The following is a 142,221-nucleotide window of genomic DNA, read 5'->3' on the forward strand; positions in this document are numbered from 1 at the left end:
ATAAACACCCTGAATTTCTTTTTTTTTTTCTTTTTTTGGGTACCAGGGATTGAACTCAGGGGCACTCGACCCCTGAGCCCCATCCCCAGCCCTATTTTGTACTTTATTTAGAGACAGGGTCTCACTGAGTTGTTTAGGGCCTCGCTTTTGCTGAGGCTGGCTTTGAACTCGAGATCCTCCTGCCTCAGCCTCCCGAGCCACAGGGATGACAGGCGTGTGCCACCGCGTCTGGCCATCCTGGACTTTTTTAAAAAATATTTTTTTAAATATTTTATTCATTTATTTATATGTGGTGCTGAGAATTGAACCCAGTGCTTCACCATGTGAGGTAAGCACTGTACCCCTGAGCCACCACCCCAGCCCCGACTTTTGATATCATGCGTTATATAGGGAACTTAGCCAAGGTCATGGCACAAAGTGATCCCTAGAGAAGTGTCTGTAATAGTGGGGAGGCCATTGGGCAGCCGTCCCTTCGCCAGACCCCCTTTCCTCTTGCCTCCTTAGCACCTGTGTGAAGGGCAGAGGGAGGTGGACGCAAGCTCCCTGGACAAGGAGGCCCTCAGCTGGGGTGTGTCCTCAGCCACTGACCCCTCAGAGGACACAGATCTGCCTCCCTCCAGACACAAACACCATTTGTCCTCGTCCTGAGCCTGGGAAGTTCTTCCCTGAGCCTTTGAGGAGGGAAACACATGGGCGGCCTGTGAGCGTGGGCTTGTCCCTGCTGTGATCCAGAGGTACATCCTGTTCTGCCGTTGCCATGGAAGATCCAGAAACATCTACCACAACAGAGGCTGCGGCTGGCGGCTGGCAGCGGGGCCAGGGCCGGGCAAGGGCCTGGGCAGGCTGAGCACCAGAGGCCAGGCCGGGGAGAGCGCCAGGCTTGCCGCTGGACAGGGACCTGGGAGACCTCCCCGTGCACCCCCACCTGTCCTCAGGCAGGCGCACGTTTGCGCACACACGGGCACAGAAGCTGGCACGTAGGCAAGATTTCCCCCGGGGACGAGTCCCTAACTCGATTTTCTTCCTGGAGATGCTGATAAAAGAACTGGGCCCTTCCAAATTCTTACCCTGTGCATTCCACAGCCAGGACACTGAACCGCCCAGTCCCATCTTGCTCCCCAGATGGAATTCGCTTTTCTGGTTGTCACCCCCCCCCAACCCCCATCAGTGGGTAAACACAGTCATTGTAACAAAGTCACAGGATGCAGAGGAGTAAGGGCCACTGAGAGCTTGCCTACCCCTGAGGTCTGAGCCCGCTGCAGGTCACATGTCTCTGAGCAGCATACATGTATAAAGCGCTCCCAGAACGGTCCCTGGCCCCCGGAGCATGCCCGGCATGCATGCATCTGTCCAATGAAACAACTGGCGAAGGGATCTGATTTTGTGGAACACACGGTCCATGCATTAGTAACACCTTTTCTCAAAAGAGACACTAGAGCTCTGAGCTCAGACCCCCGCCCTTTGCTGCTTTTCTTCATTCTTCATTCTGCCGAGCACTTCGGGGTCGCCCTGGGACTGCGCTCCAGCCCTGACCTCATGCCTGCTGGGGGCTGCAGGTGCGCCTGAGCTCACAGACTGGCCCCACACTCACTGACGTCACACCCTGTCTGAGCCTTCAGGGTTTCTGGTCAGTGGTAGACTCCATGATCCTGGGCTCCGAGGGTCTGTCTTCTCCAAAAGCCTGGACTTGAATTGTGACCACCCCTCCCCACCAACTTCTTTGTGCTCTGCAGTCGGCGGGGGGGGGGGGGGGGGGCACTCAGCTGGGATCATAACCATCATTATGGATGACATCCCTTGAGTCACACTGGACAAAGCGGCCTTTCTCCCATGAAGGGACTCATAAGGGAAATGACTCACCCATGGGGCCCAGCCAAAAGGCAGAGAGAACTGCAGGGCCTTCTCTTCCAGGAAGCCACCCCTGATAGTGCCTGTCTACACTCTGAAGAGATGGCTGTTCAGTCTGAACACCCCATGGGCATGCCCAGGACTGTGAGCTCCCTGAGGCCAGGGGCGAGGGCAGGTTTATTGGGGTCATTCCTGTGCCTGACATAGTAGGTGCTTGATAATATCTGTTGAATGACTTAACAAAGAAGACAGCAATAGATGAACGATGGGGCTCACTTTTTTTTTTTTTTTTTTTTTTTTTTGGTACTCTCTGCTACTGAACTACATCCCCAGCCCTTTTTATTTTGAGACAAGGACTCCCTAAGTTGCTGAAGCTGGCCTAGAATTTGCAATGCTTCCTGTCTCAGCTTCCTGAGTCTCTGGGATGACAGGTGTGCACCAGGTTCTTTTCCTTTCCTGAGACATGAGGGTTGGGGGCAGTCTGGTAGCCGGAGTTAGGCTCTTGCTCTGACACTTCCTGGCTGTGTAGTCCTGGGCACTTTATCTGCCTCTCTGAAGCTCTGTTTCCTTCTCTTTAAAATAGGGTTATAGTCTATGGGAGGGTCAGAGAGGACCCACATTGGCTGACACATAGTAGGTGGTCAATAAACAGCTCTACGTGAAGTCAGTCTTCTGGGGTTCAAACCTCTACTCCCACACTGTCACTAAGTGACCTTGATAGATCTCGTCCTCTCTGTGGGTCCCATTTTCCAGACACCTCACTTGGGGATGATAGAGCACCGATCCCTGAGTGGGGGGGGGGAGGGGGGGGCGGGGATTAATGGAGACCCTCTGCATAGTCAGGTCGCCTATGAACAGGGCTTCTGTGATTTAGGGCAAGCTCTCGGATGGCACGGACATGTGCCCCTTCTCCCACCCCTTCCCTAGGGCCTCACTCAGTGCCAGACACACAGTGGGGCCACAGACAGCTGAAGGAATGGAATCCCCATTTCGGCTGCAGGCGCCCAGACGCCCCCAGGCTGGCCACCCTCACGTGGTTTTGTGTTTTCCGTCTCATTTCCTGGCTAGGTGGGGACAGGGCCGTAGCCTCTGTGGCCTTCTGTGCTGAGTTTGGTGGAGGCTGGTGGCAGCTGCTGCCCCAGGAGAGCCCCGGAGGCTGGGGAGGGAGGAAGGAGGAGAGGAGGACTGAAGGGAGACCGGAAGCCTCAAAGTGAGCCCAGCGCCCAAGGGGACCAGCCACTCGGAGAGCAGGACTGGGGCCTCCCAGCTCTGCCTCCAGCTGTGGCCTGTGGATGGGCCAGTCAGGTCTGAGCCGGGCTCCCGGTACAAGGGGTGGGGCTGCGAGGGAGGCCTGAGGCATACAGTAAGTGCTCCATAAATGTACTCGTCACTTCTGCCCCTCAGAGAGGTTGTAGGGTAGCATCTGCCTCTACACATGGGGACCCTGAGGCCCAGAGAGAGGCAGGGACTGGTCCAGGGTCGCCAGCTGGGCTTTAGCCACCCGCTGCCTGAGCCCCGCAGAGGAGGCCGGTGAGTGGGGGCTGGGGGGAGGGGGAGGGGAGGAGGCTTCACCCCGACAGGCCAAGCGCTCTGATGGGTCTCTCCCGACACCCCGAAAACGCCTGGGCAGCAGCAGCTCTGTCGCCTCCACTTTACACATGAGGAAACTGAGGGTCAGAGAAGTGAAGCCACTTGCTCCTCAAGCACATGATGGTGGGAGAAAGGGCGTCCCCCGCCCAGACCTGTTCCCAGCCCGGGGAGCTGGGCATTGGGGAGCTGAGTCGGCCTGCCACCCCAAGATGAGAGGTGAGAGGGGGACACAAGGCCCGCAGCATTTGAGCTTGTGATGTCACTGGGGCTCTCAAAGAAAGGGGTGGAGGGGCCTGTCACCTCCATTCCACCCCGACCCCCAACCCCGCCCCAGCCCGGGTCGCGGAAGACTCCGGAGCAGCCAATCCGCGGGGAGGTGGCCGCGAGGGGCGGGGCGGGGCCCGACGGGGCGGGGCATGCCTCCGTGGCCCCGCCCCTGGCGCCGCACCTCTGCCCCAGGCCCACGCCCACCAGGAGGAGTCCGGTGCGTAGGTCCTGCTTCACCTGCGGTGGCGCTTGCCCACGCCCGGGGAGAGTCGCAGCCTGCGCCTCCCGGCCCCCTGCGCCTCCAGTCCCAGGTCCCCGCTTGCCTGCGGCATTGGGTGCCCCGACTCCTGAGCGCCCCCCAGGGGACACAGTAGGCATTTCAGCCTCGGAGTCCCCCAGGGAGGATCTGCCGGCCCCGGGATTGACCCGAGAGACTCAGGGGGCTCTGCCCGGGAAGGCCAGCCCCTTTGGGAGCTCCCTCCGGCTGTTGGGGCCACAGATTCTGGACACATTGAATCCAGGGAGCGTCCCCAGACCTGAGACCTCGGGACCTCGTCCCACGTGCACAGTGACTTGGCCAACTCCTAGCCCTCTCTGACCCTCAGTTTCCTGATCGGTCACCAGGGACTGGATTTAGATTTTCCACTCTTTAAAAAACAGACCAGACTTCGTTTCTGTGGGAGGAGGGTTGCTGTGGGGCTCTAAGTGCCCATCTGCTCCACTAAACCCTCCCCAGCAGATGACACCTCCTTCTGGGACCAGCCCTCCAGGGCAGGTGTGGCACCCGGTCCCATTGCTATGAAAACGAAGACAATGAGTGGGTGAGACCAGCAGAAATGGGCCCCCTCCTGGCCAGGCCTGCCTGCTTGACCTCAAGACCCCCAACCCTCTCCGATAGAGTGCAGGTCATGTCCAGCCCCCCTGGGGCTGATTCTCTGAAGGGATGCCGAGGGCTCCTTGCCCTTCTTGCTGGTCGGCACCCTGAGGTGCTGGTCAGCACCCTGAGGCCCCTTCCTGCACTACCTTTGGGAATCTCTGGGAACATCCCTCATGGACAGCTTAAGGCCATGACCTAAAGCTTTCAAACCCAAGAGAGAAAGGCCTCCTCACAGAAAATTCATCAGGGACCCAAATTTGGGAGTCAAAGAGTGAGGTGAAGAAGTGGGGGTTTCATGGGAGTCAGAGAAGGAATGTTCCAGGTGGAGGGAGGAGCTGGTGCAAAGGCCCTGGGGTGTGGCAGACACTCCAGGGCAGATTCCACGGACTTAAGCGGACAGGGCAACAAGTGGAGAGCCTGGCCTGGCAGGAAGCAGGGCATAGACCATGCAGACCCTGTAGGCCATTGTCAGGAGGCTGGACTTGATTGACCCTGAGGGGGCTGGGGAGAGACTGCAGACTCCCCTGGGAGTGGTCAGCATTTCCCGCTAGAGCCCTGCTATCAAAAATGAACCAAAATTAGCCGGGTGGATGGTGCATGCTGTCACCCCAGCAGCTCCAGGAGGCTGAGGCAGGAGAATTGCACGTTCAAAGCCAGCCTCAGCAATAGCAAGGCAATAGCAAGAAAAGTCTGTTCAACTCGTGGTTCTAAAAAGCTGGAAGTTCAAGGCCATCGGGCAAGGGCCTCACGCTGCATCACACATGGTGGAAAAGCGGAAGGGAAGCTGATGGAGGCAGAAGGACACAGCAGGGCAGCTTCACTTCCTGACAGCCCACCCTGGGGTCCCTAGTGACTGAATCTCCACATGCATTGCCGGGTGGGGAGACCCATGCTGGAATCATAGCAGGTCAGAACCCGGGAGGAGGGGGCACCAGGGTGAGTTCACAAGTCGGGTGCCTGTGGGTGGCCACAGAGACGTGTCCAGGAGGCTCGTATATGTTTGGGCCTAGACGGTGGGCCAGGCTAAGACTGGGGACACTGACATTTGAGAGGTGGCCAGAGGAGACGGAGGGAGCCAGGCCAGAAGCTGGAAAGAGGCCTGGAGTGGCTACAGCTCTCGGGGGATGGCTGAAGGGGTCAGGCTGTCCCTGAAAGGAGACCCCGGAGTCGGGGAAGGGGTTTCTGGCTGTGAGATGGGAAGGACCTGAGTCTGCTCACGGGTCGACAGGAAAGGGGGCGGGCGTTGTGCTTGTTGACTGAGCCAACACACCGTGTGTGTGACACGCCCCAGGAGTGCACACCAGTTCCTACGGCCGAGCTTCTGAACACCAGTGGTCAGAGGCATCCTGGTTGGTCACGGTGGCCCACACCTGTCATCCCAGCAGCTCAGGAGGCTGAGACAGGAGGATGGAGGGTTCCAAGCCAGCCTCAGCAAAAGTGAGGCCCTCAGCAACTCAGTGAGGCCCTGTCTCTCAATAAAATACAAAATAGGGCTGGGGATGGGGCTCAGGGGTCGAGTGCCCCTGAGATCAATCCCTGGTACCACCCTCTCAAAAAAAAAGAGGCATCTTATTGATGTCCCTTTTAGAGATGAAGAGGCTGAGGCTGTGGTTTAGCAGTTTCCCCAGCCACACACAAGGTTGGGGGACTTTCCCTAAGGTGCAGGGCCCAGCAGCGAATCTGCTACCCAGACTCTGCTCCAGGATGTGTCTCCCCTACTTTTTGCTACTTTCTGGATAAACAAGCCACAACGTAATTTTTAGAAGGCACCAAAATTCTGCCAAATGTGGTGGTGCACACCTGTCATCCCAGCCACTCATCTGGCTGAGGCAGGAGGATTGCTCGTTCCAGGCCGGCCTCAGCAACTCAGCAAGATCCTGTCTCAAAAACTGTAATGCAAAAAAAAAAAAAAAACCAACAACCAAGTACATGAATAAAGGCATAAATTGGCGTGAACATACTTTATATTATGAAAAATTGTGCCCTATATGTGTAGTAAGAATTATAATGCTTTCCACTGCTGTTGTGTATTTAAAAAAATAAATTAATTTTAAAAAATAAAAAAGAAAGACTTGAGAATGTAGCTCAGGGGTAAAACGCTCCTGGGTTCAATTCTCAGAACTCAAAAACAAACAAGCAAACTAATAGAAAAACCCCAAAATTCCCAAATGGGAATCATTTAGCCAGAGACAAAGAGTGAACTTGGGAGCTGCTCATGGTAACTGTGGGTATTTTCAAATTTACTTCCTGCTATTGTCCTCTCCCCAAATATGGTGTCTTGTGAATCTGCAACCCTGTAATCATATAATTGTGGCAACCATTTATTATGCTCTTAGTATATCCTTTGCTTAGCATTTAAATGTTATCGCATTAACTCTCACAGCAACAATGAGAGGTAGGTCCTATTATTCTCCTCTTTTTGAGGTTAGGAAAGGGGGGGGCACAGAGAGGTAAAGGGGCTTGCCCAGGGCCACACAGCTTACCTTTACCAGAGATGAAAGTTTTTAAAAAGGGCTCTTTTTGTCGTTGAAGCCGGTGCTCACCTGTCAAACTGGTTCGTGAGTGTTAAAATTATAGCAGAAAACGGATTCTTTTTTCTCTATCACATCTAGCTTGAGGTTGGGGGAAAGTTAGCACCCGCTACTCTCCTTTGACAGGCCTCTTCTGCCTTTGAATGTAACCGCCCCAGGCTCCAGGGCAGGACGCGGTTGGTCTGCAGGGAGATGGCAGCAGCCCTGGGTCTGGAAGGAGCCTGCACTTGCATTCACAAAAGGCTTCTGAGACCTGAGATGCTGAGGGAAATAGGAACAGATGGGGCCACAGATCTCTTCCAGAAATGGTCTCATTTCTTTGCAACGCTGCATAATGAACCCATGGGGTCCAGAACACGGCTGATCATTTCCCACTGAACTCGGGAAGGAAGGGGGGGCGGGGGTGGTGATCTGTTAACAATCGGCTGCAGAAGGAGGAGCCCCGGGCCCTTCCTTGCTGGGTTGCACAGGGTTGATCGGTGCAGGTTCCAGAGAGGATTGGTGGGGGGCTGAGCGCTGACCTGGACATCCAGGTGGGCAGTGGGTACTGGACCCCGGGTGTCAGACCCAGCCGGTGGCTGCCAAGTCACAGCCAGGGTAAGGGGATTTTTGCCACATGGACATTCAAAAGCCAGAGTGCTCAGTTCCAGTTTTCTGGGGGTGGAGGAGAAAGCGGCTGTGGCAAAGCCGATCTGTCTTTCTATCCTTCACCTATTCTACCCCAGGACTCCTGAGACTCAGTTTTCTTCTGACGGTATAATCACGTGCCGGTCCCTGGAAGTAGCCATTGCTGGGAGTTCGGGGGGTGTCGACCCTATTCTTCCCCACCCCAAGTCCACATGGAAAACCCTTCATCTTCTGGGGACCTGTGCTGAGTTAACTCCACCAAGCTCCTACAGATGGAGGAGCAAGTTGTTTTCAACTTTTTACTCATAAATAACAGTGTGGGGGGGGGGCGTCGTGACACATGCCTGTCATCCCAGCGGCTCGGGAGGCTGAGGCAGGAGGATCGTGAGTTCAAAGCCAGCCTCAGCAACTTAGTGAGGCCCAAGTAACTCAGTGAGACCCTGTCTCTAAAGAAAATACAAAATAGGGCTGGGGATGGGTCTCAGTGGTCGAGTGCCCCTGGGTTCAATCCCTGGTTCCTAAATAAATAAATAAGTGGCACTGTCTGAACATCTTTGTGCCTGAGGCCTTTGTAGCACCAGCTATCTTCTCCTGGGTCAGGTTCTCAGAAAGGATGACCTCCTTGCAAGATGGCCCCCTAAAAGCCATGATTTCTAATTTCCATGCCCACTACAGACTGAATGTTATATCTCCCCAAAGTCCATATGTGCAGCCTTTGATCCCCAGCATGATGGATCTGGAGGGGGGACCTGTGGGAGGTAATCAGATTTAGGTCAGATCATGAGGGGTAAGCCCCAAGGAGGAGATTAGTGTCTTTATAAGAAAATAAAGAGACCAGAGCTCTCTATGTCCTCCAATTGTGAGTGCGGTGAGCAGGTGTCCATAAATCAGGAAGAAGGCCCTCACCAGAGCCCAGCCACTCTGGCACCTGGCTCTCAGACTTCCAGCCTCCAGAACTATGAGTAAACAGTTTTTGGTGCTTAAGCTACCTGGTCTCTGGTCGTCTCTTATAGCAGCTCAGAGAGACTAAGGCCACACCCTCATGTGACCTTCCATACTGAATTAGTGGTGCCCTGAGTGGACAACAGAATTTGGGGTGAAATCAAGGCTAGGTCATTGCAGCTTCTGCCTTGGTCCCTGGAATCTCTCAATCAGGGGAAGGCAGCTACCACGTCATGGGGACACTTGGCCTGTAGAGATGCCCCCTGGACAGGGAGCTGAGCCCTGCCACCAACACCGCGCTGGCTTATCAGTCATGTGGGTGGACCTTATCAGTCATGTGGGTGAACCACCGCGGCAGTGGAAGTGGGTCTCAGTCAAGTCCAGCCCCAGATGGGACCTGGCTGTGACCCTATGAGAGGCCGTGAACCACACCAGGCAGGTTCAGCTCCCGGATTCCTGACCAAAGACATGACCCATGGTTTTGCGGCTTTAAGCTACTGTGTTTTGGGGGATCTGCTTCCCCCACGGGTGGCCTAGATCAGAGACCAGAGCCCTTTTAGGACTTAAAATGCCACTTTTTCCTTCCCTTTTCATATCAGCAGATGGACAGTTCTTTTGTTTGACATAAAACTGACCCCTCCATGTGCTCGGAGATGACTTTCCGGAAGGAAGGAGTTCCTATCAGCTCTGAGGATGTGGGGCTATTGGGAAAGATCGGTCTTTGAACGGCGGCCCTGAGCACTTCCGGAGAAGGATGTTCACAGAGTGCTGCGACGTCCAACCAACCCACCTAGGCCCAAGAGGGGCCCTCGAGAAAGCCCGGCCTGTTTTAAGTCAATTGCTCCTTTCTTCTTCTGGATTCTCCAAGTGAAGTGTAAACGCATCTGGCTCGTGGGAGAGTGCTTTCTCCGCTGGGCGCGGTGGCACACACCTGTCATCCCAGCAGCTCAGGAGGCTGAGGCAGGAGGATCGCAAGTTCAAAGGCAGTCTCAGAAATTGGCGAGGCCCTTAGCAGCTCAGTGAGATCCTGTCTCTAAATAAAACACAAAATAGGGCTGGGGATGTGGCTCAGTGGTTGAGGGCCCCAGAGTTCAATCCCTGGTACCAAAAAAGAAAAGTTCATGTTAAAGAAATCAGCTTCCATTCCTTTAGCTCATATTCTCAAAAGATCCCCCATGGGATGCACAGACTTGGGAATCCCACTTAGGGACTTGGAGACCAGTCTAGGCCTCCGTTCATCAATGGCTAGTATGTTCAGTAAATGTTTATTTAGCATCCCAGACTGTGTGGGGCTTTGGGAGAATGCAAAGACGTGGAAGTCAGCACATGTAGCTGGACCTGAGGTTGCTCACAGAGGCAGCAAATGGAGGATAAGTCCACATACATTCTAGTTTGAACTGAGTTCAAATTTCAGCTGCACCATCTACAAACTGTGTGACCCTGAGCAGGTTCTGGACCTCTCTGGGCCTCACTTTCCTCTTCTAAAAGGAGAGGATGTTAAGAGAGGATATTTTGGGGATTAAATGAGACATGCCCCTAAAACATTTAGTACCCAGTCTAGAGTAAGTCATGAGCTGACACTTGAGATGATGATGGTGACAATGACCATGATTATGGGTGTGGCACTGGGGATTAAACCCAGGGGCAGTCTATCACTGAGCCACATCCCCAGCCCTTTTTACTTGTTTATTTATTTTTCATTTTTGAGAGAGGGTCTCACCAAGTTGCTGAGGCTGGCCCCAAACTTGCAATCCTCTTGCCTCAGCCTCCTGAGCTGCTGGGATGACTGACGTGTGCCACCGCCCAGGGCTCCTATCTTCGTTTGCAGAGAGCCAGGTGGCTGTTGAGCCTGTCATCTGTGCTCCAGGGTTGAGCCCAGCTGACTCTGGCGCAAAATGGAAGCCCGAAGACAAGTGTTCGGGACATGGAAGGAGAGCTCCCAGGGGCCACATGGCACAATATTGCTTCTGCTACTAACACAGTTGGTGGCCGGAGGGTTTCTGTCCCCAGGCACACGTCCCCTCATCTCAGATCACGGGAAAAGCCATTTTCTCATGGGGGGGGGAGAGGTGACTTCACTTGGGGACAGAAGAGACCATGGGTCTGAGATGGAGCTCCTCCGCTGGGAAGCCGGGCGGAGCGGTGGGTGCCTGAGAGCCGGGCCTGGCCTGCAGCACCTGGGGTGATCAGTTCTGCAGGGGAGCGGGCTGGCCTTGATGTCCTCTCTGTAGCCCTGACTCTGAGCAGGGGGTCCCTGGGGCCTTGCTCAAATGGCTTCTCCACTTTCCTTGATTCCTGAAAGTTAGAAGCCCAGCCATCTCTCAGCAGTGTGGGCCGGGGAGGCAGCGGCCGGCTGGACGTCAGAGGTGTGCTCCGAGGCTGGGGGTGCGAGCTGCCGTGTGCCTTCTCACGTCCCTTCCACTCTGAAGCCTCGGTTTCCTCTTTGGTGAAATGGACATGATAAGAGGCCCCAGCCCCACAATTGCTGGTGGGGTTGAAGGCACTCATTCCCGGAAAGGCCACTAAGACTCAGCGAGGCTTCCTGTGTCCGAGAGGCCAGTTCCCCACATTCGGGGCTGAATCCCAGCTTGTCCTGCCGTGCAGGGGACTCAGCAGCACCTGGTCGTCTACCCACCAGGTGCCAGGAGCTTGCTCCTACTAGTAACAATCCATAAAAGGTCTCCAGACTCTGCCAGGTGTCCCCTGGGGGAGGGGGGAGCAAAGCGGCCCCCAGCCCGGGGATGCTCACTGGCCTACGTCTTTGTGGCCTTAATAACAATTCTCTTTACGGGAGGCTGAGACGCCGTGGCCAGGGGAACACGGCCCGTGGGGCCTCGGAGGCTTTAGCTTGTGCCTTTGCTAAAGGAGGACAGTCGCAGGTTTGTTGCCTTCATAAGAAGATTTACGTGGATGAACAAGCACCTTAGGGGCCCAAATTCATATTTAAGTATTTTCCCCCCAGTCCTGGGGACTGAACTCGGGGTCTCATGCGAGCTGGGCAGGTGCTTTACCTATTTCAGTTTTGGAAAAGCTGCCTGGGTGGATTATCGGGAAAGCCTTCTAGCTGGGGGTCTACTGAGGAGATCCAAGGGTGACATGGGGCTTGGGGTCCTGATATTGTACCTTGAACTTACAGAACACTTTCGCCTTAAAAAAAGACAATGACTTCTCTGATCTCTAACCACTGGAAACACTTTACAGAAAAGTTAGAAAATACACACAGGAAGGGCAAATAGGAAATTTCTTCATGGTTATGGTTAAGTTGCTTTTTGGTGTTAGCTTGACTGGGTCATAGGCTTTGGAGAATTCTTTTTTTAATTTTTTTTTTTTTTTTTTTTATAATTTGTTCTAATTAGTTCTACAGGACAGTAGAATGCATTTTGACACATTGTACACAAATGGAGCACAACTTCTTTCTCCAGCTGGACATGGTGCACAGTCACACCATAGTGTACTCATACATGTACACAGGGTAACACTGTCCGTCTCATTCCACCGTCCTTCCCACCCCCTCTACCCCCTCCCCTCCCCTCTGCCCAATCCAAAATTCCTTCATTCTTCCCCACCCTCCCCCCATATGGATCAGCATCTGCTCAGCAGAGACATTTCTCTGATTTCAGCCTTTGCTTTGGGGAGATGGGCTTATTTAACTTAGCAGGATATTCTCTGGCTTCATCCACTTACCTACAAATGCCATGATTTCATTCTTCTTTAAGGCTGAGTAATATTCCATTGTGTATATATATACCACTCATCTGTTGAAGGGCATCTCGGTTAGTTCCATAGTTGAGGTATTGTGAATTGAGCTGCCATAAACATTGCTGTGGCTGTGTCACTGTAGAATGCTGGTTTTAAGTCCTTTGGGTATATGCCAAGGACTGGGATTACTGGGTCCAATGGTGGTTCCATCCCAAGTTTTCTGAGGAATCCTTATACTGCTTTCCAGAGGGGTTGCACCAATTGGCATTCCCACCAGCAACGTATAAGTGAACTTTTCCCCCTACATCCTTGCCAACACTGATAATAATAAGTATTCTTGATACTTGCCATTCTGACTACAGTGAGATGAAACCTTAGTTTTGATTTGCATTTCTCTAATCGCGAGAGATGTTGAACATTTTTTCATATATTTCTTGATCAGTTGTATTACGTCTTCTGTGAAATGCAGACTTCTGATTAAACATTATTTCTGAGCCAGGCATGTGGTGCAAGCCTGTAAGCCCCAATACTCAGGAGGCTGAGGCAGGAGGATCACAAGTTGGAGGCCAGCCTCGGCAATTTAGTGAGATCTTGCTTGTCTTAAAATAAAATTGAAAACGGGCTGGGGATATATCTCAGTGGTAAAGCACTTGCCCAGCATTCTGAGTCCTGGGGTGGAATTCCCCAGTATTGAGGAAAACAAAAAGAGCAAACATTCCCTCCCCAAACCACATTATGTCTGGTTGTGATGTGAGGGTGTTTCCACAAGAGATAAGCATTTGAACCGGGGACTGACTAGGCAGACGGCTTCCCCAGCACAGACGGGTGACATCCAGCCCACTGAGAGCTCAGTAGAACAAGGAGGCCAGGGCTGGGGAGGGCTGGGCTCACATTCTACCCCCGTTTGTGTGAGGACCTCAATCTTCTCCTGCTCTCCTGCTCTCCTGAGGGCCTTTGAACTATACCAGGGGCCTTTAAGGATCTCTCGGAATCTGGGATGGCTTCTGTTGGGCTTCTAGGTCTCCAAAATCACATGCAATGAAACCATATCAAAACCAATTAGCCAACGTGTGGTGGAGCACGCCTGTCATCCCAGAGGCTCAGGAGGCTGAAGCAGGAGGATCTCGAGTTCCAAGCCAGCCTCAGCAAAAGTGGAGGCCCTAAGCAACTCATTGAGGCCCTGTCTCCAAATAAAATACAAAATAGGGCTGGGGCTGGGGCTCAGTGGTCGAATGCCCCTGAGTTCAATCCCCATTACTCCTCCCCCCCAAAAAAAAATCAATCAATCAGCTATCTGTTTCCTTCTGGTCTGGCTCTCTGGAGAACCCTAATACATCCATCACCCTAAGCTGTCACTCAGAGATGATTTCTATCACAGCGTATGAGCATGTGTACAAATCTCTGTGTTTTATAAAAATGAGCTGGGCGTGGTGGCACAGGCCTGTAACCTCAGGGGCTTGGGAGGCTGACACACGAGAATGGCAAATTTGAGGCCAGTCTCAGAAATTTTAGTGAAGTCCTCAGCAACTTAGTGAAACCCTAAGTAAATAAATAAATAAATAAATAAATAAATAGGGCTGGGGATGTGGCTCCACAGTTAAGCACCCCTGGGTTCAATCCCCAGTACCAAAAAGAGAGAGGAAAAGAGACAGAGCCATACACACACACACACACACACACAGACACTATTGTGTTCTGACTTGTCCTTTTCCTGTAACACCTGGAACAACTGTACATATCTTCAAGTAACAAGTGTTCATCCACCAAGACTTTTATGTTTTCCTACTTAAGAAACTCCTTTGGGGGCTGGAGTTGTGGCTCAGAGGTAGCGCACTTACCTAGCACGCGTGAGGCACTGGGTTCAATCCTCAGCACCACATAAATAGAAAATAAAGATCTGGTGTCCACCTGTAACTAAAAAATAAATATTAAAAAAAAAAAAAGAAAGAAAGAAAGAGACTCATTGGCTCCCAGGAGCCTGGGAGCCCTTGAACTTTGCAAAGAGAACAGACGGAGGCTGCCCATCCCCATCCTGTTGAACCGCAATCCTTTACCAGCCTCACCTGGGCACGTGAAGGCCAGAGACCACAGACTTCACGGGTGTGGAGGATGGGAGCCGGCAAGTCGTTTTTGCCTCCGGGATGAGGTGCGGGCCTTTGTAGCTGCTGCTCGTTCTTCCCAGCCTCCATCTCTCTGTCTGTATTGTCTTTCTTTCTATTTTTTCCTTTTCTTCTGGTACCAGGGATTGAACTCTGGAGTGCTTAACCACCAAGCCCCATCCCCAGCCCTTTTTATATGTTATTTAGAGACAGGGTCTCACTGAGTTGCTGAGTTCCTTGCTAAGTTGCTGAGGCTGGCTTTGAACTCGAGATCCTCCTGCCTCAGCCTCCCAAGCTGCTGGGATGACAGGTGTGCGCCACCGCACTTGGAAGTCTGTTTTTTTTTTTTTTTCCCTGATTATCCCTCATTCAGAGCACTGGAGTGTGCTGACCCATCTCCCCTCCTGTTGTACAGCAGAGGTTGTTTCTATACCTGTCAATGGGGTGATGATATCTGTCCTCACACCCAGCCGATCTTCTTGGTGAATTCCATATTTTTGAACTAATGTACTCATGTTTTTGGAGGTGCTATGGTTTGGATGTGGATTGAGTGAGTCCCCCCCTCCAAAGTGCATGTGTTAGAAGCTCGGATTGCAGGTGGCAGAGACTTTAAAGTTAGGTCATGGGGACATCATGCTGGTCTGTCAGAGGGCATGTGTTCTTGTAAGAGTGAGTTGTTATCTAGGGAGACCACCCCATGGACTTGGTCTCTGGTCACATGGTTGATTCCCTTCCCATTCTTCCACGTTGATACCATGCAGACCAAGAGGCCCTCTTCAGAGGCCAAGCAGATGGGCCATCTAATCTTGGATTTCAAACCACCAAAACTTTCAGCTAAATAAATAGCTTCTCTTTATAAAGTTCCCAGCCTCAGGTATTTTGTTATAGCAACAGAAAATGAACTAATACAGGAGGCAATTAGGTCATAGAGGTAGATCTCTCATGAATGGGATGAGTATCCTTATGAAAGAGGTCTAGGAGCGACCCTTTTCCTGGGAGAAGGCATGACCTATGAAACAGACAATGAACCTTCACTTGACGCTAATCTGCCTTGATCCTAGACTTCTGTGTTCCAGGATCCCATCAGGACACCACATCACACTTGGTTTTCATGTCCCCTTGGGTTCCTCTTGGTTGGGAGAGTTTCTCTGAGTGCCCTTGACACTTTGGAGGAACACTGGTCATGTATTTGTAGGATGCCCTTCAAATGGGAATTGACAGATGTTTTTCTCATGATCAGAGTAGGAGCTATGGGGTTTTCTGAAGGAAGACCACAGAGGTTAAGTGCCAATCTCATCATGTCATCTCAAAGGTCCAAACTATCAATGTGACTTATGACTGTTGATGTTGACCATGGTCCTTGGCTGAGGTGCAGTTTGTCAGGTTTCTCCATTTGGGGAAAGTGTTTTCCATACTATACCCTTTGGAACTGTCAGGCACAGCCCACACTTAAACATTGGAGTTATGTTCTGATATAAAATGCAGCTTCTCTGTATTTTTACATCAGTTGCCTACTGTCTACTCCTGGCTGAGGCAGGAGGATGGCGAGTTCAAAGCCAGCCTCAGCAAAAGTGAGGCCCTAAGCACCTCAGTGAGACCCTGACTCTAAATAAAATACAAAATAGGGCTGGGGATGGGGCTCAGTGGTCGAGTGCCCTGAGTATAATCCCTGGTACCCACCCCACTTCAAAAAAAAAAAAAAAAAGAAATCTATTAGAATTTGTAGGCAACACAGCAACTGTTTTATCCCTGTTTTCACAAAGTTCAGAGAGTTTAAGCAACTTGCCCAAGGACCCTTAGCGGCCAGCATCTTGGTAGGATGTTAGCCCAAGTCAGCCTGACCTGATACTCTCAGCCCTGCATGTTTCTGGTCTTGGGGACCTGAGCAGGGCTTTCCTTTCATTTTTACTTCTAACTCCCACTTACTTCTGTGTGTGTGTGTGTGTGTGTGTGTGTACATCCAGGGCTTTACACATGCTAGAAAAGTGATCTACCACTGAGCTACACCCCCAGCCCTTTTCTTCTTTTACTCTTTGTTTGGAGACAGGGTCTTGCTAAGTTGCCTAGGTCGACCTTGAACTTGCCATTCTCCTGCCTCAGTCTCCCAAGTGGTTGGGATCATGGGCATGCACCACTGTGTCCAGCTCCCACTTTTTTTTGGTGGAGGGGCAGTACTCAGAATTGAACCCAGGTACACTGAGCCCCATCCCCAGTCCTATTTTGTATTTTATTTAGAGACAGGGTCTCACTGAGTTGCTTTGGGCCTCACTTTTGCTGAGGCTGGCTTTGAACTCGTGATCCTCCTGCCTCAGTCTCCCAAGCCGCTGGGATGACAGGTGTGTGTCACCACTCCCAGCTCCCACTCACCTTTCATCTCCTGCCCTCTGATAGGTGCTGTGTGTTGCCCACAGCTTTTCTCTGGCAAATAAGATCTTCCCAAGCCTTCTCTCTCACTCCTAGACAAGGAGAAATCACCCAGTCTAGTGACAATAGTGTCAATGCAGCTAGTCAACAGTGTAGCCACAGGCAGGTGACTTTGCCTCATTGAGCCTCAGATCCCTCTGTAAAATGGGTATAAAAAGGCATAGAGCTGGGCCTGGTGGTGCACAGGTAATCCCAGTAACTCTGGAGGCCGAGCCAGGAGGATTGCAAGTTTGGGGCCAGCATCAGCAATTTGGCTAGACCCTGGGGATGTAGCTCCATGGTAAGCACCCTTGGGTTCCATCCCCAGTACCAAAAAATAAACAAGATTTAAATGGTAACAGCAGCTTTATTCATAAGAACCCAAGCTGGAAACAAGGCAAATGTCCTTCACTGGGTGAGTGACCAGTGGATTGCAGTGTATCCACCCCATGGAACCCTACTCAGCAACACAGTTCAGACGGCAACAATCTGGATGCCTCCCCACACATTTACCCCAAGTGAAAACAGCCAATCCCAAAAGGTTACATATTGTACAATTTCACTTCAGCTACATTCCTTTTTATTTTTATTTTTGTACTGGAGATTGAACCCAGGGGCACTTAAGTCCTGAGCCCCATCCCCAGTTCTTTTCATTTTTTTTCTTTTGAATAATTTGCTTAGGGTCTCCATAAATTGCTGAGGCTGGTTTGAACTTTGGATCCTCCTGCCTCAGCCTCCTAGGTCACTAGGATTTCAGGCATGCTGCACCACGCCCAGCAATATGACATTGTTGAAAGGACAAAATTGTAGAAATGTAGAACAGATGAGTGGCAGTCAGGGCATAAGGAGGGGACAGGTGGTTAAAAAAGGGATCGCCAACGGGCAACCAGACAGGTTCTTGTGGTGATGGAAATATTTTGCATCTTGACTGTATCCATGTCAATATCCAGATTGTAATATCGTGCTACAGTTTTGCAAGAGAGTTACCATTGGGGGAAACCGGGTAAAGGATATATTTGACATTGAATCTCCTCCTTTGTTTTTTGGTGGTGGTTGTTGTTTGGCAGTGGCGATTAAACCCAGGAGCACTCTTCCACTGAGCTATACCCCCAGCCCTTTTTGATTTGAGACAGGGTCTTGCTAAATTGCTGAGGCTGCCTTGAATTTACCCCCGCCTCAGCTGGGACTAGAGGCATGCACCACTATTGCTAGAGTTTCCTCTTTCTTCCTGGAGTTGGGAATTAAACCCAGGGACTTGTGCATGACAGTTAAGTGCTCTACCACTGCGTTACAAAATCCCCAGGACTTTTTACTTTTATTTTGATACAGGTTTCGATAAGTTTCCCAGGCTGGCCTTGAACTTGCAATCCTCCTGCCTTAGCCTCTCAAGTCGCTGGAATTACAGGTGTTCTTTGTATTATTTCTTACACTAACATGTGAGTATATAATTTTCTCAAAATAAAAATTTTAATTTAAAAAGATATCTAGGATTGGGGGTGTAACTCAGTAGAGGGCATGTTTAGCATCCACAAACGCCCCAACTCCCAACAGTGGGTAAAAATTGCATTCCTGCCATGTGCAGCGGCTCAGGAGGCTGAGGCAGGAGGATCAACAGTTCAAAGCCAGCCTCAGCAACTTAGGGAGACCCTAACTCAGTGAGACCCTGTCTCTAAATAAAGTATAAAAAAAGGCTGGGGATGTAGCTTGGAGGTTAAGTTCCCCTGGGTTCGATCCCTGGATTCAAAAGTTAAAAAAAAAAAAATGCCTTCCTTATGTATCTTGGTCAATCATTCAGCAGTTTTCCTGCCTCTCTTTTGCAGTAGGCAAAGCAGAGAGAATCAAGATTTATCAGTGTAGGATGGATTTTAATATTTTTCAAGCTTCATCAATTAGAGATATTGCCTACTGAGATGACTCTAGGGTCTTCCAGTCTATTTAACATTATTATTATTTGTTAATGCTTCCAGGGGACTCATTCATCAGCTTCCAGGTTGTCCTGGCAACCTAAGACTCGTATCCCCATTTGGTACTGAGAGAAACGGGAAAATGATTCGTTCAGGAGCCTCTGGAGGCAGGTCCCACAGTGCTTTCTTCTTCATTCATGAGCGGGCACCTGTATGCGGGGTTCAGAATCATTCTTCCTTTTCCTGATCATTAAGTTCCTCTCTATCTAGCATCTGTCACTTTAGGAATCACCAGCTTTTGAGAGCAGAAAAACACTCTTTTTTTTGCAGGGTGGGGGATAACCAGGGATTGAACTCAGGGGCACTTGATCACTGAGCCCCACCCCCAGCCCTATTTCGTACTTTATTTAGAGACAGGGTCTCGCTGAGTTGCTTAGCGCCTCATTTTTGCTGAGGCTGGCTTTGAACTCGTGATCCTCCTGCCTCAGCTCCACCAGCTGCTGGGATGACAGGTGTGTGCCACCGAATCCAGATAAGGAAACTCTCTTCAATCCAGCATCTTACTTGAACTTGATTCTCTTCATTTAGGGTCAGCTTGCACAGAGGCCAAGTTTTTATTATTTTTTTTTTTGGAGGGAGGGGCCCACAGAGGGGTTATTATAGACTCAGGAAGAGCAAAGGAATGGGCTTTTCTCCTAGCAAAGGATTCTACAATGTTCCTACTATTGCTGAGACCAGCAGCTCTCGGCTGGCCACATTTGGGGCAGGTGCGGAGGGAGGTGGTGAGGTGGCATTGCTTTTGGCTTTGGGTGTTTCCTGTGCCAGAATCATCTCCTTGAACCCAGGGATATAGTATGAGGAACTGAAACTAGCAGCTGGAAGGCAAAGTCCTTGGGATCCTTCTATCTCAGCACATTTCACTGGTGGCGTTGTGGAGGGGGGGGATCGCCGTCATTGGAAATCTTCTAATTTTATCATCTGAAGAACCGAGAGAAGGGACTCAATATGTTTTAAACAACTGGTATGTGCTGGGTGTTTTGTCTGGCCTTAATTTATTGATTAAAAGCTTCTGGGAAGCCGGGCATGGTGGCACACACCTGTAATCCCAGTGGGTCAGGAGCCCGAGGCAGGAGATTCACGAGTTCAAAGCCAGCCTCAGCTTTGAGGGCTGGGGATGTGGCTCAGTGGTTGAGTGTCCCCGAGTTCAATCCCTGGTACCAAAACAACAACAACAACAACAAAAAAAAACAGATTCGCAGACTGCAGGTGTAACTCAGCGATAGAGCATTTGCCCAGTGTGCACCAGGCTCTGGGTTCTATCCACATCATCCAAACCAAACAACCCCCGCACTGAGAACGCCTGGATCTTCAGAACCACTTCCTGAAGTAATCCTTGACATGATCCTCGCTGTGCAAATGAGAGAGAAGAGCTCAGAGAGGGAAAGTGACTCACCCTATATCCTCTGATGACTAAGTTGAGCATGAACTTAAACCCAAGTCTGTCAAAATCCAAAGTCCACGGTTTTTCTTTTCTGTCAAGTTGCCCCAGAGGCAGTGTGCAATGACTAACTGGCTAAGAGGGCAGCCTCTGCAAGTACAGGGTGTGATTCTACCTGGGTCAAGCCACGTGATCTCAGATAATGTGACTTCTCTGAGCCTCTGTTTCTTCATCTTTATAGCTGGGGATTAAGAATTCTATGAAAAAAAAAATTATTGGGGCTGGGATTGTGGCTCAGCGGTAGAGCGCTCGCCTAGCACGTGCAAGGCCCCAGGTTCGATCCTCAGCACAACATAAAAAAAAGAAAGAAAAAAAATTCTTTCCAGGGTCACTGGGTTGTTGAGGGGATTTCAGATGGCTCTGCGTGTAAGGTGCTCAGATAGTGCCTGGCACTTATCAGTGATGGATAAATATTAGATATATCTGTTTCCCAAAAGCCAGTTTACTCCGTGGTTCACAGTTCTATCTTAAAACCCTTTATCAATTCTCATTTTCCTTAGCTACTCAGAATCCACTGCTGTGGATCAATGCCCTGAAATACAGGAATTGTGCTGGGCGTGGTGGCACACGCCTGTAATCTCAGTGGCTTGGGAGGCTGAGACAGGAGGAATCCAAGTTCAAAACCAGACTCAGCAACTTGGCAAGACATTGTCTCAAAATAAAAAAAATAAAAATAAAAAGGGCTGACGATGTGACTCAGTGATTAAGTGTTCCCTGAGTTCAATCCTGGGTACCCCCCCCAAAAAAAAAAAGGAATCATAAACTGGGTGCTGTGGTGAATACTTGTAATCTCAGCAACTTGGACAGCTGAGGCAAGAGGGTCATGGGTTCGAGGCCAGCCTGGGCAACTTAGTGAGGCCCTCTCTCAAAATAAAAGGGGCTGGAGATGTAGCTCAGAGGTAGAGCACCCCTGGGTTCAATCCTCTGTACCAAGAAAAAAAAAAAAAGAATCATAATAACAGCATTTTTAAAAAAAATTTTTTAGTTGTGGTTGGACACAACATCTTTATTTCACTTATTTATTTTATGTGGTGCTGAGGATCCAACCCAGGATCTTCAACGTGCGAGGCGAGTGCTCTACTGCTGGGCCACAACCCTAGCCCAATAACAGCATTTTTTTTTTAAATATTTTTTTTAGCTGCAGATGAACACAATACATTTATTTCATTTATTTTCATGTGGTGCTGAGGATTAAACCCACACATGCTAGGCAAGTGCTCTACCACTGAGCCACAACCTCAGCCCCCATAACAGCATTTTTTTTTTAAAGCATTCCCGTGCCAGTGAGTGTACCAAACACTTTACCACCTTTATGTCACTTAAATGAAGTGAGTAGCAAGTCTTGCTGTAGAAAAATTGTGCTGTCCCTCCTGTTAGCAGTGGCTGCTCCAAGGCAAAATAACACTCATCTTTCCCTCCTGGTGAGTCACAGCAGTGAAGTGCAGCAGGTACCATCTGTTTATCACAAGCCAGGCTCTGGGTGCATTACTAACATGAGCTCATAGAACACAGAGAGGGGCTGTCATTATCCCATTTCACAGACTAAGAAAGAAACTGAGCCTCCGAGAGTATAAGCAGTTCGTTGTGAAAGCTGTTTTGATTCAGGTGCACCTTGATTTACAGAACACTTTGTTTTCTCTTTTTGCATCCCTCTGTCCTTCCCTCCCTCCCTCCCTTTTTCCTTCCACTAGTAATCTAACTAAGGCCCAACCAAGCACACAAGCTCCACCACTGAGCTACTTCTCCAAATTTCTGAGGCTGATGCTTAATGCTGAAAAGCAGCCCTCGCCCACCTCCCAAACTTCAGGAATTGCTACGATTCCTTTCTTTGGGAAGCAAATAGCCCTCTCCCTCAGCAGGCCTGCTTTATCAGCTCCCCGAGTCCAGTTTCCCCACACCTGGTATTTCAGAAAAGAACTCTGGCTTTTGGTTGGACAACTTTATGCTAAAGATTAGGAAATTTCGGCCCAAACAGGTGACAGAGTTGCCACCAGGCCACTGACGGGAGCAGAGATGGGACTGGAATCCCATCTCCTAGTAACTGGGCAGCAACTGGGGCTGCGCAGTTCTTCAGACGCTTTCGCCAGGGAAAGGAGGGATGCCGGAGTTTCCTGCTCGTCACCTGCGAAATGGGGTGAATCACTGGCTCTCCTCGTGACAGTGCGGGGGCTACGCGGGTGTGGCCAGCCAGGAGGGCCACCTAGGACTAGGCATGGGACAAGCACAGCAGGCCAAGGGCCGCAGCCGGCCGAGTCCTCGCGGAGGCGGAGGAGGGCGTGGAGGGGGCGGGGCGGGGCTTCCGGGGCCAGAGGCGGGGACTCGGGAATTTGGGGCAGGGATTGCAGCAGGAGCCTCGGGTCGGCCGTGGGTGGGGCCGAGGATGCGGCAAATGGGATGACGCGACCCTGGGCGGGCTCCTGGAAGTCGGGGCGGGGGTTTGAATCGCCGACGGGCCACTCGGTAGCCGTGGGAGGGGACCGTGCCGCCGGAGCCCGGAGGCCGGCTGTGAGGCTTGATGGGCGTGGGTGGGGCTCAGAGTTCCAGTTTTGAGGGTCTCTGGGGAAATCGTTGAGGAGCCGGCCGCCACAGCCCGGCCGAGGCAAGCAGGTCAGTGGGCGGATCCTAGGAACCCCGCTCCAGGTTCTGAGGAGCACTGGGCGTGGCCCGGGGGGGTGCCTGTGGGCGTGGCCCCGACCACTCAAGGGAGGGGTGCGTCTGGGCACCGTCTTCTGCGGCCCACCGCATCCCTTGGCGCTACCAGAGGGGGCGCTGGGGAGGACGAGGCGTGGAACGCAGGGTGGGAAGCGGGCTTCCCCTCCCGGAAGTGGGCGTGGTGCGGCGCGGCTCTGCGGCCGTGGTTGGGCGCGGCGCGGCGCGGGGGCGGGGCCTGCGCGTGGCGGCAGGGGCGGTGGCGGCTGCCCTCGCCCCTCCTCCGCGCGGCGCTCAGTGCCAGGCGGGAGGCGGCAGCGGTTGGAGGCTTCGCCAGGCTTTGCAGCGGGGACTTCGGCGGCGGCGGCGGCGCCTCAGGCTCCTCGGCCCTGGTGAGCGGCGCGTGCCCGGCAGGACCGCTCGGGAGCGAGCGGGGCGGGCGGACCTGTCCTCTCAGCATGTGCCGGCGCCGGCTGACAGGAGCCGGCGGGGCGAGGGGCAGGGCCGGGTGGAGGGGAGAGGGCTGGGTGGCGCGCGGGGCGCGGGTCCTCGGGCGTGTGCACGGGGTCAGGGCCAGGGGCTGCCGCGGGGGCTTGGGGAAGGCCCAGTTGGCCTGAGGAGCGTGAGGCGCGGCCCCGGTGGGCAGGAGGCTGCCCAGGGGAGGGCTTTAGGGGTCGGAAGCCCCGGGCAGGGTGAGGAACCGCGGGCCGACCGGACACTGCTGTCCGGGGGATGTTTCCCGGGTCGGGGGCCGGCGCCCGGTGGAGCGAGATGCGGGGTCGGGAGGGCGCTGAGCCCAGGGGCGCCAGGCCTGGGGGCGGGGCCTGAGCCACCCCTGGGAGCCAGTGGGTGGGGGTGGGCTGGGGCCAGCTCCCTCCGGGCTGGGGCGAGTCGGGCCCTGCGTGGGAGCGGCGAGGGTGGCTCCCTGGCCTGGGGGTTGCTAGGACCCTCGGGGCCCTGAAGGTCTGGGTTGGGGTCCAGGCAGGGCGGGGCCGGGTAATGGAGGGGATGTCTTGGGAAGGGATTGCACCGGGTCTCGGGAGCGGAGGGCTGGGACTGGGAGGGATTGGAAGAGGAGGGAGCTAGCAGAAACGCTACAGGGTCGGGGGTCTGGGCGCACTAGTGATTCAGAGGTGTGCTCTCTAATAGCGGGGCAGCTGGCGGGGGACCCAGGGAAAAGGAGCGAGGTGCAGGTGGGGCTCCGCTGCGCTGAAATGACTGAGGATGAGATCAGATGTTGAGGGTGGAAATGCAGGAACCGAGCTCTCCCGTCTGTCCCCCGGCGCACACACACCAGCTTTTGGTCTCTCAATGTACTGGGGGAGGGGGGGAAGTGGCTGGCTGCGGGGAGAGCCGAGAAGAAAGGGGCTTCCTCTTGGAGGGTGGTGCTGGCCCTGCCGTCCTTTTTTGGGAGTGTTCAAAGGGTTTTGATCGCTGGAAAAGGAAATGTAGGCTTTACTGCTTCGTGGTTTAGAATCACATCCTATATTTGGCTTTAATGTAGGCTGCCCTTGTTTTGTGGTGTCTGAAGTACTTGTTCTACATGTTGCAAACGTGGGATTCAGAGTGAGAAGCAAATTGCAAGTTGTTCATCTCCCTCGGAGTAACAAAGTACAGTGGCTTTTCCTTCCTATAAAGCATTTTATTTTTCCTATAAAACATTTGTTAAAGAATGGACAATAGTGCGAACTTATAAAGTTGTACTAGGTGGCAAATATATTTACTTTTGAAAACAGTTGCCACAAAAGTATTAGGCCCTTTTACCACAGCTTTCCTGCCTGGGATCACATTCTAAAGCAGTACTTATAGGTCTCTTAGTCACTCCATGTAATAATGCATCTCATTGTCCTTATCTGGCAGAACTCTCCTGACAATTAGACCTGCTAGGGTAGACAGAAACATGATTAAATATAAGTACTTGTTTCCTACTGTCTTGTTGAGTTGTGAGGGCAAAAAAACCTGTTTAGTATTAATTCTTTTTCTACATTTCCCTGTAAAGCTGAAGAAATGGGTAAATTATTTCAGACTTGATTCTATCATTTCAGAAGGTTGATGTAAGAATTGTTTTTTTTGTGTGTTTTTTTTTGGTGGGGGCTAGGAGGTGTTTCACAGTCATGATGTTGACTAGGAAGCCTAATATTAAATATTGACCTGAGAGCTTGCTTTTTTTTTTAATTTTTATTTTTTAGTTGCCAGTGGATTTTTTATAGGTGGTGCTAAGGATCGAACTCAGGGCCTCACACATGCCAGGCAAGCACCCTACCACTGAGCACAGCCCCAGTCCCTGAGAGCCTGCTTAAATAGAAAAAAAAGTAAAATAAAACTGAGAATTGTGTTGTATTGTGGCCTGAAAGTAGAGTGCCTTGTGATAGGTGATAGGCATGTATACTGAGGATCAAACAAAGATTTGGTGTGAAAATTAAGTACACACCTTTTAAAAAATTCTAGAGTGTGCCTTTTCTTTCTTTTTCTGTTTTTTTTTGGGGGGGGGTACTGGGATTTGAACTCAGGGCCACATCCCCAGCCCTATTTTGTAATTTTTTCAAAACATTTGTTTTTTAGTTGTAGGTGGACACAATACCTTTATTTATTTTTATGTGTTGCTGAGGATCAAACTCAGTGCCTCAAGCATGTTAGGCAAACATTCTACCTCTGAGCCACAACCCCAGGCTCCCTATTTTGTATTTTGAGATAGGGTCTTACAGAGTTGCTTAGTATCTCACTTTTGCTGAGTCTGACTTTGAACTCGGGATCCTTCTGCCTCAGCCCTCTGGCGCCACTGGGAATACAGGCATGCCACACATGGTCTTTATCTCTATTTTTTTTTTTTTTTTAATTTTTAAATTTTCTTTTTTTTAGTTGTTGATAGTCCTTTATTTATTTTACATGTGCTGAGAATCGAACCCAGTGCCTCACACATGCGAGGCAAGTGCACTACCAATGAGCCATAGCCCCATCCCTCTATTTTTGATTATTTGTGGATGGTACTCTGAAGCCTGATGAATTTTAATATGTCAGTGAAATATTACTGCACACAGTATTAAATCTTATATTATTGTTAACTTTGCTTGCAGATTATGTTAATGAGCATTTATGTTTATTTATGTACAGTTTAGGGTTAGATTCAGGGTCAATAATAGCATTTTTTAAATACTTGAATTTTTAAAAAAAAATATTTTGTTTTAATTGTAGTTGGACACAATACCTTTATTTTGTTTTTATGTGGTGCTGAGGATCGAATCCAGTGCCCTGCATGTGCTAGGCGAGCGCTCTACTGCTGAGCCACAGCCATAGTGCTCCCTCCACCCCAACCCCTCCCCATACACTTTGATTTTTTGTGATACAAGTTTTATGTGTGACACACCTGACACTTCTGGGATCCACTCCAACCAGTAGGAAAGTCACTGTAATGTCTATGAGATGGAATGTTCAAAATAATAAATTATTAGTTATATAAGGGGGAATGTGGAAGATTCAGTTTTTTATGGATTCTTTTACTTTTGACTTCTTTTTCACGGGTAGGACAATAATAAATTTAAGTGCTACTTTCATATTCAGGGTACAAATCCATGTAATACTTCCTTTTAAAATTGGTTTTCATTTGATGACTTTCCTGTTAGTCTGTCTCTGAATTATGAAAACTCTTTTTGGGCGATGGTGTGTCTTTTTAAACTTAAGGTACTTTTTATGTATTAAAACATGGAATTCTTCATGAATATTTCAGTATGACCTAGTACCTAGAATGTTAAGTAATAGAATCTCTCAGGGTTTTCATTGCCCTAGTTTAGGTCCTTTAAAGTGACTGAACAAGATTCTTTACTCCTTCCTTAGCACTTTGCATCTAATGCAAATTGCTTTTTTTTTTTTAAACACCTAATTAAGATATAGTTCATAAGCCATTTAAAGTATACAGTTCAACCTAGGCATGGTGGCAGACACCTGTAATCCCAGCGGCTCAGGAGGCTGAGGCAGGAGGATTTTGTGTTCAAAGCCAGCCTCAGCAACTTACTGAGGTCCTAAGCAACTCATGGAGACCCTGTCTCAAAATAAAATACAAAAAAAAAAGGCTGAGGATGTGGCTCAGGGGTTAAATGCCCCTGGGGTTCAATCTCCAGTACCCCCAAAAAGTCCATTTCAGTGGTATTTAGTATATTCACAGAATTGTGCAGCCATTAATCACCATAATTTTAGAACATTTTCATCACCTGAGAAAGAAACCCCATACCCAACAGCAGTCTCCTTGCACTGTTCTATCTTTTCACTCCCCATCTAGCAACCACTAACATACCTCCTGCAAGTTGCCTACTTGGGACAGGTCATGTAAGTAGAATCATTCCAATATTTGGTCTTTCATGTCTCATGTTTTTTTTTTTTTTTTTCTTTTTCAGTGGTTAAGTGCTCCTGGGAATTGAACCCAGGAGCACTTAACCACTGACCCACAGCCCCAGCTCTTTTTTATATTTTATTTAGAGACAGGGTCTTGCTAATTTGCTTAGGGCCTCACTAAATTGCTGAGGCTGGCTTTGAACTCACCATCTTCCTGCCTGAGAACCACTCCCCCAGCTGCTGGGATTACAGACTAGTGCCTGTGTGCCAGGTTTATTTCTCACTTCTTTTATTCAGCATATTTTTAAGGCTTATGTATGTTTTAGTATGTGCAATTCTTGATTTTTTTTTGTCAAATAGTATTCCATTGTATGGATATGCCATTTTTTAATTTTTTATTTTATTTTATTTTTTTGTAGTTGTAGATGGACAGAATTAATTAATTTATTTTTATTTTTATGTAGTGCTCAGGATCGAACCCAGTGCCTAAAGCATGCTAGGCAAGCACTCTGCTGCTGAGCTCCAGCTCCAGCCCTGGATACACCATTTTTGTTATTAATTCATCAATGGATGGGCATTTGGCTGTTTTCTTTTTTTTGTCTATTATAAGTAATACTGATATGAACATTCATGTACAAGTTTATTTGCTTGTTTACTTATTTTCTGGTTCTAGGAATTGAATCCAGAGACTATACCACTGAACCACACCCTGAGCCCTTATTTTTTTATTTTTTAAAAAATTTTTTTACTTATTTTTGTATTGGGGATTGAACCCAGGAACACTTAAACACTGAGCCACATCCACAGTCTTTTGTATTTTGTGACAGGTCTCACTAAGTTGCTTAAGACCTCAGCTTGGGCTGGGGATGTGCCTCAAGCGGTAGCGCGCTCGCCTGGCATGCCTGCAGCCCGGGTTCAATCCTCAGCACCACGTACAAAGATGTTGTGTCTGCCAAAAACTAAAAAAAAAAATATATATTAAAAAAAAAGACCTCAGCTTATCGAGTTGCTGGGATTATAAATGTGTGCCACTGCGCCTTCCTTATTTATTTTTTATTTCAGTTTATATCTTTTTTCTTTTTTTCTTTTTTATCTCCTTTTTCCTTTTATATCTTTTTTTCTTTTTTGGGGGGTATTAGGGATTGAACCCAGGATCTTGTGTATGCTAGGCAAGCACTTTACCACTGATTTTCATCCCCAGTCCCCACAATTGAATTCTGCTAAATTAATCTGTAACAAGATATTTCACAAACTGTTTTACAACTTAAGTCTTTTGAATTTAATTTCATAAAAATTTAGGCTCATATTTATCCTGCCTTCATTTTTTTATTTTATGACAGGATCTTGTTATGTTGCTGAGGGTCTTCTTAAGTTTTTGAGACTGGTCTTGAACTTGGGATCCTTCTGCCTCAAACTCCTTTCTGAGTTGCTGGAACTGTACCCAGCTCATGTACATGTTTCTGTGTGAATATGTGTTTTCATTTCTCTTGAGTACTGACCTAGGAGTGGTATTGCTGGATCATATGCTAGCTTTATTTACCACTGGAGGAACAGCCACACTGGTTTCCAAAGCACATGCATCGTTTGACATTTTCACTCATTGGTACCAATTTTTCCACATTATCACCAATACTTGATATTTTCTGACTCTTTAATTCTAGCCGTCCCAGTGAGTCACTGTGGCTTTCCCCTCTCCCTGCCCAACCTTTGGTGCTGGGGATTGAACTCAGGGATATTCTACCACTGAGCTACATCCCACAGCCCTTCTTTTTTTTAATATTTATTTTTTAATTGTAGTTGGACACAATACCTTTCATTTTATTTATTTATTTTTATGTGGTGCTGAGGATCGAACCCACAGCCTTGCACATGCTAGGCGAGCACTCTACTGCTGAGCCACAACCCCAGACCCTTCTTATTCTTACTTTGAGATAGGGTTGGGGCCATCACTTGTGGTGCTCCTATCTCAATCTTCTGAGTCGCTGGGATTATTGGTGTGTGCCACTGTGCCTGGCTTTTTCCATATTTTTTATTGGTGTATTATAATTATACATAATAGTGGGATTTACTGTTGCATATTTATACATGCAAGTGATGTAACAATATAATTTTTCCCTTTCTCTCCCCTCCTCCTCGTTTCTTTCATGAGATTCCTCCCGATTTTTTTTTTCTTTTTCTTCTCTAGTTTCCACGTATGTGAGAAAATTCATCTGATCCTTGAGTTTCTGAATATGTCTTATTTCACTTAATATATATGGCTGAATAGAATTCCATTATGTGTATACCACATTTTCTTTATCCATCTGTCCATTGATGGACATTGGACTGGTTCCATAATTTGGCTATTGTGAATTGTGCTGACTTTAATTCTTTAAGATAAATATCAAGGGCTGGGGATGTGGCTCAAGCGGTAGTGCGCTCGCCTGGCATGCGTGCAGCCCGGGTTCGATCCTCAGCACCACATACAAACAAAGATGTTGTGTCTGCCGAAAACTAAAAAATAAATATTAAAATTCTCTCTCTCTTTCTCTCTCTCTCCTCAAAAAAAAAAAAAAAAAAAAAAGATAAATATCAAGAGGTATAGCTGAGTCATAGGGTGGTTCCCTTCCTAGTCTTTGAGGAACCTCCATTCTGAGCGCCATAGTGGTTGTACTAACTTATGGTCCCACCAACATGTAAAGTTCCCTTTCTCCACATTCTCTCCAACATTTGTTGTTGTTTGTATTATTTTTATTTTATTTTTTGTCCTAGGGACTATACCCAGAGGTGCTTTACCACTGAGTCATATCCCCAAACCTTTTTTTAAAATTTTTGAGACAGTCGCACTAAGTTGCTTAGGAGCTTGCTAAATTGCTGAAGCTGGCTTGAACCTATGATCCTTCTGCCTCAACTTTCCAAGTCTCTGGGATTATAGGCGTGTACCACCATGCTTGGCTATTTGTATTTTTTTTTTTTTTTAAAGAGAGGGAAAGAGATGAGAGAGAGAGAATTTTAATATTTATTTTTTAGATTTCGGCAGACACAACATCTTTGTATGTGGTGCTGAGGATCGAACCAGGGCCACACTCATGCCAGGCGAGCGTGCTACCGCTTGATCCACATCCCCAGCCCCCTATGTGTATTTTTGATGGCTGCAATTCTGACTGAAGTGAGATGAAATGTCAGTGTAGTTTCCCTTCCCCCCCAAAGTCACATTCCCAGTCCTTTCTTTATTTTTTAATTTGAGATAGGATCTTGCTAAATTCTTAGGGTCTCCCTAAGTTTCCAAGGCTAGCTTTGAACTTGTGATCCTCCTATCTCACCCTCTGGAGCTGCTGGGATTACACGTGTGTGCCACTGTGCCTGGCCTATATATTCTGATTATTAATCCTTTGTCAGAAGAGCAATTAACAAATATTTTTCTCCCATTTGTTAAGTTCTCCCTTCATATTCTTAATTGGGTTTTTTTTTTGATTATGCAAAAGCTTTTTATTTTGATGCCATCCCATTTATTAATTCTTGGTATTATTTCTTAAGCTTGAGGAGTCCTCATGAGGAAATCATTGCCTGTGTCTTTATGTTGGAGTGTTGACTATATTTTTTTCTAGGAATTTCAGTGTTTCTGGTCTGGTTCATTTTGAGTTGACTTTTGTGCAGGGTGAGAGATAGGGATCTGGTCTCATTCTTTTACATATGGAAAACCAGTTGTTCCAGCACCATCTGTTAAAAAGAGTGTCTTTTCTCCAACATATGTTTTTGGCTCCTTTGTCAAGGATCAGATGACTGTAGATGTGTGGGTTTGTCTCTGTTTTCTGTTCTGTTCCATTGGTCTATATGTCTGTTTTTATGCCACTTTCATGTAGTTTTTGTTACTGGTTCTCTGGTATAATTTGAGTTAGGTATTGTGAAGCCTCCAGCCTTCCTGTTTTTGCTTGGAGTTGCTTTGGCTATTCTGGGTCCTTTATTTTTCCAAATAACTTTTAGGACTATTTTTCTAGTTTGTGAAGAATGTCATTGATATTTTGATGGTGATTGCATTGAATCTATATATTGCGTTTTGTAATATGACCATTTTAACAATAGTAATTGCCTGTCCATGAACATGAGATGTTTTTCCATCTTCTATTTCTTTAGTGTTCTATAATTTTCATTGGAGAAGTCTTTTACCTCTTTGGTTAAATTTATTTGTAGATTTTTTTTTTTTTAAGCTATGGTGAATGTCTTCCTTGTTTTTCAGTGAGTTCATTATTGGTATATAGGAAAGCTATTCATTTTTGTATGTTGATTTTTTTATTCTGTTATCGTGGTTTTGATATAAATGTTTCACTGATGGCCAGTGGTATTAAGCATCATTTCATGTGATTAATGGATATTTGTATATCTCCTTTGGAGAAATTTCTATTCAGATGCTTTGCCTATTTGTTAATGAATTGTGTTTTTATTGTAATAAGAGTTGTTTACATATTCTAAGTTCCTCTTCAGAATTATGATTTGCAAAATTTTCATTTTGTGAGTTTTTTTCACTTTTTTGGTAGTGTCCACTGAAGCACAAACATTCAAAATTTTCATAATGCCCAACTTATAAATGATGGGGTCTTATTAGTTAGAAATTACCTAGACCTCAAATCATAACCTCATTAATATTCTGATTATACAAATTAAAAGCCAAATGTGAAAGTGCTAGGAAAAGATTTGACTTAGTTAATTTTAGGATGTGCTATAGATCAAAAAGAGTTCAGTGGGAACGCGTCATTTGCCCACTCAAATCTAGTCTCCCCTACTCCATTGCCCATGGAATAAAGTTAGACTTCCTAATATGACTGTAAATCAAGGCAGTTTCTGAGGTCAGCTTGCTTGGCCTCTTACTATTCTCCTTTCTAAGTCGTCTTCATTGTCACTCCCTGAACTGTCTTAGCTTTTAAATCTGTGATGTACCTCACCCTTTCTGAATCCTTCTGTCCTCTGGGATCCATGTGGTGAGGTTTTCATCCTGGAAAACTTCCTTGTCCACACAGGCAGACATTGTCCCTGCCCCCAGGTATCGCACAGTTATCATGCTGTCTACTACAAGGAACTGGAACTGATTTTGAGCTTATAGTTGGAAAGCTGTCTTTCCAAAGGAGGCAAGAAAGAGGCAGGAGAGAGACTGAAATGTGAAAGGCTGACTGAGATTCTGTGGTTCATAGCGTGTCAGCAATGCCTGCTGGACATTTTAAGTGGATGATTATTTTTTTGAAGTTAACAGGAAAGATCCTAAGGTCAGTGGGTCTCTCTGATGTTAACATCTTTATTACTTATGTTAAAATAACATGAAGAATAGGGAGAATTTTCCTCTGCCTTTCTGGCAGTTAAGTTTGTCTCTTAACTGAAAACATGCTCAGAAGTAAAACTAATTAAAACATTTTTGTGAGGCTAGACTATTTTTGTTCAGGTTTTTTCCTCTAAAGAACAATAAGGACTGGTATATAACCTTCCCAGTAAGGCAGATGGCCATGGAACACATTTAGTTTGGTATGATTTAGCCTTACTAAGTGCATATAGGCCAGCCTTGAGGGTATGGGTCAATCAGTACCAAAACTACCCCTGTGCTCATGAGAAGCCATGTAAATTGAATTTGAAAAGGAATTACTTTATTCTTTTGTTCATGTTCTCTACCTTTCCTGGAAGCACCTGGCTTGAGTTAGTATTCTTTAGTTATATTTCATGTTCTTTCATTCATCTTTAAAACATTAATTAAAAATATTTAGGCCTGGGGTTGTGGCTCAGTGGTAGAGTGCTTGCCAACTAGCATGTGTAATGCACTGGGTTAGAGTCTCAGCACCACCTATGAATAAGTAAAATAAAAGTCCATTGACAACTAAAAAAAATAAAAAGAAGAATATTTCACTTAGGTGGATTCTACTGTCATGTATAACTAATTAAAACAAATAAAAAATTAAAAATTACAAATAAAAAATATATGTTTCATTTAGTGTCTTTCCGAGAATTAGAGAAATGAGTTGGCCATTTTGGGGTACATTTTCTTGTTTTGTGCTCATTAAAGTGGCAGAGTAGTAAAGAAGACAAGCAAAACCATTTCCTTATTTCTTTTCATTAGGCTCAGTGACATGGGTGCATTGCAGTTTCTTGCTTTAAGGGAGAATGTGAGGTATAGGCCTTCAGAACCGGACTGTTTCGCGTTGGGCTGCATCTCTTATTATCTGTGACTACAGTTATCTCACCTCCCTTTCTTCTTGTGTGGTATGGAGGTGCTGATACCTACCTTGTAGGGCCATTGTCATCATTAAAAAAGGGAAAATATGTAAAGTGCCTAATACAAAGTAGATAGTGAATACATTCCTGTTCCTCAGTCTGCCCCCCCCCCCCCCCCCCAAGTGCTGCTGATTGAATCCAGGGCCTTGACATATATAGGCAAGCCCTGGACCACTGACCTATACTCCATTGCCCTGGTCTTCACTCTTTTTTTTTTTTTTTTGGTATTGGGGATTGAACTCAGGGGCACACTTGACCACTGAGCTACATCCCCAGCCCTATGTTATATTTTATTTAGAGAAAGGGTGTCACTGAGTTGTTTATCTGCCTTGCTTTTGCTGAAGCTGGCTTTGAACTTGTGATCCTCCTGCTTCAGGTCCCTGAGCTACTGGGATTATAGACATGTGCACTGCCCTGCTGGTCCTCACTCTTACATATTTGTTAAGGAATGGAATTGTGGAGAATCAAATAGGAGAAGTTTAATGTTTTATTTCTGATGTTAAGCTGTTAAGGTGTGAATTCCCCTCCCACCTGAAAATTTAGACTTTGAATCAAAGTGGAATCACTGAAGAGGGGGGAGAAATGTATAATTTTAGGCGGGTAAAGTAGTGATAAAAATGAAGCAGTATTTTTACGTCTGTCTGAATTGGAAATGTCTATTCAAAACATCTTCCCTTATTCAGGTCTTGTGCTTGCATTCATTCCGCCTGCCTGCCTGTCCATCTAGTTTAAGGAAAGAGGTTTAGTTACTGGCAAAAGTTTGATCTTTTTAGAGTTTGGAAGGAGATTGCACAGCTGTCTAGATGTGCTTATCTGGTTATAAAGTGACTGGCAGTTTATTGTGAGAAAGTGTAACATTCTGTGTGGGAAAAGAGCCCCCATAGTTCCATGAGATGTTAAATTAGGCCAGTCATTTGCATCTTAAATTAATAACAAAAACAGGTTCCTTTTGTTTGCTGTGGTAATGAGAAATGAGGTCAAAATAATGAAATGATCAGATTGAGAGAGAAACTGGATTATAAATGGAAGCAGGAGGCTTATATATTGTGTGATTTAAAGCAGTAATATCATAATACACATTTATTTTTCCCTTTGTCATGTAATTATCTAATTTTTTAAAATTACAAATAATGGATTATATTTAGCACCAGTATCTCACAGTCTCACCACTTTTTTTTTTTTTTATTTTTTTAAATATTTATTTATTTTTTTTAATTTTGGGTGGACACAACATCTTTGTCTGTACGTGGTGCTGAGGATCGAACCCGGGCCGCACACGTGCCAGGCGAGCGCGCTACCGCTTGAGCCACATCCCCAGCCCCAGTCTCACCACTTTTTAAAAGAATGTATCTTTTTCGGGAAACTTGGGAGATTGTTTCTCAGGTCCAGAAGTCCTCATTCTTAGCTGCTTGTGAGGATCAGCTGTGGGCCTTTGTGAGGACAGCTGCCAGGGCTTGGGCTTGAGTCCCTAGTGACTCTGACTCACAGCCAGAGAAGGGAATGGTGTGCTGGTTGACTCCTGGTTTTACAGACGGGGTCTATAGTTACAGGAGTTTGACAGACTTGCCCAAGATCGGAAACCAAAATGTCCCTTCCTTCCTCACCCCTCAGTCTCCTTCCATGTTAACATGAATTCATTTCCCTTATTGGTAAGGTGGATTTGTTGGATAGTGTGGAGTTTACAAAATTTTTTTTTATTTTTTCATTTTTACAATGTGACTCAGTCATGCCTTTCCATTTTTAGTCTTTGTCCCAGTGTCACAGTTCTATTCTGTTCTCTTAACCTTTTGCCATGGTCCCTTGTCAGACTTGAGACTACTTTCAGGTCTTATTTTTTTATTTCTTCATCACAGTTGGTAGCAAATATCTGTAATATTTTGACCCACTTTTTTAGGTTGCACATATATTAAGCTATGAAGAGGGTTCTAGGTTTTCAAAAGGATTTTTAGGTGTATTTTTGAGAAACTTAAATACAGGGAATCTCTTGGATAAGCCTTTGGCAGACTTGATTTCCTAGTAATATAAGGTTCCTTGCTAGTATTTATGTAATTTTGCAGGGGGCTGCAGGGCATGGCGTCTTGCTGTGTTGCCCAGTCTGGTATGGAACTCCTGAGCTCAAGCAATCCTTTAGCCTCAGCCTCCCAAGTAGCTGGGACTATAGGTCATGCCACCGTTCCTGGTGTTTTAATAGTATTTTATAACTATTTTTTATTTTCTCAGTCTTATAATTTGACCATTAATAAGCAGTGATTATAAGGATTTGTCTTGGGTTTTTCAGAGGCCAGTTAATGTTGCAAAAGTACCTTTGTTTTGTATCTTTCCAGGAAATTCTGCATTAGGTTAACTGTATATGAAAATGCTAAGTTTGAATAGGAACAATACAAGCAAGTCCAATACTGAAATTACAAAGATTTTTTTTTTTTTTTGTACAGGAATTCAACTCAGAGGAGCATAACCACTGAGCCATATCCTCAGCCTTTTTAAAAAATATTTTATTTAGAGACAGGGTCTCACTGAGTTGCTTAGTGCCTTGCTAAATTGCTGAGGCTGGCTTTGAACTCGAAATCCTCCTGCCTCAGCTTCCTGAGCTGCTGGGATAATAGGTGTGCCCCACGGTGCCTGGCTAAAATGACACAGATGTTAACAAGCATGAAGATAACCATTTAGGATTAGCAGAATTGATCATTGTATGGTGGTTCTATTTCTGGGGAACCAGGATAGACTGCAAGTCTGGTCACATGATAGTTTGTAAGAGTCTTTCTTGCCCCATTATGGAATTGAGCATGGGTCTCACATGCCAACAACTGCTAAGTCTTAATCCTAGATGAAAAAAAGCTATAGTTTTATAGTTTCCTGAGAAGCCATAGTAGTCACACATGAGGAGGAAGGAAGTGTTGGAGAGTGAAGTCTTTGGGGTGTATTTTCCACTCTTGATATGCTTGACAAAATTCACAAGTTCTCCCTCCATATAACAAATGTTTAATCACCATTATTTGCTTATTTCACATGAAAGATACTTAAATTCCTTTTCATAAGGGTCAAGCATTCTTTCCTAGTTAAAGATTCGAATTCCTTTCATTCTTAGGAACTTAAAGAATCAAGACTAACTTCTTAATGTGAAAGCTCACTTGCTGTCAGAGTGGTGACTGAGGAACACATGTTAACTTGAGCTGTCATCTCTTTTAAGCAGAGGGATTTATTAGGAGACGAGTCACTTTACAAGCTAGATGGTGAATTAGCTTTGTGGTTAGTAGTATCTTTAGCTTAACATTGTCATCCTAGTTTTTCTTGGCAACCGAGAGAGAGACTAAAGCCAGTGAGGGCTGACCGCAGGTCTTTGGGGTGATTTTAATAAGATAGTGTTGTCTATTTTAGAAGTAGAGTAACTGTCCTTTAGGCTCCCTCTTATGTGGGCCACTGCTGCTTTATAGTGCTACTGCAGGAAAAGGTAAATTGGAACCTTTTTCCCTTTCCCAAGATGCCACTTTAATTTTATGCAGTGTAGAGATGTCTTGAATCGATGGGCTGAACTACGTTGTCAGGTGAAACTAATGGTCTTTTGTACCTGCGAAGGGTAGCTGCCCTGTGTGGTTCTCTGAAAGTGAATGACTGAGATCCCAGACGCAGTGTATTTTAAAGGCAGTGTATACATTCAGTCCCCAACTCGGGACTGGATTGTGTTCCGGAGACTAACTCAGTTATTTGGAATACACATGGTGTTTTTTTGTATAGATTCAGTATTATAAGTGTGGGCTCCCAGCCTAGACTGAAAGAATCTGTTTAACTAACAGAACAGCTTTTAAATTGTTTTTGATGATAGTGGAGTTCTAGATCTTGAGCTTGAGCTGAGAGTCTTGTTAAAGAGAAGTAAGGAACCTTATTCCACCCCCAAATGGCATGCATCCCTGCCTGTAGGCCAGGCAGTATTCCGAGGCTTCATGTGAACTTGTATTCCTTCATTTCTATTTTTGAAGCTCCTTCTCCCTGGGTCTGACTGATTTTTAAGTGGTTGTAGCCAAGCAAATGACTCAAATTCATTTCCACTAATGTATTCATAGATGATCACAGTTATTACTAGATGATCACAGCTGTGCAATATTAGGATAGTGGGCTTCGTGTGCTTTCACTCATATCTTTAACTCTTTTAGAGGTACAATATTAATATTTTTTAAAGGGGCTTCCTCACTGATGAAGTGTCTCTCTGAACCTTTTGTAGTCAGTCAGTGTAACAAGGTTTCAAGGGGAGAGTTGAGGGGAGGCGTGTCTGGTCAGGCCAAGCTCAGGCAGGATACTGGAATCAGGAAGAAGCCCTGACTGCTTTTGAAAAATTCTTCTGGTTAACCTTTGAAAGAGTGATGAATCTGTACCTAGCATGCACAAGCTCTAGATTTGATCCCTCTACACACACACACACACACACACACACACACAAACACACCAAAAAAAAAAATATATATATATATAATAATTAAAGAAGTGAATCTGATAAAGTTTTTTAGCACAATCCCCCCCCCCCCCTTTTTTTTTTTCATTTGGGAACCATGGCTTGAAAGGCAAATTGGCTTGTTTCTGTGACCTTTGGGAAGTGGATCAAGATAAGGTAGAGATTGTAAGTTAGATCAGCTTACAGTGGCCCTGATCTCTTTGTATTGTTCTTTTATCAACTCTTACCCAAAAGTCACTTTTGTCAAACCATCAAACCATTAGGAAATAAATAAATTAATAATAATAATAATATCATCTCTTGTTATTGCCTCTGTGAAGAGTTTTTGGATTACTTGGTTTCCAAGAATTCTTTTTTTGAATTTTGAACGTTTTCAGTTCTGGGGATTGAACCTAGGGGTGCTCTACCACTGACCTCATCCCCAGGTATTTTCATTTGACTATTTTTTTCTTAGTATAATATTCCTGCTTATGTGTATCAGAACTCATATTGAACAACAGAGTTCTGGGTTGCAAAAGAGGATTTATTTTTTGAACTTGTCTATGTAAGTCTTTGTCCATTTGATTTTGAGACAGTCTCACTGAATTGCCCAGGATGCCTTAGCTTCACTAAAGTTTGCAAGCTTAATGTTTTGCTTTACATTTATTTATTTATTTATTTATTTATTTATTTATTTATTTATTTATTTATTTATTTTTGTGGTATTAGGGATAGAATCCAGGACCCGTACATGTGAGGCAAGTGCTCTGCCAGTGAGCTACATCATTATCTCCTTTTATTTTATTTTATTATATTTTGAGGTATAGTCTTGCTAAGCGCCAAGGACTAACCTCATTTGTTGTCCTCCTGCTTCAGCCTTCCTAGTAGCTGGGTTATAGGCTTGTGATACCACATCCAGCTTGATTTACTTAAAGAATGTAAAGAATGTGTTAAAGGTTGGAAAATATATGACAAGCTTCCTCTAGCTATCAATTCTTCTTCTTCTTTTTTTTTTTTTTTTTTGGTGTTGGGGTCTGAATCTAGATCCTTGTGTGTGCTAGGCAGACACTTTGCTGCTGAGCTACATGCCTGACCCCATGGATAGCTCTTTGATGCTGATTTCTTTGGTATGGACTGAGTCCTGTTGGAATCTAGGGCACAGGTGTTGGAGAGTCGTTGTCTGTAGGATCTGAGAGCACACCTTAGGGTGTGCCTAGAACAGTGCAAGATGAGTGGGCAGGAAGGCCCAGGCTGTGGAATGCTGTGATAATAGGATATACAGTTATGGGATATGTTTGAGTAAGGTGTAAATATAGTTTGGATATGGAATTAACAGCGGTAGATAGAAATGTTGATGATTTCTATGTCAGTACTAATTATTTTTTGGATTAAATGAGTAGAAATTAACAATAAGTGGAGTATGAATAGTTATTTTCTAGTTTGTGAGTGTGAATACCAGTACTGCTATGTTTTATGTACCTTAAAGTCAAAGATATCTTTTATTTATTTATTTTTTGGTTTTAGGTGGACACAATATCTTTATTTTTATGTGGTGCTGAGGATTGAACCCAGTGCCTCAAGCATGCCAGGGCAGCGTGCTACCACTTGAGCCACATCCCCAGCCCCAGATGTCTTTTTTTTTTTTAGTGTTTATTTTTTAGTTGTAGTTGGACACAATGCCTTTATTGATTTATTTTTATGTGGTGCTGAGGTTCGAACCCAGGGCCCTGCTCGTGCTAGATGAGCTCTCTACTGCTGAGATATAGCCCCAGCCCAAAGATATCTTTATATATATATATTTGTGCTTCCAGTTCCTAGCATCCTACCTGGTGCACAGTTGGTGCTCAATAAATGTTAGTTGAATAATTAAATTTCACTTTTGCATGGTATACTTGTTATAGAGACTATCAATGTTCCTATTTTTGTAGAAGGTAAAATGAATAAAGAAGTAATTTTCTGTGGGTGTAGAAGGAATACTAATTGTAAACGTTTATTAAATTATGACAAAAAATACTTTAAAAAAAGATATACGTACATATACACACAAACACTTTGTTAACATATTTAAAAATGACAATTACAATTAAAATTTTTTTTTGGTTGTAGTTGTACACAATACCTTTATTTTTATTTATTTTTATGTGGTGCTACGATCAAACCCAGTGCCTGGCACATGCTAGGCGAGTGCTCTACCACTCAGCCCCAGCCCCAGCTCGTACGTATATTTTATTTGTTTTTGCAATGCTGGAGATTGACCCTAGTTTATTTGTATGTGGTGCTGAGAATCGAACCCAGGGCCTCACAAATGCGAGCAAGTGCTCTGCCACTGAGCCCCAGCCCCAACCCCCCAGCCTTTTTTTTTTTGGTGCTGGGGATTGAACCCATGGCCTCGTGCTTACGAGACAAGTACTCTACCAAGTGAGCTACACCCCCAGCGCCCCCCAGTCCTTTTTAATAATTTTTATATTGTGTTGTCGTAGGCCTTGCTGTGTTGCTGAGGCTGACTGTAAACTTGTGGTCTTTCTGCCTCAGCCTCCCAATTTGCTTGGTTACTACTCTGAGCCACTGTGCCCCACTTTTTAAAAATTTTGAGGCAGGGTTTTGTTAAGTTGCTGAGACTGGCCAGTGACATGGCCTCTGACGTGCCTCAGCCTCCTGATTGCTGGGACTATAGGTATATGCCACCACGCCAAATTGTAGTTCTGTGTTTGAGAAACTGCTATTTTTCAAAGCAGCTGCATCATTTTACATTCCCACTAGCGATGTTAAAGTGTTCTAATTTTTTTTTTTTTTAAAGAGAGAGTGAGAGAGGGAGAGAGAGAGAGAGAGAGAGAATTTTAATATTTATTTTTTAGTTATCGGCGGGCACCACATCTTTGCTTTGTATGTGGGTGCTGAGGGTCGAACCCAGGCCGCACGCATGCCAAGCGAGCCAGCTACCGCTTGAGCCACATCCCCAGCCCGTTCTAATTTTTTTATATTCTTTCCATCCTTGTTATTTTCTGTCTTTGATTTTCACCATTCTGGTGGTGTGAAGTGGTTCCTCATTGTGGTTTTGATTTTTGTATTTGAAATGACTAGTGATGTCTTTTATTTTCACATGCTTATTGAACATTTGTATATATTCTTTGTCGAAATGTGCTATCACACCAGCCTTCCAGGATACCTTAATTTATTGAAACATTCTAATGAAAAGCACAGTGACAATACATTTTGGTGCTTTATTGCAAATTTACTTATAGTGGCAGCATGGGTTTCTTTTGGCCCTGTTTTGTAGCACTAGTTAGCAAGTTTGACTTTAAAAAGAATTTTTTAAAAATTTGTTTTAATTAGTGACATGTGACAGTACAATGACCTTGATATATCATACTTTTGAATCACATGGGATACAATGTCTCATTTTTCTGAGTATACAGGTTGCAGAATGACATTGGTCATGCATTCACATATATACACACAGTAATAATAATGTCTGTTTCATTCTACTATCCTTCCTATCTCCCCAACCCCTCCCCTCCCCTCCCATCACTTCTCTCTACCTAATCTAGGGTAGCGCTATTCTTTTTTTTTTCCCCTCACATCTTTATATGTGTATTTTGTATAACAATGAGGGTCTCCTTCCACCATCCATGCAATTCTCTTTCTCCCTCCCTTTCCTTCCCACCCCTCTTCCCTATGTAGAGGTAATCTTCTTCCCGTGCTCTTCCTCTCTTCTCCATTTTGAGCCCCCCCCCCCGCTTATATCAGAGAAGACATTCGGCATTTGTTTTTTTGGGGATTGGCTAATAACTTTACTAGCATAATCTGCTCTAATGCCATCCATTTCCCTGCAGATGCCATGATTTTATTATTTTTTAGTGCTGAGTAATATTCCATCGTGTATATGTGCCACTTTTTTTTTTTTTTTTAAAGAAACAGGTACCTTCCTAGCGGAGACTTGTTTTCATCTAAAAAATCTGTCAAAATAGATATTGTAAGAATCATAGTTTATATCAAGATGGAGTCGAGATAGCCATTAAAAACTGATTTTCCCTTAATTGTCTTTCTCCTTTAGTTCTCATCCTTTGACACACTGACTGCCTAGAAAATGTCATTAAGTCACATTGTCCCTGGAGGAGGTTGTAGAGGTTTGTTTAGGGTGAACATGTGAGGGCTTCTGGCCCAGCCCCAAAGGTATCATAGGGCAGGTCTTAGGGCATTATGGGGACTCCTGGAGCTCCAAGTATTTAATTTGCTTGAGATTTATTTTACTTGAGAATCTGACAAAGATTGAATAAGTTACAGGATGAATTCTGTACTATTTCATTGGTTAAATGACCTCAACATTTAAGAGTTCACTTACATGTATTTAAATTTGAAAATCTATAAGTTTTGGTTTATATGGTATTGGTGATATTATAAACAGTAACAAAATGAATTGTTCATTATTATGTGTGTTATTTCTGGCAGCTTTTAGAGAGTATTACAAACCATAAATGTATGTTTTTGTTATTTTCCTATACTGGGGATTGAATCCAGGGGCATTCTATAACTGAGCTATGTTCTCAGCCCATCATATATGTATTTTTTGAGACAGAGTCTGACAGAGTTGCTGAGGCTGACCTCAAACTTGTGATCCTTCTGCCTCAGACTCCTGAGTTGCTGGGATTACAGATGTGCCCCACTACGTCAGGCTATGTAGTTTTTTGGGGGTGGGGGTGCTGAGGATTGAACTCAGGGGCATTGGACCACTGAGCCACATCCCCAGCCCTTTTTGCATTTTATTTAGAGACAGGGTCTTGACTGAGTTGCTTAGTGCCTCGCTTTTTTTTTTTTTTAATATTTATTTCTTTTAGTTGTACACAATGCCTTTATTTTTATTTATTTTATTTTTATGTGGTGCTGAGAATCGAATCCAGGGCCTTGCATGCACCAGGCTAGCGTTCTTTTGCTGAGCCACGATACCAGCCTCAGTGCCTCACTTTTGCTGAGACTGGCTTTGAACTTGAGATCCTCCTGTCTCAGCCTCCCGTGCCGCTGGGATTACAGGCTTGTGCCACCATGCCCGGCTTGCTGTGTGGTTATTTAGAAAGAATATTAGAGATGGGAAGCTCTTGATCTTTCTGTTGGCCTTCTACTCAATATTATTTAAAAATGATTCTTCCTACTTTCATTTGAGGCATAGAGAATTTTTCTCTTAGGTGCTATTTAGTAATTAACAGAGAGCATTCAGGGTTATGATTTTCTTTGCAAGTCTTGGTATAGCTTGGAAGGAAAGTGGATTTTGGATAATTAGCCTTACAGTTTTACCAGCTAAGGCTGTAAGTTTTCTTGTAATTGAATTGTCTCTCCAAGAGTACTTGGCCCAAAAGTTTCCTTCTGAAATTGGGCTTTATTTGTTTCCATTTCCCAAGGGATATTTTCATTTTATTGGAAATTGAATGTGTGGTGTTTTCTTCTGAAAGAGGAGGCCTTCTAAAGCACTTGGTGGTAATAAAGTGTTTGTTTGTTAGTAACTATTTTTTCCCCAGTGAGTTACTTTCTTAAGGTTTCTGAGCATACCAGATTGTATTTTTTGTCATCTTCCTCACCCTCCTTTAGAGGTGAACTGATAAGGAAATAATTTGTAATTTTACTAAAAAGGATCAGGCAGACAAAACATTTTTCTTAAGGTGCAATGATAAGATTGTAAGAGGTATACTTTCTTGTTTCTATAGGATGTCTGAAAATTCCAGAAATAGATTTTTATTTTAAACAGTTATTATTTCTTTTCAAGAAGCATGCATAATATGTTTTTATTTTTTAAAAAAATATACTTATTTTTTAGTTATAGGTGGACACCACATCCTTTTTTTTTTTTTTTTTTTTTAAAGAGAGAGAGAGAATTTTTTTTCTAATATTTATTTTTTAGTTATCGGCAGACACAACATCTTTGTATGTGGTGCTGAGGATCGAACCCGGGTCGCACGCATGCCAGACGAGCACACTACCGCTTAAGCCACATCCCCAGCCCCACATCTTTATTTTTATGTGGTGCTGGGGATCGAACCCGCTGCCTCATGCATGCTAGCTGAGCACTCTACCTTTGAGCCACAAACCCAGCCCTATAATATGTTTTCCTTTAAGTTCCAGATTGATACTTTGTGGGAAGAGTACTGTAATTTGTGTGTGTGCAGGCACATTTTTGGGTTGGGGGTGGGTATTGGCAATTGAACCTGGAGCCTGTGCAGGCTGGGCAAGCACTATACCACTAAGCTACACCTCCAGCTGCTGGATCCAGTTTTTTTTTTGTTGTTGTTGTTATTGGAGAGAATTTTTTAATATTTATTTTTTAGTTTTCAGTGGATACAACATCTTTATTTTATTTTTATGTGGTGCTGAGGATCGAACCCAGCGCCCTGCGCATGCCAGGCGAGCTCATTACCGCTTGAGCCACATCCCCAGCCCTGGATCCAGTTTTTAATCTGAAAAGGTAACTTTATTTTGTGATACTGGGGGATTTAACTCAGGGACACTTTACCATTGACCTCTGTCCCTGTGCCTTTTTAATTTAATTTTGAGACAGTGTCTTGCTAAATTGCTGAGAGTCTCACTAAGTTACTGAGGCTGGCCTCAAATTTGTGATCTTTCTGCCTTAGCCTCCTAAATTGCTGGGATTATATGTATATAAATATATATATTTAAAAACATTTTTACTTCGATTTTACTCTTTTTGGATGCCCTACTTGTAATGAGAAGGCTCTTTGGAGCTGCTGCTAAGAGGTGGTAAGTTTTCTTTAACACCAGAGAGCTCAGGGAAAGCACTACCACTATCTTGCACAAGTCAAAATTTAGTGCTTCTGTAGTTGTGTCCTCATATCTAAAACAGTTTTAAATTCAGTTGATGTCAAGTCTTTTGATTCCATCTATTTGTCTCTGTTTCCATCAGGACTGTCACTTATGGCCTGGATGAGTGCACTGACTTTCCAGAATCCTTTTAGAGGCTCCCAACCTACACATCCATTCTATACTTGCTTTTGAAGAGATCTTTTTAAATGTAAATCTGATTCTGCCACTCACATTTAAACAATTTTCTATGGCTTCCAACATTTTGCAGGTAAAAATAAGATTCAAACATGGCCTAGAGGACCCTGTGTGATCCAGAATGACTGACTTCCCAGCCTTGCTCATCTTCGTCATTGGGGTTACAGCCTCTTCTAGGCTTTGTTTAATAGTCCAGGTTCTGAATAGTGTACTTGCTTCCCCCCCCACCCTCACTGCCCCGCACCTGCCCCCTTCCAATATTGGGGGTTGAATCCAGGGCCTTGTGCATGTTAGGCAAGCTGTGTCACTGAGCTACATCCCTAGCTCCTTGTATTTTGAGACATAATATTGCTAAGTTGTCAGGCTAGCCTCAAACTTACAATCTTTTTGCCTCAGCTTCTGTTGTAGCTGGGATTACAGGTGTGCAGCACTACAGTCAGCTAGTGCTTGCTCTTGATAAAGACTCTTTTTGGCCAATTAACTTTTTAAAATTTTGTACTAGGGATTGAACCCAGGGGCTCTTAACCACTAAGCCACATCCCAGCCCTTTTTATATTTTTTATTTTGAGACAGGATCTCACTAAATTGATTGTGGACTCCCTAAGTTGTGAGGCTGCCTCAAATTTGCAGTCCTCCTGCCTCACCTTCCAGAGTCGCTGGAATTACAGGCATGCACCACCACACTCCACTTGACCAATTAACTTCTACTCATTCTTTGTTTTCATCTTAAGTATCACTTCTCTGAGCTAATTCTGTTCCCCTGATTTTTGTTTCTGATCCCTTGGGTACTTCTTCATCCCAAAACTTGTTTCAGCAGCACATTGACATTTGTGTGAATACTTGATAATGATGTTTCTCCACTGACTGGGAGCGCCATGAGAGTAGGGGCCAGAACTCATCATTACATCTGAGTATATGTGTTATTTGTATAACCCTGTGGATGTGAATAATTAATTTGGTTCTCAGTGTGTGTGTTTTATTAGGGGTATGTGGATTATGTTAGTCCCTATATCAGCCCGTTTTCCATTGCTGTGACAAAATACCTGAGATACTTAGCTTATGATGCAGAAAGATTTATTTCATTTCTTGGCCCTGGGCCTATGTGCCTGTGGTGAGGCAGAACATGTCAGTGAGGAGTGCATGGTGGTGCAAAGCTGCTGACTTCATGACAGCTGGGAAGGGGTCTGGGTCCTAGCATCCCCTTCAAGAGCCTGCCCCATTGATCACTTCCTTCCACTAGACACTACCACCTAAAGGTTGTAGTGCTTCCCAGGAGCAGGTGCTACTGGCAGGTGACCAAGCCTTTAGCACATTGCCATTAGGATACATTTTGGATCTAAACCATAACAGTTCTGGTGAAAGAAGAAATATCTATAGATGCCTAAGCTTCATATTGTTATAGGACCCTAAACCTTATTTTAGTTCTCCCCTTTCAGAGTTGAAGGAACCAGCAACTTGAGGACTAGGATGATTTATAGGTGGGTAGGTGACAGTGTCAGGATAAACTTGTGTTTAATACAACCAAGCCAGCACTTTTCCTGCTTTCCTGTACCATTTCTCTGAAACATTTTGTATGTTCATTTAATCTATTTAATTCCTACTTGCCCAGGATATGGAGTATTAAGAAGATGACTGAAGGGCTGGGGTTGTGGCACAGTGGCAGAGCGCTCACCTAGCACGTGTGAGGCCCTGGGTTCGATCCTCAACACCACATAAAAATAAAATAAAGGTATTGTGTCCACCTACAACTGAAAAATAAAATATTAAAAAAAAAAACACGATGACTGAAATTCTTAATAGAAGGTGATTTTTTTTTTCTGTTTTTTTTTTGCGGGGGGGACATTGCTAGTTTTGCCTATGACTGGCCTTTTGAGGGTTTTCATAAAAATGCCTTTTTAAAATTTTTTATTTTTTAAAGATTGAGAGTCCAGTCATTTCATTTCCTAGTGTAAGAGGATTGCCAAAGAATTATTAAAATTTTATTCTACGAGAAACCCCATCTGACTAGTGGAAAACAGACTTAGCAAGTTTGGACAGTCTCACGGTGTTGTGTGTGTCTTTTTTTTAACCTGTTTTTGATAAGAAAAGTAGGTCATCAGTGTAGCAAGAGTATTTCAAAACACTCATGGATTAGTTTTTAAGTGAGATTGCTGGGTTACTCGTGTCTGTAAGAGTTCTTCATTTGGCTTGAGAACTCTTGGGGTTAATCTGGCTCTTTGAATTGTCTCATGCTCTTTGGAGAGATGCAGAGTCTGCTCCTGTGTGCACCTTAGGGAGTCAGCTGCAGCCTCAGATGGTTTTCTGTGGTGCCACAGTGCTCTCTGGGGCTTTGAGATGGAGGTTTCTTCAGCAGGCCTTTTTCAAAGCTTCAGGGACGGGAGGAAGTAGTTACGTTTATAAAGTTGCTGGTGGTGAGCAGAAGACTGGGAAATGTGACGTATCATAAACATGTCATCTTTGCACATTTTCTTTGTAATATATATAATTCTGGCATTAAAGAGCTAGAGATGTCTCCTAAGGTCTTAGCATCTCATGTTTTAATAATTGCAAAATTTGTCTTATCATTCCTATTACTTTAGGTGAGTTACAGGACCAATTATGGTATCTTTTAGTTTTAAAAAAAAAAGGTCTTTAATCTAGGTATGAGAGAGTGGACTTTAGTCTTCAGGATTGTCATGTGTTGCTGTTTGTGCTAATTTCATTTCTTATCAGACATAATTTTCAGCAGTTATTTTTGTAGTTCCATGTTCTATTCTTAATTGTCAGTGAGGGTTTATGTTTTTTGTTAGATAGTCTCTAATTTCTCTTTGTAAGAAGTTCCTAAAGTGAGTAGTAGCAATATGGGTGGGAATGGAGCTCAGTGGTAGAATGGTTATCTAGAGATGAGGCCTTTGATCCCTAGCACCACCTCAAAAAAAAAAAAAAAAAAAAAAGTCTCTAAAAAGTACTGATTGTAAAATGTATGAATTCTTTTCTGGCTCAGAGGAAAGAGTGCTTGCCTAGCGTGTATCAGGCACTGGGTTGGATCCTCAGCACCACATAAAAATAAAGGTATTGTGTCCACCTACAACTAAAAAAATAATTTTTTTTTAAAGGTGAGAAACATTCATTATATTTTACCTTTTAGAAACTGTTAACTTTTAGAAATACATAAATTTCTATTTTAAGAGTTTTTAAATCAGAAGTATAGATTTGATTCCTTATATATACCTAATGTTTTCTCATTTGTCTCAGTATACTTGAATTTTTTTTTTTTTGAGAGAGAGAGAGAGAGAATTTTTTAATATTTATTTTTTAGTTATTGGCGGACACAACATCTTTGTATGTGGTGCTGAGGGCAAGCGCGCTACCGCTTGAGCCACATCCCCAGCCCTATACTTGAATTTTTGTAGCCAGTTTCTGTATTTTTATTTTTCCATTTTTACTCACATTTATAAAATGTAGGCAAATTAAGATTTCATATTTAAAAATTGTACAAACCAGCCAAGTGGGACTGTGGGCTGTTGAGGTGGCACCCCCTGAAGGAGCTCTAAGTACCACTATCGACCCACGGTGGGGGGGGGGGGAGGTGAATTGTGTGTGTGATGGGGTTTTAATTTTGAAAAGAACAGAATTTCATGGGGTGAGAAGTTGAACTGCCTAGTTCTTGGTGGTTCAAGGTCACTGTTTCTCTTTGAAAAGTTCTTTCCCCTTGGGCTAGTCACGTAATGTCTCTGGGCTGAAAAATGAGGAGCCTGGAATTGATGAGCTTTGGAACCCTCTCTGTTCTGGGTTTTTTTGAGACCTGGGTCTGGACACTTAATGGTAGTTCTTACTTACATTTTCTTGTCTCTTCGTTTCTAGAAACAGTAAAATAATTATATTGGATTATTGAATTCAAAAATGCATTATAATGGATAAGCCTCATTCTTGGCATTTTTTTTTAATATTTTATTTTTTAGTTATTGGCGGACACAACATCTTTGTTTGTATATGGTGCTGAGGATCGAACCCGGGCCGCACGCATGCTACCGCTTAAGCCACATCCCCAGCCCAGTCCGTCACCACACCTTTATTAAGTGCCAGTTACTGACTGAAAAAGCTGGGTTTTTTTGTCTTGTAGAATTTTCTACATTCTGCATTTGACTGATCACATTTCCCAAGTGTCATTTAACTTGTCCCTCTGAGCCACATCCCCAGCCCTCATTTTTGGCATTTTTATTTTATCTATTACCTGTTTGAATAATGGGATGAAACTACTTAGAAGCTTTCATGAGTGTGAATTTCCCTCCACTTTTTCTTATCACTCTTGGTGTCATGATAAATTGAACCAACACCCAGGGTTTTCCATAGAAGTAGTCAGTCAGCTTAAGTGGTCAGCAGGTCATGTCAGCAGCAGAGTGCAAGCCTCTTTCAGTCATAGCTGCTGTTTTTGAGGAGTTCTTTCATGTATCTGACATTTTGCTGTGCTTTGTAGCAAATGTTGCATATGGTCTTTGCTTCTTTTTAAAATAACTTCTACTAAAGAGAGTAAATAAAGCCCCCTTATTTTTTCTTGGAATTTCTCATGTATGAATCTGTAAAGAGTTGGATGCCATAAAAATGTGTGATTTGTTAGGAGAATTCTTTGAGTGTCGTGGTGGATTTTGTTTAAGCAAATTTGAAAAAGCTCAGTCATCTTGTATCCAGAAATGATGAATGTTGAATTTTATATTTAATCCCAGTACCTCCCATGTTTGCTTGGGATGTCTGCTCTGGTGAATATGTATTCTGTGTAGGCTCACATATTATTATATTTGTATCTTCTTCATTTTTGGTCCCTACTGAAAATTGAACACAAGGGTGCTCTACCACATCCCCAGCCATTTTTATTTTATACTTTGAGGCAGGGTCTTAACAGTCTGTTGAAGCTGGCCTTGAACTTGTGATCCTCCTGCTTTATCTCAGTATATCTCAGTATAACAGTAGCTGTTATGTATGTATCACCACACCTAGCTTACATTTCCACCTTCTTTAACTGTTGGCATTGCCTTTTTGGTTTTAGTTGTAGATGGACACATTTTTTCCTTCAGGCTTTTAAATATTGATCTTTTATTTATTTTGTTTTGTAGAAATTAAACCTGAAAGCTGAATCTAAAAACTCATATAGGTATATAAAGGATCTACAATAGTTGAAACAATTCTGGAAAAGAGCAGTGATGGAGACTTTCCTTACCACACCCTTATTTATTTATTTGATGTGGTGCTGAGATCAAACCCAGTGCCTCACTTGCACTCCATTCCTAGTGTGAGGCAAATAGTCAACGTAACCAAGCTACAGCCCCAGGCTGGCATTGCCATTTAAATAGCTGAGTTTAGAACATTTATCTACTTATCTGCTTTCCTACATGCCTTCTATTAAATAGACATATGATTGCTTCTTCATTAAAAAGTGCTTACATAAAAGCAGCAGCTTAGAGAGAACATGCCCTGGTCCTAATGGGACACTTTGGAGTCTCTTTTACCGTGTTTGCTGCTGACTGAGATAACATTCTAAGCCAACTGAGCACTCCACTAATTGACAATCTAGAATGGTCTGGGCAAATGTGCAGAGCAGGATTTTGCTATTCCTAGGGGTTTTCCTGTATGTGTTCCTAGCAGGATGCATTTCCTTTCATATGAACTATAGAAATACATCTGCTGGAATCTTTAAACAGATAATTTCTCAATAAACAGGAAAATGTCAAAATTATGTTCGTTTTTTATGAAATTGATGGAAGTAGGCTGAAAAATATAGCAAACAATATTTACTCAGGTGTTTTAAATATATTTAATTTGATGCCATTATGATATAAACACAGTCTTATCTAATTTTTTTTTTCCTCCAGCACACTCCCTGTATGGTGCATGAGGTAAAATTTCTATATGTAACTCAGCAGTACCATAAGAAGCATGAGGTTGATTATCAACTGACAGTAAGATGAAGATTTTTGTTTAAGAGTGATTTTAGAAAACTTTCCTCTGACACAAAAAATAAGCCCTTAAACTATAGTGGTAGATCTTATTTTTACTGGTTAAGAGGCTTATCCAACATGTAAAGAAAATTATTTTTTGTTTCCTTAAACGTCAGGTATTGTGAATATCAGTTATCAGCTTAGATTTTTGAAGCTGAACGCAGTGCTTTATTTGTTTATTAAAATTTTATTATGATAGTTCCTGGACGATCTATACCTAATCCAATTCTCTATTTTGGTCTTTAGGATTACTGAGAAACTTGGGCAGGGAGACAATTGTCCATATTTCTAAAATAGAGGATTCATTTACTTATTTAGTAGTACTGAGGATTGAATCCAGAGGTACCACACCACCAGCCCCTTAAATTTTTTTTTTAAGACAGACTTATTAAAGGCTGGCATCATATTTTTAATACTTCTGCCTCTGCCTCCCAGTATTGCTAGAATTATGGGCATACAACCCTGCGCCTGGCTAGGATAGAGGTTTTGACCAATCCCCAGAGAGAGCATTGCATAGTTGAGCCTGTGGGTTTTTTTGTACCATGGATTGAACCCAGGGATGCTTAACCACCAAGCCACATCTCTAGCCCTTTTTATATTTTATTTAGAGACGGGGCATTGCTGACTTTCTTAGGGCCTCACTAAGTTGCTGATACGGCTTTGAACTCATGATCCTCCTGCCTCAGCCGCCCGAGTTGCTGGGATTACAGGCGTGCACCACCACACCTTGAACTTATTCTTCATGGTCTTTTAAAGGCATCTCAGTTTTTAATTTAATAAATCCTATTCTAGAATTGTGCCAGTTTTAATAGATATGTGGCTAGAATGTTAAGTTGCATCTTATAAGGGCTTAGGTAAAAAACACATTGCATTGTTTTCTATCTAAATGAGTTTATTTTGAAATTTGTGTACATTTCTTTGATTTGCTTTATGAATGACTTGTTGCTGCATCTCGCTGTTTTTGTTACTGAGATGGTGCTACAGTTACAAAGAAAAGGCCCTACTCAGTTTTAAGAGTTTAAACTTGAGGCCTCATGAGCAGGCAGCTTCTCCAAGGTTGAACTAACTGTTCTCTGAGAGGACATTTGAAATTGAACCTAGCATTTCCTAGGACTTTGTGCCTATTGTATTAGCTCAGAATTTTTAAATTTATTTTTGATATTATTTTGAAAATTAGATTCCCTTATCAGTCTTTAGTTTTGGGGGGATTCTTTAGTTTTGTGGTTTAATCAGTCTGGGATGGAACGTCTAATAAAAGAGTACCCATTAAGATGCTGTGGTATATTCCTATTATCCCAGTACCTCGGGAGGCTGAGGCAGAAGGATCTGAAGTTTAAGGACAGCCTCAACAATTTAGCAAGATGCTGTCTCAAAATTAAAAAGGACGGGGTTTTGTGGTAAAGCACCCCTGGGTTTATTCCTCAGTACTTTGGGAAATAAAGTAAAAACACCTAAATTTGGTGAGATGACATTTTAATTTGGAAATTATAGCTTTACATTTTTAAAAATTAATTATTGCAACAGTAATACCATTTGACAGTGTAGACAGCCTCTTAAGAAGAAGGGAGCTGGGTGTTGTTTGTGTTGGATGCCTGTGATCCCAGCGACTCTGGAGGCTGAGGTAGGACTTCAAGTTCCAGGCTAGCTTCAGTAACTTAGTGAGACCCTGAGACCCTGCCTCAAAATAAAACATAAAAGGGAGACTAGGGATGTAGTTCAATGGTTAAGCTCCCCTGGGGTCAGTACCCAAGACCCAGGACCAAAAAAAAAAAAGAAAGAAAGAAAGAAAGAAAAAGCAGTTCTTGTTTGTTTGGAATGGTTCCCATTTTTTTCCGTTGAGGAGAAATTTAAGTGTAATAAATACCATGTTGTGGTGAGAGAGTGTAGAATTTTGTTAAGAATTCTTGATAACCAATGCTGTTTCTCATGTATGAAAATTATCACTAAAGAATTGATGGATTAAAAAAAAAAAGAATTGATGGGTAAAAATTTTGGGGTAAGGAAACCTACCAATGGGCTCTTAAACAATACTTGCTAACATTTATTTGACAGTATTGAACTATACTTTAGATTCTATGCTAGGCATTGCAGATTTTTAAGAAAACAGTCTTATTGACATATTCACATACATTTTTATTACCTTAAAAAGAAATTCAGTACCCTTTCTTTAGTTGTAGCTTCCTAACCCCCCTGTTTTCCTCCTGCCTCCCCAAAGCAACGACTAAATTACCTTCTATCTATATCAGGATTTGCCTATTCTGGATTCTCATATAAATTTAATTGTAATAATGTGATTTTTATGACTGGTTTTTTTTGTGGGGAGTACCAGGGATTGAACTCAGGGACACTTAACCACTGAGCCACATTTCCAGCCCTACTTTGTATTTTATTTAGAGACAGGGTTCCACTCAGTTGCTTAGCATCTTGTGGTTTTTGAGGCTGGCTTTGAATTCACGATTCTTCTGTCTCAGCCTCCTGAGCCCTGGGATTACAGGCATGAGTTGCTGCACCCTGCTAGACTGCTTTCTTTTACTTACAGCATTAAGGTTCATCAAGTTGCAGTATTTATTAGTACTCTTTCTTTTTTTTCTTGCAGTACTGGGTATTGAACCTAGGGGTGCTCTATTGAGCTACATACCTGGCCCCCCCCTTTTTTTTTTTTTTTTTTTTTTGAGATAGGGTCTGGCCAAGTTGTTGGGTCCTTCTGCCTCAGCCTCTGGAGTAGCTGGTATTACAAGTCTGCACCGTTGTGCCTGGCTATTTTATTTCTTTTTATTGTTGAGTAATATCCTTTTGAGTGGATAATATCACATTTTTTTTCATCCATTTGCCCAATGAATAATCAACATTTGATTCTTTTGCTATTGTGAATAATGTGAACATCTGTATATAAATATTTGTTTGATTACCTGTTTTCAGTTCTTTTGAGTATATACCTAGGAGTGGAGTTGGCTGAGTCATATGGTAATTTTGTGGGATATATTTTATTTTTATTCTCATTTTTTAGTGGTACTGGGGATTGAATCCAGGGCCTTGTATATACTAGGCAAGTGTTCTACCACTGAATTACATCCCCAGCCCTTTTATTTTATTTTTATTTTGAGAGAAATTCTTGCTAAATTGCTCAATCTTAAAGAATTTTCAGTCTTCCTGCCTCAACCTCTGGAATAATTGGGATTACAGGTATGGCAACCATACCTGGCTAGAATTCCTTTATCAATTGTTGGATTTGTTTTGCTAGTATATCATTGAGGATTTTTCCATTCATATTCATGAGAGATGTTGGTCTGTAGTTTTCTTGTGATGTCTTTGTTTGGCTGTTAAGATAATACTGGCCTTATACTCCTGTTGATACTGTTCCCATTGTATTAGGAATAAAAATGGACTTTTCCCTCTTCTTTACAAATCACACAGTGTAAAGGTGGGGGCAGGCAATGTAGTACAATATTCAATTGGAGAAACTGGATGAGGGGGATCTGGGATTTCTTTGTAGTTGATTTACATATCTTTTTACTTATGTACAAAACTATGTTAAACTTTTTTCATGGAAAAATAAATTCACGCTACTACAAAAAGAAAATACTGGTCTTATACAGTTCATTTTGAAGCGTTCCCTCTTGGGGAGGGGTGGGGAGAATTTGTGAAGAATTGGTATTCTGTAAATGTTTGATAGATTTTAGTGGTGAAGCCATTTGGACCTGGGCTTATCAGGTATTGGTTTAATTCCTTGTTTTGGGTATCATTCCTTTCATTTTATAGATAAGCAAACTGAGGCTCAGAGAGGTTAAGTAATTTGCAACAAGTGGCAGAGTCCAGTGTTTTTTGTTAATTACTAAGATGAAAACAGTTGGCATTTATTGCATGATTAGTTTTGTGTATCTGACTGTACCGAATGCTATGTCATAGTAATCTATTGCCACTCTGTTGCATCACCAAGTGCTCACTTAATAATCACTTCAGCTTTATATACATCATGCCTACATTCTAATAGAGAATCTGACATAGAGATTCAGTGACTTGCCCTAATGAACCATGGCCAGGAAGTAAACGATACAGCCTCACTCACAAGGCTGTCTGCTTCTGCAGTTTGCTCTCTTAATTTGTATTTTCTATTATGTGCCTGGAGGGCCTGAGACATTCTGTGCAGCAAAAACAGCTGTGTCACATGTGGACAGTTGAGCCCAGAGCAGTTTTGACCTTGGATGGGAATGGGCTCACAATGGTCTTCAGCTGCGTTTCCACATGTCTGATTCAGCACAATGCTGGAAGTATTGGCGCCTCCACCCCCTTTCTCAGCTCTGCAACTGACATTCTACTTCATAATTGTAACAAAAGAACCTCTCTATTATTCTACCCAGCAGTAGTTAGGGTGAAAATAAGTTGTCACTATGCATAATGTGGAAATGATTTTTAGGGCATTTTAGTAAGTCAACCAGCAGAGTTGTGTATTATCTTTCAAAGAAGATCATCAGCATTTTTCACATTTATTTTAATCTTGTGAGGTTAGATGGTATCTGGTTCATTTCAGTGAAGAAGAAAAAATGTCTCTGTTTTTCAATGTAGAAGCCTTCCTCTAATTTCCATTCACATTTTAAAATGCTTTAAAAGCTGACCTGATACCCCTGTGGGTAGAGGGGCCCTTTGAGTGGTGGACCTTGTCACAAAGGTGAAGTCTGATATCCTCCTGTGTGAGGTGGGTGGTGTCTGGTTGTTGGAGTGAGGAGGAACAAGGAGCTGGAGGCCTCACTACAGAACCAGAGTGTCAGTGTGGCTTTAATGGGCCAGTTCCATGACTGCCCTGGAGGAGGGGATCTGGGTGTCGAGCTTCTCTTAACTCAGACTTTCAGTCAATTCTGTCCTTTCGAAACAGTTTCTCTTCTGGGTGTCCTGGGAATTCACCGTGGGCCTTGGCATCTCTTCCTGAGACAGTCAGTTGAGTGGTGGACACACACATGCACTGCAGCTTTTCATTTTCCAAGATTTTGTTGTCACATTTGCCTTCTTTCAGGCTCCTTTCCTGTTCTCTTGACCTTTGGTATTTATACTTCTTTTGTTCTTTTATTGTCACTTTATTACTGCTTATTAGGATTTTTAGGAAGGTGGTGAATCCATTTTATATTTCTGTAAGTTAACTCTTCATGTCTTGCTTAATTTTTCTATTGGCTTTTATTTGTATGAATTCATAAGAACTTTTTATATATGAAGGATATTGACGCAGACACAGTGCAGTCCTTTTTCTTCCTTGGTATCTTACTTTATTGCTGGTAGGGATTCCAGCGTTTATAACCTGCAGGTGGCTGTATGTAGGGAGATGGCATCTGAGACCAGCTGATTGTTCACCGGCCTCTGTATGGATGTGCTTTCCTTCTGGTTTTCACCACCCCATTACCTAACTCATTTTTGAGAAGGACCCTGGCCAGATGTAAGCATGTCATTTGCCATCCCCTCTACCAAGTACTCCAAATGTATGGTCCTGGGCGTCAGCCGGAAAAAGCTAGCAATAACAGCTGGACCGAGGAGCACGGGTGCTCAGTTTGCCTGCCAAGGGCCTATTGCCTCTGCCAGCCATATGCCCTAGCACTGGAGAGAGGCCACTTGTGCACATGTCTTGGAAGGGTAAATGGAAGCTCTGGCAAAAATAAATGCTCTCTCTTTGAATTTAGCATTGGGTCCAGGGCCATGAGGAAGGGAATCAGCAACAGCCCGCCATGTGCCAGTGGCACGGGGGACAGGTGCTAGCTCTCCTGCATATGTGGGGTTCTGGTTTTCAGCTGAGTTGTTGGTTTGCCATGTTCCAGTTCCACATAGGTCTTATCCATGTTCCTAACCAATTTGAACAGAATGTCGCATGGCCGCAGGTAGGAAAATTACATCAAGTGCAGTCTAAGAAGCCTTGGTCAGAGCTTTCAATGCATGTGTGTACCAGGCCGTCCAGTGGAATCTGGAGTCTGAAATGACGCACCTGGAAGCTGAGCAACCTGGCTTTGTCTCACACACACACACACACACACCCGCTCATTCCCTGGTTTATTGGGAAATGAGTATGGTGAATGATAAACTCTGATGTGAAAACCCGTCCTGGTTTCATTTCTCCTCAGAATGGTTCCTGCATTTTTCGTTTCCTCCAAATGCTAACAGTCATATCATTCCAGTTCTGGTTTGTTGTCACATATGCCTAGGCCAGTACCTAGTTAGCTTCCTCCTGTCTAATTCCTCCACTGTGCTACTGCCAGACTTACGGTCATCTTAAACATGGCTTTGGTTGCTTTACTTTTTTTGAAATACTTCTCTTTCTAAGACTTGGTTCTTGACCCATTGGGCTGCCTTCCCCTGCCTCCCTCTTCTCACCATGTGGCCCTCAGCTCTAGGCAGTTTGTCCTGAGTTGCTTTGGTTATTATGCCTGATTTAAAAGGAGGTTAGAAAGCTCTTGAAGACAGGGTGGTTGCTTCTGTCTCTAGAATTCTCCACTGTGCCTAGTGGTCTCATGGAAGTCCTGGGAAGCAGGCACACTTTTCAGACAGCAGAGTGCTGATGTCTGGGGAAAATGTTTAAAAACTAAAAAATCACCTTGGCAGACGGAGGAGAAAGCCACGAAATCAAAGCTTGTTTTTGGATTTTCTTTAGCTCACAGCTACCAGACCACTTAACTGGGGAGTTTTCATATCTTTGAAAGGGGTGAGGGTTGGAGTGATCATCCATCATTTCCCACCCAGCCATGAAAAACTAATTTTCCTTCATTCTTCACTTTAATCTTTCTCCTGAAATTAAAATTGGTGAGCTGCTCTGGATCTTGGATTAGGAATTTTTCATTTCTTTGTAATTCTTTCCTTGACGCATTTTACAGGTTTCTTCGAGTATGTGCTGCTAAAGGAAATTTGGATTTGCAACCTGGCTATTTTTTTTGAAGAGCAAACAAAATACCATACCATTTTGTTTTTCTAACTTGGGGCTTTATTTATTTATTTATTTATTTCATTTGTAAAAGTTTCAGTTTGCTGCTAATTCTTGCTCTTCTTCTACAGACACAATGAGGCGAGTGGTACGACAGAGCAAGTTTCGGCATGTATTTGGACAAGCAGTGAAAAATGACCAGTGCTACGATGACATCCGAGTTTCTCGTGTGACCTGGGATAGTTCCTTTTGTGCTGTTAATCCCAGATTCGTTGCCATAATCATAGAAGCGAGTGGGGGTGGAGCATTCCTGGTGCTCCCTTTACACAAGGTGAGTAATGTGACTGCCTGTTCTGGTAGACACCCTCTGGTAGTCTCCGTGTTTTCTCAGTTCACCAAGAATTGTGGGTTTGCTGAGATTGGTAGGCTCTGATGCAGTTGAAGTTAGTTTTACCTGCCTTACTAACTGCATCGGTTTTTCTCCAATACAGATTCATTCAGTGGAATGATGACCTCTATTCTGAGCATGCCCTTTATGCATGAAGATCATGATAATGATGAGCACAGGATAGGAATTTTACCATTTGGTTTATAATCATCCCCTTTTCACAAAAGATTTTCTTTTGGAGAGTAATTTTTAAAGTTATAGGTTTAAATGGGTAGATACTTGTAAGCTAATGTTCTCTCTCTTTTTTTTTTAAATCAGGAGGGCTAAGACTTTTTGGTTTTTGAATAGTAAATGAAATAAGATCTCAAGAAAACATTCCAAACAATGCATATTTTAATTCTGGACAAAAATAAGCATAAATTTGAACATAAGCGTAGAATTTAAACAGTGTTAACAGTAGTAGAAATAGCTCTGATGGGCAGTGCTGCGGCCCCGGTAGGGGGCTGAGATCCCGCAGCCCAGCCACCGCTTGGCTTGGGTGCCCGGGCGATCGCCATGCGGAAGAGCCAATCCAGGTGCATGGTCCAGTGGCTGCTGCCCCTTATCCAGCGTTCAGACTCCTCAGTGCACAGGGGAGGGGTGGTAGGAATGCTACAGAATTGCTGCTTTGAGCACCAACACCATGAGTGTTTGCTTGGGCCTCAAGTCAACATTCTTCCCTTCTTGCTACTGCCTCTGGGTGGGCCTGAGGATGTCTCGGAGGAAGGGATGAACCGGTTGCCTGTTGACCTGCAGTACCTGCCACCAGAGAAGCAGTGTGAACCTGATGCCAACATCCGCAAGATGCTCATTGAAGCCATCATGCTGCTGACAGCCACTGCACCTGGGCAGCAGCAGGTGTGGGACCAGGGAACCTACCTGATCTTCTAGAGCTGCATAGCTGGGAACCAGAGCCTAATGTACGGTTGGCTTGTGAAAAGCTCATCCAGGTGCTAATTGGAGATGAGCCAGAATTTGGCATGGAAAACCTGCTGGAGATGCAGGTGCCTGAAGATGTGGAACCACAGCGGCATCAGCTGGACCGGGAGCAGCAGGAGCTGGCCCAAGAGCCAAGGGTGGAGGGGACTGTACCTACCTGAGGTCCCTTCAGCATGGCAGTCCAGAGCCACCTTTGCCAGACTTCCTAGATCAGACCTGCCTATAGGCCTTCAAATCCCCTGTGCCCTGCTGAAAAGCAGAGCTATACTTAGGCTAGAGTGAATGCTCAGTAAATGTTGGAGGGTTGAGGACACTTCCCCAACCCTATGTCCTGTTGATACCAATAAGAATAAAGGTTGAAATAAAGCCCGCCAGGCCCTGTGCCACAGCTGCTTTCACATGAGGCAGATAAGTGGTGGCCAGTGGAGCCATGAGGAACCTGTTCTCAGGCAAAGTGGTGGGACTTGACAGAAAGCATTGCAAAAAAAAAAAAAACAGTAGTAGAAATAAAGAATCTTGACTGAGAGTTGTTTTGTGTGTACTTCAACTTCAGTGGGCTTCCAAGTTCTCTTTTTCTTACTTAATCCTTTATTCAAGAGAGCCCACTTGAAGGTGGAAATAAAACAGGAATTTTTGTTGGCTATGGTGTTGTATGCCTGTAATCCCAGTGACTCAGAAGGCTGAGTTTGAGATTAGCCTTGGCAACTTAGCAAGACCCTGTCTCAAAATAAAAAATCAAAAGGGCTAGTGATGTAGCTCAGTGTGAAAGTGCTCTGACTTAGATCCTCAGTATTATGAAGGAAAAGTAAGGATGGGAATTTTGTGCATTCACTGACTGTTTATGCATACTTTATTAGCAAATCTTAAAATTGGAAATAACAGTAGGAAGAAACTATGAAGAAGGATGGAAAACAGTTGTTTTCTGGTTAGTTCAGAGGAGCAAAATGAGTCCTGAGTTCTCGTGATAAGGGCTCGGTGCTGCTGACTTGCAGATGTTGAGCCACATTACAGCCGTTGACATGGAGGGGAAGTGAGCCTCCCAGATGGCCCCTCTGCATCTGAGCCGCGTACGGTAGGGTGCATGTCATCATAATGGATCACGGGATTCTGAAAGTGGTCACAACAAAGTGGATTTTCTTTCAAAGTATTGTTTCCCATTATATTTTTATGCTTTTTCCCTTGGGAAAATTTTTGGTTTCCTTGTATTTTTCTCGGGAATGCTCATGACTAACTTGTTTTATTTTAACATCTGTATTTTACTTTAGTGGCTAGATTGATGTGATATTATTCAATAGAATAATTTCTCTACAGAGGTTGGGAGATGGATGCCTTTGGGGGGAAATTTTGAAAATATGTGTTTCCAAATGTATCTCCTTACAGGTATAAGGTTAATCTTTTCATTAAATTGAAAATTTCCATTTCCTTTTATTTTTGTGGAGAAATTTTCTGTTGAATGACAAATAACCACATTATTATACCTGTACTTAACGTAATTTTGAGATAGAAAGTTGAACTAAATGACATTTGCATTTGTATCCACAACTTTTTAGTTTATTCCTTCATTAAAAGCAAGGAGCATCTGGAAACTTGACTTGTTACTAGTGGGTTTTAGGGCAGCCAGTTGAAAAGACAGCCACCATTTGTCAACCCAGGTCAAGCACTGGAGCCTCATGATCTGTTTTAAAAAGTTTTATTTCCTCTTTTATAAACTGAGGGATAAATGTAAGGCATTCTTCTTGTCAAAGAAATGGAACAAGCCAATTAAGAAGCCCCAGATAAGCTTTTGAATGGCTAATTTTCCACCAAGATCAGACAGTTCCCTTCAGCTTCCACATCCACAAAAGGCTCTATGTATCTGTCTTTTACAAACCATGGGAAACTTTAGATTTCTCTTAACACCATTTAAGGGAGACCTGTATGCAGTTTCCTAAGCTATCTGGCTTGCTCTCATAATTTGATTCATGAAGTTCACCTGCACTAAAAGGCTTATACTTAGTAGTTATTCGTTTTAGCAGTATTTTGCTATTTAGCCAGCCTTACAGAAATCAGAATAGAATATGTGGTTTTAAAAATTATGTTTGGGGGCTGGGATTGTGACTCAGTGGTAGAGCATTCGTCTAGCACGTGTGAGGCCCTGGGTTCGATCCTCAGCATCACATAAAAATAAATAAAATAAAGATATTAAAAAAATTATGTTTGGATTAAGTGTTGACTTTTGGAGGAACCTTGAAGTTCTTCCTTTCCCAGCCTATGATACTCTTTGTAGCTTTGCTCCTTAAACATTAATTTGTTTTGAATTGTTTTGGAGGAGGTAACATTGGTGACAGCCAATGCTTGGGCAATGCTTGGGGTTATTGTGATTTTCATGTATTAAAGTGTGTATTTCACTCTTGATGTCAGTATGATGTAGAGGAAAGCATAAAGATCTTGGAATTGAGAAGCTGTGGAGATCAGTCCTGGTTTGATCACTGATTTGTACTGGGAAATGGACATGTCATTCTTTTCCATCTCTCCCTCACATGGGGGCTGTGCGTAACAGTGACTCTCCTCATTAATTCTTGATGATTTCAGGGTGCTTCTCACTGCCTGTGCTTCCCAATTATAAAGTAATTTCTGAGCAGCTGGTTTGGTACTCAAAATTCAGCAAAGAAAACACTATTGTTCCATTGTTTTTCCCTTCTTAGTCCAATATATAACTTTTTTGGGTGGTAGATGCCTTTTTATTTTGGCGCTTTTCTACCAGGGTCAAGGCTGAGCCTAGCAGAGTAGTCTTGTGGTCCCTCTAGACAGTTCTGTGCTTGGGTCCTTTCAGAAGGCCAAACCTGGCCCTGGGGCCCTGGAGTGTCAGGTGATGCTGCTCTTTCTTTTCTTCGTAAGATGCTGGCTGGTTACTGGGGCATCAGAAGCTATAGAAAATAATACCATCTTCCACATTGTCAGAAAAACTATAGTTCTGTCTGCTTTATGGGATGGCTGCCCTCTTGATACCTACCTTATATTTTACTAGAATCATAAATAAGTATTTGAGTAAGGTTTATAAATTTGACACTTTTGTAGTTGATGTTTGATTATTTATACAAATCTTCATTGTTCTTTGATTATCACATGCAGTGATTGGTTGACCCTCTGTAATCTGATTAGGGCCTGCCCTGTGCCAGTGTCTTCCCTTCAGGAGGACTTGCATCTAGTTTTTGTTATGGTCAGTTTCCTAATCTCTCCCAGAAAGCATCCTAGTAGATCACTGGTATTTAGTTTGTCTCCTCTTTAGAAGTGCAGCCTTGAAGGAGAAACATGATTGGGAACCAAGGTACCTATTAATCCTAATGTATGACTCTTTTTCCTAGAAAAGAGATTCCTCCAACTTCATTATCTTGGCAACTATTCAAAAGTTTTATAACAAGGTGTTGTTTTTGCTTAAAAGTAGAGAAACCCCAAATTCCCAAATATGAAGTTATGTTTGAAACATAGCTTTCTATGAATTTCTTTTTAAAACTAGTTAATGTCAGCAGTAAATAGGGCTTATTGTAACCTCATGAGGTTTGTGGTCAGATTCTGGGAGATTGTTAAATAAGTTAGACATGGTCTCTGTCTTCCAGGATTTAAAATCTAAAAATGAAAAGAGTAATAGGAACAAATACATTAAAACACACTTGTATGTGCTTGCATACAAGCGTATGTGCATATGCAGCAAGAAGCACACTTAATAATATATATTTTAAGCTTTTGGTTTATAAGGTTTCTGTTAGGAAGGTTTTATTAAAGAAAGTGGGATTATAGGAGGCCACTGCTTGAGGAATAATGAAAGTCCCCAGTCCTGAGGTGGGGTGATATAGATTAGCACACGTGACTCCCCATCTCTTTTGTAATTCTTCCATCAAGCTCTGGCATGCCACTTTACCGTGACTTTTCCAGGTGTGGCTTAGTACATTTTTTTATTCCTGTCTTTCAGAGGATGAATAATAAATAGCAGTCTTGTTGAACACTAGTTGGCTTTGTGGTTTTGGCTATGAGGGATACTTTTTTTGCCACACTGCATGATCTGCCTTGTTTGAAGAGCACACAGTTTGTCAGCCCCCCGTGCAGTCTACCATGTTGGCATGAACAAGCCTTTCCTTTATGGAGTAGCCACACTCATGACGTGTGACTAAAGCATTCCCTCCCCATTGTGATCTGTGAAGGCTCAGACAGAAATACAGCCGTGCTTCTGGTTAGGGGCACACAAACTTCAGATCACAGCAAACCTATAAATCCTGCCTAATAGATAATTAGGATGGGAGTATTGGTTAAAATTATAGGTTCTCAATCTCTTGACACTCACTTGAATGGAGGGTACAGACTGGGTGACTTCTGCCTTTCCTCACGGCTTTCTCCCTTCTTCCCTTGACTCTTCTCTTGTGAAGGAAGCTTGGTGTCTAAGAGTGTGTCAGTCAGCTTCTTGTCCCTGTGACCAAACTACCTGACAAGAACAGCTTTGAGGAGCAAAGATTGATTTTGGCTCACAGTTTCAGAGGTTGGAGTCCGTGGTCAGCCGCTCCACCTCTTTGGGTCTGAGGGGAGGCAGTACACCTGGCAGAAGGGCATGGAAGAGGCAAGCTGCTCAGCTCTTGGCAATCAGGAAGCAGGGGGTGGGGTAAAAGGTCAGACCTACAGAAAACCATTTAAATAACTATTTTCTAATTTTTTGTAAGTATGACATAGATAGTGCCATCTGGATGCACAGAAGAGAAATTGATTCACTACCTATAATAGCTGCCTTGGGGCATTGGAACTTAAATCTCTTATGGAACCTGGGTTGACAAGGTTATTTTAGAGTGTTTCTGTCATGTTTATTGAGGAAGGAATCTTGATTGATTTCAGTCGGTATTCTTAGTGCCTAATAAATATTTGGTTTCTTCTTACCATTCAATATCTAGCTTAAATATTACCTTTAATTTGCTGAGACAGAGGAAGTCATCCTTTGGATTCTTTTTAGTTGCTTGTTCATACCACTAGTCCCACAGGCTACATTATCACATTGTATTATAATTATTTTCTTATTCACCTAACAGATGGGGGCTAGTGGTTAGAAATTGTATGCTCTTGATCTCTTGCTCACTTGGATGGAGGATGCAAATTGGATGGGTTATTTATTTATTTATTTTAATATTTATTTTTTAGTTTTCGGTTGTCACAACATCTTTATTGTATTTTTATGTGGTGCTGAGGATCGTCCTGCACATGCCAGGTGAGCACGCTACCGCTTGAGCCACATCCCCAGCCCTGGATGGGTTATTTATATGGTAGCCTTTGTATAGATTCCTTACTATATGGTTATATGGTGCCTTACTGTATTGAGATAGGTAGCCTCCAAGATGGCCTCCAGGGACTCTCATCTCCTGGTATTCATGTAATTCTGTGGTTCCTCTAACATTAAACAAAACTGAACTGTGTAACCACAGGATGACTTCAGAGTTTAGGTCATAAAAGTCTGTTGGCTTCTACTTGGTCTCTTTTGGAGCTGCCATGTTGTGAGCACACTCAACCAGCTCTTGGAGAGAGGTCCATGGGACCTCTCACAAATGAACACCACCAACTTATGTGAACGTACAATCTTTGGGTAATTTGTTACTAAGCAATTGATAGCTAATTCATATGTTCTCAGACTAGTCTTTGACTTATAATGTTGGTTCATACAGAGTATATATGAGTAATTCAGAATGGCTTAAAAGGCCTTATGGGAGTTTTAAACATCATCTTTCCACCTCTTTTAAAAAAATCTGTATAGGTATATAACATAATCCTGTGTTATATACAGCTATATACACATACATACAAGTATAAATATATAAATGCTCTTAAGTAAGTCAAGTGAATAATTGAGAGATTGTGTGCAAGAAAAAGTTATATTATGTGGCAAGATTTTGTTGTCCTGTATCCATGATACCTTCATAGAACTTAAAAAAACAAAATGAGTTGTAAGGCCACAATATTTTATGTTTAATTCTATATTATGTTATTGTTGTTTAGGAATAAATCTGGAATCTTAACAATGCTAAGACTACAGGTGATTTTTTAGTTTTATCTTTATAATTACCTGCACTTTTCCCAAAATATTAGACAATGAATTTATTCATAGTTTATTTTTTAAAATATTATTGGTAATGTTACCAATAATATAGGTTATATAGAGCTAATTGCTGCTTAATCTTTACTGAGATTTAAAACTTTTAAAAACACTAGTTCATTTATTCATGTATATACTCTTTCCTTAAATCTTTGAGTGCCTGCTCTGTGCCGGGACCTGGACCTCTGCTGGGTCTTTGCTTTTATAATCAGTAATGATTGCCCTTGATCACACCACTAGGGAGCTTTGTGTATGCATAAAGCACTCCCACTCGGCCATGAGAGGGATGAAGCCCACCTGAGGCTGGGCAGAGAAAGTCCTGTTTGAGTTTAGGTTTCTCCTAGGTGTGGGAACTATAAATGGAGCAGAAGTGGAGCCCCGCCAATTTACTGAATTGAAAAGTTATAAGAGGTTCTGTACCGAGGAGGGCAGAGAAGGATGTGGTAGCCACAGTCTTCTTCCAGATTCTGGGATCTCAGAGTTAGGTTTACTTTTCTGGTATTGGAGAAATGGGACATTTCATGGAATGGGATTAAATCGTTTATGTGTTAGGTATACTAACACTGGGAGTCAAAGAGAGCTGAAGGATAGTTTTTTTGGTGGAAAAGTACATATATCTTGACTTTATTCCCCTTCAGTTTCAGTGTGAATTGTATAAAATTGCTATTTTCCTTGCTTATGTGGAGAAGAACCAGAATAAGCATTTAGGATCATTGTTATAACTAGATCAACAGGGCATTTCTCCTTTGTATTCTCTTCAGGAAGAGGCAGCGACTTCTATCAATCATAAAAATGAGACTCAAAGATGAGATCAAGGAGGGCGTGGTGGCACACACCTGTCATCCCAGCAGCTCTGTCATTCCAGCGGAGGCTGAGGCAGGAGGATTGCAGGTTCAAAGCCAGCCTCAGCTAAAGTGAGGCCCTAAGCAACTCTAAATTAAATATAAAATAAGGCTGGGGATATGGCTCAGTGGTCTCTAGTTCCTCTGAGTTCTATCCCTGGTTACCCCCCACACCCCCAAAAAAGAGATCAAATGGTACTTGGAGAGTCTCCTTCATAAAAAGCAGTGTCTCAGTTTTTGCACTTGGTAGGGTTGGTTGCTATCATTCTTCTGTTCTGCAGTTGCAGAACTTGAAACAGATGGAGTGATTGTCCCAGACTTTTTATGAATTTAGAACTTTGATCTCTGAGTTTTTAGTTGACTTTAGTATGGAGAGTTTTTTATTTTTTGGTACAGAAACTGTTCAAACCGATACTTTATTGATGGAAAGCTCAATAATGAAAACAGTAGCTTTTCGGGGCTTTGATTTCTGAGCTCAGAGAGTCGTCTTCAGATTTGAAAAGCTCTTGGTCTCCACCCTGCTTCTGTGGAAACCGCTGCAGTGTTGATGAAGTCACAGCGGTCCCCATTTTCGAGGGCGTCCTTTAAGTGCCATGCTCTGTTCTGGTGTGCGCCTTCTTTCATGGGCTGGCTCTAAAGGAATGGCGTCTCCTGATGGTGCTTCTCTGTGTGATCCGCAGCCTCTGCCAGCACCTGCTGGATTTGCATTGGCTGCTTCTCTGCCTTGCTGCATGCTGACAGGCAGTCTTCATTTCTACAGACAGCAGTTCTCTGATTTGGGTGAGGGTAGGAATGGTGGTAGTCCTTTGTACAGATGTGGTTGTTTGGCACTTGGTAGCTTTGGTGTTGTGGGCAGAGGATTTTATTCCTGCCTTATCCTGATGTGTTGTGAGCTGTCCAGTCACCGCCTACTCAAAGAGATTCTGCCTCCTTCCCAGAGCACCTTAATCTGTGAAGTGTGTGGGCCATGAAAGGCTGGGGGTTGGCATTGGGAGGGGTAGAGGATGCAGGGGAGGGCACCAGGTGCAGAACAATGACTTCCAAATTATGTCCTGAGCTGCCAGCCCCAGGAGCTCTGCATGACCTTGTTACCACATGAAGTGCCACAGAAGGGCCTTTTCATTTTCTCCAAATGCCTGTTTTCCAGTCTCACAGAGAGGAAGAAGAGGGGAGGGACACCCTGCTCACCCCGGTCAATAATGGAGCACAAAGTACTGGCAAAAGGAATCTCACAGTGTGCCCTGAGGCTATTTTTGATGACAGTGAGTGACTGTGACTCACTGAGAGTATGCCCTGGCAGATGATGGATTCTAACCCCCCCACCCCCCAAGATGAGCAGGCCGCCTGTCCTTTGTGCCTTCCCTTGGCCAGCTCCTGCTGCTGCAGTTCACTGATGTGTCCACAGCAGCCGGGTGCAGGCCTGACAAGCTCTGACAGTGGTTTTTACCATATATGGTCATCAGAGGCTCTGTGGCTGACAACCAGCCAGGATAATTTCCTTCCTTTGCTTTGATTGGCTGCACAGTGGCTCAGAGAATGGTGGGATCTGGGTGTGTGATGAAGAGAAGTCAAGTGCAAGGAATGTTTAACTCTTTCCTGGGATTCTGGAGAGTGCTAGTCTATGCTGAGCGTGCAGGCTAGTTCTCCCTGCAGAATCCCTCTGTGGGAAGCAGGCAGCCCTAGCCTGGGGAAGTGGCTATCTCAGGTTAAGAAAGGGTTCTAAGTGCAGAATACATTTCTGAAGTCATGATTGGTCCAGAAGCCACCTTATAACCATATGTAGCCAATTGTCCGCTTCTGCCAAATTGAATATCTCTGCTAGTTGGGTGTAGGATCTGAGATGAGTCAAGGGAAGCCTGAGCTGGGGCACATGTCTGCTTTGTCTTAGGAAAAGTGACTCTGGATTCATTTCTGACTAAGCTTTAAGTCAGACGTGAGTGATCTGGACCACTAAGTTGGTTCTTACTCCAGTCCTCTTGTTTGTTTGCAAGCTCTGCAAGGTAGGAACTCAGGGCCTTGGACCACAGGGTATCACCCCACCCACCACCGAAAAGTTTTTAATGTTTTTCTCCCCTCTCCTCCCATCCCCTCCCTTCTTGTCCCCTCCCCTCCCCTTCTCCAGTACTAGGGAATGAATCCAAGGATGCTCTACCTCTGAGCTACAGCACCTGCCCTTTTTATTTTATTTTATTTATCTCACTCTGTTGCTGAGGTTAGCTTCGAACTTGCAATCTTCCTGCCTCGGCCTCCCTAAGTCACTGGGATTACAGGTGCGCGCCCACTGCTGGCCTTTTGTTGTTGTTTTTCATTCCCACTTCAGGGAGTGAATTTCAGTGATTTTTCATTCTGAGGCTCGTGTGTAAAGCAGTTCAGAGCCAGAGAGGAGGAACTAGCCCTGGGGCCTGCTCTTCACTCCCAGTGCTGCATCTCACTAGAAAGCTTGAGGCAGCCAGTTACCCTGCTTTCTGATTTGCCACTGCATGCTTTAATTTCCTGTATTTCACTTCTATCCATAGTTTTTTTGCTCTTCAGCCTTTGATTTCAAACTGAAGTTTATTTTGACTAGGTTCTGCCTCATCTTGAGTTCCTGGTTTGGGGGTTTTGTCAGCCCAGAAGCATCCCATGGACTTACCGGTCTGCAGGGACGAGTAGGAAATATTAGATTTTCACTTTATAATTGGGCGAGGATAGGGGGAGAGTACCTGGGATATGATTTTTTTTGTTGATGAGTCAGGAAGTAGGTACATATTCTCTGGTTGCTGTTGCACATTTAGTCATTGTTGAATAAGGAAATGTTAAATTTTCTACTTTTTTGCTTTCTGGTAATAAAATATTTATAGCTGTACAGTAGCTTTCCTTAAGCTCTTCATAGGCTTAAAATATGGCCTATTTAATATTAAACCCAGTTTTTAGAGAGAACCTGTAATGTGAAAATTATTTGCCTGGCATTGTCACTTCTGCTCACAAGACTGTTCTTTTCGACTCACAGTGAGTTGATGTCTCCAGGACCACACTGCCTCTCCCTGGCAGCTTTGGTTGCTGGCTTACCTTACCTGCCAGGGTAACTCTAGCTGCGTGTTTTATTCCAGAGCACATCCTCTTACCCTAAATGTTGGAGTTTCTGGTTTCCTTAAAGTAAAACGTCCTTGGAATGTTTCATTCTTAGTCAGCAGACTGTTAACAAATTGTATATTGTGTGCGAGTCCCTGTCTTATTATCCCTGCCCTTCTCCCCTTGTCCCATGACCATAATCACCAGAGCTCCTTCCTATGGAGCAGCAGAGGCTTAAGAGATTCCAGCAGAACATGAATCCACATAAATAATTCTGTTATAAGAAAAAGGAAGTTGGTGGTGGGGGGAGGAAAACCCACTTCAATAGATATCCTTTTCTGACTCCTTTGAACTTTGCACAGTGTGAATGGAGCCCTTATGTTTGGGCTGAAAACTTCCTCTGCTTCCAAGCTCAGAGTTTGACATCTCATTCTCCTAGCTGAGGATTCAAGAATCTCAGTATATTGGCCCAAAGCTAGAAATGAGTTGCTATTGAAATTTGGACCTATCAAGTAATTTTGAACTCATTATTTCCTATAATGAAAACTTCGACAGCTATAAAGCAGAGTGAGCAGTTTGGAAAATTTCACCTTCCCTTTGTTCCTCAAGTAAGGGAAGGTGCCTTTCACCCCAGGATGGGGTGGAGGCTCTTTGGCCCTCAGGTGTTCGGTAGTGTAATAGGTTAATAGGCATAGAGACCGCGTCATGAGAGAGACGGGGTAGAGAGCAAGAAGAGGCCATACCTTGACAGAGTGGCGTTTGTACCATGAGATGCAAAATGTAAATGAGGGAAGAAATTGTGTGTGGAATATCTTGAGTGTGTTAGGGGTATTGCAACATTTGATTGATTCAAATGTGTGTCACTTTTTATGGCCAGGAAGTTCATTAACTTTATGCAAACATAGTTATAAGAAAGAGTAAGCCTCCTAGGTAAACTGCTGTATGACTTTAACAAAAGGTTGCATGTCTTCATTCTTGAAGGAACCAGTTGGTTTATTTTATTTATTATTTTTGTATCAGTCTGGGAATCGATCCCAGGGGTGCTCTACCACTGAGCTACATCCCAGCCCTATTTTATTTTATTTTATTATTTTTACTGTGATCCTTCTGCCTCAGCCTCCAAAGTCAGTGGGATTACAGGCATGCGCCACACACCTGGTGAAGAATCACTTTTAACATTGAGAAATAGTTGTTCTGCATGATCTTTTGTATAATACATAGGACATACTGGAAGCATCTCAAAGTTGAATTTTGAGGGCTTGGGAAGGTAAAAATTTATATCTGTGATACAACACCATTAACTCTTAAAAACCCTCCTAGAGTGGAACTCCTTTATTGAAACAATAGTAAGGGGGCTGGGGATGTGGCTCAAGTGGTAGCGCACTCGCCTGGCATGCGTGTGGCCTGGGTTCGATCCTCAGCACCACATACAAACAAAGATGTTGTATCCGCCGATAACTAAAAAATAAATATTAAAAAAATTCTCTCTCTCTCTCTCTCTCTCTCTCTCTCTCTCTCTCTCTCCCCCTCTCCCCCTCTCTCCCTCTCTCCCTCTCTCCCTCTCTCCCTCTCTCTCCCCTCTCTCACTCTCTCTTAAAAAAAAAAAAAGAAACAATAGTAAGAATTTTTCTGTGTGTTCATATACATTTGAAATTGATTGCACAGTAGTATGTAGAGTGAGTGCACTTCTAAAACATGGATTCCTTTTTGGCCTGAGATGTGAAACACATAAATGAGATTCACTAGTAGACCTAAATGGAAAGAAACTTGATGGTTTTCCATTAAAACTGACGGAAGATATCCTTATGACTAGAAATGTCATCTGTTAAGAGTTACATTGAAGGCTGGGGTTATGGCTCAGTGGTAGAGTGCTGGCCCTTGCATGTGTGAGGCACTGGGTTTCATCTTCAGCACTGCATTAATAAATAAATAAATAAAGCTATTTTAAAAAAGTTACATTGAAGCTAGGCACAGTGGCGCACACCTGTAATCCCAGCAACTACAGTTCAAAGCCTCAGCAACTTATCAAGGCTCTAAGCAATTGAGTAAGACGCTGTCACTAATAAAATATTTTTAAAAAGGCGGGGGGCAGGGGCTGGGGATGTGGCTGAATGGTTAATTGCCCCTGGGTTTAATCCCTGGTACAAAAAAAAAAAAAGTTACAATTTTATTTTTTTGTGAGACTTGTTTTTGCAGTTATTTAAACTACAAATATTCCTTTTAGAGCATTTACTGATGTTTGTTATATGTGTTTTTATTTTCATCCCCCATCCTCAAATATCCATTGGAGGGAAATGTTGAATAATTTCTTGGATTTTATTGAAGTATTAGTTTCTAGGAGTTTTTTGGGCTGCTTTGAAATGTCTAAGGACTTTTCCCAAAAACCCAAGCAAGTGACAGTGCTGGTGCCCAGGACATTTTCTGCCATGATGAGAGTTGCTGGCTATAACCTATTCAAAGCCATCACCCTCAGCTGAGGCCAGCCACAAGGAAATTGTGCTGTGACCCCCTCCCTTGTGCCAACTGTACACATCCTTTAGAGGCTGAATTTTCCCTTGGGCTCATGTTGTGGCCTTTGGGCAGGCCACTGGACCTTTCAGGTACTAATGACTGTAAGCCAGTGTCCTGACCTGTTTCATTAGAGTCCCGCAAGATCACAAACTAGGCTCTGAGCCAGAGCCTTTGGGGAACTTGACGTTGATCTTTCTTGCCACTTCATGTGTTGAGTGCCAGGTAATCCTAACCACTTGGAACTTTATCCAGAGAGGCACATAAAAGCCATCCTGTGGCAAATGATTGGGACTAATAAGTAATCAATCAAAAAAAGTATTTAAAGTTGGGAGACTAAATGACTATACATTTAGCTAAACCAATTTCTGTGCTACCAAAGTGATAATGTTATAGGTGATGTAACTGAAGTGATTTATCCTTAATGAGATAAGATAGTAGGTGATTGGCTAGTAATAGGAAATTATTCTGTATAATACCTTAGGAAAATTGATGAGAGATTTTAAAAATAAGTCACCTTTTTAGTTTAAAAAAAAAAATTCCAAAACCTGGCATTAACCTTTTGTAATTCATCCTTCCAGTCTCAGTAGTCATTTAAATTTGCTACTGGGAGGTGCAGGTAAATAAATTGTGCTTTCACCACAACATGTGGTAGATGTCTTTCTGAATGGCTCTTCACAGTCTAGCAAATTAAACATGGATTCCTTGTTTTATTTACTGGTGATAAATGAGTGTGTGTCAAAGGCTTGAAGAGAATTGCTTTCTCATTAAATCCTGGTCTAAAATGTCTTTCAGAATGATGTTTCCTCATCTTTACCATGTAAATTCATTATTAGGATTATCTCCTTTAGTCTCCACGTACTTGGGAGTTCTTAGTAGTTTATAAATGCCCAGTTCTGAAGTTTTAATAATATATGCTCATTTGAAGAAATGTATTGTGTTTTTGTTTTGATTTTTTTTTTAATAAACAAGAAGATAATTTGAAGGTCTAAGCCCTTGAAAAAAAGAGGGTTAATGTTTTGTAAACAGCCAGTATGTCAAACGACCAATGTACATTTAAAGTGTAATTTTCCTTCGTACTTTCTTTTTGCTTTTGTTCTTTTATCAGTATCAGATATTTAGTGAATTTCCTTCCTTGTGTACTGCAATATGATGCTGCTTTCTCTGTTTTATTTGTTTTAAGGATTTATGATGACATCCCAACCAGAGGAAGCAGCTGTTTGCAGAATATCATTTTTTAAAATTAACTCTGTGTTTCTAGTGGCCAGCTGCCAATAGACATTACTTCTGTGCCCTTTTCGTAACCATGGCATACTGGAATTTTTTTAAATTTTTTTTTTTGTTGTAGTTGGACACAATGCTTTAAATTTATTTATTGTTATGTGGTGCTGAGGATCGAACCCAGAGCCTCGAACATGCTAGGCGTGTGCTCTACCACTGAGCTGTAACCCCAGCCCCTGGAAATGTTTTCTTCTATCCAGTCTGGCGTGGATGGCGGTGGTGTTTCAGAGCTCTGCTTCTTGACCTTCTCTGTGCCTCAGTTTCTTTATTTAGAGAATGAGGATAATTCCTAATTCATAAATGGATATAAAGATCTCCAGATAGTTCCTAGCTTATAATGTAAATACTCTCAAAATGTTATTGTTATTGTTTGTTTTTGATAGAAAGATGGACTTTCAGATCTTCCTATTACTCCTAGAAAATGTACTCCTAGTACTTTCATGAGACGGGAATGGCAGAAATGCTTTTTATTTTCAAATATTCCATTTGATTGAAGATTACTGGTGAATACCTATTAACTTTTAATTAAGATTGTTTAATTTGGGCTGGGGCTGGGGCTGGGGCTGGGGCTGGGGCTCAGTGACAGAGTGCCTGCCTCGCACACGTGGGCACTGGGTTCGATCCTCAGCACCACATAAAAATGAATAAACAAAATAAAAATATTGCATTCATCTATAACTAAAAAATATTTTTAAGAAAAGATTGTTTAATTTTGATTTGTGGGGGAAGTATTCATTTAGGAAACTTTATAGTATTATATAATTAAGCACAACTAGTATTAGTAGTTCCAGATTCCCCTCAGAATTGCTTTTTGAATTGCTTTCTGTATTACCAAAAGTTCTGCTTACCCAGATTTTGGGGGGGAAATCATTTGTTGTTGTTACAAGTTCATATTCAGGCTGTGTGTGGTGGTATACCCCTGTCATCCCAGCAACTCAGGAGGCTGAGGCAGGAGGATCACATGTTTGAGGCCATCCTCAGCAATTTAGTGAGACCCTCAGCTTTTGTAACACCCACCCTGGCTCAAAAAATAAAAGAGGCTGGGGGTGTAGGTCAGTGGTAGAGCTCCCGTGGGTTACATCCCAGTAAGCCCCCTACCCCCACTACAAAAATGTTCAAATTCAGTACTGTACTTTTCCATTAAGGCTGCCACATGTGGTTTGCTGGGGAGAGCTTAAGAATGTGAGACTCTGAGATGAAACAATTCAGGTAGGAAAACCTTTTCTTTCGAAGGGGAAAAATACTTTAATGTAAAATCAGTAACAATATATTGATATGATTCTCACTTTATTACGTTTTTAATTTTTTTCAAAATAGGGAATATATTAAATAAAATAATAGGATACTCAAGTACTTTCCCCAAAGATTAATTAAACAGATGTTAATTTTTCACCATATTTATTTCTTCTGACTTTTGGGGGGAGGCCCTCCTTCTTCTCCAGAGGTGGTAATTTCCTCAAATATGTCCATATTTTTGTATTATTACATGTGACATTTATTTATGTGTGTGAAACTTTAAGTATTTATTCCCATACTGAGAGTCAGTGAAATTGCTTCTTCTTTTACCACTGTTTCCAACAGTCCTGCAACAATACTTTTGTGGAAATCATGGGGACATTTCTGTCACCCAGGCCACCTAGCAGTGGTGTTGCTGGGCTGCTTGTCACTTCTGCCTTTTGTCACATCATTTGCCAAATACATTGTTAACTGCACACTGTCCTGTGAGTGGGTATGTGAGTCTCTCTTTCCTGACATTTTTGTTAGCACTCACATTTAGACTTTTACATTTTTGCCAGATTTTATACATGTAAAAATGCTACCTCATTATTTTAATTTGCAGCTCCCTAATTACAAGAAAGATCAGATCTCTTATATCTGTTTTGGGGTTTCTTCTCTGTGAGTTTTTGGCTCATATCTGGCCATTCTTTGTTAAGATTGACTGTTCACTTGTTGGGTATATGTACTGCGTATATCTTATCCTGGTTTGTAACTAGTCTTTTCACATTGCTTATTGCTAATTTGCTTATTTTTTTGAGAAAAACTCACATTGCTGAATTTGATTTTCTGTTTTTTTCTTTTGCCTTTGTGACACAGACCTTATATAATGAGTTCAGTGGAATTCCTTTTTCTGTTCCCTGGAAAAGTTTGAGATGATCTCTCTTATAAAACCACCTGGGCCTATTTTGGTTCTGGTATTTGGTGATTGATTGATGAGGGTAGGTGATGAGTGGAGTTATATCTCTCATTCTTTTACGATATTCAAGGTTTTTAATCTTAAGTAAGTTACATTTTCCTGATTGTCTCATGGAGGTTGTATTTATTTTTGGCATGGGAATTTAACCTAGGGGTGCTTAACCACTGACTCACATTTTTTAATCTTTTATTTAAGGACAGTCTTGGTAAGTTGCTGAGGCTGGCTTTGAACTTGCAATTCTCCTTCCTCAGCCTGTTTCATAGAGTTTTCAGATTTCTTATCAAATGTTATTCCTTATTCATACTTCTACCATGTATATGAGTTTTGTCCCTTTTAAAGTTCCTGGTATTTGCTCCTTTCCCCCCCCTAATTTATTCAATTTAATTGATTCTTTTTTTATTTTCTCTCCTGTCAATTATTTTATAATTTTACATTTTTTGATTGTACTCTGTTCATTTTCTAACTTCTCATGTTAGATGCTTAGTTCATTAATTTTCAATCTTTTCTAAAATATGCATTTAGGACTATAAAACTTTTATGGGGATCTGTGTTAGCTGAATTCCATGTATTTTTAAACTGTGAACTAGTGAATTTATATTTTCTAGTGTATTGGAGACTTTTTTTTTTATTATTTATTTTTTTTGAGGGGTGGGTAATAGGGATTGAAGTCAGGGGCACTCAACCACTGAGCCACATCCCCAGCCCTGTTTTGTATTTTATTTAGAGACAGGGTCTAAGTGCCTTGCTGTTGCTGAGGCTGGCTTTGAACTCAGAATCCTCCTGCCTCAGTCTCCCGAGCTGCTAGGATGACAGGTGTGTGCCACAGAGCCCAGCTATTGGAGATTTTTTGTTAATACCTTCCTATTAATTTATAATTTGTTTTACATTGTACTCCAAACATAATTTCCATGATACTGACTCCTTGGTACTTTTTGAAATTTGCTTTGTGGTCTCATAATTGATCACTTAAAAAAAGATAATGTTTTATGTTTGCTTGGAAAAAAAATGTGTATTTTAAAATATTGGCTACAAGGTCATATTATATTCGTGTTTTTTTGTGTGTGTTGTTGTTATTAATTTAGCCTCTTGGTGGATTTTTTATGTGTTCCTTCCCTTTTAGTTACTTGTTTGTGTCATTATTATTATTTTTTGGTACCGGGAATAAAACTCAGGGGCACTTAGTCATGGAGTCATATCCCCAGCCCTTTTTGGTATTTTATTTTTAGAGACAGGGTCTCACAGAGTTGCTCAGTGCCTCATTGCTGAGGCTGGCTTTGAACTTTCGATCCTCCTGCCTCAGTCTCCCAAGCTGCTGGGATTACAGGCATGCACCACCAAGCCTAGCAAGTGTCATTATTTTTTAAAATGTGTGCTGGAGATGGAACCCAGCTAAGCATGCTAGGCAAAGAGCACCACATCCCCAGTGCTGAGTGTCCTGTAGCTGGATTTGATCTGATCTCAGAGTCCTTGTGGTTTAGCTAGTGAGTTTAGCCTATTTGCATTTACCACATCATGATTTAGAGTTGGTTTTGTTTCCATCATCTTATTGTGTAGCTTTCTAGTGTTCATGCTTGTTTCTCCTTTTTTCCTTTTATTTCATCTTTGTAGGATCAAAAAGGTTCTTTTATTCCTGACATCTCCCCCTCCTCCTGCATACATTTTGGAAGTTACATGTTCTTTTTCCTTTTAGTGTTTGCCCTTAATTTTAACATAGTTGTATGACTTACAGTCATGTCAACTAGTTAGTTTTCCTGCTTTTCTTTAGAGAAGGGCCCTGAAACCTGTTGACTGGGAACACATGCCTTTCTACTTTACTTACTCTTGTCGTTCTGCACTTTGTCATTATCACTGCTGTTTTACATAGTTCTCTACTTGTGTTTACCATATTGACCAGTTTTTCCCCCCCTCACTGTTGTTTTAGTGACGGTCCTTTTTCCTGGTTTACTTTCTTGAACTTGGGAACTTCTTAGCATTTCCAACATACTTCTCTATTTCTTTGTTTTTGTCATACCTTTCAGAAGTTTGTCCACAGTCATTCAGACATCACTCAGCCCTTCTTGTCTAGAATGTTTAAAATTATGAAATATCAAACATTCAACGAATGATGATTCCTGTACTTAAGATAATCATTATATACACTAGAATGAACACTACGCACACCGCCACCAGCTTGAGCGTGGAACATTGCTAAGGATGCAGGTGAACTAACCATCTCGTATGGTTTTTATGGGTATGCAGTAAGAGAAACTGATAAAGCCACCCGGCTTAGGTGCTTATTTGCTATTGCTTTAAGGAAAGACATGATCTGAAGTGTGGTAGAGTGAATTCCAGTATTTGTTAAATTTTGAATGGCATCTGTTGAACACTTCAAGTGGTGGAATAGTAGCAAATTCTTTACCTTGATTGTCTTATTCAGTTTTAAAGAATGAATTATTAACATACTGGTATTACAGTTGAGAAACTGAGCTTGAGAGTTGGAGTAAGTTGGCCAAAAAACTCACAGCTAGAAATAGTGGAGATGTGATCCTAGCCTGGGCAGGCTGGTTCTCGGCTCTTTCTGCTTTGCTGCCTACAAATGACCCTTTTTATAACACTTGGGTTTTTAAAAAAATATTTATTTTTTAGTTGTAGTTGAACACAATATCTTTATTTTAATTTTATGTAGTGCTGAGGATAGAACCCCAGGCCTCACACTAGCTAAGGCGAGCACTCTACCACTGAGCCACAATCCCAGCCCCCAACACTTGGATTTTATATAATATGATGTTCACTGATATTTCCTGTTTTTCTGGTGGTGGTGTTGATGCTGGTTGGGGACTGAGTATGCTAGACAGATGCTCTGCCCCTGAGCTACATCCCAAGCCCCTGAGCTCGGTGAGTTTTGCAAGGGAAAGGAGGAAGACGTGAAGAAACCTAGGCCTTAGGTCTGTGGAGAGGGCCATCTTTAAGTCTCAGCTTAGAAATTACCCTTCTCAGCTGAAAACCTTCCAAAGACTGTGACACTACTCCCTCCCACAAGCTTAGTTGAACATCCTGTGTTTCTTTTTCCCTAGGTCTATCTGCATGGACCAGGTCTTGTGCTGCACTGTAACTGACGATTTGAATGTCTCTTTCCAGTTGGACTCCATGCTCAGCTAGGACAGGACTTCCCTGTTCAGCTCTGTACCTCCAGAACTCAGCACAGTATCTGGCCCATAAAAGTTCATAAGTAATACACATTCATTAATTCTTATGATGAAGTAGTATAAATACTGTGCTAGAAGAACTAATAATCAGTGACAGATTTTTATTGAGTTTTTATTATAGTCCAGGTACTATAATTAAATTTTTACGTATTTTACACTGATAATTGTAACACTGAGCTATCATTTACCTAAACATGTTCTCTCATTTAATCCTCACCATAATCCTGGGAGTTAAGTATCTGTTTTACAGTTGATGAACGGGAACCAAGAGAGATTATTTGACTTGCTTAAGGTCAGCCACTATTTAAGCTGTAGAGCCTGGATTTGAAACCATGTCTGTCTCACTCCAGAGCATGTGGTTTGGCACTTTAGCACTTTGTTTCTCTGGAAATTTCCACAGTTGAGTTAAGTTGGAGAAGTCATAGAATTTACTGAGCTTGAAAATTCGTCAAGAAGCCTGCCCCAGTGTTGACAGTTTGCTATAACAAGAGAGCAGCAATAGCAAATGGGTTCAGTTACACAGTGCAGCCATTCCTTCTGTGCAACTGCTCTTAGAGCCCATCCAGCCCCAGCATGGCATGGTGCTAACCTGTTGAAAAACAGACAGAGCTTTTCTACACCTGTCATAACAGCAGTTGTCTTGGTAGACACCAAATTGGTCTAATAAGACTAGTTGGCTTGTTAGATTCAAATGTGTAAAATGAGAAAATAGTGGTGACTTCAACCAACATTAAATATTCTTAACAAGACGTGGAACTGGAGAATGGGTGAGATCTAGTTAGACTGTCTGGTTGGTATTTCTATTGGAGACAGAGATGGAGACGTTAAAATATATGCCCTTTAAGCTGGGTGTGGTGGCACACATCTAGAATACCTGTTATCTGGGAGGTTGAGGCAGGAGGATTATAAATTCAAGTCCAGTCTGGGTAACTTAGCAAGATCCTGCCTCAAAATAAAATAAAAGGGCTGGGAATCTAGCTTAGTTGAAAAGTGCTTTCTTAACATGTGCAAAGTCCTAGGTTCAGTCCCTAGTTCTACCAAACAGAATACACACACACACACACACATCACACACACATACACACAATCAGCTAAAGGTTCTAAAAACGTTTTACTTTAATGATGCCAATCAATTCTAGAATTGTTAATTTGTATATTCAAAGATATTATCCTTTTATATTAAGAGTTATATTTCACATTTTAAGTAATACCAAGGGTTTTTTTTTTGCCCCCTCCAGTAGAAACATCTATAATTTACAGTTTGGCTGTTCTAGAATTATATTTTGGCAAAAAAGACTTATAAATTCTCTGTGCTATGTTTATGAGTGCAAATAAAATCTTTTTTTAGATGCAAAATATAAAATCTTTTTGTTTCTAGAAATTTTAATTCTTGTAATTTGATGAATGTACTTGGTAGTAGTTGTTACTACAAGTGAAAGCCAACCCATCTCACTAGTTGGCATTGATGCATGTGAATGTCCCCACAAGTAGACAGCCGAGAGTTTTGGGTAGAAATAATAAAGAAGAAATAGGCCTGAGAAAACATAAAAGCTCTGTGGTATTGATGTTATATAAAAGGTTTGTTTCTCTCTTCTTTCAGACTGGTCGAATTGACAAATCCTACCCTACTGTGTGTGGTCACACAGGACCAGTGCTGGATATAGACTGGTGCCCGCACAACGATCAGGTCATTGCCAGTGGTTCAGAGGACTGCACGGTTATGGTAAGCTCCCACTGTGGTGTTTGACCATCACATTCAAGTGTGTGTGTGTAGACAGAAAATCATAGCAGTTTTGACTATCCATTGGATTATACAAGGATTTAGCTACATTAAAACTTAACTACAGATAAGCCTTTTACAGGCCCTTACATCAACAGATTGTGTTCTATTTATTTATTTATTTGTTTGTTTGTTTTTTGGTGTGTGTGTGTGTATTTGAATATATATGTATAAAAGATTATTGACAGTTGACATCTGACTACAGGAAAATTTTGTGAATAGTAAAATGACTTTTTCAAAAATATTTTTTAATTGTTGATGTACCTTTATTTTTTATTTATTTGTATGTGGTACTGAGGATTGAATGCTTAGGCAAGTGCTCTGCCACTGAGTCATAACCTCAGCCCCAGTAAAATGATTTTTTTAAAGATTCTGTGAATGCTGGGCTGGGGATGTGGCTCAAGCGGTAGCACGCTTACCTGGCATGCGTTCGGCCTAGGTTCAATCCTCAGCACCACATACAAACAAAGACGTTGTGTCTGCCAAAAACTAAAAAATAAATATTAAAAAATTCTCTCTAAAAAAAAAAAAGATTCTGTGAATGTCTTTTGACTATATGACACCCCCCGCGCCCCCGCAAAAAAAAACAAACAAAACAAACAAACTTGCTTGCACAAACTTGTGGGTTACAGTGCAGTAAGATGCCAAGGTTATGCAGATAAAATTGGATATGTAACAGGTATTAAGAGATAGTAAGAATTTTAGTAAGTGCTTTTTCCAAGCTGATGTCAGAAGGAAGGTGTTTTCTGTGCGGTGGACCTGCTTTAAATAAGTCTTTTTCATGAAGATACACAAATAGGCAAAAAAACAAACAAACAAACAAAAAAAAACCTTAAAAGGTATTTATATTCCTTCATTTAGATTCCCAAACTAGGTTATATATGAAACCAGACTTGGGGATTTTGTTTTGTTGAGGCAGGTTCTTACTGTGTTGTCCCGGCTGGCCCAGAACTTCTGGGTTCAAGCAGTCCTTCTGCCTGAGCCCCCCCCAGTAGCTAGGACTGTGGGCGGGTACCTCTATGCCTGTCTCAAGGGTACTGTTTAATAAAAACCTTCCTGTTCTTGATTAAATATGATGATAGGCTTGGATCAGTTTTCAATACTCAAAATATGTTGAAAAGTTTAGACATAAGTATGAGAGGGAGCACGGCTGCCCTTGACATAAATGAAGCTCAATTCCTGCTAATTTGTAAGGGGTATCAACAAGTGTCAGGTGACCAGCTCAAAGAGCCACACTACTATGTTTTCCTCTGTTATTTGTAGATTGAAACATTGTTTGGAATGCTTCATTAATTAAAATTATTTTGCATAAACAAATCAATTCCTGAACTGTTTTTTAAACACCTGCCTACTTTTCCTTGTGGGCTTTTGGCTGAGGATGATTCCTCCTGTGATATAATTTTGGCAGCTAAAGCGTATTAAAGAAATATGCTGCTGTTAAAAAGAATTTTTCTGTTTGATATGCCTTGCTTAAGCTCATCATTTTAATGGCTTCAGCCTTATTTTGCTAAGGGAAAAGAACATCATTTAGAACTGATGCCAAAGCACTGTAAATTAGTCTTGCCAGTTTAAAAAACTTGATATGTAGTCTTAAGTCTTTATCTTAATCTATAGGTTCCTCCTCCACCCTTTTCCTTTCGGCATATTGTAGGGAAGAACTCTGACCTTTGACCCATGCTGTTCAGCTGTCTGGATTTTGCAGATTACATGTATCTCGAACCATATTCTTCTGTCTGAATTTCCTGCAGTTTGACAGCTGGATCCTGAAGTGTGGTCAGATGCACATTCAGTCTCTTGGGTTAGTGTCAGGTTCTTCCACCAGGAAGCACATTATGTGTAGTTTTCATTCTTTTTGGTTTGTATGGCTGTTGGTGTTTAATGCAGTGATCCATCAGGGGGGTCACAAAATAGTGATATTCAATTTTTTCATTTTATTTTTAGTTTTTAACTGGTAAGAGAAATGCTTGATTATCTCCTTTAATTTACCTAGTTTTCAAGATAACAATTTGTTCTGTCATTCTCAGAAGGTGACCAATTAGTGTTGTGGTTTTTTTGTTTTGTTTTTTTAAATATTCTTCATTTGGACTCATGGATTTGCCAATTTCTCTCTAATTTTTTTTCTTCATTTCTTTTAGACTTGTGGGGGTTACTTATTTAGTTAATTTTTTATTTTTATCTTTTATTTATTTTCTGGAGAACGTTATTTTTATGTTGTGTTCATTTAACCCAGGTTGGTGGCAAGTTCTATAGCCTTTGCCTTTCCTAGCAAAGTTTGGATCAGGAACATCCCCCGCCCCGCCCCTGCCCCAGTGATGATGGACCTCAAGTCTTCCTTGTAATTGGTCCTAATAATTTCCACAGGCTTAGCCAGTGCTCCTTTTTCTTCCAAATTGACTTGCATGAAGGCAACAATGGCCCAGGCCTTACTGCAGATCACAGGTACCAATGAGGCCTTCCTCTTGATCGTGTAGTTGGGAGACACCCTTCTTATGACACAGGGCGGGCAGGAAGATAACCAGTTCAATGGGACCCACATTGTGTGTAGGCACTACTAGCTGAGCCTTGCTCTCCACCAAGGAGAGTGACACTATGAATCCCTCAAGGACAGGTGGTCCTTTTTGCAGGCAGCTTTCTTCTCAACAAATGTCAGGTAACGAGCTCAAAAAGCCACACTACTTACATAGTCCTAGCCCGGGCCAGGTCTCCATTTCTTCTCTTACTTTGTCTCTCATCCACAGCTGAGGGCCACCTTAAGCACTGGCTAACTTTTAGGCAGACTAAGACCTGGGTGAACTGGTGAGTCACAAGAGGCACTTTCAGTTGTTGATGGGAGAATAGTCCTTTGCCACTGCAGCCAGATAGAGTAGGGACAGTTTTCAAAATGCCAAGGTCCCTTTTGGGCTGATGTCTTATCCAGTGCAGAATTCATAGACCTTTGCTCAAGCAGAGGATTTGCCACCTTCTTGGCCTGCTTCTTCCCCACCCACCACCCCCCAACCCCCGGCGGGGCCACCTTCTTCCCCTTGGCCTTCTTTCCTTTCAGCATCTTGGACAGCCAGGGGAGAGGGCTACTTTTTTTTCTTTAAGGTTCATTATTTGTTGGGTGTGTTTGTTCTTATGTTCATTCTTGGCTAATCTTCATTTCTAAAAGTGATTTTACTTTAATTTCTGATTTTTTCTTGATTTGTTGAGTTTTAAGTTCTGATTAATTTTTCATGTCTTAAATTGTTTTCTTCATGTGTTTTATCTCATTTTGAAATAGTATCATAGTTATCTCTTTTTATTGAACGTGTTTGTTTAGCATGCTTTTATTATCTGCAGGAATATTATTCTGTCCTTAATTCTTTAAAAGTCATTTTGTGGTTCAGTTTTATTTTTTCTTCTTATTTTTGTATGATTTTAAGAATTTATCTTTGTGTAAACTTTCCCAACCTTTTCCGACTTGGCTGAGATAGTTGTCCTAACTTCACAGCATATTTTCAGATAGTGTTCACAAACATGGCAGCTTGCTTTTCTAAGGTTTTTCTGGCCTGTTTTTCTTTGGCCTTTCTCATTTCTTTTGCTCCTGTGAATGCTGCCTGCTCTAATTTGATCCTTTCCCTGGGCTTCTCCTTAGTGTACGTAGTGCTTGTCCTGGAAGGACATCTGGTCAGTTTCAGGAATCCTGGATCTAGAGTATCCTTCAGACTTTTTTATTGAGAGCTCCTGTGGTCACTGCTGTTGGAAAGGGCAAGACCCCTCCCAGTTTCCAGTGCCCCACTGGTGGTCCCTCTGCACACCCAAGGCTGATTAGCAGGCAGGTCACATGGCTGTTGGTGATTTGCCCTCCACACACTTGTGTTTTGGGTCTGCACCAAATTTTGGTATCTGTTCTGTGTTTTCATGGAGGGACTTGGAAAATCTGAAAATCCTACTGCCATCGAGACCAGCGTCTTCCCAGAATCCTCTCATGTTGCCCCTTTATTGGTGTTGCTGGAGTGAACATTCTGTACATTAAAAAATGCTTTGGGATAAATCTTCCAAAAAATTTTAAACCCTTTAATATGGAACTGATATTTACAGCACTCTTTAATGACTAATGACTCCCAAATCTTATGTTGTTATTGGGGTAATTGAAGCCTTTAAAACTGATCAACTGAAATGAAATTTTAAAGAAATTTTTGATCTCCTATTCTACCTGTTTCTTTTTTTTTTTTTTTGAGAGAGAGAGAGAATTTTTTAATATTTATTTTTTAGTTCTCAGCGGACACAACATCTTTGTTTGTATGTGGTGCTGAGGATCGAAACCGGGCCACACGTGTGCCAGGCGAGCGCGCTACCGCTTGAGCCACATCCCCAGCCCTCTACCTGTTTCTTAATACCTAATTTTCCACTTTGCTCTCCTACAGGTAAAAGAACACTGTATGATAGATCAAATGGTTTCCTATGACACCTTTTTTTTTTTTTTTTAAATAGAAAAACTCTCAGGAGTTTCTTAAGTGTAGGCTGTTGATAGTAGTTCACAAGCTACAGATGGTAGATAGTGTAACACAGTCTTATTCCAGTTGATGAAGGGTACCAAGAAGAGCCACACACTAGGAGTTCTGGGCTCAGGCAGGTTGCTTAAACACTCAGCCCCAGATGCCGTATGTATACAATGGAGATATAGTAATAATGCCTATTTAAGATCAAAAGGAAGCTATAAATGAATAATGATTTTTTTTTTTAATAATGAGTTTTAATGTGTACCTATAGTGGATTCATGGCAGCAAGATCGCCTTTAACACATATTTGGTATCTTTTAAAGATGGCTTCTTTAAGTAGCCTCAAAGCAATTTTTTCCCTCAAAGCAAATTAATTATATTGACATAGTTTCGTTTTTATGTACTTTTTTTTTTTTTTTTTAAGACAAACTCTTGCCAAGATGCTGAGGCTGACCTCAAATTTGTGACCCTCCTTGTATTAGCCTCCTAAGTCATTCAAATTTTTTGATTATGAGTTCTTTTTCTTCACATGGAGCTTTTTAGATTTTGGCCTCTAAGTATTTTAATGGGAGAAATTTTAGCTCCAAGAAAATGACAGTACTTTTAACAATACAAAGAGCAGCTAAGTTTTGTTTAGTCAATATTGTTGATTACCCTTATCTCCGGGGTAATAATCAAACATAAATGCATAAAGTGACAGATTCAGACAACAGGGTTGCATGATTGCTTCTTTCAGAATCTGAGAGATGGAAAGATCTTTACAAGCTATGAGTTTGAACTGTCTCTGCATGTCCTGAAGGGTCCCAAATTATTAAATTTAAATAGACACTTTTCCCTTTCTTCCAAGTTTTTCCTATTCTCTTTCAGAATCGACAAAAATAAACTCCCTGTCTTGCTTTTGCTTCTGTTGTATATCACCCACATAAATGCTATGCTGTCAATTGGTCAGGGCTTTCTAATAGTTCCATTTTATGCAGATTGCATCTGGGCCATTTACCTGTAGAAGTTACAGCCTTGGAAGATTAGAACCCAGCACTCAGTTGTTGGTTTCCCCAAATCCGTTGTTGACGTCCATGCTGTGAGTCCATCTGGAAGTGTCCCATGCCCTCCACATGGCCCCATACATAGGGCTGCTGGGCGAGTGTTTTCTGTCAGGGCTTGTGCTGCTCTGCTGCTGCTACCAAGTCTGTGTGCCTCTTCCTGTCTCTTAAGGTTATGTCTTCTTTATTTTCCCTTTGGAATTGATTTCCTTAACTTTAAAAAAAAAAAAAAAATAGGGCCCTTTGATGGAATGGCCCTCCTTATGGCAGTGACTATAGTGCTTAGCCCAGTAGCAAGTCCCTGATGGGTAATTAAAATAGGAAAGTAGTGTCTGGAAATGTTTTGTGTGTGCTTTAAATTTGAGCTATGTTTGAAAAATAAAACCATTAAACTAATTGTACTTTACTACTTGAGAAAAGCCCAAGTTTCTTAATGTTCCTCTTCTTTCTTGCTGGATCTGTTCTGAGCTGTCCTTTTGCCATGTGCAGAGTTTCACATGTGAAAATGATGCCAGTGACACAGTCGTTCCCAACATGTGCCTGCAGTGTTTTTCCCCCAGAATCTGGATGGGTTTTCAATGATTGATTCACTTTTTCATCTGGAAACCCTTGAGATTGATTATGTATATATATATATTTTTTTCCAAAACAAAACAAAATATTGTCATAGTAATGTGTTGTCCAAATAGAAAATTCCAGAAACACACAGCATTATTTATTTTTGAAGTGGGAGGGGTAGTCATTGTCACTCCCCCTAGGCTGAGATGCCCACTCTGGGCATCAGTTTTCTTCCTTACTCACAGCATGGTGTTGAGAAAGCTGATTGGTTTTAGAGTCCCATTCTATAGCCAGGGAGCGGAAAAAAGCCTGTGGGTGACAGAGATCAGATCTGTCCCCACTGTGCCAATTGTCTTATGCTTAACTAGAGCCTTCACATGTATGATATGTTGAATGTAAATTAGTATTAGTTGAGTACAGTGTTGAATTAATTGGAAGACAATACTCATTCCAAGAAATCTTGATGTTCAAACCTAAAAATATATATGGGGTCATAGTGGACACAACAACCACATGAAGACTGATCATGAACATAAAGTAGACTCTTCTTTTGCTTTTGTTCAGGTTTTATGTGCATAATGGTATTGAATCATTGTATTGGACAGTTCAGACAGGAATATGAGATTTTTTATAACTTAGGAAACACAGGCCCAGAACATGGCAGTTCTATCAAAGGTCATGCAGCTGAGAAGGGACATATCCAGAACCTGATCTTTCTAGCTTCAAAGCCTGTGCTCCTTCTTATTAGTGTTATTTTCCATTAGGCTAATGTTACACTAAATGTTTAGCTCGTTTGACCCTCCAGTAACTCTTCCGTAAGCACAGCTGGTGCAAGTCCCCAGTATCAAATAAGGAGATTGAGGCTCCCAGAAGTGAAATCCCTTTGAATGCTAACATGGCCAATCAGTGTCTTAGTCTGATAGAAGCTGGGGTCTTCTGACACCCAGGCCAGTGTCCTATGAAAAGACTGAACTTATACCCAGTGTCATTTCTGATCTTTGTTGTCTCTGAGCTGTGGGAGGCCAGACCTTCAGTCCGAATTGGTAGACCATTCCCGGGAAGGAGCAGGCCACCCTAAAAAGATTAGAGAGCCACATTACAGCTGGCCTGTGAGTAGGGCTTGTGGCCTCAGCCAGGGGATGTGAGTGCCCAGTGTGGACAGACTCAGCTCCTTCCCGCAGTCTCCGGTGGAGAGCAGCATTTACCAGCAGACCCCAGGGTTCTGTTGTCTTTCCCAGAGTGTCCGAGTCACTTCCTCCTCCTGCTGTCAGTTCCTGTGCCTGTGGCATGTACCTTTTTTTTTTTTAAAGAGAGAGAGAGGAGAGAGAGAGAATTTTTTAATATTTATTTTTTAGTTTTTTTTCGGCGGACACAACATCTTTGCTTGTATGTGGTGCTGAGGATCGAATCTGGGCCGCACGCATGCCAGGCGAGCGCGCTACCGCTTGAGCCCCATCCCCAGCCCCATGGCATGTACCTTTTGACCCAGTGCCTCTTCCCTGCCGTCCCTCAGTCAGCCTCTTTGGGACATTGTTCAGATGCTGCACACACTTTTTAGAAAATTGTTTTATGCATCTGTGCTGTTTTATTTTGAAATTGGGTACTTGATTTCCTGTTTTCATTTCCTTTTATTTAACTCCTTTCCATTCTTAGGTCTCCTCAGAGAACCTCCCTGGGAAGACCAGGCTTGGTTAGCAAGAAATTAACTGGTGACACTTGCATTTTCATTCAGCACTCAGCTTATGCAAAAGTCGGCCGATTTGGTTGCACTGTATGGTCTCCTGGTGACTAATACAGGAATGACAATAGCTAGGGCTTCCTGGGTGTCTGCCTTAGGCCAGGCATTATTCTCCATGTGTTAAATACATGTTACCAACTTAGTCCTTCAACCACCCCACTGAGGGCCAAGTTCATTATTATCCCATTTTCTATAGATGAGGAAACAAAGCAAGAAAGGTTAGGTGAGTGTCGCCAAGGTCACAACCCTGGAATGTGGCAGAATAGATTCTCACTGTCAGTTTGGCTTGAGCCCATCTTAGCTAGTGCTCTATGCTCTCCTCCATTTGGGAAGCATTATTTTGGGGCACTGGGCTCTGTTCCAAAGGCTTTATTGGCCCTTTAATCCCCACAGCAGCCCTAGCAGGTGCAGGGACTGATGTTACAATTGTGTTGTTCGCCCAGTCCTGGTTCGTGCCTAAACAAGGGCTCACCCAGCTCCAGAACCTGTCCTCTAGCTTTTATGTCACACCATTTGCATTTGCTGTCTTTACTTTTCAGTCCAATGAAACCCTTCTGTTTTCTGCTAGATCGTTAACTCCCCTTAAAGTAGGGCCCATATTCAGTCACCTGGGACCAGACCTGCATTGTAGTGGCTCCTCAGTAGCTGTGTTGCATGAACATGTAGTCAAGGTAGTACAGTGAGTTATTGCCTGTATTAAATGCAGAAATCCAGGAGGGACCATTAAATTGACTGAAAAGTGAGTTAATAAAAGAACACTGTTTCTTCATTTAAAAATTCATGTGTTTTGCTTCGTCAAAATTTCCTCAGTTCAAACAAGAGGTGGATAAAGGACAAACTAGAGAAAGGAAAAGATAAAGAAAGCCCTGTTAGGATCTCTGTTTCTGCCCTCATATTTAAGAATGGAAATGCTGATAACCAAAGTCTCCTATCACTTCAGCCCTCATTAGGGAGTTAGAAAACGCAGTACTTAGTTCATGGTCAGAGCTGGGCAGAGGAGGTTTTGCAGTCTTTGAAAGATTCCTAGCAGTCCATGATTAGACTGCCATCTGCAGGTGGTGGGTGGTATTACCACTCTTTCAAAACCGGGGTCAAATTGGACTTTAAAAATGCATTTCCTGTTGAATTACTAACTGTTTCTCTGCTGACTTTATGCTTTGATTAGATCAATAGCCATTGTTTTCTATTGGTTCTGTTCAAAATTTTATTCAAAAATTTGAGTAGCCAAATTTAATTTGGAGCTCTTTGGTTATTCATAAAACCTTTGAATAAAAGTAACATGTCAGGCTGGACATGGTGGTGCATGCCCTGAATCCCACTGGCTCAGGAGGCTGAGACAGGAGGATCGAAAGTTAAAAGACAGCCTTAGCAACTTAGCAAGGACCTAAGCAACTCAGTGAGACCAGTGTCTAATAAAATACGAAAAGGGCTTGGGATGTGGCTCAGTGGTTGAGCACCTCTGGTTAAAAGAAAAAAAAAAAAAAAGTCAGGATGAAAGCAAATGTCATGCTGAAGGGGAAGCAGTTAGTCACCCACAGTCTCCCAGGAGTGAGAGGGGCATAGTTTAAAGTCTGCCCAGCAGGAAAGGCTGGGGTCTGGGTGAGGGAGAGGTAGGTTGTGCTTTTGCTTTCTGTGTTTGTTCACACCTGCCATCTGTAAAATTTGAATGATGGGGGTTCTGGAGCAATCAGGTGACATTTAGGCTTGGGCCCTCAGAAGGCAGGTTTATTTTGCAATGATTTGCGTAAGAGGTTATATTTTAGCCTGAGTAGAATTTAGCTGTAATAATGAATGAATCACTCAACTTAGAATCTTTTCCCACCCTTCGGGATGGCGAACTTTGTTCTCATCTTTTGCAGGACAACGGAAAAGAGTTGAACCTTAAACATTCATCTAATCCACATCTGCACTCTACTAAGCAATGGAAAACTAACAGTTTTTCATCTCATTCTTACAAATCCCAACAAGGGGAAATTATGTTTCTCAGTTGTTCCACTGTTGAGTATGATTCTCACTGGCAGGTTCTAAGTTTTTCATGAACTAGTTCCTTAAAATCTTTTTTAGGAATTACTTATTTTAATCTTCATATATAAGAAGATAATTATTTTAAACTTCAGCCTTTTCACAAACTTAAATATTTAATTTAATCTGTTCTTCAAGAATTTTCAATGCTACTCAACTCACTTATAACTAGGTCCTTCCCGTCTTAGAGGATATTTCCGCTTCTTAACCTTTAAAACCACAGTGCTCCATTGTTAAAGTCTCTTATTCCTTTCACTTTGATACTTTCCCTGTTACCTTCTCCCCCTGCTGCTTGGGCACATCACTAGGTAAGATGTGGGGATCTTCTGCGTGTCTTCACCAGTCAAGAGGACGAAAACAGCAACAACAACGGCCTTACTGATTTACGCAGAACTCACCAGTTTAGTGTACAATTCAATGATTTTTAGGAAATTCACAGGAATTTCCTAAAGTGGTCTTCCACTATATATATGATTTTTAGGAAATACAACCATCACCATAATTTTAGAATATTTTCAAAAAGAAGCCCTCATTCGTCTTCCCTAACACAACGCCACCACTGATCTATTTCCTGTCTCTTTCTGGTTTGCTCTTCCAGACATTTTGCTTACTGAAATGCTACCATATGTGACCTTCTGTCTGAATTCTTCCTCTTAGCATGTTTTCCAGGTTCATGCATGTTGTAGCATTTATCAGAGCCTTATTCTTATTTGTGGTCAATTGGTTTTCCATTGTATGTATCTCACATTTTGTTTGGCCATTTAGCAGTGGATGAACACTTGGGATGTTTCTACTTTTTGGCTATTATGAATAGTAGTGTGTGGGAGTAGAATTACAGGGCCTCAGTGGGACTCGGCGACAGGAAGATGGCAAGTTGAGGCCAGCCTCAGCAACTTAGCAAGGCACTAAGCAACTCAGTGAGAACTTGTCTCAAAATGAAAAATAAAAAGGGCCGGGGGTAGGGAAGGAGAGCATGGAAGGATTAGATGAATTCTAGATAGGGAAGTGGGGTAGGAAGGAAAGGGAGGGGCCAGGAGATAACTCCATGTGTATCATTCAAGGGACTGTCAGATTGTTTCCCAAAGTGTCCGTGCCATCTAACATTTCCACCAACAGTGTAGGAAGGCTCTGGTTTCTTTGCATTTTTGCCAACACTTGTTATGTCTTTTTTAAAAATTCTAGCCATCTTAGGAGGTACATGTGAAGTGATATCTGAGGCTTTGATTTGCACTGCGTTGTGGCTAATAATGTCAAACATCTTTTCACATGCCTTTGGACCCTTATACTTTAAAATGTCTATTTGGTTTCCTGGCCCATTTTTTTTCCTAAGAAGTATTTAATAACAGCATTTGCAGTTTTAAATAATTGATGTTCATTATGGAGGCTGGTCCAGTGCCACATTGCCTCAAAATTCAGTAATTTTTATGAGTTTTAGAAACCTCAAACGTTAAACATTTTGAGGCTTTTTGGTCCTTGCCCATTTTTAAATTGTACTATTTAGTCTTTATGTTAAGTTTTAAGAGTTCTTATTATACTCTAGATACAAGCCTCTTATCAGCTGTATGATTTGCAAATTATTTTCTCCTATTCTATGGGTGGTCTTTTCACTTCCTTTATCTTTTGAAACAGATTTTTAATTTTGTGAAGTCCAGTTTTCTTTTTCTTTGGCTAGATTTGCTTTCTGTAGAATATGTTATAAATTATTTCATTTTCCCAATAGAAAATATGTTTTAAAAACTGCACCATTACCTCAGAAGCACAGACGTAGAGGGTTTTTATTCATCCCTGCCATGCTTTTATGAATGCTTCGACCATTTTCTATTTCATTTCAAATATTTTTACACGTTTCTAACTAGAGAGTTAGAACTTAAAAAATTTTTTTTAAATCCCACCTAATATTATATAAAAGAGAAGAGGTAATGTTTTATAGGACTTTTATTCTGATCTCACATATCATACTACATTTTTTAAATAACTGTACACAGTCATTTCACAACAAAATGTGAAAGGCCTTTCACCCAGATGTCATCGAGTGCTCCAGCTAGACAGCAAGTCTTCACATCAGATTGTCATAGTAAACATGATAATAACAGGTGATGAATTTCATATGGATCATCTTCCTTCCTTTTCCAACAGGTATGGCAGATCCCGGAAAACGGACTTACCCTCTCCCTGACTGAACCTGTGGTGATTTTAGAAGGCCACTCGAAGAGAGTCGGCATTGTGGCCTGGCATCCGACAGCCCGCAACGTGCTCCTCAGTGCAGGTAGGTGCTCAGCAGTGCTTCGCCGCTGCTGGCCCGTCCTTCACACAACCCTGAGGTGGAGGGAGCAACAGGTGTGTTTTGAGTGTGTGCTGCATACAGTGTTGAAGCAGAGCAGTAGTGAACCATGGTGAGGTGCACGTACAAAAGTTAGTTTATGGGGCTGGGGCTCAGTGGAAGAGCACTCGCCTAGCATGTTCGAGGCCCTGGATTCGATCCTCAGCACCACATAAGAATGAATAAATAAACAAATAAAATAAAGATATTTTTAAAATGTAAGCATAATATATATTTAAAAATTAGTTTACACACAGAGATGGCTTTGTACACTTCACACGTGACCTCTTTTTGCAGTTAGTGGTACACTTCACTCCTGTCTGTATCATTAAATGTTCCCTATAATATTTTTAACGACTCTCTGCAATAGTCCATCGTCTGTCTGTTTAGTCAGCTCCCTATTCCTGAACAATGATGGTCTGACTTCTCACCGTTGCACAGCACTGCAGAGCGCCCATGTCTTGGTCTTAGTGTGCTTACTGGTTTCTCACTTGAGTGTTTCCCAAGTTTGATTTGCAGAAATTTTTTTCCTTTTGCTCAGAATCTGAGATTTTAAAATTTTCTTCATAAAAGCAATACAAAGGGCATTAGGGAGCTTTGGGGTAGAAATGTTCTAACCTGATTGTGGTAGAAGCTGCATGATTATATATACTGATTGAAACAGTCTAAGTATACTTAAATAGGTGCATTATATTATATGTAAATTATACTTTAATAATACTGGAGTCTTGAAAAAAAAAATACTAATGTTAGTGGCAGAATTTTTAAAAATCTTTCCCCTTACCAGTAAAAAAGAGAGAGGCAGTTTAGTTTTTAACTGGGAGCAGAGGATGTTTATGATTTTTGACCAATTAAGTAAATTGAATGCCAGGAACCTTCTGAAACCAAGAACCACTTTTCAATAAAAGACACCAGGGCTGGGGATATAGCTCAGGCCCTGCGTTCAATCCTCAGTACCACCAAAAACACAACCAAAAAAACTCTGTGTAGGATAGTTTTTTTTTAATAAGCACTGGTTGACTGTATTTGGGAACTTTTCCAATGATTTACACAGAACCTCTGTCTGATAAAAGGAAAATGTCCTGGAGGTAGAATTCCATCAGAGAAATCCTTCTGCCCTTCTCATTGAGGTCACAAATAGGGTGTCATCAGCAGACTGCTCCTGGTTCTCCTTTTTACAAGTGAAGGGCAAGGTTTGACTGGAGCTTATACTTTTGTACAGATTTTTTTCCCTTAAATTTCCTACTTCTACCAATTAGGTAACTTAGGTATCATAGGTATTAGTGACTAGCTTTTCTAAATCACTTTTAAAATTGCTTTATTGGCAAGAATTCACTTTAGGATGTTCTTTCTCTGTTTTATCTTTGAATTGATGTTCTAAGTATTCTTCCTTGCCGACAGCACTGGAGAGTGAATTCAGGGATACTTCACCACTGGGCTACATCCTCAGCGGCTCCCCACCTTTAAAATATTTTTTTAAGCTATAGATGGACACAATAGCTTTAATTTATTTATTTATTTGTTTGTTTGTTTGTTTATTTATTTATTATGTTGTGCTGAGGACTGAACCCAGTGCCTCACGCATGCAAGGCAAGCACTCAACCACTGAGCTACAAACCCAGCCTCTTCCCAGCCCCTTTTTTATTTTTTGAGATAGGGTTTTGCTAAGTTGCTGAGGCTGACCTCAAATTTGTGATGCCTGGGATTACAGGCTTATGCCAACCTGCCTAGCTGATGCCCAGCTTTAAAGGAGATTGGGACAAGATCCTTTAATGATTTTATTTCTGTTGTATGCACCTTTTTTGTCACTTTTGGTCTTGGATTTCCAGTAAGTAGAGCCCCTTATCCTCACCTGCCTTTCCGTGCATTTATTTATTTCCTTATGTTCTTCTGGCTTTCCTTTACAGATTTCTAATCTTTGAGGGGCTTGGTTTTGCTTGTTTCAGGCTGTGACAATGCCATCATCATCTGGAATGTGGGGACAGGGGAAGCCCTTATAAACTTGGACGATATGCATTCAGACATGATCTATAATGTGAGCTGGAACCGGAACGGCAGTCTGATCTGCACAGCTTCCAAAGACAAGAAAGTGCGAGTGATCGATCCCAGGAAGCAAGAGCTTGTTGCTGTGAGTATGGGAGGGCAAAACCCAGGGGCTGTGGACTTCAGTGTCTGTGGGCTCCTTGCTTTTAAGGCAGGAGAACCACTGGCTGGTGGCCTTGGGAGTGCAGACACAGTGATGAGGGAGCAGAGGCGTGTCCAAGTGTGTCCACGTGCAGCCTTTACTCAACTCACCTCTCTCCCTAGGTAGCCATTTTTCATGAAGAGTCAGTTTTTCTTGGTTCACTAGTGTCCTTAAGTGCTCACAGGTCTGGCTCAGCTAAACCAGACTACTTGCCTGGTCTTGGGGCTCAGTGCTGACGGTTGATTAGTTGATTCTGCTCCCTGTTCCAGAAATGATTGTTACACAGTCTTACAGAACTGCAGCAGGTTCTCATGAGGTCAGTATGTTAGATTCTACTCCCTAGTTTGGGGAGCAAAATTGACAAAAGGTAGACATTTGGCTCTTTAGTCAGACTTGCAGTGCCAAATACTGAATATAGAACATCTTATTTCACCCATGCTCTGAGGCCCTTCCTGAGATATGTTTGGTGTTGGTAGTGTTACATCTGAAGGGTACTATGACAGTTGTGGCTATTGCTTACTGAGCACTGGGGACTTCCCATCCCCATGCAACCTTTATCTATCCAGAATCTTCCTAGGGTGGATATGAGGGCACTATGGTGGTAAACACCTGTAATTCCAGTGGCTTGAGAGGCTGAGGCAGGAGGATCCCAAGTTTCAGGCCAGCCTTAGCAACTTAGCAAGAACCTGTCTCAAAACATATAAATAAATAAATAAGTAGGTCTGGGGGATATGGCTCAGTGGTTAGGTGCCCCTGGGTTCAATCCCTGGTTCTTTAAAAAAAGAAAGAAGAAACAAAGGGGTTAATTAGACTTGACTTCTTGATGTCTGTTGGTGTTGGTAGAAATCAGAGCCTACACCCAACCTTCAAGTTATAACTGTCTTGAAAAACAAGGCATTGGCAGATTCCTTCTATGTCCTGTGTCTGCAGTGTGTGGACCTGGGTTGGCAGCAGGATGTGGTGGAAGGAGTGAGGTTTTTTGAGTCAGATCCTGGAGCTCTTGCTTGTTAGCTAGCTGGGGGACTTTGACAGGTCACTATTGCTGCTCTGATTCCTCACCTGGGGTCATGGTCGACATCAGGAGAGTGTGGATGACAGGTGGGGTGAGGGAGGGTCAACATGTGGTTTTCCCACCTTCCCTTCTTGCAGTTTGAATATGCATAACGTGCCTCTTGCTCTCACTCACAGGAGAAGGAGAAGGCCCACGAGGGAGCCAGGCCCATGAGAGCCATCTTTCTGGCTGACGGCAACGTCTTTACCACTGGGTTCAGTCGCATGAGTGAGCGGCAGCTGGCACTCTGGAATCCTGTAGGTTCCCTCCTCGCCTCCCATGTGCTTCACAGAGCATTCTCTCTGTTGGGGCTCTGGGTTGTTAAGTGTATGAATATAGGATTCTTAGTGTGGTGTTCTGAACTCCTGCTTGTTGTCAGTTGGACGTCAAGTCCTTATCCTCACTGGAGATAGGCAGTGAATATATTTCAAAAATGCGTTCTTGATACTCCCAGGGAGCCTTATGCTGACTAGATTTTTTAAAAAGAATGTGCAAAGAATCCAATGTTTTAGATTTAGGAAATCAATTCTACACTTATTTATATTTCACAGACTATAATTAAATGTCTAAATCAATATAGTCATGCTTGGGAAAGCATTCATAACTAGTGGAAGAGGGAAGAAACCCTGAACTAGAGACAGTTACAATATTCTCTATGTCTTCTAACTTTTTGAAAGTTTGTATACGTATTTATTTTATAATAAGGAAAAAGTACCTTTAAAAAAAGAAATGGGCTCAGAAGAAAAGGACTTGTCAATCTTTGTCATGGAGTCACACATTTATGTTGTCAAATCCATATAATTTTCAGTGAGTTTGATCCCTCCTCGTGTTTATGTGAATGAAATTTATATGTACATTGTTCAAGCTTCATGTTATTCTTGGAAAATGGCTCACTTAATTGAAGAATGTCTAATAAGTTTAAAAAATTGTCTTGTAAAAATGAAGAGACATATACATATGTTTTATTTTCAGAAAAACATGCAGGAACCAATTGCTCTTCATGAAATGGACACTAGCAATGGAGTTTTGCTGCCTTTCTATGATCCTGACACCAGTATCATTTACTTATGTGGAAAGGTAAACTGATTTCAATATTAAATTGAAAAGTGTATTCCGTACCCCCCACCCTTTGTTTTTTTTTTTTTTAAGTGCTAAGGATCAAACACAGGGCCTCACGTGTGCTAGGCAGGCACTTTAGACCCAGTGAATTCCCAGCCCCATCATTTAAGGTTTCTGAGTTTTCTACTTTGTGTGTCTTAAGCTGAGATAAGGTCTCTAGACCACCACCGTTTGTCACTTGTGAATTGTGTAGTGATAACATACTCTGTTCAGTGCTTTTGACTAACACAGGGATTGGGCTAGAGTTTTGGGATGGCTGCTGTTGGGGAATCTTCACTACAGGCCTCCAGTGAAAAAGAGATGATGCGCCTGGACAGGTCTAGAGTGTGCAAGGCCCTGGGTTCTATCCCAAGCAGCACAAGGCATAAAAGAGGACATACTGGTGTTCTGTTTTCACCGACTGCTTCTGCACAACGGGTGATTTTGGATCTGTCTGCATTGTTATTAGGTATGGGGCTGGTATGTCACATTTAATGCTGGAAACTATCACATAACCCTAGATCAGTGTGTATGTTCTCAGTGCCACCTGCCATGGGCTTGTGAAGAGAACAGTGCTATGTGCAGTGAGCTCTGACAGCCTCCAAGACTCTCCAGGGCTCTCTGGGTGGTTCTGGTTCCTGGGGTTCAGCATTAGAACCCTGGGCTTGAAGATTTCCACTGACGACAAAAAAGTTTCAGAAGGTGACAACTGTTAGGTACAGGAAGATGCCACCCTGAAGTCAGAGCACCTCCTCCTGTCTTATGACCTCAGTGTCGCTAAACTGTTGATAGCTTTACTGCTGTCGTTATTTCACTTTTGTAAATGATAATTCATAGTTCCTTATTTTTTTATAGGCTGAATTCCTTGGAATTTTTTTATAGGCTGAATTCCTTTTTGTAGTTGAAATAATAGTAAGAATGCTGCTCTTGATGTATTCCAGACCCACTTCACTTTTGTATCAGTTATTAAAAACACAATTCAGATTCAGGTTCCCTCACTGAGGTGTCCATGTTCAATCGCTTGAGCTTTGTACAAATGAGCAATCTCCTACCCGAAGTTGCTTACAGGCTGTTCTTCATCTTATTTCCAAGACTGCAGAGCAGAGAGGAGCCTCTGTTTTGAGGAAGGTGGAGTTAAGTATACATTTGTTTTTTACTGTGACTTGTTCAGGACCACATTTTACAAAATGCCTTGTTTCCTTTATTATTGTTTCCTGGAAAGGAAAGTTCTATTAATATTGTTTTAGTTTGAATATAGAATAGTTCTTTAAATTATGGCTTATTTTGAAAAAAAATTGAGCTTAATTCAAATGTATGTCAATACCTTCCACACTTAAGGTAATGTTCAGAGACAGTTGTTTTGATCAGATGGTTTAGAGAAATTTCTGGAATATTCACACTTGAAGATTCCTTATTAATTAATGTCTTTGATTTAAATCTAACCAAAAACTGCAACATTATTCTTTGTACATTGTCATTATATAGTGTTAACAAGCTTAGTTGCAAATAAAATACTTAATAAAAAAAGGTGCTTTTGTTGTATTCCCCAAACCTGTTAGAAAGCCACCTTTGTGGGTGATGGTTTCCTTTCCACAGTTGACAAAGGGTGCTTCTGAGCTACTTTGCATTTCTTTTTAGGTCAGTTACCTAGAATCTGAGATCTTGTCTGTTTCCTTGAAAGTCACTTTACTGCAGATGTTAATAGCTGTTAAGTACATAGGCCTCACCCTTGATGCATCAAAACAAACCAAATGAGCACTTTGCAGGTAGTATTGGTGTGAGTTGGAAAATGATTTGCAGAAAATGAAACAGATGGAAACTATGAGAACCAAGACTCTTGTTAGGGCATCATACTGTCTAGCTCTTTTTGTCTTCTTGTGTGCACGTGTGTGTGTGTGTGTATGTGTGTGTGTGTGTGTGTGATTGTGTGTCTGTCTGTCTCTGTCTGTCTCCCCCACCCCCCCAGATAGGGCCGCCTTCATTGTTTAGGTTCGTGTAAGGGTGTAACTGTTATTTATGCTTAGATTAGCATATGCCTCAGACTTCAGATCTCCCAAAAATATGACTGTTCTAAATATGATAACTGTAGAATTTTACACATTACAATGAGATAGTTCTACTTTTTGAAGCTTAAGAATACTCATGAAGGGCTAGGGCTGTAGCTCAGTGGGGGAGCCCTTGCCTAGCACATGAGAGGCACTGGGTTCAATCCTCAGTACCACATAAAAATAAAGGCGTGCTGTTCATCTACAACTAAAAATTATCAAAAAAAAAAAAAAAAGAAAGAATGCTCATGAAAACTGATGTTTCTTAATTAGAAAAATCTCATTTTTTGCTGTTGTCAGATTGTCTGGTGTTGAGCTGTCAGATCTTGAACAGTGCTATGCGGGATCAGGGAACAGATCCTACAATCAGTGACTGCATGCTCAGCAATTCACTCTTTTGTTTGACTTTTGATGTTGAACTGTAGGGCAGTTGGGCAGAAATATGGTAGTGATCTGTTGGTAGTGAGGGCTCAATCTCTGAGGAAAAGAACCTTACATACTTCAGGTCAGCCTCTTTATGAAAGTGAAAAAAGGTCGGCCCCTGAGGCCCAGTCCCCATGAGTGCTGGGTCGCATAGGAGAGAGACACCCTCCCAAACCCGCTGTTTCAGATACTGTTAAAGACAAACTCATCTCTGATTTTTTTGTAGGGAGACAGCAGTATTCGCTACTTTGAGATCACGGATGAATCCCCATATGTCCACTACCTCAACACATTCAGCAGCAAGGAGCCTCAAAGAGGCATGGGTTACATGCCCAAGAGAGGACTCGACGTTAACAAATGTGAAATTGCCAGGTAACAAATTGATATCGTAAAGTATTGCAGTTGTTTGTGCCGTTAGTGTAGCACCAGAGCCACACAGTTCCACGGCCTTCTGTGTGCCCAAGGCTCCCTGCCCCTGCATGTGGGTGGAGCCGTGTCTTATGTCCTGCTCATACAACTGGGAGCTTAGCAGTCCAGTGGCAGACCTGAGGTGTAGCATACACTTAGTGAAATAGTGACACCTTCCTCTCTGACTCCAAGCTGAGGCTGTGGCCATGATCCCCTGGGGGGTGGGCAGGTGAGAACCTGGCCCTGGAATGGAAAGGAGGTGGCTCTCTGCTCTCAGGGGGATAGGACTGAGCTCTATCCTGGGTTGTGGATCCTTCTGATCCTAAACTAGAGAATGCAGGGTTCTGCGATGATTTGTGAGGCTAGTTTGATTTAGGAAGTTCAGCTGTGTTGTATGACTTTTACTTATCTATACTTGTCTTGAATTTGAAGTTTATGTCCTATAACACTAGTGGGCCTCCTACGGGCACATTTTTTCTCACAGTAGTCAACAGGAGATACTCATCAGACACCCAGTGGCCAGTGAACACTTTAAACAACAGAATAGCATCACACTATCAATCATACCATGCATCAGTGTAACATGAAGTTTATACAGACTTTTAAAGTTTGTATGGGTTCAAACCCCAGCACCCAAAACAAACAGAATAGCAGCAACCAAAAATGTTTGCTCCTCTGGTCACATGATTAAGAATTGATACTTAAATCTTTAAAAATAATAGGAGGGCTGGGGCTGGGGCTCAGCGATAGATCACTTGCCTCGCACATTTGAGGCCTTGAGTTTGATTCTTAGCACCACATAAACATAAATAAATAAAATGAAGATATTATGTCCAACTACAACTGAAAAATAAATATTTAAAAAAATAAAAATAATAGAAAAAGAATTTTTATAAACTTTATATGAATATAAACTGAGTTATAGCTCCAGCCCTTAATTTATATTAATCATTTTTTTTTTTAAATAGCTGGGACAATAAAAGATAGCTGTCCCAGATAATCCAGAATTGCGGTTTGACCAGACTAACCCAAGTGTGGTTTAAAAGGATTGAATCTGAACTTAAGATTACACCCAATTATTTAGGAGCACATTCAAGAAAAACTTTGAGCACAGCTGTTCGGGACCCTCCTGTCTATCTGTGCTGAGCCTTGATTACGTGTCGGACCCTGAACTAAACACACCGTGGGTGACCTCTTCTGCTTCTCCCCACAACCCAGGAAGAGGGTGTTTTTATGCCCATCTTATGGAGGAGAAGCCAGGGCTGGGGCGGACGCGCTCCTGGAGAGGCTGCATCGCCCTGGCCCAGCTGGAAGTCAGGGCCGCAGGCTTCCTTCACTGCGCTACTGCTGCTGCTGCTGCTGCTGCTGCTGCTGCTGCTGCGTAGTTTTCACTAAATCTTTTTAAAACGGCTTTTGGTTAATCTGTGACCCTATTGAAATAGTGAATAGGCAAGTTTGACGCAGCAGTTTTTTAAAATGTGGTTTTGGGGAACACCTTGACTGGCAAAGCCACGCTCAGCTCTTGTTTCATCTGAGTGCTGCCCAGCATGTGCCCCTTTGCTCACCGTGGCTCCCTCTCTTGCCAAGAACTTTGGCAAGAACTCTCGGTTATTTCCCTTCCTGGCTGGGAAGAAATTGGCTTCTCCTATCACTTTTATTATAATTTTTAGTTTTGTTTATTGTGAGATGCAAAAGAAAATTCTATCCCTTTTCCCCTTCAATTAGAGGATATTTTTTGCTCCTCCATAGGATAATGCAATTTGCTTTCCACGTTTTGGATAATTTCAAATTTTCCTTGATGTGGGGTTTGCTTGAATACCTAAATGTCATTAGGTGTTGTGGTGCACAGCTGAAATTCCAGCAACTTGGGAGCCTAGTCAGGAGGATTGCAAGCAAGTACCTGTTGCCCTCCACCAAAAAAACCCCAAAAGACAAAATCTACCCCAAACTAAAATCTACTTCCTAGGATATCTAAATCATATATAAATATGATTTTTAAAAATCACATTTATACTTCACAAATGTTCAACTGCTCAAGCTGGCAGAAGACCTGGCACGCAGGGTGTGGCGACAGCTTCACATTAGGGGGATCCCCACCTGTCTGCTACATGGTAACTTTTTCACAAGTGAATCAGTCCCAGTGTTGCTACTATTTCCACCACAGTCCTTCTGCCCCAGGTATTTGCAGTTTGACTGTCACAGTAATCCACAGACCTCTACTCATGGTCCTTGTCTCCAGTTTGCCATTTTCTGGCAGAGATACGCCGAGCTCATCTGTGAAGTGGGAAAATGGGACTGCTTAAGTACCTACTGCCAGGGTGGATCAGAGGTGAAGGGAAAAGAAGCGTTCATCTCCCATATCCCCCAGCATTGTAGTTAATAGTTCTTGATCCTGTTACTCAGTCATATTTCACTTTATGGAACTTTGTCTTTATTTTTCCTTTGAAGATTCTTCAAGCTGCATGAGAGAAAGTGTGAGCCCATTATCATGACTGTTCCCAGGAAGGTGAGTGCCCAGCTTTCTAGGCAATCCATGTTTGTTTTAAATCCCAGACCCAGAACTGGTTCCTTCCTTACTGAAGCATTCCCCTGAATGTGTTTTGCAGTCTGACCTTTTCCAAGATGACCTGTACCCAGACACGGCAGGCCCCGAGGCTGCGCTGGAGGCAGAAGAGTGGTTTGAGGGGAAGAACGCTGACCCAATCCTCATCTCCTTGAAGCACGGCTACATTCCAGGCAAAAACAGGGATCTCAAAGTGGTCAAGAAGAACATTCTGGACAGCAAGCCCACTGCAAACAAGAAGTGTGACCTGATCAGCGTCCCCAAGAAAACCACAGACACGACTAGTGTGGTGAGGAGCACAGCAACTTGAGGCTGTGCTTGATCTGTGCATGCCTTGACCCCTGCAAAGTCCTCTGTTATGCAGGGCATTGCTGAATAGTGTTCCAGCTGTGGACACCTGGGAGCTTTCAGTGACTCATAACATGCACTGGGCCTAAGAAAGTCCTGGGGCCCATGACTTGATGAGTTATGGTCACCTTTGGCTCCTTTAGCTCTGGTTATTATATTATTAATTATTTGGTTATTATATATTTTTTTATATTATCATAAACAATGCCTGGAATAGACATCAGTCTACCACCATCTCTGAGAGTGAATAGGACGTTTGTGGGTTTTTCTCTTTGCCCAAACCCTCCTCTGATTTGGGTAGAAATGAAACGACATGGGAGGGCAGGGTCCCAGGAGCCAGGAAGAGACGGTTCCTGGAAGCAGGCAGTGGTGGCAGTGTTGGGGTGCTGTCGAGTGGTGTGGTGAAGGCAGGATCTGGCAGTGTGTGGGATACCACAGGACAATCTTGGCAAAGCCATGGCAGAGGTGGGCACCCAGCCTGCCATTGAAGACCTGCTGTGGCCACAGAATACTGACGCTGCCGGGAATCAGGTCCTGGGAGGAGAAGATCCAGGGAGTGCGTGGGCTGGAGGCGGGGCCGGGGGGAGTTTGGTCACTGAGAAGGTGGAGGAACGAGGAGGTACAGTGCCTTGGAGGAGCTGACATTTTGGTGCTTGACAGGGAGCCAGCCTTTGGTGGCTGTAGAGTTTCTGGATCAGCTCTGAGTGGGGGGAGGCTCAGTCCTCTTTAGAAAAGCTAACAGAGGCCCTGGAATTCCACTCCCAGGACCTGCCTAGTGGGTCGAGAGGCTCAGCAACCTTTTGGTAGGAATCACCCCTCGCCCAGTGGGGAGGTTGGGATTTGGGCAGCCTTGCAGTCCTATCCTACAGTCTGTGACCTGACTGAGTCTTTGAGTAAGTACACAGGCAGTGCTTTGGGGTCTCAGAGGGACCGAACAGCGGCAGTTATGTTCTCATAAGGCCCACATGTGGCAGGTTGTGACTTCTTTTTCCAATTTGGTGACTTTGGTTTGCCTTTTGCCAAACAGAAAATTACATTTTAAGTCCTGTAGTCTGAATCGTGTTTAAGTTTGTTTACTGCTTTCTAATCACTGCCCCCCTTTTTATTTTCTCAGCAAAACGAAGCCAAGTTGGATGAAATTTTAAAAGAGATCAAATCTATAAAAGACACAATCTGCAATCAAGATGAGCGTATTTCCAAGTTAGAACAGCAGATGGCGAAGATAGCAGCCTGAAGGTCCCTCCCACCCTCCGGAACCTGGGAGTGAGAACTTGGGCTTTGGTAGCTGGTTGTTGGTGTGGTCCAAGGGAGGGTGGAGGGGGAGGCACTGCCATTGGGAGACATTCCATTTCAGAGTTGTCAACCAGCAGCGATAGGCCACGTTCCAGTAAGAACGCGAGTGACTCCCAAATTTGCAAAAAAAAAAAAAAAGGAGAAAAGGAAAAAAAGAAAAAAAAAGCTGAGCTTTTTATCAGAAAGCTTTTTTGATGTTTTAAGTGTTATGTGACTTGTTGAACTCTTAAAGACAAAAGTGCTACTTTTAAAATCCCAGATATTCTGAATTTTAGAAAACAAACCAATTCCAATTCAGTGTCATGCCCAAGTACTTTTTTTTAAATGAATAGGGACCAATGCCACATTGCTTTTTATATTTCTTTCTTTTTTTAATGTTGCCAAAACCAAAAGTAGCTTTTTTTTCTTTATATTTTGCTACTTTGCAGTATTTGTGTGTGATTTCTTTTCCTTAATTTGAAAGGGACAGCACTGTGTATGTTTATAAACTAGATGAAGATATTATTTTGTATAAACATTCATCTGAGAACAATCAGAGCAGTAGCCACTGGCAGCACAAGCCTGGTCATCTTAATGACTGCGGAAGGAAGACTTGAAGAATCATGTGGACCTTCTCACTACCCTCTCATTCCGTTGAGTCTTCTGATCCAAAAAAGTGTACATCGTATCTCTTCCTTTCTTTCCTTTCTCTTTTCTAGAAATTGGGTGGTTGTACCAGAATGGAATTTTGCTTCTTGATTCTGTGCTTCAGATGATTATAATCTAACCAAACTAGCATGTGTCCCTGCAGTTTGTCACACATAGGCTCTGTCACATTCATCACTCCACATCTCACTGCTCAGGCTGCGGTTCGTACTTGACAGGGGCACTCGGACCAGAGTGTGCGCATGTTGTTGAGTGTCCCCTCTTGCCTGTCTCAGCAGCTTACCCGGCTCTTGCGACGTGCTAGGCAGGGAGCTTGGAGGCGAGCAGCCCTGGTGGCCTGCCACTGTCCTGAGCAGTGCTGGAGAAAGAGCAGCTCTCCTTACACCCACAGAGCTCCTGCCCTCCCTCCTCTGTCTGCTGCATGTCCCTCGGGGCCCAGCAGTCCTGCCCATCTTCCTGCCCTTAGCCCTAATCACATTCAGCAAAATGAGGCCAGAAGATGCTGTTGAGTGTTGAGACTGAGGAGAATGGCCTAGAACGAGGCAGAAGAGGGAGTGCAGGCCGGGCCGTAGCTTTCACATGCATGGACATGCCTCTTCGCTCCCGCACACAAACCAGTTCTCCAGCTCACATTTGTGTTGGGCTGCAGAGGCTTCCTGGACCCGGAGTGGGTCAGAGACCAGTGCTAGTCACCTGTTCATTCTTAGGCTAGCTGGAACTTTGCTGCACTTCCATGATCTCAATTGCATGTTTGCAAAACCAGACTTGACGAGCCTCTGTTCTTGAAGGGCTGAGTGTGCCTGAATGAGCCGTGGAGTGCATGGGGGCCATGGGGGGACCTTCTTGTGTGCGTGCACTGGGGTGGGTACGGGGCTGACTGGAAGCCGTGTGGCCAGGGAGCCAGGATGAGGCAGAGTATGGTGGCAGCCAGTTGGAAGGCCTGGCCCCACTTGGTACTGTCCCAGCAGAAAAGGTACCATGTCCTTAACCAACAATATTGGTGTTGCTGTCTCCACAATTTCAGGGCATCTGAATGTTGAGTTTTGTGTGTATGTATGTGTGTGTTTTTAATATAGAAGTGGATAACGAGATGTAAAGAAAACAGTCATCACAAGGATATAAGTCAAACTTACATTGTTTGTTTTTTTTTTAATCAATGTAATCTGCTAAAGGACCTTCATTTCTCTAAGATTCAGAAATGTTTTAAGGTTCTGATATCAAATTAAGTAAAGAATTTTTGTGGTTGGTGGAACCCTATAGGAAAGGTGGTTCGAAGAGAAGAGGGAGGGAGAGGGACCGTCACCCTGACCTTAGTTTGTAGCTTCTGCTTATTTAATGAATGGATGCCCATCCAGGCCCAAGGAGGTGCCTGAAGCATTGTGGATTATTTTCCCTGTTTTGTCTTCTTCTTTTTTAAAAAATGCCGTGACATCCCAGAGGAGGACAGTGAATTACTCCTAGATCGGCTCTTATAGAGCACCATAGTGTTCTGTCAAAACACTTGCTTCCATTTTCAAAGATAAAAGTCATTGATTACAAATTGGTGTCCCGTGTTTCTTTCGCACCTCAGCCGTCTCTGAGGCAGCTTGTGCCTCTCTGCCCAGCACAGCTTCTCTGACTCTTGGGACCAGCCTGGTGAGTCCTGGGGGTTGGGGAGCAGCTGAGCTCGAGAGGGCCCTTCAAGGGTGGGTGGCTTCTCCAGATTCCCGCAGCACCCTGTTTCCAGTGTGGCCCCTTTCCTATCTTGGAATAAGGAGGAGGATTCCCTATAGTCAGATGAGAGCAGTGCCCGTATCTGGCCACACAGCCAGCCTGTGGTGTGTACCCTCCGTGGTCACCATGATGAGCTGATCCCTGGCGTGGCTGCAGCTACTATAAATGTGACAGACAGTCCTCACAAAGCCGCCGCCTCAGGTGCCTTGTCCTAAAGATGTCTTGTCTGTGAGCAGGATGGCAGCCCGGGTGTTGATCAGCCCGGGGCTGCAGGGAGCAGAAGTTGGCAGACACTGTCTGCAGACCCATGGTCAGGGGGCAGGCGCATGGTGGTCTGTTTATAACTGACTTATTTTCTGGCTTGGCCGCCTTGATTCTTTGCCAGAAGACCTAAAAGGCTATCATGTTGTCCCCAGACAGCCAGCCAGACCTTGTCTGGGGAGAACTTCCATTTTTTAAAGGTTACTTCCCTTGATGTGCATCCTACGTCCAGAAAAACTTTTTGTTGGGTCTTAAGAATCTGTTGACTCTAAATGACCCTTTCACTTTATGTGGCCACATTAAAATGTCCTGAAATTATCACTGGGTTGTGGACATGAGTCATGTCCCTTCCTTTTGAAGGAGATACTTGGTGCCCAGGCTGGACCATGCTCTTTGTTCCAAATTGCAGCACCTGCCCTCCAGAGAATGCCAGGGCTATGGGCTTCACCCCACTGCCATGGAGGTGTGTGCATGGTGGCCGCACCCTCCTGGAGGGAGTCCATCCCGCGAACCCAAAGTCTGAGGTGTTCTTACCTTTTTTTTTTTTTTTTTTTTTTAATGTTTTTTAGTTGTAGATGGACACAATACCTTTATTTATTTATCTTTATATGGTGCTAAGGCTGGAGCCCAAGGCCTCGCACATGCTAGGAGAGCACTGAGCCACCACCCCAGCCCCTCTTCTACCCTTTGACCCAAGACTTTCACCTGTGGGAATTCTGTCTCCCTGGAACCACTGGGCCATATGCTTAGGAATTGCAAGATGAAGAGCAGAAGGAATGTGTTAGGTTCACGCACTGTAATGTTGGGTGGTTATTTACAGTCACTTAAAAGATTCTCACATAGGAAATAATGAAAAGAAGACATTGTTAAATGAAGTGGCTTCCAGCTTTTGTTGTAGAAATCTGCCTCTCTGAGTTAAAGTATATTATTTCTGGGTGCTGGGTGTCCACCACCAACTGCTTCTGGGTATTTGAAGTGGCCCACCATGAGCTATGTCATGATGTCAGGAAGAAAAAGTTAAATTTGTGTTTAAACAGTTGTCATAGCTCACCCTTGAAACCACGTGGCCTTCAGTGACGTCAGTTGGCTTGTCTGCTCAGCATCAAGATGGGCAAGGAAGGCGGTGCCTGTTAGACCTCTTAGGAACCTGGGTGAGCCAGGACAGGAGCAGTGGCGCACACCCGTCATCCCAGCAGCTTAGGGGACTGAGGCAGGAGGATCAGAGTTCAAAGCCAGCCTCAGCAAACGCGAGGCCCTAAGCCACTCAGTGAGACTCAGTTTCTAAATAAAATACAAAATAGGGCTGGGGGTGTGGCTCAGTGGTCGAGTGCCCCTGGGTTCAATCCCTGATGCCCTCACCCCCAGCAAAAAAAAAGATGGGCAGAAGCCAGTCTGCTTCACTCGGGTGGTTTGGACAGACCCCTTTAAGGATCTGTGTGAACAATTTTCATTTACACGTTGAATAAACACCAGAAACGTTACCGCAAGTTGTAGGTGGAAGTTGTGAGTCATCTTTATTACATTGAGTTTTTATTTTGTTTTTTGAGGTACCAGAGATTTAACCCAGGGGCACTTTACCACTGAACCACATCCCCAGCCCTTATTTTTGAGTCGGGGTCCCACTAAATTGCTTAGGGCCTCACTGAGTTGCTGAGGCTGAGTCTGGCCTCGAGTTTGCAATCGTCTTGCCCCCAGCCTTCTGAGGTGCTGCTAGGATTGTAGGTGTGTACCACCGCACCAGGCTTCAGATCTGATTTTCTAAATTTTCAGTTGATTTTCTCATTCCTGGCAAAAATAATTAAAATTAATATATTAGTGATAAATCAACAATTATTAAAATAAACAAATTGCTGGGAAATAGATGGTGATATAAATAATTGAATAAACACGGGGAAAAGACTTGAAACCCCAGAGTGTGGAGTAAATCACAAAGGAAACAATAGATCAGCCACACACAATTAAATCATTTAAGACCTTAAGATGATAAAACATGAAGGCCACAGAAACTGGGAAATATGTTTTTACCAAGTAGGTTCTGATGGGCTTCCTCTGGGTCCCAGCTGTCTCTGAGCACCACTCTGGATGGATGTGTGAGATTTCAAGTCTGATGCCTGGTGCAGGCCCATGTATACTGGTGGCTCCAGCAGCTTGGGAGGCTGAGACAGGAGGATCACAAGTTCGAGGTCAGGCCTGGTAACTTAGCAACCTTGTCTTAGGAAGGGCTGGGGTGCAGCTCAGTGGTCCAACCCCTAGTGCTGGGACTAAGCTGAATTCCAAGTTGGCTGACTCCTCCAGCGTCCCTCATGCCTGCGCCAGAAACCAGCAAACAGTTCATCTCAAATTTTCAGGTGGAAGGAGTTGGCTAGGAGACGCCAGCCTGGTGGGCCCTGATGAACTGTTGGCTGGGGGACTGGCTGTGCGTCTGTCCAGCCTCACCGCTGCGGGGTGCTCCTCGGGTCCTCAGCCGTGATGCGCACACCTTCCCCACAGCCCTGCATCATCACCTGTTTCCCAGCCTCACCCCATCCCCGTCCCCTGTCCCACTAGGCCAGTTCTGTCCATCTGGGCTTCCACTGCGCCAAGACTTGTGCTGACAAGTGTGAGGGGCTGGTACAGCGGGCCCAGGGTCCAGCCAGGAAAGGTGTTCAGACTAAAGCACCGTGAAAATCAGCCGTCAAGCTCTCAGCACACGGTTCAAGCTCTTGCACTGAGAACCAGGAAGCTGTAGATTCACTTCCATGCTGAGGTGCTCTGTGGGCGGTCACAGGTCAAGTGCCCCATCATTCAGACTCCTGACTGCTCAGGCTGTCTTCGAACACGGTTCTCAAGACGACAGATGGGTTGTCACTACCCTACCCAGTTTCCTTGAAAGGCTCACAATTCCACGGAAAGTACAAGGTGGAGGTTCTGAGGGCCACCTGCCAGACACCCTCCTGCCCCACAGAGAAGCCAGACCATTTCCTGACAGCCTTGTCACTGGTTCTCTGCCTCCAGCCACCTGTTCCCTTTTTCACTTCCAAATAATGTTTTCTAGAACAAAATCTGCCAAGGTGGCTGAAGAAGAGTGGCTTGTCCTCCCCTTATCTAGCAGAGCCCACACTTACAGCATTTGCCCACACATCTGGGTGCCCGTTACCCAGGCAGTGACTCCAGGACTCGCCGCCAGAGCTCCCCAACTTCAACCTGTTCTCCAAGCCCAAACTAAGGCCAAACCCACCCTGCTGGGAGTTTCTATCTAGCCCATAAAATAAGAATGGTTTTTACATTTTTAAGTGGGGTTGGGGCAGGGCAACAGACATGTACCCAGTGGCAGGTAAGAACCATATGCAATTCAAATTCCTGTTTCCACAAATAAAGTTTTTTGGAACACGTCACATATTGCCCATGGCTGCTTTTTCTCTATTCCCAGAAAAGTTGGGTGGGGACAGTCTGTGGGAACAAAGCTTAATAAATATATACTGCCTAGTCCTTAAAGAACGTGCTCACTGGCCACGTCGCTGGGCTCAAAGCCCTCTGTTGGCTTCCTGTTTCACTCACAATAAGGTCTAAGGCCCTTACGGTTGGCCCGGGAGAGCCTGCACCACCTACCCTGCCACCTCAACTGATGCTCCAATTTGAGAGGCCTCCCTCCCACCCCCATGGGTCCATCCTTCCCCCGCCTCCAGTGACTGCACTCAGCACCCCACCTGATAGCCACGGGAGAACGGCACCTCCGTCCCCTGCCCACATTTTCCCATGACAGGTGCCAAACCCCCACAGCATCTAACAGCTCACTGGAATCCATTTGACTGTCTCTCAAATGAATATGAACTTTATGACGACAGGGACTTGTTTCCCTTATCGGAATTCCCAGGATCTGGCCCAGTGTGTCAATGGATATCTGTCGAGTGATGGAAATGATAGAGACGTGTCTGGGGTACGGGCATCTGTTGGATTACCTGCTCAGCTCTACTTGGTTTCCAGAATATGACCTCTGACCATGTCAACCCCGGGCTGGGCCAACCTCCAGTGCCACCTGCAGTAGTGACACATCTGAGTTTTCCTTTATGGGGACCTGGGAGTTGGGGAGCACTCGGGCAGAGCAGGTGGTGGAGAAAGGGCTCTGGGCCCCTTCAGTTCCCCAAGTCTGTGCCTGAGGCCCACCTGCATCTCCAAGGAGGCCCCAGCACGCCTGTGGCCCTGTGAGTCAGTTGAGTTTGCAACCAACGTTCACATCTACAGGTCTCCATCAGATGTGCAGGTCTGTTCCGCCAGGTGCCCGCAGAGGCCCGGTGCTCAAGGATGGCTGTCCCAGGCCTGGGCTCCTCCTGGGTCTGGAGCACGTTTCTACGTTTCTTTGTCCTCTGGCCTTCTAGCTTTGGGTCCTGCCCGTGTCCGGCCTCTGGTTGCCCAAGCTGCCTGGGAGCCCCTGCTCTTTCCAGTCTTTCCAGGGGAATGGCCTTACACTGCCCTGCACCCCAGGACCCAGCTCCTGGGGCTGCCCAGATGAGAGCCAGACTGGGACTGAAAGTGAATCCCCCGAGAATCTGTTCCTATTTGAGGAGGGGAATTGAATCCTGGCATGGCAGGCCCCCAGTAACCATTTCCTCTTCCAGTGATTCACATCGGCCAGCGTGTGCCCCTTAGAAGGCAGGAGGCTGGGCGGGGAGGGCAGGCCGTGGGGGGGGACTCCTTCTCCCCTCCAGGTCTGGGCTCTTGGGAAGACAGCAGCTCTTCTTGGTCTCTTCTATGACAGCTTGGCTTTCCTTTGAGCACAGGACCCCATGGATCCCATGGTGGGTAAATTAAAAACAAAACAAACCCCCACTGTCCTGGAGAAACCAGACAGCAGGCCAGCCGGTCTCGGGCGGAAGCAGGGGCTTTGCACCCTGGGCTCCATCCACCTGCCCTTCACAGAGCCTCAGCTTCCTGGAGAAGAGTGGGCACTTGGGGAGGCAAGTGGGATTCTGTGAAGGATGCCTCCCATGTCCCCCCCACCCCCGTTCGGGACATCTTGCTGGGGAGGGCAGCAGATCCCCTTGAATTACAAATAGATTATAAAATTGCAGATGACACTGGCATGTCAGGTGTGGCCCATGCCCACCTACATGTTGCCAAGATTCCACAAACGCCTCATTTTTGTTCATTTTCCTTAACAACTGAATGTGTCGTCGACCATCCTAGGCCTGGTAAACAGCAGGTTGAAATCAAGCTCAGTGCTTCCTCTGTGTTCTATGGCATTATTAGGTTTTATTAGAGCAGCGCTTGTCCCCAGGAGTTCCTGCCTGGAAATAACTAGGAGCAAGTGGCAATAAGAGGTCACTGCACAAATGCAGCTTGCAGGCTGCAGGGGTGGCCACAGGGACATGGTGCCCTCCAAAATCTATGAGTAGCTTTATCCACTGGCTGAAATAAGGATGCCTGGCTCTACTGCGGGGTCGAGCCCTCAGGGGCGTCCACGTCTACAGAGGCTGAAGGTTGTCTGACAGTCCCCGTCTTCACTTGTACAAACTGCTTGTGGCAGAGCTTCAAGGGAAGCCCAGTGAAACACTTTCTGCTTTAAGAGGGACTGTTGCGACAGTGACAGATCCTTGTTCAACACCCAGGGGCACACTTTCCCCAGAAGGACTCCAGACAGCCCTAGGTTCCGAGGCTAGCCCATTACTGACTCCAGTGCAGAGAGCACCCTAGCACCCACTGGCTGTGCTCACTGCAATTCCTGCTCCACACCCAGGCTGCTCTCGTGCCGGGTGGGCGTGGGGGGAGCGTTGCGTCCTCACCAACCAGTCACAGCAAGCATGGCCCCCAAAGGTGACCACAACAGACATGGAGTTCTGCTGGAACTTCCAGGGAAACAGACATAGGACAGGCAAGAGCAGGGCACAGGACTTGAAAATCATGGAGTAGGGGTGGGCTGGTAAGGCAAGGCTTGAAGAGGTGGGGTCTGAAGAGCAAGTGGCAGCTACTGGGACAGCGAGCAGCACAGAGTGCTCCAGGCAGAAGAAACTCCACCTGCAAATTTAAGAAGACTTGTTGGGATCCCTGCAATCCCAGCTGCTCGGGAGGCTGAGGCAGGAGGATCACAAGTTAGAGGCCAGCCTTGGCGATTTAACAAGACCCTTGTCTGAAAATAAAATAAATTGGGGGGATGGGGATATGTCTCAGCTGCTAGATGGAGCATTTGCCTAGCTGGCATGAGGTTCTGGAATTAATCACCAACACTGGGGAAAACAAAAAACAACAACAACAAACTAAAGAGCCATCACAGAGAACAAACGGACAGAGGGCAGAGAGTCAGCGTGAGATGAGGCTGAAGAAAGGGAAGGAGGCCAAGGCACTGCCACTCATCTTGAGAATCTGAGTCTAGAAGCAATGGGGAGTCATTGACTCTCACGTAGGGAGAGAATCTCTGTACTCAGAGCGGAGGAGCGGCTTCTATATATCTTGAGCTCTGGCACACCAAAGCCTATGGCAGGTTTTGCTTTTAAATTTTACAAGAGAAAGACACAGGGAGTCGGAGGCCAGGCGACTGGGCTGGGTCTCATCTGTGGCCTACACTATGTTAAAACCTTTGCTGATGGTTTGTTTTCTTTCGCGTGAAGAATTCAAAGCTTCATTTTCCACATGAGGCAAGCTCAGAGAGCCCAAGGGAATTCCCTACAGTCACACAGCAAACTCAAATTAAAGACACAATGCTGATCCTCAGGCCTATGTCTTTGGCCCAGCCACATTCAGCAGCCCTTGCTGGTGGCTTTTTTTTTTTTTTTTTTAAAGAGAGAGTGAGAGAGAATTTTTAATATTTATTTTTTAGTTATCGGCGGATACAACATCTTTCTTTGTATGTGGTGCTGAGGATCGAACCCGGGCCGCACGCATGCCAGGCGAGCGCGCTACCGCTTGAGCCACATCCCCAGCCCTTGCTGGTGGCTTTTGACCTGGCCACTAACGCCCCACAAGTGCAGGGATGGCGTCTGCTCTGTTTGTGGCTCACCCTAACTCCTGACACTTGTCAGGGCTCACTCAACATGTGCTATACCAAGAAATCCAGAGACATGACCTGGAGCCACCCTCGTTCACCTGCCCATCAGCAGGGCCAGGGATGTCCATTTCTCTAGGTCAGCAAACTACAGCCCGTGAGTTGAATCTGGCCCTCCACTTGATTTTTGAAATAAAGTTTTATTGGAGCACAATTTTGCTCATCACTTACGTATTGATCTTGGCTGCTTTTATGACAATGACAGAGTTGAATAGTTGTGTCAGAGCCACAAAGCTGAAAAGATTGGCCCTTTCTGGAAAAAGCTCCCGGATCCCTCTTCTAGGTAATGAGTTGCTCTCTGGGGCTTCAGTCCCTGACGTCTGATCAGGTTCCTGACCCCTCCAGAGAATCTTTCCTGGAGGTGACGCTGGGGAGCACTTGGAGAGCCATAGGATTATAGGAGTGGACCCCTCAAGGTGACAGAGCAGCACTGGGAGGGAACAATGGCCGGTAGCTCCCAGAAACACAGGGCATCGTGAGTGGGTTTTGTTGTTGCTGTCTTTTTGTTTTGGTGCTGGGATTGAACTCAAGGGCACCCCTGAGCCACACCCCCAGCCCTATTTTGCCGGGTTTCTGTTCTCGCGACTAAAAGGCTCAGGGGTCACTCTAGTTAAACTGGGCTAACTGGGCTGCACGAAATAACCACACAAGAGACACAAATACCTTTTTCTTTGGGGTCGCTGTGACGGCTCCTCTGACCTTCAGGGTCCCCAGAGAGAGAGCGAGAGCATGCACTGACCCCTTTTATTGAGGAGAAGCTATTCAAATGAGGCAAGGGGTCAGGTTTCAGGGGCTGAGTCTATCTTCATGATGTCCACTGTCAGCAGGTTGACTGACACCTGGGTAGGCCACACCCCGGGGCACAGTAAGAGGAGGGGACACACACAAGGCACTTCCATGGAAGATTCTATCCTGAACAGGGCAAGGGGTTATATTACAAAGGAACAGGTGAGCATCGCTTCACCCATGGGGCTGTAGCAAGACACACCCATTTCTGTGACTGAGCGCCTCAGCACCCAGCTGGGGAGTGTAACTCAGTCACCCGTAAGGTTGGCCTCCCACACTATTTTGTACTTTATTTAGAGACAGGGTCTCACTGAATTGCTTAGGGCCTTGCCATTGCTGAGGCTGGCTTTGAACTTGCCATCCTCCTGCCTCAGCCTCCTGAGCATCTGGGATCACAGGTGTGGGCCTCTGCTCCTAACTAGCCTGCCTTTTTTTCCCCCCTCAAATTTTAAAACAGCCTTTTAAGGAACCTCCATATTTATTTCCATAGTGGTAGCACTAACTCACAGTCCCACCAACAGGGTAAAAGTGTTCTCTGTAACCTCTCCATCTGTTATTATTATTTGTATTCTTTTTTTTTTTTTGGTACAAGGGACTTAACCACTGAGTCACATCCCCAGCCTTCTTTTTTATTTTATTTTTTTTAACTTGTCATCCTCCTGCCTCAGCCTCCTGAGTTGCTGGGATTACAGGCACGCACCCCTGCACTCAGCGCCATCTGAGTGCAGGGGTGCATGCTAATTGCCATTCTGACCGGTGAGAGATAAAAATCTCAGTAGAGTTTTGATTTGCATTTCCTTAATTGCTAATGATGTTGGACCTTTTTTCTCACATATTTGTTAGCCAGTTGTATTTCTTTTGAGAAGTATCTAATCCACTTGCACATTTATTAATTGGCTTATTTGATTTTTTGGTGTAAGGTTTTTTGAGCTCTCTACATATTCTAGTTATCAACCCTCTATCAGAAGAGGAACTGGAGAAGATTTTTCCACCATCCTGGGGTTGTCTCTTCACGTCCCTCATTGTCTCCTTTGTACAGTCTGCCTTTTCCACTTAACGGGGGTAAGAGCTTCAGCTTGACAATGACTTTAATGGTCCTCCACCAAAGACACATTTCTGTATAACCAGATTTCTGTGTTTTCCCCCAGTATTTTATATACGTTAAGGGTCATTGCTGCCAGGGGCAGTGGCGCACGCCCGTCATCCGAGCAGCTCAGGAGGCTGAGGCAGGAGGATCTCAAGTTCAAAGCCAGCCTCAGCAAAACTTAGTAATGCCTTAAGCCACCCAGTGAGACCCTGTCTTTAAATAAAATACAAAAAAAAAAAAAAAAAAAAGAAGGGGGGGTTGGGCCAGGGCAGGGGATGTGGCTCAGTGGGTAAGCACCCTGGGTTCAATGCCCATTACGGAAAGAAAAAAAAAATCATGGCTTTGATCTTTGGGGGCATCCTGGAGCCTTCCTCTGGCCTCCCTTCCTAAGAGCAGCAACCTCTTGATTTTTTCAATGGGTGGTTGGAGCTGCTCCTGGTGCGGCCTGTCTCCGAGGAAAGCTGGCACTGATTACATACTGAGCCAGGGGACCGTTGGTGGCAGATCCGGCGGTGGTGACCTACCTATCAGTAGATCCTTCCACTGGGTCCTCGATTTTGATCCGAGTTGCCGGGGTCAGGGGGCTCTCCTTGATTTGGGCACCTCGCCGCCCACTCTTGCAGCCAATCAATGGTCTGCGACGGCGGCTTGGTGGGTGGAAGTCGTCTGAGCAGACGCTCACGCACCTGCACTGGGCATCGTGGGAAAGGGGACCTCACAGTGCCTGCTGGTGCCGTGGGGTCCAGGCCAGCTGTGACCTGGCGTGGGGGAGACGGTCCCTCCAGGTCAAGGTTGGAGTGGCTCCACTGTTGCTGCCCGTGGCACCTGTGCCGATCACCTGGGCTGATGTGGGACAGCCACGTCCTTCAGGGTGGCTCCATGACCACGCAGGCCGGCCGTGGAGTCGGCGATCGTGACAGGCGCTCTGAGCGGAGCACAGGCCCCGGGCTCCCTCGTGTGTCCTTGATCCTGCAACCACCTCTGTCCACAAGAGCCACAGCGACCGGCAGGGACCACAGCCTCAGGGTGACCGGGGTCTGTCCTCTTCCAGTGCGTCGATGACCTCAGCAAAGACTCCGATGACGGCATGAGTGGTCCAGCCACAGGGGTCATTGTCCTGGGACAGGTCCCTTCGGAGCTGCCCGCTCGTGCCCCTCTCCCCTGGCGCATCTTCTTACCCAACTCTCCTTCCCTTCAGATGACAACTGCCAATTTTGTTTCCACGCCTAAGTAGCCGCAGGGGGAGAGTGACATTTAATACCTTCAGTCACGCCTGGGAGCTGAACTTTGAGTGGTCAAGTATTTGTCACTGCTGGGGGTGAAAGCCAAAAGCTGCAGGTGCCAGGTAACTGAGGGGAAAAGGGAGGCAGGAAGGAAGGGTGGGAGGCTGGGAGTGGGTGGAGGCCAGGCATGGGTGGAGGCTGGGAGTGGGTGGAGGCCAGGCATGGGTGGAGGCCGGGTGTGGGTGGAGGCCAGGGGAAAGGAAGATGAGGAGGAAGGGGAGAGAGATCCAGGGGTAGGTGATGGGCACAGGCTGTGGCTGCTGCTGTGGCTGCTGTGGCCACCACCTCTGTCGGGTCTGGGCACCTGCTCATTTGAGGCTCATATGTATGTTAAAAAGTAAACTGAGGCACAATAATATTTTAAAGAATTTTATTTGTGCAAATGATAGTTCATGAACTAGGCAGCTCCAATCAGAAGCGGTTCAGGAGCCCCACTGAGGAGACCTGGTGGCAGGCTTATCACCGACAGGCACAGAAAGAGTAAAGAAAGGTCTCTGAAGCGGCTCAGGGGCTTGCCTAGCACGAGAGAAGCCCTGGGTTCTGACTCAGCTTTATGGAAGACTCTTTTCCTTTTCGTTGGCTGTATGGTTGCCTTATGTGTCATTGGCTTGAACCCAGGGACATTTGACCACTGAGCCACATCCCAGTCCCTTTTTATATTTTGTTTAGAGACAGGGACTTGCTGAGTTGCTCGGGGTCTTGCTAAGTTGCTGAGGCTGTCTTTGAACTTGCGATCTTCCTGCCTCAGCCTCCAGAACCGCTGGGATTCTGGGCTATTGGCCGTTTCTGATTGGTTGAGCTACATTTCTTTAACCCAGACCTTTGCAAGGACCATGCTTCAAATCAGCTCAAGGCTGAGGTCACGCCAGGCCCCACTCGTTTTGGCTGCTCACGGATTCTTCCACCCTGGATTCTTCCATTTTTACCAACTTTCACAAACATGAATACGACCCTCGCTTCTGAATCACAGCTCATCGAGGGACAGATTCCTGTGGCATGGGACTGCTGGTCTTTCTCCAACACTTCTCTTCTGTTAAATAGCATCGCTTTGATTTTGGAAGGCAAGGCTGTCTTTTCTAGTGTCTGTTCCTTGAAGCAGAAACCGGCTCCCTGGGGACTTCTGACAAGTGCCAGGTGTGGTGAGATGTGGTTTCACGGTCATCACCCAGCCGCAATCTTCTGAGTAATACTTGCTCCTGTCAAAAGCGAGTCTGGCCACCCAAGTCTCACCTTGAAGACTGCTCACCTGCAGCTCAGTGAGGGGGCCGAGGCACTGGGTGGTCTGCGCCTCCCAGGCTGGAGGTCAAGGTCAAGAGCTTTAACGGGTGCCTGGATTCGAGTCCCGCTTCGGCTGCTTACTTTCCATGAATTGGAGCCAGGTGCGTCCTCTCTCAGCCTCAGTTTCCTTATCTCCATTGACCAGACACGCATTGCAGGATTATGTGAGCTGACTGGTGGCTCCGTCAACCGGAAGGGTGTGCCTCTTGAGGCTTCATAGGTGAGGCAACACCTCGATTCTGCTGTGAAAGTGGCCACAGACGACAGGAGTAGGTCAAGGCATGTAGCTGTGTCCCAAGAGAACTTGATTATTAAACCAAACCTTGGCCGGGCCTGGTGCTGCACGTCAATCATCCCAGTTACTCAGGAGGCTAAGGCAGGAGGAGGCAAAGTTTGAAGCCAGCCTCAGCACCTTAGCCCTTGACATAAAATCAAAAGGGCTGGGGTGTAGTTGAGTGCCCCTGGGTGCAATCCCCAGTCCAAAAAATCAAACCAAACAAACAAAAAAACCCAAAACCAGAACCTTGAATTTCACAAAATGTTGTGTCACAAAACATACTCCAACCATTTAAAAATGTAAAGACCATTTATTTGTAGCTTGCAAGGTGCACAAGGCCTGCAGGCAGTAGGAGGGATGGACAGGCAGCTTGCGGCCCCTTACCCCCGCTCCTGAGAGCATGCATGGCCTCCAGCACTCAGGAGGGTCTGTTCAGTTTCTCTGTCCCTGAGACTGAGGGCTGAGGGCTGGCAATTTCTTTCTTTTTTGGGGGGGGAGAGGGTACCAGAGATTGAACTCAGGGGCACTCTAACACTGAGCCCCATCCCCAGCCCTATTCTGTATTTTAGTTAGAGGCAGGGTCTCACTGAGTTGCTTAGAGCCTCACTTTTGCTGAGGCTGGTTCTGAATTCACGATCCTCCTGCCTCAGCCTCCTGAGCCCCTGGGTTGACAGGCGTGCATGACTGCACCCAGCTTGCGGCACTAGGATGGAACCTAGTGTGCTTGGCTGCTCATTTTCAAATAACCTGTGCAAGGCAAGGAGTGGCCCCTGTGTGTGTCCTGAGCTCCTCCTAGTGCAAAGCCACAGGGCAGGAGGAGACCCCGCCCTGCCCTTCCTGAACTGCACGTTCTCAGGCCTCCCAACCTGGGCCAGGGCTGAGCTCTCTCGGGGCTGCCCTGCACTTCCCGACAGCTGCCCCGCCTCCCCGCCCCGTGGCACTTACCGCCTGTGATGTAACGGTCCCTGGACTTGTTTACTTGTCGGCCTCCCTCTCCCATGAAGAGAACCCACAGTGGGGCCTTTGGATCTTGGGGGGGACATAAGACAATCAGGGCTCCCCCACATGTGGTTGGCAATCTGCTCCCCAAAGCACTCTTCACTGCTGCTGGTGGGGCTGCATCCCTGAGCATCTGGAGGTAATGCTGGAATTTTTTTTTCCTTGGGGAGGGCTACCAGGGATGGAACCCAGGGCCACTCGACCCCTGAGCCCCTCCCCAGCCCTATGTTGTATTTTATTTAGAGACAGAGTCTCACTGAGTTGCTTAGGGCCTCACTGTTGCTGAGGCTGGCTTGGAACTTGCCATCCTCCTGCCTCAGCCTCCTGAGCTGCGGGGGGTGACAGGCATGGCCACCTGCCCAGCGTTAATGCTGGAATCTCGCGGGAAGAAACGCAAGCTATTTTTAAACCCCGCAAAGGTCTCAGTGGTGCCATTTCTACTGCCCTGTCCCCTCTGCCCACCATCTTGGGCAAGAATCAAGAGCTGTCCTCCTTTTTATCTGGCCTCTCCCTTCCAGGGCAGGGTCCCCGCTGGCCCCGACTCTCCATTACCAGGGTAACAGTGGGGCCTGTCTCAGGGCGGGTCCCACCTCCAACCTCAGGGCCCCGCCCCAGGAAGTTCGCATGGAGTTGTTGGTGTTTTCATGCTTACGGGACCCAAGGCCTGGTATCAGAGCCACCATGTTGCCGTCCTACTGTCCACCCGTCTTAATCAACATCAACGCCCAGGCTGTCACAAACAAGGGGGTGTGGGCCATCACGTGACCTCGCATGAGTAATCACATTCTCACTTCCTTCTTTCACACTCTGCTTTGGGGGTTGGCAGGCCGGCGACCACGGCACAGGGTGCCACAGTGCGGTCTGGGCACTGAAGCGGAGAAGCCACTCTGGGCCCAGGAGGCGGCCTCCCCATGCTCTGCTGAGCGCGGTAAGTGCTGGCCTGCAAAACCACAGGGAGTGGCCGCGGCCCCAGGGACCCCGGGGGGCTGCCTTTCGGCTCCGAGCAGGTGGGGGAGACCACTGGGTCCCTCCTGAGCTGCAGCCCCCCGGGAGGCCCAGCCAAGACTCCTTGGGCTCCGGCCCAGCAGCTTCCTGGAATCAGTGGCACCTTATCCAGGCCCTTCCGGGGCCTGCACCTGATCATTTCTATGCTTATAGCTTCTGCCTTGGCCGGGGCCGCGGGCATTGTGAATGCAAATTTCAGAAAAATCACAGGCTTGTCCCCAGAAATTGTGCAGCCCCTTCCTCTCACGGTGGGAAACTGAAGTCCAGCCAGTCAAAGGGATTCGCTTAGAGGCAGAGCTGAGACTAGGCCTGGAACATTCTAGAAAGGAGGAGGAGGCGCGGGATCCGTTTTGAAGCCGCAAAAAATTTCGAAGTCATGAAAATACCACCCTTTGACACTTTGGTTGGGACTGAGAAAGCGGCACTTCTTTGTGGCATGTGACTAACATATTCAAATTGGGACACTATTGTTAGCAAAAGACAAAAGAGTGGAAGTCTTAATTGGGAGACTCTGATTGATTGGAATTTGGGGTCTCCAGGGACACTAAAGGAGAATGAGAGGGGCTGAGAGCCAAAGCATATCTCCACACCCCACACCCCCACGGATCAGGCTTCCTGCCGCCTGGGACCCCTCTTCTTGGCTGGCTCATCTCTGACTTCAAGCCCCCAGGGCTGACCCTTCAGTGGGCAGGGCCGTAAGAGGTGCCTCCCAGTCTCTGGGCGCCAGAGTGGCTTCCCTGGGGTCACCCACAGGTACCGCCTGTGTGAGGGACACCTCCGTCGCTGGCCTTGGCCCCCAGCCAGGGGAGTTGAAACCCAGAGAGCAGAAAGGGCTGGGTCGCCTGCAGGGCCGAGCCCCCCTGGAACCTGCGCTGGGCCCAGAGCCAGGTGGGCTAGGATTATGGAGCACCAGAGGGGTCAGTGCCCCTCTACGGATGGGGAAACCAAGGCTCAGTGAGGGGAAGCAGCTCCCACAGCCGTGTGGCAAGGAGGGGGCTTGCACAGCCCCATGGGGACCAGTCCTGGCCTCTCAGATCCCAACTGCTGACCTGGAGCAGGACATGCACAGTGGGGCAGGGGTTAGGCAAGGGGTCGGCTGGGGGAGGTGTGTCCATGCCCTGCAGCTTCAGAAAACTATCACTTTTTTTTTTTTCTTTGTATGAGGATTGAACCCAGGGTCACTTAATCCCCGAGTCACACCCGCAGCCCTTTTTAGTTTTTATTTTAAGACAGGGTCTTGCTCAGTTGCTTAGGGCCTCACCCATTTGGTGAGGCTGGCCTCCAACTTGTGAGCCTCCTGCCTCTGCCTCCCAAGTCACTGGGATTACAGGCCTGCGTCCCCCTCGCATGGCCCACCATCAATTTGGAAGTAAAATCAGGAAGTTCAAATTCATTTGTGCAGAATACGAGGACTCCTGTAGACAAGGCCAGCACCCTGGGGTTCCATCAAGTGAAACGTGGTTCCTGGGGAGGTGGGGCATTCACTCCGGGAAAGGGCAAGTCCTGGTTCACAGACCCGTGGGGCAAGGGCTGGGTTCCAGTTCCTGCTCCCTGTGTTCCCCTTGTGACTCAGGAGCCGGGTGGGCCTGGGTGTCCCCGGCTTTCACATGCGTCCAAGGTGGTTCCCACCTGCATGGGCTCCTAACTCGCACACAGGACTTAGAACAGGGCCTGGCTTGCTGTCGTCCCCCACACCTGCCAGTCACAACCCTGAGCAGGCGGCTGGGGTGCCCTGCCTGCCGCCTCCCTCAGAGAGAGAGGCAGGGCACGTTCGAGCCCGTCCCAGGGTAGGGGTCAGGCAGAGGTTAAGGGGGTGTCCCACGCCCTGGGCTGACTGGCTTTTATTGAGCCCCGTGTGCTGCTCACTCTGCCTGGACTGACCCCTTCGGCCTCCAGACCCCACCAGCAGCTGGGGCCCCCATTATGGAGGGCTCAACTTGGATCTTTCACGGGTGTGAAAGCCACACTTAGTAGAATCTGCACTTGGATTTCTGAGCTTTGACCTCCCTGGGGCTGTCATAAGAAGGCGTGGCCTTAGGTGCTTTTGCCCAGCTGTGGGCGGAATAGATCGGGCCAAGCTGCCATGTTTGGTGTGTTCGGTGCAATTCCGATTTGTGATTCTCTTCACTTTACCATGGGCTTAGGGGGAGAGTACCCCATAGTAAATCAGGGGCATTTATGTTCCAGATGAGATACCCATGGCTCAGAGACATCAGTCAAGTTGCCCAAAGTCACACAGCATGTCCAGGGACGGAGCTGAGATTGAACCGGTTGACTAGCGGGGTCCCGGTGGGGGGGTTCTGCTCCCGGGGGACTTCACTCTCTAGAGGGGCCTGGGAAAGACCTGCACCTCAGTCTGACCTACTTGTTGATCTGGGGGTTCCCCTTTCCTTGTGGCTGCCTAACCCACACCCCGAGAAGCTCAGGCCTCTGGATTCTGAGATTCCCAGAGCTCCTCCGAAGGGGAGGTTCCCGTGGACACCTCTCCTGAGCGTCCCCGGACGGCCACCCAACGTGGTCCCCAGAGCTGGGGTAGGGCTCCTTGCTCCTCCCTGCAGCCTGGGTGGGGCTGGGGCAGAAGCAACTGGGTTTGGGGTGACAGGCAGGAAGCAGCCTGACCTACTCCCGAGGTGGAAGCGACCTAGGATGTGGCTGTCCTCAGCCCTCCCTCCGGGCTCGTCTGGCTCCTGGAGAGGGGAGGCGGAGGGCGGGGCCTGGATGTGGCTCCTCCCCTGGAGAGGGGAGGTGGAGGGCGGGGCCTGGATGTGGCTCCTCCCCTGGAGAGGGGAGGCAGAGGGCGGGGCCTGGATGTGGCTCCTCCCCGGAAGAGGGGTGGAGGGCGGGGCCTGGGTGTGGCTCCTCCCCTGGAGAGGGGCGGAAGGCGGGGCCTGGATGTGGCTCCTCCCCTGGAGAGGGGAGGCGGAGGACGGGGCCTGGATGTGGTACCGCTTGAGCCACATCCCCAGCCCCAAGAGATGCAGCATCTTGTCCTTCCTGTCCAATGGGCTGAAGCCATCAGAACTGTCTCAGGCCCCTTCCTAGTAAAGCCCAGGACGGCAGGGACCTCTGCTGGGCTGGGGACTTTCAGTACCAATACCCAGAACATCTGGGACAGGCTGGTCACTCCGCGCAGGCCCAGGCAGGGGGATTTGGGCTGTCCCACAGTGCCACATCTAATCTCCACAGAGCAGGTCTCTGATGTCACCTGGATCCGAGCGGCTTTCCTCGCTCCCACAGTGGAGGCAGGGAGGTCCCCGAGTCTGCAGTCTGTTTCCTCTATTCCTCTGCCTGCAGCCCTGAAGAGGGTCCCCCTCCTGGAAGCCAGCATCGGGGACCCTCCACACGGCGTCCCACCTGAGCCTCACTACGGCTCTTGGAGCCCATTTTACAGGTGAGAAAACTGAGGCTCAGGGGGGAGAGGCTCAAGTTAGTAAGTGGAGGTGACCTGGGATCCCCGCCCTGCGGGTGGGTGTAGGGCGGCTGACAGTCGGTGGTGAGCCCGTTAGGGCCGCCCCCAGGCTGCGCAGTGGGGCCTGCTGTCCAGGGCGCGGCCCCAGGGGCTGGAGGCGGGGCCTGGCCTTCCTGACTCTCCCTCTGCTTCCTGGAAGCCGCTGAGGGCTCTGCCTTCCAGGAACCGAGAACTACCCCGCGGGGCCACCGGCGAGGGTTTCAAAGTTAGGAAACATGATTTCGAGCTGGTGGCTTCTCCTGTGGTCCCCTGCCACCAGAGAGACGGGGCCAAGGGGGGCCCCCGGGCTTTACCAGCAACCAGGAGCTCCACTCCAAGTGCGGAGAAGCCCCGCCCCTCCGGAGGCAGGTTGGTGGGGAGATGCGTGTGTGTGTGTGTGTGTGTGTGTGTGTGTGTGTGTGTGTGTGTGCCACATTTATTAAGCACCTACTGTGAGGAGCCCGGGACTTTTGCATCCATCTTCTCGTTGCATTCTCTCAGCAGCTTGATGAGAAAGGGACCATTTGTTCTCCTCATTTTACAGACTGGAAATTTGAAGCTCAGAGAGGCAAGGATCTGTCTCAAGGTCACACAGCTTGCAGGAAACCAAATCGGGACTTGAACCCCTTTTTGTCTGATCCCCTAGTGGTGCTTTCAATCCTGCATCCTATACCGCACCTGGTAAATAGGGGACTGAACTTTCTAGTGAGGTGACTTCAAGTCCTTTATCTTACTGTGCCCTCTCCCCACCTGGGCTCCCACCTCCACACACGAACACGTGGGGCTAAGCCCTCTTCCAACAAGCTTTTGTGTCTTTTGCCCCCTCATAAAGCCTTCCTGAATCCTGACTGGGTTCAACTCCCATCTCGGCCCCTCACCTGCTGTGTGTCTTTGGGAAAGACTTGTCTGAGTCTCAGGTCTGCTTTCTCCTCCAAATCCGACGACTGGAGGATCAGGGGAAATCCCGGAAGCTACCCCAGTGCTGAGGGAGGGTCCCCCCTGTCCAGGGAGCTCGACACAGAATTTCCTTTTGAAAGTTTTTATTGTGATAAAATATTCAGATACAACACAACAGGGTCATCCCTATTCTCTCCCCACTCACCTCCGACCTGGGTCCCGTCTCTGTGATCTGCCTCATCTAGACACGGGGAGGAGTGGACGCCTGCTCCTCCTGGCTGGCTAGTTCCAGCGTGGTCTAACGTCCATGCAGGTGTGAGAACTTGACCTTCACGCCCCCCAGGCCAGTGGCCTTCACTGTGCTTGATCCACCTGTCACCACTCCCCCGAGTCCTCCTTCGGGCTCTGTGCATCATCAGGCGTGGCCAACATTGATCCCCGAGAATCTGTTTGAGTCCCTGCTTTCAGTCCCTGGGAGAACACACCTGGGACCATCCCAGGGCAGGATGGCAGTTCTATTTCTAGGAACCACGGAGCTGTTGTCCCTAACAGCTGCCCCATTTTCGGTCCCCACCAGCCATGGAAGGGGGCTCTAGTTAGTGCGTGACCTTGTCACCAGCTGTTATTTTCTATTTTTAAGGTTGCAGCTATTCTGGAGAGAGTGAAATGACACATCATTTTGACTTTATTAATCAAGAAAAAAAAAAAGCTAGGTGCATTTTATAGTAAAATTTAAAAAATAGTTTTGGAAAAGGGATGCCATCAATATAATCAAAAGAATTATGTTATATTGGGGGAAAAATTATAATGCAGATGATAGGAAAAAAAGGCATATGTGTATGTGTGTGTGGGGGGGTGTTCAAAATGACACCAACCCAAAGACAATTAGACAATGAATACAAAATCTCAAAATATTACAAATATTTAAAAATATACAACAAGAAACTGAGTACGCTGGCCCACACCTGTCATCCCAACAGCTCGGGAGTCTGAGGCAGGAGGATCTCAAGTTCAAAGCCAGCCTCAGTGAGGCCTTCTTAAGCAACTCAGTGAGACCCTGTCTCTCAATAAAAAATCAAAAAGGGCTGGGGATGGGGGCTCAGTGGTCGAGTGCCCCTGAGTTCAATCCCCAGTACAAAAAAAAAAAAAAAAGAAGAAGAAAAATTCAATTTGGCTACCACAGGGTCCAGAAACATATGTGGAGGAGGAGGGATCTTACATCTATACAGGATCTAACTTAGCATCACTTTTAGAGGTTAAACATTTTGAAATAAAATGATCTCCCACCACCATAACAATAATAAATATACTCTGTTTAAAATACATACCATAGGGGATTCTTAAGGGCAAGGTTTTGGATTCTGTAAACAGCAGCTCGTGCTGTTCTGAAAGATCTGGCTGTTCTCCTGCCCCAGAAGGTGCAGCTAATGGCTCTGGGCCCCTAAGGACTTACAGGGTGTGTTGCCTAAAAGAGCCCAGGCACTGGACCCCTGCAGAGAGCTGGCCACATGGGCATTTGGCCCACATCACGTCATGGTCCTGAGAGCAGGCTCGGGGGGTGGCACCCTCATCCCCATTGTCTAGGCGAGGACACAGCCAAAGGAGGCAGGACCATGCAGCGATGCCCAGAGGGAAGAAAAAACGAGGCAACCTGAGAACTGGCCAGAGCTGTGGGGGGAGGCAGCCAAGATAGGAGAAGGGGGCAGAGAAGCCACCTCACTGTGCTCTGGCACAGGATCAGACTCAAGAGGGCTCGAGCAACTTTACTGTGGACTGTGTTGCAGACCCTGCCAGTGGGCGAGGACCTGAACATGCACCCTCTTTGATATCTCTCTCTCTCTCTCTCTCTCCCAGGGCCTCATGCATGCCAGGCAAGTGTTCGACCACTGGACTTCATGCCTAGCCCTTTATTTCATTTGATTTTTGACACAGGGTCTCACTAACTTGCGAAGGCTGACCTCAATCTTGCCATCGCCCTCCCGAGTAGCTGGCATGCACCTGGCTGCATGTCTGTCTCTTTATGAATTGTACACAGGTACCACTGTGCTCTTGGGATAAATTATTAATATCTACAACAATAGAATTAACAAGGGATGACATGAAAGTCAGTATAACCATAAGCTCTAGGACCCTCTTTCGAGGTCCCTGTGGGTTATCTTGCCCATAAATAAAAAGTTTTAGTCAAAGTGCTGGATGTGGTGGCGAATGCCTGTCATCGCAGCAACTCCAGAGGCTGAGGCAGGAGGATCTCGAGTTCAAAGCCAGCCTCAGCAAAAGCGAGGCCCTAAGCAACTCAGTGAGACCCTGTCTCTACATAAAATTCAAAATAGGGCTGGGGATGGGGCTCGGTGGTGGAGTGTCCCTAAATTCAATTCCTGGTACCAAAAAAAAAAAAAAAAAAAAAGAGTTTTAGCCAAAAATGTTAAGGACACAAGTGAAGCTCTTATGTTCCCGAGGGAGAATCCTGGGTGGTTTTGTGAATATTGATAAATAGTAACAGCTGCTACTGCGGAGGGTCTGCTCTGTCCTGGCCCGTCCTGGGGGTGGGGTGCCCATCTCAGGCGGAGGAGCGGCCGGTGTCCTGATGTCTGTGTGTCTCTGTGTCTCCCAGGTACCATGCCCCTGCACCTGCTCCTGCTGCTGACCCTGCTGGGCCCTGGCAGTGCCCTCCAGCTGTGGGAGATCACCCACAGAGCAGCCCCAGCCCCCCTGCCTGCCCGGGTACGGAGACAGGTGGCCCTGGAGGACGACTGGGGTGACCAAGACTATGGAACAGAGGGCACAGACCCTCCGGAAACACTGGACAATCACACGGGGACTGTGGCGGCAGGCCCCAAGGTTCTGACCACGAAGGGCACATTGGAGTCGAGCGCTTCTGCGGGGCCCGGAACCCCCGGGCCATCCACGGCGGAGGTTACCACGGGGCACTCTGCTGGCCTGGCTGCAGGAGGGACAGCCACGGAGGGGCCGAGCACAGAAGTGGCCACGCCATGGGTGTCAGTCCCAGGGCCGCTGGCCACAGAGCTGACCTCTGCGATTGCTGCATCCACAGAAGGGCCTCTACCCGTGGAGACAACAGCCACGGAGGGCCTGTCCACAGGGCCAGCAGCCACAGAGGCTGACACCACTCCGTCCGTGGCCACCAAGGCAGAGACCATTGCTCCAGTGGCCACCGAGGCAGAGACCACCCAGCCTGCGACCACCGAGGCAGAGACCACTCCGCCTTCGGCCACTGAGGCTCGGTCCGTGCAGCCTGTGGTCACGGCAGTTGTGTCCACAGAGAAATCCATGGTGAAGTCCCTGTCCAGGGAAACCACCGCCACCACCGCCTCTCGTGTGACTTACGAGGGTGCCATTGCGACAACCAGCAACTTGCACAGTCGCGAGGTCGTCTTCCCCGGAGGCTCCTTGGACCCCAGCTCCACGGGCGCCTCAGACCTCATCCCTGTGAAGCAGTGCCTGCTGGCCATCCTGGTCCTGGCCCTGGTGGCCACCGTCTTCTTCGTGTGCACCGTGGTGCTGGCCGTGCGCCTCTCCCGCAAGACCCACACGTACCCCGTGCGCAGCTACTCGCCCACCGAGATGGTCTGCATCTCGGCCCTGCTGCCCGAGGGGGGCGAGGGCGCCCCGGCCACGGCCAACGGGGGCCTGCCCAAGAGCCAGGGCCTGAAGGCCGAGACCCGGGAGGACCGCGACGGGGATGACCTCACTCTGCACAGCTTCCTCCCCTAGCTCGAGGCCCTGGCCCGTCCACAGCTCTGGGCTTCCCGGGAGACCCTTGGGACTGGGGGTCTTTAGGGAAGGAACTCTGGCTGCCCGAGACAGGGCCCAAAACAGTCAAGGTCCTGGGGCCGCACAGGACTGGCCAGCCAACCAGGGAGCCTGGCAGCCCCAGGCCAAGAGCCACGCAGGCAGCCACTTTGCCTGAGAGATCCTTGCCCCTCCTTGTCCCCCCATCTGTCCCAAGGCCCCTTTTATGCCTTCATTCTTCCTTCCTCCAGCCCACCTGGGTCTCATCGCCATGTCCCCAAGGAAGACTGAATGCCTGTGCCGCACTCTACCACTATATTCTTTTATTTTGGCACCAGGGATTGAACCCAGGGGCACTCGCCCACAGAGCCCCATCCCCAGCCCTAGTTTGTATTTTATTTAGAGACAGGGTCTCCCTGAGTCCCTGTGGGCCTCCCTGTTGCTGAGGCTGGCTTTGAACTCACGATCCTCCTGCCTCAGCCTCCCGACCGGCCTTGCACCCGGCTCCCTATGAGGCCATCTCCACACCCTGAAGGGCTGCTTGGGTGGTCTTGGGTGCGTTTCTGGGAAACCCAGGGTGAGGCCTCAGCCTGTGGGTGCTGGGGTGGGGTGGGGGGGCTGTGTGCACCCATGAGTTTCCATCTGGTGACAGAGGAAGCCCATCCTGCCCCTCTCTCCTCCCCCTGTGGCCGTGTTCCAGGGTGGCTGTGTCTCCTTCGCTGCAGTGTCCCTCACCGAGCCCTGGACCTGGCCACACACAGGCACTCAATAAACATGATGAACAGACGCTTGGTGGCGGCCATCCTTCAGTGTCCAGGCCGCCTCCTCCAGGCAGCCTTCCCAGCATCCTCCACTCCTCAGCCGTTGGCCTCTGGCCCTGGGGCCCTGGGGCCCTGGGGAAGCCCCCTTCCCAGGCTGAGGAGCTGACTTCTGGGTCCCCTCGTGGGCCCATCCTTGAGCAGCTAGGGGAGGTCCCGGGCTGTCACAGAAAACAAAGGGCACCATTCAGCCCCCACGGCCATTTTATTCCCCCCGTGACCCAGTTGTGACCTACAGAATCACATTTCCCCGGACTTCAGACGAACGTGGCTCTGTGTGTCCCCCCCCCCCCCCCCCGAGAAGCCACCGGTTTCTTCTTTCCACAGGGTGAGGTCTCCGACCCACGACGCCTGGTGGCAAGTGTGGCTACTTCTCAGCTCAGAGGGGAGGTCCTTAAAGTTTGGGGTCATCAAGCTTTTTCTTCAAGGGTCAGTCGGTCAATACTTGACGCTCCAGCTGGTCACTTTGTCGAGGTTGCAACCTGGCCAGGTGCCAGAGGCGGGTGGTAAGTGAAGGAGTGTGACTGTCGCCACTGTGTTGAAGTACAGCTTTATTCACAAACAGGCTGCAGGCTGGGTCAAGCTCTGAAAGTGTGCTAACCTGGGATGTCAGTGTCAGCTGACAACCCTCCCAGGTGGCCAGGCATCCCAGTTTGACTGGGGCTTTATTTATTTATTTGGTACTGGGATTGGACTCAGGGGCACTCACCACTGAGCCCCCTCCCCAGCCCTATTTTGTATTTTATTCAGAGACAGGGCCTCACTGAGTTGCTGTGGGCCTCGCTGTTGCTGAGGCTGCTTTGAACTCGCCATCCTCCTGCCTCAGCCTCCCAGCCGCTGGGATTAAGGCCGTGCACCACTGTGCCCAACTTCCCCAGGGTCTCCTCAAGGGGTCCTTCTGCAGGCTTCCCTTCCCTGAGGGCTTCTTTCCTTGAGGATGCGGTGTGACTGCGCAGGTGTGGCTTTCCTTCTCTGTGGGACCAGGGCAGCTGACCCTTCCCAGCTCTCCATTTGGATTCCCACCTCTGCTCAACGAGGTGCGGGATTGAATCCAGCCTTGCTGTGGGTGCTCCAAACCGCCACCAGGGGGCGCCCGCCACCAGCCCCCAGCGCCGTTGAAACCTGGCGCTGCTTCTGCCTGGTCTTGGAGGAGGAAGGAGAGGTCCTGACCCAGGGCGGTGCCCCAGACCCCGGGGCGCTGCCTGCTGACCGCTGACAGAGGGCTCCCCGGAGGGAAAAAGCCCTGGTTCGTAGGGTTTGCATACTCCTCCGTGGAAATACCTCAGGGCCAGTTTTGAGCCACCAAATACTAAATAGCAGAGAACAAGATGTCAATAACCTTGAGATCACAGATGATATCAGGATGTAGCGAAATGTGTAGGAAGTGGTGTTTTGAGCACTGATGGCCTTGGTGTGTGTGTGTAGAACTGGGGATGGAACCTGGGTCTGGCTCATGCTAGGCAAGTGCTCTACCACTGAGCTGCATCTCCAGCCCCATGACCTTGGTTTCTATTTAATTCATTTTTGGGGGGGGGGTTACTGGGGTTTGAACCAGGGGAACTGCACTTCTGAGCTGCATCCCCAGCCCATTTTATTTTTTAAGACAGGGTCCTGTTGATTGATGAGACTGGCCTTCACCTTGAGATCCTCCTGCCCCGGCCTCCGGGGTTGCTGGGATGACCGGCGTGGGCCACAGCACCCTGCTGACCTGGGGTTTTAATGTAAAGTATTTATTAAACAACAGACGGAAAAGTAGCTATGTGGCTTCCAGGCAGACAGGGCTGGCTCTTGTCACCAACACCCCTGAACCCACACACACGAGCCTGCGAAGGCTGTACTTGTGTCCATTTTACAGAAGAGAAAACCTGGAGGCTCAGAGAGATGACGTCACCTTCCCCAGTCTGAAAACCACCCTCACCGCGATGTCACGCCCCCTTAAGATCCCAGTGGGGTTCTGGGGGAATCCCACGCCCCAAAGTCACCCCCGCCGACCTTTCCTGGGCCCTGGAAGTCCCCCCTTAGTCACCCTTCGTGTCTTCTTGAGGCTGAGAAAGGGCATTGGTACTTGGGAGGGGGCCAGGGCCCAGCCCAGCAGCAGAGAGCAGGGACAGCAGAGCTGGGCGGGGACAGAGGGGCAGCCCCTGGGCAGACAGTCACCACCTCTCGCTGCCCGTCCTGCCCCTTGCCAAACGCGCTCCGTGTCATCTCATTCAGGCCTCACGAGGGCCCCACGATGTGGGTGCGGCAAATGCCCGGTTCTTGCTGGGGAAACTGAGCCCCGGGCGCCGGCTTGTGTACCTCTGGGAACCGCAGATCTGCTGGCGGAGAAGGAGGAGGGGAGACGGGACGTGGGGAGCAGGCGGGTGCCCGGCCACCACCCTCATCTCCCACCAGCCGGGCTGCCAGCTGCGGGGTCACCCAGCTGCTCCCCCACACCCCATCCTTATCGGCCGCGTGACCAAGCAGCGGGTCATTGCGGAGTGCCAGGCACCCGCAGGGCCACGTGAGCAGGACAGGCCTGGCGACACCTCACAGTCGGGAGAGGGCATGGGGCATGCATGTCCCCCAGGAGAAGGCCAGGTGTCTGTACTCAGAGCGTGGGGACGCTGGGGGCTGGAGTGGGGCAGGTCGTCCCAGGACCAAGGGACGCAGAGCCAGGACTGGGGCGGGAAGGCCAGCCCTGGACGCTGCTGAGCTCTGGGTGGCTCTGGCCCTGCCCCGGGTACTGCTGGTCTGTGACGCCCACAGGGCACAGAGGAGGCAGTTCTGTGGGAGCAGAGGCCCAGCCCCCGCAGCCCTGGACGGCACCCTGCAGGGCCGTGGGCACCCGGCCACCCCATGGGCCTGCTTCCCCACTGTAGCTGCTCCCTGTAGGGACGCTCACGGGACAGGGAGCAGCTCTGGGCAGTGGTTGACAAGGGGGGTGGGGACCCCAGGCCTCCTCTGTCCTGAGGGAGGCGGTTAACAGAGGACCGACCTCTGAACCTGGTTGACCTTGACGTCTTGTGAGGGTTGGACGCAGGCAGCCCCCCACCGCTGGGCTGTTGGGGTGCGACCACCCCTTCAGGTTCCCTCCCACACGCCGTCCCTACACACGACGGGTGTGTGTCTGGGCAGCCACGGTGACTTGCCTTTGGGGCCCGCTGGGTCCTGGTGCTGGGCAGCTGTCCCCCCATCGGGCGTAAAGAAGGGACGGCAGCCCTGGGCCCACTCAGGGGAGCATCCCCACAACTGAGGCTGAAATAACCCAAATGGGCCTTCGCTGCCGTGTGAAGTGAACTCCGGGCCTCGGTCTCCTCATCTGTGAAATGGGGTGGCAATGGCACTGCTTCCCGGGGGCACGAGGAGGCTGAGGGGGACGGGCGGGGGAGCTCTGGGCGCCAGGCCTTGGCAGAAAGTAAGTGCTCAGTGAATCAAGTGCAGAAAAAATCCCACAAGGAATCACCCGACTTGTTCAGAGTCTTTGAGTTCAGCCAGCGGGGACTTGGACTCGAGTGTCACCTGTGCCCAGGTGGAGAGGCCCCGCTCCGAGGGGCCCACTGGGCCATGGGGTCCACAGAGCCCCCTTCCCAGAGGTTCCTGGAAACCCCGAGGTGCTTCTGTGTCACCATGAACTCGGTTGTTCAGTAGCCTCCCCGTGGCCGGAAGGCTGTCACCCTGGCTGGCCCTGCTTTGTCCGTGGGCACCCGCGTGCCCGGGCCTGGCAGGACCAGAAAATGGCTGGTGAGCTGCTCCTGAGACACAGGTATTGCTGCTCTGGGCAGGAAAGAGGCCTTTGTCAGGACCTGGACACAAGGTGGCGCAGACACAGTCTCCTTCCACAGGCCCCAAACCCACAGGTGAGCTGCCGGCCAGCCTCGGCCCGGTTCTGAGCTGCCCTAGGTCTTTCTGGAGACCCTGTGGGGTGGCCTTGTGTCCAGCCTCTGAGCCCCCAAGAGGCACAGGCTTTGATTCCCCAGAGGTTCAGCAGCTCCTCAGCAAATCACAGGACACACACGTGTATGTGGGACAGGGGGAAGCCCTCATCCTGCCAAGCGAAGCTTCTGGGCCCCAACCCCGCCCTGTTCCAAGCCCTGTCTCATCTAGGGACATGCATCTTGGATGAGAGAAGGACGCTCCTGTCACCTCCCCTCCATCCTGGAGCCTCAGGTGTTCCTGCCCCAGGGCCTTTGCACCTGTGGTCCCTGCCCCCAGCCGCTTCCCAGCCTCCACCCTGGCATCTTCCGATTCTTTAAGTCTCAGCTTGAAAGTCACCCTCTGTGGGGTGGAGGAACTAGGCAGGAGGCTCTGCAGGAGGCCGAGGCAAAGCAGGAGGCTGCAGGAAAGGAGGCCGGGGCGGATGGTGGCGGCAGGTCGCAGGCACCGTCGCCGGGAGCCTGGTGGCGCTTAGGGACCCTGCGCTGGGCTCCTGGCGGCTGCCGGCTCCCGCCTTCGTCACCTGCGAAGTGGGGACAGGCGTTTCTCCCCCGGGGCTGCAGGGACAGGGGCCTGCCCGCTCCTGGGCTCCGGGTAGCGGCCACCCTGCGAGGGGTCCCAGCGGGGGAGGGGCGGCCATCGGGACTCCGCGGAGGCTCCAGGTCCCCGCAGCCCGGCCCCGCCCGCCGGCTCCGTCTTTTGGCCTAAAATAGCTCACACATTCCGCGGCGGCCGCCCGCGCCAGGCGACGATTCAAACCAGATGTCCCCAGCTGCCGGCCCCTCCCCCACCGGCATCGTCACGTCGTGGTCCTGGTCCTCGCGGAGGTCGGGTCAGCCCGGGAGGTCGGCCGCCACACGCACCGCCCAGGGCCAGGCGACCCCGGCCGTGTGCCCACCGCAGGACGGTCCCTGGGCTGGGGAGGGGGAGTCCCAGCCCCGTGTCCCTGGGTGGGGAGCTCCTGGCTGTGTTCTCTGAATGCTGGGCTCACTGCGCCTCCCAAGACCCCAGACAAGTGCCTGTCGCTATGATCCTCCTGTTACAGATGAGGAGACCGAGGTCCAGAGTGGTCCACTCCCGAGGGCCACCCTGCAGAGTGCAAAGATCCCTCCCTGAAGCTCTTGGCTCATGGTGACCATTTACTTTCTTGCTCCCACTGCCACGTGGCCTGTGTCCACCTGTTGGTGGGGGCTGGGTCTTGGGAAGACCCTCTCTGTGAGGCTGTTGCCGGGGCATTTCTGGGCCCAGGGGGGGGAAGAAGGCTGGCAGCTGTCAGGAGGAGGGGGCATGGGAACAGTGGTCAGCTGCCCTTCACTCATAGTCAAAGCTGGCGCCCCCTACAGATTCCTGCAGAGCCCTTCCGCTTGGTGCCTGTGACCTCACATCTGTCTGCATCCCCCTGGCTCACTCAGTTTCAGAGACACCAGTCCCTTGTCCATTCGGGGAAAATGCCAGGCTCTGCTTGCCCCAGGACCTTTGCACTGCTCTTGCTTCTGTCCAGAAGCCTTGTCCTCTAGTCAGCTCGCTGACTCGCTCACTGCCTGCTTCTCAATCTGCCCCAAGGTCGCGCCTTGCCTGCTGCCCCATCCACCCTGCTCAGCACCAGCCACAGAACCACAGAGGTGCCATCCAGCAAACCCGTCCTCATCCTCAGCCTGGGAGAACTGAATCCAGGGCCTTGCACCTGGGGGGCAAATGCTCTGCCAATGTGCTACATCCCCTGTCCTTATTTTAGTTTTAAAACAGAACCTTTGCTAAATTACCCAGGCTGGCCTTGAACTTGAGATGAAGTAGCAGGGATTAGAGGTGTGTGTCACAGTCCAACCCTGCTAATTGACCTTATTTTTTTGGGGGGGGGTACCAGGGATTGAACCCAGGGGCACTCGACCCCTGAGCCCCATCCCCAGCCCTATTTTGTATTTTATGTAGAGACAGGGTCTCACTGAGTGCTTAGCGCCTCACTTTTGCTGAGGCTGGCTTTGAACTCGGGATCCTCCTGCCTCAGCCTCCTGAGCCGCTGGGATGACAGGCATGCGCCGTGCCTGGCCTAAGTGACCTTTTTTCTTTTTTACAAGTCGTATGCTCTCACTAGAGCGAAGGGTCACAGGATGGGCGTCTCTATCTGGGCTGTGCTCTGCCTTGTCCCAGTGCCTGGAAAGCGTCTGGTCCCTGCTGAGGGCTGAGTAAGTGTTTGGAAATTGAGAGAGGAGAGAGGGAGGGAGGGGAGGCCAGGGGAAGAAGGAGGCCGAGTGGGAGGGTCACAGTGGGAAGCAGGGGACCTGCAAGATGGCTTCCTGAGAGTCTGGTAACTTGGGGTCCCTGAAGTGTAGCCCCAAGTGCTCCCCACTTCTCGCTCTGGGCCGGCCTCTCCCTGCTCAGAGGCTGCAGGGCCCTGGTTTCCAACCCTGTTCCTTTCTACAGCAGGGGAGGGGGGCTCCGGGGCTTGTGCGGCCCAGGGCAGTGGGCAGAGGGAAACTGAGGCCAGGTCTGCAGTGTGGCGCCGGCTGTTTACATGTCTGGCTTCCTCACACCACCCTGAGGAATGTGAATGTTTACCAGGGAGAGTGCAGCCGACCGGGCCACCAGGGCCCCAGGAAGCTCCAAGATGCTGACACTCAGCCCGTGGGTGCGCCCCCAAGACAGGAGGATGCAGGGCTCTTTTTAAATTTTTTTTTTTTTTAAACCTGGGCTTAACCACTCAGCCACATCCCTCGCCCTTTTATTGTCTTATTTGGGGACAGGGTCTTGGGTCTTGCTAAGTTGCTGAGGCTGGCCTCGAATTTGTGATCCTCCTGCCTCAGCCTCCGAATCTTGTAAACTTTTAATTGAGTCATAAACTAGGTGAGGGGCACAAGTCTGAAGTGAACAGCTCCGTTCCCCTCATGTGTACATCCCCAGGACACAACCCGGGTCTGGACATCACGTGCTTCTAGTACCAGAAGGTTCCTTGTGCCCCTCCCCAGCTGGCACCCCCAAGGGTCACTACTCTTCTGACTTCCGAGCCCCTCGCTAAGCTTGGCCTTTGTTGGAGAACTTGGGGGAAATGGACGTGTCCACCCTCAGTGCGAGTGGGACTCAGCCACGTCTGACCTTCCCACGCTGGTCGCTGGTCGTGGGCCACCTTGAGGATGCGGGGACCTCCGTCCGTCCCCCTGCCGATGGCTGAGTGGGCTGTTTTGGGTTCGGGGATATTGGGACTAAAGCCACGAGGGACAGGTCTGTTTGGGTGGGGATGCGTGCTTTCCCTTCTCTTGAGGAGCGAGACGCTGGAGTCAGACGGGAAGGGTAGGGGGGACTTTATAAAAGCCACCAACGCGTTTTCCAAAGTGACATCAGCGTGCGGAGGAGTCTCCTCTGACCCTTCCCCTTCTAGACTGGGAAACTGAAGCTCGGGTCACGTAGTGTGTGAGAGGCCGAGTCTGGAGCTAAGGTAAGGGCCCCAATTTACAGGTGAGAACCGGTCAGCGCCCAGTCTTACTTCCCTGGAGGAGGTCTCCGGCGAAGCCCTTCCCTGCCCCAGGGCCTTTGCACATACTGCACCCTTGGCCGGGGAGCTCCTCATCCACCTTTGCACCCCTGCCTCCCCTTATCCCGCTGCTGTCTGTTCCGGTTCCTTTCCGGAGAGGCTGCTCCTGTCCACAGTTGCAGAAATAGCTGCCCCTGCCCCTGCCCTCGTCCAAGCTGTCCTGTTTCACCCTCTTCTCCCCTGACGGCAGTCCGCCGTGTTGGGTGGTCCTCCCTGTGGGCTGGTTGGCTTGTTCCCCTCTGTCCCCCCTAACAGTGGCCCCCGAGGCAGGGCCTGGTATCTTGTCCCCTCATTCTCCAGTGTCCTTGCCAGATGGTGCAGAGCAGGTGCCCAGGAAATATCCGTCACGGGGACCCAGGGACAAGGCCACGAGGGTCAGCGTATCCCAGTCCGTCCCGGCCTCCTGGCCTCCGTCCACTCCCCCACCCTGTGCCGTGGCCAGGTTGCCCGGCAGCCAGGGGTGGCACTTACTGAGCACCTACTGCACCCTGGGCCCAGGCGCTGGGGACGCTGGAAAGGTTCTGTCCTGAGAGGCTCCGTCTCGAGACACAGAGGCCATGAGAGGCCAGCCAGGTGCCCCGGCCTCAGGTGGGGAGCCCAGGGCTGCGGGGGCATGGGGGGGCTGCCTGGCTCCCTCCCTGGGGCTCCTGAGGGCTTCCTGGAGGTGGTGCCAAGTGGGAGGCAGGCCACCCCAGCAGAGTCCCTCTGAGGGCCAGGCCTGCGCTGTGACCGGGCCAGGCCTCTCGAGCCACTTGAAAGGCTCCGGCTATTTTTGCTCAGAGGGCAGGTCGCGGTGGCCTCGGGCGCTGTGTAATTAGAGGTGGCCCTGGGCCCTCCGGGGCGGAGCGGGGCTGTGGTGGGCTGGGTAGCCGCAGGCTCAGCTCGGGAGGGTCCTGGCAGGGCCCCAAGCCGGGGTGGGCACTCCCAGCAGGCTGCCTCGCAGGCTTGGGCTGCTGCTCGCTGCACAGTGGGGACAGGGTGGGGTCCCACAGTGGCTTCTGGGCTGGGCAGAGGGCCTGGCGCTGTCCTAGGCCTCGGAAATGACAGGTTGTAGGACAGCGGTCCAGCCCGCTCCGGGCCACAGGCCGCCGCGCCCCTGGGAGCCACGGTGGTGCAGGCCCCGGGAATGACCAGGCCCCGGGTAGTGACCAGGCCGGGCCCCCACGTGCCCCAGAACCAGGAACACAGACCGTGAGACTCCTGGGATGGCCGAGGCACGGCTGGAATGACCCCTCTGTGTTCGCTGGGCAAAGCGACGTGGAAGTCACAGGGCCATTCTCTGTCATCAAGCTTTAATGGAGCCCCGATTGCATGATGCTCCCCGCCGGGGTCAGGAGAGCGCACAAAGCGGGCAAGACTCCTGAAGAACCGTCTGCGGAACTGGCTCAGGGACTCGAGCAGGACAGTGATCTTTAGGAGCTGCCCTGAAGGTGTGGCCTTCCATGCACCTCAGGCCCTTTGCATATGCCGTCTTTCTGCCGGAAACCCTCCTGCATCTTTGTGTTCCTATATACCTCCTCTTCACCGAGGGCAGCTGGACGGTCACCTCCTTCTGGAGGCCTCCCTGAGGCCTGAGATCACAGCAACCGCCTTGGCAAGGGCTCCCCGGCCCTGAGCTACCCCTCCCGACTCGAAGCCCAGTGTGCAATTAGAGATTCATCTGTTTGTTTATGTGCTTGTCACAGGTCCCCCACCTGTTCTGTGAGCTCCTGGCTCGTCACTGTCTCCCAGGGCCTGATTGTAGGCTGGGTGCAGAGCAAGGGCTCAAGAAATATTTGTAGAATGAATGAAATTTAGAGTGTTTCTGGGTTGGAGCCTGAGGGCTGGCCGGCGGGTGGCGAGTGTCCAGCCTGACCCCACATTTAGCTGCAACTCAGAGACGGGCAGGGACATGGGTCGGCAATTTGTGCAGCTGCCCACAGTTGGTGCTTGAGCCAGGTGGGGACATGAGGCTCCTTTCGACAGAGGTTGCTGGTCTGTCCCCAAATTGTTGGGGGCGGGGTGTGCATGTCTTTTCCTGTGTGCGCATGTGTGTATGTGGTGAGCGTGACTGGGTGAGCCATGTATGGGGGACACGCGTATGTGTGCACGCATCTGTGTGCGCGTGTGTAAGTGCATGTGTGTGTGTGAGTACATCTGCATGTGCATGTGTGTGTGTGTGAGTACATCTGCATGTGCATGTGCGCGTGTGTGCGTGTGTGTAAGTGCATGTGTGTGTGTGAGTACATCTGCATGTGCATGTGCGCGTGTGTGCGCGTGTGTAAGTGCATGTGTGTGTATGTGTGTGTGTGTGAGTACATCTGCGTGTGCGTGTGTTGCTGGGTCTGATGGCCTTCTAACCAGGCAGAGGGAGGCAGGACAGGGCCTCTACTTGTGTCTGGGAGCCAGCGTGCCCACCAGTGAGTGCCTGTCCCTAGGTGGACGGTCCCCAGGGACTGCCCTTCAGGGTCTCCATTAGCTCAGGTCTGCTTGCTCACAGGGAGGTCATCTGGGACAATGTCCCCATGGACCAGCCTCTCTGCCTGGAGTCCCCAAGCACTTGGTCTGGCCCCTGGCCTCCTGCACAGCCCCTTCTGTTTTGTGAGACAATTCATGCTGGGCACGGTGGCGCTCGACTGTCATCCCAACAACTCAGGAGGGTGAGGCGGGAAAGAGAGAAAGCTGTTCACGGGAAGATTCTCCTGTGACCAGCAGGTGGGGGTCTGGGTGCCAGGGGGGCCCCCCCGCAGGGCTGGATTGTGTCTGATCCTCGGACCCCGGGGGTGCAGGGCCTGGCGCCCTGCGGGTGGTGTGCTGAGCTGGGTGGGAGTGCGGGAATGGATGGCTGCCTGCAGGGACTGCGAGCTCAGGTCAGCGGATGTCCTGGTCCAGGGCCCTGGTGACCATTTGAACTCACCTGGCCTCTCGCTCCCCTCCGTGAAGCGGGTCCAGAACTCCTGCTCAAGCTACCCCCATTGGGGTGTTGTGAGGTCACAGTTTCCAGAAGGTCAGGGTCAGAGGGAGCTCAGGGGGTCCCCTCCCAAGCCCTGTGACGGGGAAACTGAGGCCTGGAGAGAGGACGGGCCAGCCCTGAGCAGGTGGCGGGCCTGGCTCCCCACCTGGGCCATGGGGTCTGCCATCCGAGTCCCAGCTGGGATCCAGGAGGGGGTCTGCTGACTCCTGCCCTGGGCCCTGGGAGCTGGGGACAGCTGGACCCGCTCTCAGTTGGGGGGCAGTGCTGCCTGTCCGTCTGTCTGTCTGTCCATCCGTCCGTCGGGGAAGGCGCCGCTGGCCTCCCTGAGCCCGGGCGGGGTGGGCCGTGTGTGGCCCGCGGCGGCCCCGCCCCTCCCTGTCCCCACCCCAACCTCCTAATGAAACCAAGCTGCCCGCGGCCAGCCGGAGGCGGAGGCGACGCGGCGGCGGAGCGGAGCGCCAGGCCGTGGGACGGTGAGCGCGGGGGGCGTCCTGCGGGTCCTGGGCCGGCGGGTCCCCATCAGCGGCCGGCTGTCGGGTGGTGGCCGGGCGCCTGCCCCGCGGGGCGCATCTGGGCTCTGAGGTCGCGGGGGCGCCCGGCGGGTCGCAAGGATGGCCAGGGAACGGGGCCTGGGGTGTCCCCGGGGGTGGCGACCAGGATCGGGCCAGTAGGGGTGGTGGGGACAGTCCTGCGGGGCCCAGCATGGTGCGGGGGCCCTGTGGCCCGGCCGGGAGCCCTGGGGACTCCCCTGAGCGTCTGGGTTGTGTCTGGGCTGCGTGGCCGCGTCCTGTGTCCCCGCTGCTGTGCGCCCCCTTTCCCTTCCAGGTGTCCCCTCTGCGGGGTCCAGGTCCTTGTCCTCGGCTGGCCCTGGACGGAAGGGACTTGGTGCTTCAGCCCGACCCCCCCCAGGGCCACTAATTGAAGCCAGGTTTCCGAGGGCCGCCCCTCCCCCTGGGCCACCGGCGTCTGGGTGGGGGTGGGGTGGCAGCAGCCCCTCGGCCTCAAGTCTCGGGGTCCCCAGGCCCAGGGCACATCCGCGTCCACGAGTGGATCCTCTCCTTGTTTTAAAACAGCTAAGTCTGGGTGAGAGGGTCCCCAAGTGGGGGGACCTGGACAGTCTTGTGGCACCCGCTTGCTGACACCTACTGCGTGACAGGCACTGCTAGGTGCCTTATCCCCACTGCACACAGGTGGAAACTGCAGCCCAGAGAGGTGACCTGCCTGGGCCCGGGTCACACAGCTGGGCACTGCCTCCTCGGTCTTCTGAGCTGCCTCTCTGTCCAGGTCTTGGCCCTGACTTGCTGTGCCTCCCTGGGGAGGTCACTGCCAGAGCCTGGGCCCAGGTTTCCTCTTAGGTGAAAGGAGAGGCGTTGGGCCTGAGCCCAGCTCCTAACGGCCTGAGATTCTGAGTCCCCAATAAGCAGGACCCACGAGGGTAGGCCCAGGTTCCCAGGAGATGAGGGGCAGCTGGTGGGCAGAGCCCATTTCAGAGCCATCCGGGCCAGTTCTTCCATTCCACAGACCAGAAATCAAGGCCCAGAGAGGGCAGGGGACCCACCCAGGGTCACACAGCGTCTCCGGCAGAGCTGCCGGCTTCACCCTTTGCTGTCCCCGTTATTAGAGAGCTGGAGGAGTTGAGGTAGACACTGAGAGCCCGAGTCCCCAGCCTTTGAGAGCCAGGATAGTTTTGTGGCCTCCCTCCTTGTCCTCTGCGCCTAGCTCCAAGGCTGGGGGGTGGGGTGGGGGGGAGCCAGCCTTTCCTCTGTCTGGCTGCTGCCTGTGTGCGCATGTGCGTGAATGTGCGTCTGTGTCTTTGGTTCTGCATTCCTCTGTGGCCACAGCTGAGGAAATCTCACTTAATGGTGTTAAAAACAAAAGTTGGGTCTTTCCTGTGTGGCAGAGACCCTGAGCAAATGCCCGCTTCAGGAGAAGACAGTCCTGTGTAGGCAGGAGAAGGGGAAGTGCCGGCTGCTCCTGGAGCACTCTACTCCTGAATTCCACCTTTCCTGGGTGATCAGCCACCCGGGGCCAGGCGCTGTAAGAGTGTTCTCTCACCCGTCCTGACAGCTCTGTGAGGCTCCACCCATTTACAGATGGGGAGAGCGAGGCCAGAGGCTGGACACCACAGAGCCAGATGGCCACCCCTGACCAGCAGGTCTCCCAGCTGATGTCCTCGGCCTCAGTTAGGGGCTGCCTGGGGACTTCCTGGGTGCTCAGCCACCCGTGGTCACAGCACCCTCTGCAGCGAGAAGCTTGGCACCTTTAAAGGTCTCTCCTCTTAAAGGGGCTTGAGGGAGGTGGGAGGGACGGAGGGGGCTGGTAGGATGAAGATCCCCAGGCTCGGGGGCCTGGAGGGACCTCCGCTGGCCAGCGCAGGGAGGGGGGCTCCTGGTGGCCTGCTGAGCAGCTCCACTCCTCAGCCCGGTTGGGAAGTGACACTTCCCAGGTAGGTTCCTGGGGCAGAGCGGGTGTGCCCCAGCGGGTGGGACAGAGGAAGGTCCGAATCCCAGCCCCAACACTGTGTGACCCTGGGTGGGTCTCTGTGTCCTAGGACAAGTCATTGTTCTGCTGGAACCCAGTGAAGTGGCTTCTGTAGGGTGGACTTGGGGCCACCAGCTGTTTTACAGGGGTCCTGAGGTCAGGACTGGCTAGGGTCAGAGTTTTTGCGGGAGGCCCCGCTCCGTCCCCGGCACTGCAGGAAAAAAAAAAAAAAAAAAGAGAGAGAGAGGTTTTGCTTTTTCTAATAACTGGAATCATTGGCATTATTTATTGCATTATTATCTATGCCATCTGAGCTGGTTTGACCAGATTTATGTCAGGGCCATGGCCTGGGTGTCCTTGGTCCTCCAGCTGTGGATCCAACCAACCGCAGATGGAAAATATTAAAACAAAACAAAAAACCAACAAACACCAACACAGG

General features: G+C 46.5%; 3 protein-coding genes and 1 non-coding gene across 7 annotated transcripts in view; 3 read left to right on the forward strand and 1 right to left on the reverse strand.

Moving 5' to 3' along the window:
- Window positions 1–22,785: 22,785 nt before the first annotated feature.
- Window positions 22,786–105,830, forward strand: Coro1c (coronin 1C). Of its 2 annotated transcripts, none has more exons than XM_077108895.1 (11): window positions 22,786–22,892; window positions 57,912–58,111; window positions 79,911–80,033; window positions 92,048–92,177; window positions 94,178–94,359; window positions 95,605–95,724; window positions 96,440–96,544; window positions 99,260–99,405; window positions 101,890–101,947; window positions 102,048–102,293; window positions 103,467–105,830. In XM_077108895.1, exons 2-11 carry the CDS (start codon window positions 57,917–57,919, stop codon window positions 103,584–103,586), a joined length of 1,425 nt encoding a protein of 474 aa, XP_076965010.1. In that variant the 5' UTR covers window positions 22,786–22,892; window positions 57,912–57,916; the 3' UTR covers window positions 103,587–105,830. The 2 variants fall into 2 exon arrangements, with proteins under 2 accessions (XP_076965010.1, XP_076965009.1); XM_077108894.1 differs by lacking the exon at window positions 22,786–22,892 and adding an exon at window positions 23,244–23,326.
- Window positions 38,393–38,515, reverse strand: LOC143638608 (small nucleolar RNA SNORA40). The gene has a single exon (XR_013154625.1). It is a non-coding gene; the product is annotated as a small nucleolar RNA SNORA40 (small nucleolar RNA).
- Window positions 105,831–119,061: 13,231 nt separating the features above from the next.
- Selplg (selectin P ligand) lies at window positions 119,062–128,693 on the forward strand. Of its 3 annotated transcripts, XM_077105238.1 has the most exons (4): window positions 119,062–119,128; window positions 119,816–119,917; window positions 123,181–123,385; window positions 126,951–128,693. In XM_077105238.1, the coding sequence occupies exon 4, from the start codon at window positions 126,956–126,958 to the stop codon at window positions 128,069–128,071; it is 1,116 nt and encodes a 371-aa protein (XP_076961353.1). In that variant the 5' UTR covers window positions 119,062–119,128; window positions 119,816–119,917; window positions 123,181–123,385; window positions 126,951–126,955; the 3' UTR covers window positions 128,072–128,693. The 3 variants fall into 3 exon arrangements, with proteins under 3 accessions (XP_076961353.1, XP_076961350.1, XP_076961351.1); XM_077105235.1 differs by lacking the exon at window positions 123,181–123,385; XM_077105236.1 differs by lacking the exons at window positions 119,062–119,128; window positions 123,181–123,385 and having other exon boundaries at window positions 119,815–119,917.
- An 11,037-nt stretch (window positions 128,694–139,730) lies between these two features.
- The window catches only part of Tmem119 (transmembrane protein 119), a 5,045-nt gene continuing 2,554 nt past the window's right edge, over window positions 139,731–142,221 (forward strand). The window contains exon 1 of the mRNA XM_077105239.1: window positions 139,731–139,774. The gene's annotated coding sequence lies outside the window, so the exon portion shown is untranslated. The remainder of the gene's footprint in view (window positions 139,775–142,221) is intronic.

The sequence above is a fragment of the Callospermophilus lateralis genome, chromosome 1, assembly GCF_048772815.1.
Source record: "Callospermophilus lateralis isolate mCalLat2 chromosome 1, mCalLat2.hap1, whole genome shotgun sequence".
Taxonomy (NCBI): Eukaryota; Metazoa; Chordata; class Mammalia; order Rodentia; family Sciuridae; genus Callospermophilus; species Callospermophilus lateralis.

Coding starts and splice junctions, on each gene's coding strand:
- Coro1c (XM_077108895.1), top strand. CDS start 57,917: ATGAGGCGAGTGGTACGACAGAGCAAGTTTCGGCATGTATTTGGACAA. Junction 58,112..79,910: donor TGGTGCTCCCTTTACACAAG/GTGAGTAATGTG, acceptor CTCTTCTTTCAG/ACTGGTCGAATTGACAAATC. Junction 80,034..92,047: donor CAGAGGACTGCACGGTTATG/GTAAGCTCCCAC, acceptor CTTTTCCAACAG/GTATGGCAGATCCCGGAAAA.
- Selplg (XM_077105238.1), top strand. CDS start 126,956: ATGCCCCTGCACCTGCTCCTGCTGCTGACCCTGCTGGGCCCTGGCAGT.